This window comes from Megalops cyprinoides, chromosome 1, assembly GCF_013368585.1.
Source record: "Megalops cyprinoides isolate fMegCyp1 chromosome 1, fMegCyp1.pri, whole genome shotgun sequence".
NCBI lineage: Eukaryota > Metazoa > Chordata > Actinopteri > Elopiformes > Megalopidae > Megalops > Megalops cyprinoides.
This window is the reverse complement of record NC_050583.1, coordinates 37,400,304-37,544,482: the sequence shown is the minus strand read 5'-3', so window position 1 is coordinate 37,544,482 and position 144,179 is coordinate 37,400,304. Positions and strand designations below refer to the sequence as shown.

The following is a 144,179-nucleotide window of genomic DNA, read 5'->3' as shown; positions in this document are numbered from 1 at the left end:
CTGAACACACAGGATAGAGATACATTGATTTGGAGGTGATGGGGAGGCTGAAATGTAAGGAGTATCGGCACCTTTTTCTCTAGCAGCTCTTATGAGAGGGTTTCTCCTGGAAAAGAAGTGGTGTGGTCCAGTGGTGCTGGATCAACCAAAACCCCGGGCCCGGTTTCCCATGTCCTCCACCTAGGTGTCCCCCACTGTCTTTCGGCACAAACAGAAAACACAAAAGATGGCACCGTGTGCTGTGCCCTTTGTGTATTCCTTCACAATACTAAGAGGTAATCCATGGCCCTTTTAGATGCGGAGAGAAGCAGTGGATGAACTGAGATCTACTGGGATCCGAAGCTTGATCCTTTCCAGGCTTGTAACAAGGGGGCTGATCCACTAAAAACCTGCCCCCACTGCACAGAGAAACCTCCCACAAGCCCCTTCAAGCCTACATAAATTATGCATTAAAGTCAAACAGCTTGTTTCTTGTGAAATTACCTTTTTTCTCCCAGCTATCCAATGGAATAATTAGTCAAAGGGCAGCAATTCTCTGGTTTTAATCACCTAATAAAACAAGAAATCACCCACCATGAGCAGATTAGGTCTGGTTCTGGGAAAAAAGCCGCGAACACATCACAATTTGCAAAGAACTTGAGCCTTTAATTAAAAAATTGATGTCATACCAGAGAAGCAAATTTCAATTTAAAGGCCAGAGGAAACAGAATTGTTACAGAATGCATAAGCACAGGCTTTGTCCACTTTACTATCATAATCATGCATATATGTGAGTAGAAATAATGATTTTTTTTTTAATGAGCCATTGCAACGAGGTCCTGTAGTGCATTTAAGTCTGCTTTAGGTGGTATTATTACATATTGATTACCACCAGCCTTCACGGGAAACATGTTAGGTGTTCACATTCTCCAAAATCGATGAAGTGCTGGAATGTTCTTTAAGCAGTGAAGCTACAGGCATATTTTTAGGGTCAAAGTGAACTCAACATTTCCTTTTAAATCAACATAACGTGTTGCAAGGTCTCCTGTCAATTCTAGTTATTGCCAATTTACTGGGCTTGCTGTGTTTATGCCACGTTCACCACTACCGCTACTGTTCTTCTTAACACAAGATGCACAGGGTCTGTTCTCACTATCGATGAATGAGTCACAATTACAGTGAACAGAAAGACCCATGGAACCATCCTCCCCTCCTCACTCGGAGACATTACGAGTGACACAGACTTTGCACTCTGACCGAGCCATGTGCTGGTGTTGATGGGATCAGGATCCGCAGGGACTCAGAGATCCAGGTTGACTCGTTACACAGGATAACGGAGGGCAGCTAACTCCCACTGAGTGTCGTCCAACACATTTTTATTTTACCTTCAGCCATTTTACTAAATTACCAGGACAATAAAAATATGTATTTATTTAGCACAGGGGCATTATCCAGGGCAACTTTTAACAAGGCCATCGGTTGATATGAAAGCATCAACATGTTTTCCAGACTATCTGTCATTTACAGTCAGGCACAGTTCTCACTTGTTTTATTGACCCAGGAAAACCCATTAAAGCACTAAAACATCAGAAATTCTCATCCTGTGATGTGAGTGATGCCTCTGCCTCAGCCACGCAGTTAGTCAACCCTCTACTCTGTTTGGCATCCAGACGACAACAGTAGATGCAGTCTGTCATTACCTGGTGCTTCTCTCTGCACTGGGGAACTAGTGCTACAGCACTCTTAACACATATTGTGTTGTGTTTCCTTTCAGATTCTCATGTAAGTACCTGAAGTTAAGGAGTGTATGATGAGATCTAAAACATAACAGGCCTTTTGATTTGACTACGGGAAAGGAAGAGTACTGCTCTTTACCTTACAGAACAACTGAAGGCAGTATGTGCAGCTGGTCCCTGAATCTTGTAAATGCACTTACTTGTTATTTGATGATGTTATATTTCACAAAGCACAGGAAAAGACTCCCTTTGTTTTAAAGGTACCGTATTTGCAGTTTAAAGATCTAATAGGCTAAAATGTAGGGTAGAGTAAGGAAATTTTAACTTTATTTCTCAAAGTGGAACGTTTGGAGATCCAGGTGGGCAGCTCTGGGGTAACGGGGCATCCCACAGAGGGCACCGTGCTGTGCCAGGAATTCTAACAGATGCAAAAATCCTGCAGGCTGGTACCTGTGGGAGAAAGGAGAACAGCACATTTGTCATTGCAATTGTAATGCATGGCATGAAACCTGAATGTCTGCATTGATTAAAATCAATATGCTTGCTGCTCCTAATTTTTCACTCATTGATAATAATAAATTGTTGCATTAAAATTTAAAAGATATTCAGGTAAGGTAAGATTTCTTATAGGAGCTACTACATATGCCAAAATTATTGAATCTCAGCAATTTTCACTATAAACCTGTTGAGTTTATAGTCTAGTGGAACAAATGGCTGATCAAACCTCACTAGGAGTCCACCTACTTACTCAATTCCGAAGGCCTTATCACAGAGCATAAACTGAGTCTGATTACCCTGTTTGAACTCAGACTTTATTGTTCTGTTAATATCACACTTTCACAACTACTCGACCCTGTGAACTACTGCTAACACTAGTAGCAAAGAGTTGTTTAACTGCTAATAGATATTCAACTTCAAGTAATTTCCCATTACTCCCACTCTTTACAAAGACAACACTTAGCCAAGTTGACTTTTTTTTATCTTTTGCTCTCTCGCTATCCTCTCTGGCAGGATCTAATAGTCTTTTGCTCTGGTTGATTGGGTTTTTTTAATTGAAACATCAAAAGCCTTAACTGAACACAGTTGTGGTCATCATCCCCTGTCTTAAAGTAATAATTGCTTCGCCACATCACCTCCCCCCCCCCCCCCCCCCCCCCCCCCCCCAAAGTGGACATCAAGGCTCACATCATTCCACCCACAAATAGCCTGAGTTAGGTCATAGTGGTGTTGACCATGATTTGCTTACATAGGTGTGAATCTTGAAAAATGTTTATATGTCTGCCTTTGATGTGAATTAGAGTGGTGTGTATGTGTGTGTGGGTGGCATGTGTGCATGCATGCTTGTGTGCTTGTGTTTCTATGCTGCTGGTTGGGTGAAACACCTACAAACACCTATATCTGGGAAAAGAGTTAATATCCTCACGGCTGTGGAGGTGTCTGGACTGGATTCCGAACTCTACTGAGTTCATTTAATTTTAATTGTATCCTGAACTTCCAATTGCCAAGGGTGCTATGAACGTATATGAATAACTCCAAGCTATAAACTCATATCAGTTCACAAATTCAGTTCCAAAGGAAAATCAATTTTGGAGCTACAAACATATACACATATATTAGTACATACACACTCATTTATATCCATTCTCATGAGTTTATAATTCATATTGCAGTCTCTAACTCGCTATTATTACTTTTCTCCCTTCCAGCAAAAAGCAGAAAATAGATATGGAGTCAATAATCTCTGGCATATAATCCTTCATGTGGTCTCTCTTTGTCTCCCTTCCTGCTCTCCTTGCTCTCCCCCCAGCTTGCTCTTGGGCAGGAAGACCCCTCCCTGGGACACAAAGGCACCCCAAGTGAGCAGCCCAAGACAATGGGTGTCCTAGGAGGTCAGAGCCTCTCACCCCTGGGACGTTGGATGTTGCACACTAAGAGCCGGGCAGCCAACACCACAGCGCTGGAGCTTCCATACCGCTCCCCGGTGCCCTTCTCCAAGCAGGAGTTCTGGGAGATGCTGGGCAGCGACCTGCGGCCAGACGCCAGCACTTCACGTGTGAAGCGCCGCCCCATCGTCAAGACGGGCAAGTTCAAGAAGATGTTCGGCTGGGGCGACTTCTACTCCAACATCAAGACAGTGCGGCTCAACCTGCTGATCACCGGCAAGATCGTGGACCACGGCAATGGGACCTTCAGCGTGTACTTCCGCCATAACTCCACGGGCCAGGGCAACATCTCCGTCAGCCTGGTGCCGCCCGTCAAGGCGGTGGAGTTCGACCTGGAGCGCCAGAGCGTGGTCTACCCCAAGGACTCCAAGATTTTCAACTGCCGGGTTGACTACGAGAAGGTGGACCGTAACAAGAAGACCTCGCTCTGCAACTACGACCCATCCAAGACCTGCTTCCAGGAGCAGACGCAGAGCCACGTCTCCTGGATCTGCTCCAAGCCCTTCAAGGTCATCTGCATCTACATCTCCTTCTACAGCACGGACTACCGCCTGGTCCAGAAGGTCTGCCCTGACTACAACTACCACAATGAAATGCCCTACTTGCCCTCTGGGTAAAAGTGCTGGGAGAGAGTGTATAAAGGGGTGGCCAGGGGTACTTTGTGGGGAGCAGCTGCAGCATTAGGAGCAAGGGGACTCTCAGAAGGGCTTGGGGAACTACAGAGTAACTTTTTCCCCCAATACACTGAAAAATTCAACTCACAGACATTTCCTGTTCTAATGTGCCCGAAACAATTTATTTATTTGTGCATTTTTTAGTTTCTGCATTTTACATTATTTCAAATATGATATACACATCTCTTCCTATCTCTGTAAACCTGCCAGTCAATTTTTGATTATTCTCCAGCAATATCCCCACAGTGACCCTTCAAACACTCTTTTGCCAAAAATGTGCTCTAGCCATTTTAAGCCTGCCCCCCAAGTAGCTGCATCATTAGCTGCATCAAGTTCTTCTGACCCCTCCTAATGCCCTGGTTTTCACCTCTGAGCCCAGATAACACCTCTTCACACTTCAGCAGACATATCTGGCCAGTTCAAGGGTGAATCCTTCGTTCATCCCTGTAAAATTTAAAATTTCACACACATTCCAAAAATGAAGTCCACACACATTCATAACAGAGTGAATATAAATAGAGCACTCAGAGCTGCCAAGGTCTGAGAGGCAAGAATGGGAGGACTTATTTCTATTGAACAATAGGTGCTCTAATTCATTCTGTCCTACCCCTCAATATACTAGGAGAATTCTGAAAGGTATTTGAATTAAAACAGTGAAGAAAAACGAGGTGTAGAGTTTTAATTAAGCTGCACTCTCACTCTATTGTGCTCCCCGTTTTACAAGATTTTGCGATAGCAAGCTTGGTTTCTATTAAAAAGAGATAAAACTTTGTTGTAATCAGTTAGACTGCCTGATGTGAAACATCTCCTACTTCCATTTGTGTGAGGATAATATTCTTTCCCTGGAAATTACAATGTGTCATCACTAGAGTCAGACATACCAATTACTCTGATATTTCTTATATACACATTTATTCTTATATATTTACAAACAATGTACACAACAGCTGACACTTGATTTGGGTTATATGCCTCTGAGTCTTCTGCAACATGTTAATACAAACAGATGAAGGAAGAATTTAACAAAAATTAAGAATTGAACGCCATGACTACATGCTTAGATCACCACTATCATGCTCCCAATCGAGAGCACAGATCCTCCTAAACACTAGACACACAGCAGGCCAGAGAAATGCAATCAAACTACAGCTGAATAAGGGTGGCTGGGAGGGAAGGGATCAGCCAGACAGCTTTCTTATTGAAACTGTGAAGTCATCATTAGCTGTGTTCCTCCTCTCTACTGACCCCTGTGGGACAAGATGTTTGGTACACAAGTCCTTGACCCTTAATCAGCAGGAAAAAAAATAAATGGGGAACTAAAAAACTAAAGCAGTTTTGCGTAGCTGGCACCAAGCCAGCCTCTGAATGGCAAGAGAACCAAGGAAGGGATTTACAGGCCAAGTTGAACCCAGTCTCTCACAGTTCAAGGGCAGTAAGTGCCATAAGCCCACACCTCTCTGTGGGCAGGTATTAAGCCTGGGCAGAAAGGTTCTGAGTGTTCCTTTTATCATTCAGTTTCAGAGGAAAAGAGAGGGAGACTCACAATGCCGCATGCGCGATCTTGTGGACCATGAAAGAGTACATTAACGTGTCCAATAGTTTTCTCTTTAAGGGAAGGCTGATTCCTTAAAAGCCTTTATGGGCTCATCATAACTGACATGTCCCTTACCTCAGAGAAATACACCAGCCCCAATCCCAATGATTCCTGAAGGACCATCATGAAATTATGAACATTATAAAGACTAAATCATCTTTTTGAAATAAAGCAAACTATTGACACACAAAACCCAATTCTCTTTTCCAATTTTAAATGAAGTCTTTTTATGCCAGTGCATACTTGCTTAACTGTTCATCTTGCTCTTCTTTCTCAATGACAGTTTGAAAGGATAATGATTAAAGTAGCCATGCTGGCTGACTGTATGCTGTTATAGGCCTTCAGTGATAGCACTGCTGTGCTGTGCACTCTTAGTAGAGGACAGACCGATCACTGACACACACAAAGGGAAAGAGCTGGTGAAACAGGGGTGGGGGGAGGCCTGCTCCGATAATGCTTTGGGAATTGGGTTTCTCTCTTTTCTTTCACTTGACATGATACAATTATGGAGCAGCATAAAGCAGGCTGCCACATTGCCCTCCCTCCGGTACCACTGGCCATCCTGCCCTGCCGCTGAACCCGGCTCTAGGAGCACCATCCACCCCCCCGCTCCTCTTCTTGGGTCCATGTGGGACTCAGACTATACAGGGAGCACGAACAAGACAAGATAATCTCCCTTGGATTACAGATATGGATTACTCATGTTAGCTCACCCCATACACACATGCACACACACACACACACACACACACACACACATTTACACACGCGTACACTCATGCATATACATGCAAATACACACATTACTGTCACTTCCCAGGTTTAATCCAGTGCAGTCAGCCACTAGAGATGGCTGTCACTACCTGTCCTCGGTAATGACCCTACCTGGCAAAATAAATGGGTGGGCAGTCCATCTCAGTCCAGATCTACCCCATTGTAAAGGAGTTTAGTGGATGTGGTCTTCTCATGGCAGAACTGGGTTCAAAGTGGCATGCATGTGGGGGAGTTGTCTAATTAAATCAGGAGCATGGGAATATTTTAGGGGTATAATACTCCTTTAGACCATGACATATGACTCCCGATTCAACGCCCCTCAGCAACAAGGCAGAGAGAGGCTACACACCACTGCTCATCTCTACAGTCGGGAAACTCGTCTTTGTATCACCCATGTTGACCCAAAAACTGGAACTATAAAGTGAAGACCTCTGGTGATTCTGGGTAATCCTCCCACCCATTCCACAGGACAGGTCAAGCAGGACAGCGATCATCAGTGCAACCCCCCCCCCCCTTTTGAGAGTGCACATCCCTGGGGTGGTGGGGATGGGAGCGCTGGGCACAGGTTCATTGTTACTGGCTCCACCACAGATATTCGGCCTTTCGGAGGTGCAGGACATTGCTGTTCAGTTCAAAGCAATACAAGAACAGTGCTGTACCATCTCATATGAACCCCCCGCCCTTGGTTTGGATTAAAGTTCTATTGAAAAGTCCATCATATTGCTGTGTTTTTATTTGGCAGCTTGTTTGTTCCGTACAGTACTATCTTGAGACAAACTACTGATAGAGGTCACTGGGGTTTTGCACGCACATCCAATTTGGAATCAGTACATGGAGGTATTATCCTTTCAATCCGAGGGCAATGGGTTCCATTCTTTATTTCTTGTTTTGTTTAGAGAATGCGACAGGTAGAAAATGAGAAAATGCTCTTGACTTTGTCATACAAGCAGACTCATATCCCAGTGCAAGGGACGAGAGATGAAGATGTGACAAAAAGTTAAGATGATGGCTATGGGAGGAAGAGGGAGGAGCAGTTAAACAGGGAATTGTGCACATCGAGACAGTGCACTGGCAGCCACCGCCCGTGAATTAGATTTTTTTTTTTGTTTCCCTCCATTCCTCTTGCCTTTTTAAGATGTAATTGACATTAAGTCTGGTCATCTTCTTAATTAAATCCCAGACAACAGTTAATGAGGAGATGAATTCACACATTCGACTCACTACATCCCTTTAAACAAGATCGATCACGGCATGGCTGCTGGCACCCACCCGCCCCCTTGTTCCCATAAAAGCTCAGAGCCTGCCTCAGGATAACCTTGCAGAAAGCAGAAGGAAAGAAAACAAGAGGATGAATAGAAGCGCAATCTGTAGTGAGATTCATCCAAACCTGTTAACTTAAGGGACAGTATTGTCTGAGACTGTATGAGAGATACAGGTCAATTGAACAAACAGCAATGGAGAACATTACTGGCCTGGCCATTGTTGGGCATATTAACATAAAAAACTACAAAACATGAGTATGTGGGCACTGATGGGGGCTCTTTATTAGAAGCAATGAATTTAAGATAAAGGATGCAGAGCAGGTTAAGGCCCAGAATCAATCTAAACACAATCTTTCTCCTAAATCTTATGCAAGAAATACATTACTTTTCAAATTTCTTGAATGTTTAAGTTTTGCAGTTTTCAAAAGTAATAAAAGATGTGTAAGAGCCATATAAACACCTCATTTAATTCATTGCCAGAAGTTAAGGGAAAGTACACCATGATTAGAAGAGAAATGATGAGGCTGAGAGACCCACTTCAGTTTTCACAGTTTTCATTATAACAGCATTATGCTCCATGTTCTTCCTTATTATGATCACGTTATCAGACAACATTATAACAATAACAATTTTTCAATATTCAAGAATTTTACAAATGGCCATATTTTGTGTTCTCTTTAACATATTTTAACATATATACATACTATTTAACATTGTATACCATTTAACTGTTTAATAATAGCATAATTATGAGCAGTTGCATAATGCTAATGACTGTGATGAAAATGCTTATATATGCTTGAAAATTACAAGGTTTGAGGCAAAATTATTTGTCTCAAACTCCACACAGTTTACCACAGAGCTTTATTTACTTTACATGTTATAACAACAACAAAACTGGATTTCAAGTCGTTTAAGCATTTTTAAATTATATATTTAGATTCACAAATAGTACTTCTATCCTCACTTCACAGGGGCAAGAACAGGCCAGCAGTGGATTAACTGCCACATGCACATCTTCCAAATAGATTCTCACTTTCATTTCCTACAATAGTCTTGCATTTACTGCTGGGTTGAGAAGATAGACGTGACATAAAATTGTTCAGAGTGCTGGGTAGGATGCTTGACAAAAAAGAATATTGATTTCAATGTTTGCATTTCTATATCCTGACTCAGTAAATACATTATTTACTGTCTCTTAATTTCAAAGTCATAACCATCATCATCATTATCATCATCATCATCATAATTATCATCATCATCATCATCTTCAATGATTACTACCAAAGCACTTGAAGCCAAATCTATTGAAAGTTTGTATGCTTTCCACCCATAGCATGGTGGGAATGTGCAGTCTTGAACAAAGAAATAAATGGAAATTTCATTATAGTCCACATTCCTAGGGGAAGCAATTATTCCGCTGTTACCTGGAAACCAACCCTGTCCAGAGGCAAACGCTAATATATTCATGCACATTGAATTCAAATATACTTTCTAATTTTGTGTGGTCACAGAAGACACACAATCTACACGGGCGCTGTAAGTGGTTTCATGTTTCGGCATTTTAATGATCTGGCCTCCCACTGGTTTTGGCGCATCTGGCTGAGACAACATATTAGAACCATCAGTTTCTGAATTCCTCATCCTTGGTCTAGACAACAACACAGCCATTCAGCTAAACGAAAGACAAATAAATATTAATAACACATATCTTTTAGGGCCGATTTTGTGAAAATGTCTGTTTGAACTGCTTTGTTGTTCAGTGGGATTCCCCATGTTTTCTTCGATCCCTATCAAAAAAAAAAAAAAAAGTAGAGGAAAAGGAGGAAAGGCACTGGACACAGAGTGACCAATGAGAAGGAAGAGCTTTCAGGCAGCATGGGAGATAGGACTAAAGATATTTCCTAATCTTGTTGCTAATTGAAATTCAGTGTTCATCAGCCTCATATTGCCCTAAAGCAATTAAATAAACACAGTTTGCACACTGGCCATTAGACAATGGAGATAACCTACAGTAGCAATCAGATGAACCCTTTGACCAGTTCAAGAACATACTGTACATTTTGGTATTGCTTTCTGCAACATGGTAAGGTTTTACTGGTAAGGTTTAAGATTTAACAGGATATTTCAATGCAGCGGCCTGAGGTAGATTTCAGCTCCACATTTGCGATTTCGATCACTGTAATACTTTCTATGATGGGTGCTACACAAGGATCATAATGGGCCTTTGTAAACACTCATAACATTTACATTTATGTTCAGTCATTTAGCAGACACTCATATCCTGAGCCACATACAAAAGTGCATACAAGGGGCATAACTTATTCATTAGCACTATATAAACCTTTATTATTACTTAGACAAATTGACCAAGACTATACTATAATATAATATAATATTATATTATATTATATTATATTATATTATATTATATTGCCATACCAAATCAGAATGTCATCCAGATGTCATGGAAGGTATTTCAGTTAGTGAAACCATGGTACTGTCTGTCTGTGAATAGATATTTCTGTATCACTATTTGTCATCACCAACAAGAATTATTTGCCCCAAGACTCACATTCCATATAGGCAGAGACATCATACAATCTACAAAACTGACGCAATACTCATTCAGATGCCTGACTCTGCCAGAACTGCAAATTCACATAGACTGCCATGGCTAAGGCATTTAGACTGAGTTGACAACCACAAAGGGAGGAAATATCTTGTGGCCTTGGTTGAGCGTATTTGTATTCTGTATTATAGAACCAAAAACACACTCTTGAGGGTACTGATGGGGCAGGACATGGATTTATTCAATTACACAAATCAAAAGTCCACAGGGGATATGTTAAACCTACAATGACATGAAGATTGGAGAATTTACACATTTTCCATTCTGGACATAACTGATTACCTTGCTGTACTGTATATAAAGGAAATAATATTTACGAAACCATTTTCCTGAATGATCTGTATTATATTGCACAAACATATTGTTTAGACTACAAAGACTTCAACTAATTGAGGGTGAGAAGACTGAGATTAAAATTCTTAATTTTGGTTTCAGCCTCAAGTGGGAATATTGTTGTACCCAGTGGCATTCTACATAATTCAAAACCCAGTTGTGTAAGTCAGGGGCATGTAAAACTTTCTATTTCCTTGGAAGTAATACTGCAGCTTAGATAAGGATTGATTGAAATGATCAATGCAGAGTACAATGGAAAGAATTGGTGCAGCTGCAGAAAGGTCTAATGCCATCTATGCCAGATCAAATACAAACAACAATGGCATGACAAAAAAACATTAACAGCTTCGATGAAACTTTCTCACACTCTCGCTACCTCCCTTTCTACCTCTTTTTAGTCCTCTTTTCTCATTTTTGACTAAGCCATACACAGACCAGAAGGAAAAAGGCTTCTGTTGAGACGATGTCCCATACCACCTAAAATGGATCTGAATCTTATTGGGAATCTGTCCTTCAAAACTGCAACCTGGCAGCTCCCTATCCTGCTCTCCCTCTTTCTCCTCCTCCCTCCCACTCTCTTCTTTTCCTCTCCATTCTGTTTTTTTTTTTCTTCTTTTTTTTATGCTGACAGGCTCTCTCACTGAAGCAGGGCTCAAACTGATAACAGCCGTGTTCTGAGGCTGGGGCCGTATATCGGTGGGATCTGTCCCCGTCTCCACATGTGTTTCCTAGAGCTCATTATCAGTGCCTCCAAATGGGCTTCATCAGGAACGCTGCAATGTGCCGACTCAGCAGCACCAGCAACAGGCCTCGCCAGCCGGAGCATCGATCAATCTTCATTTTCTCGTTTTCTGCTTTTGTTCTTCCTCCTCTTTTATATACCTAAATTTTCTCTCCAAATTGAATCGAGCTGAACTTTTTTTTTTTTTTTTTTCAGAAACAGGATATTTCTTGTTCAATTTTGATCATAGACAGGACTTCAGAGATTGAAAGTGTCTGCTTGCTGATGGTATGAATAGAAACTGAAACTGTGCTCGTAGATGTGTAGATGGAAGTCACGTAGCCTAAGGCATATCTGAAGTTTGCTCGATTCAAAAAGAAGACTAAAATAACACAATAAAAGGACTGCGCACATTTGATCTGTCTTAGAACTCAGAGAGGAAAAAGCCACGGTGCAAGGTTTTGACAGCAAACATCCAACAGCCACACTTGGAGATGTCCATAGTCCATCCGGAATACACTACTAGTGATCAGGTCATTCAGTTACTCTATGCTACTGTGTCTCACAACTGTCTCACATCTGGTTGAATGTGCGGACCCTCTAAACAAAACCTTCAAACAACCACCAGTCCCCCCTCTATCCACTGTGCCACTTTTCTTCATGCATCCCCTTACCTACCCCTGTGAACTATAAACCCCATATCCACAAAAAAGTACCTTTTTTATTATCAGATTGATTTGTGGTGAGTGAACCATGTGATTCGAAGCCCCCACAGCGTAGCTGCAGAATTATTGTGATTAATGGCAGAATTAACATATCAGAGCATGTCATTGGGTTGGGAGACAGAGCAGCACCTTGGGATTGATTTACTCTAAATGAGAAATCCTTAGAGCAGCTGGGCTGGGCAGAGAACTTTGTTTGCCTGGGTAAAAAGGCCTTCTCTAAAGTTGTTTATTTCTGCCATGTTAATATTTCCAAAAAAAAAAACAATTTTAAATGGTAAAATGGTGAAATATGAATTAAGAACCCTTAGACCCTGAAAGACCCTTAAAGTTGATTATTATTGACTGGCCAACAGAGCATTTTTTCATGACTAAAGGCACTGCCATCTTTACAGACTTACTGCTGGTATAAGATAAATCCCCTAAACCAAGGTGTACATGATATATTTTTATGGTGAGTAATTATGCTGTGCTGCTTTTTTCATTTTTATTGTTTTCTTTTTTTCTGTTTTATTTGTTGGTTTGTTCTGCTTTGTTGAGAATATTTGTGTGGATATTCCCACTGTCACCTCAAACCTTCACAGACAGGCAGCATTGCTTATATCTGGAAATGAATACCAATGCTTCTTACCAGCTTGGCTGCTAGAGATCTGCAGGTCAAGCAAAGCAAAGCTCTCTCAATCACAGGTTCAACTGGCCATGAAGAAAACATGGTATCGGTGCATGTCCACATCCCTCCCAGGTGTAGCCTCAACATAAGTGGCTGTAGGCTATTGATTTGGAACCAAAGTCAACATAAAAAACCCCATTCTTTTATTCCTTGAAACATTTAATTTGTTGCCCTCATAAATAAAAATCACAGCAGTTCAGTTAGCTTTCTACAGACTGTGGTATTGAACAAGTATAGACATTCCCACCAAGCACAGATTTAAATCCTGGTACTGATGGTTTTTTAAAAATACGATCAAAGGAAACTATTTCAGTTGCCTGTGTGTTATTAGCGGCCAGTGGGGAGGAAAAGCCTTGAAACTGCCCCAAGGCTTTTGTGGGTTACTGCAAACCAGCAGGGCCGGTTCACGTTTCGGATATCATCAGAGTCACACCAGCCAACATAGACCCCCGACACCACCCACCACCAGTGGGTCTGGTCTGACGGACAGGGACTAACCGGCGGGGCATCAGTCAGGCATCTCTCACCCTCAACCCCATGCAACAGTCATTCACAGACATGGAGCTGCGAAATGCGCCAATTAATGAACCTGTCCAATCGCCGGGGGATGTTTTACGAGGCCCTTAGCATTTACATCCCCAGCCTTTCAATCTGGCGTCTCCATTAAAGGCGCTGCCTCTTACCACGTGCTGCTCATCGATCAAAGGGCTGAGCCGCCATGGATCCCCATGCCGCTCACCTCTGACAGCCTGATAAGGAACCAGGGTGGCAGGTACCGCATCTCAGAGCAGGGGCAGATTAGTTATGGAGATGGGAAAAACATTGCTTGATATTGTGCACATGGCTATCGTGAAGACGGTGGAACAGTGCCACTCCCTGTAACCCTGGTGACAACACACTCACTAAGGCAGTCTTGATTTCCAGCCGATACAGTAAGACAGAGACCTCACCATGTTGAAGGGGTGCCTATTGGAGTATCTTTTACGTGATTATGAGTATGTACATCAATATGACTGTGGATGAATGGAAATGCAGTCCTATGAACTAAGAAGTACTTAATGTTATTCTGAAAATATATGAGGAGGAATATATATTTAAACATACATAACATATAATGCATATAATATGTACATAATAAATAAATATCAATTAACATGTATTGTACATTATATGCATAATATTCTGGCATGGATGTTAAAACATATTTTTGTAACATCTCTCCGAATACAATAAGAGTTAATAAAATAAGACAATGGGTATCTGAAAATTTGCTGTGTTACACACAAGTCCTGAATATGGCTCACAGATGCCTGCTGGTTGACAATGGGACCTTTCTTGGGAGATGCCATTGTTAAAGAGATGCAATTTTTGATTATTTTGGGTACTTAGATAATACATAAATGTGAATATATTCATACATAAATATATATTCATTGATAAATGCTAATTTTTTGAGCTTTTCAAGAATGAAATGCTTAAAATACATGTATACGTATTCACAGATGATGTGCAACACTGCCTTTTTTTTCTCAATGTGTTGTTCAGAGCAACAACGTTACCACTCAGCTCTCGCCCTCTTCCTGCTCTGTCTACGTTGGGTTTAATCGAGTCAACCCAAAAATTTAACTGGCAGCTGCTGAAAACACAAGAAGGATAAACAGCCTTTTGATTTAACACATAAAACTGCAATTAATTTGCTTTTAGATTACGTTTTTAATGATTTTATGCAATCATGCTGATTACTGTTGCCTTTGTAAAGAACAAATCTGACCCTCATTTTCCATCTAAAAGAAGGGGTGGGTTTCCTTGGTTTAAAAAAGACAATGTCATTACATGCACAATATAGTCATTCTAGGGCTGCCACCACCAGTCTAAAAGGGGTATGGCAGAAAGTGCTATACAACCCCACAACAACAATCTTATTACATTATAGTCATTAGTAACTCACACCATGCCTCACTGTTGCCATGCCCAGCTTTCTGCAATTTTTTTTTTTGTCACTGGGCAATTTTTTACCCTACCACGGTCAAACTTCAATTAGTAGCCTTGCAGACCAACCTTCTAACTTGCTACAAAACTATATGAGCTGTTCAAATCTGATGTGAAAACACAATATGATAGTCATGAATAGATATTTGGTAGACAAACTTTGTTCTGGGAGTCAAGTTTGTTGCCTGCTTCTTAGCTAGCTAATTAGCTAGATTTTTAAACAGTCAAAATTCAAAGAGTAAAATTAGATTACTAAATTGTTTGGTCAATCAGCTACCAAGATATACAACACTTTTAAGATATAGCATATATTCCGCAGTTCCCTTGAATAACCACTCAGAATTATAATACCCTCTGCTAATTTCCCCCCATATAAAATAACCAATAACTGCTAAATATCCTCCACCAATTTGACAAGAGCACCATGCACGGAGCCAGGTGCATTTTTCCTGCTACTTTTAACATCCATTATATTACCAGTACACGTGTGAACTTCTTTCTTAATCACAAGCGCGTGGTAAACAGTGTCACCAAATACGCGAGCCCCACAAGGTCAGTGAATTAATCAGGAACCAACAGAGCTCTCGTTCCATTAATCTAAATTTAGCAGCGGAGCGAGGCTGTAGCCCAGCAGGGCCACATGAGGTGTGAATGGAGCCAATCACAGTACAGGGAGAACCTCCACAAGCCTAGTGCCCCCTGAACCGTGAGACCCACCCTCTCACTCACTTACCCCCTGTGGACTCCGCTTCAGTGTCCATATCCAGCTACAGAGAGCTAATGTAGCTTTCCCCAATGGAGGGTCCACAGTAATGCTGAACAATAAGCAGCCACATACATCATTTTAGCTTTTATTTGCAAGCAGAGGTCCTTATCAGCAGTGACCTTAAAATTGTTTACTATATTTTGTAACCCATTCATTCAGCTGGTTATTTTATTATTGGAGGAACTATTGCTCAAGGTTACAACAAAAGCTTTTTGCCAAGAACTTCAAATGTTTGAACCCCTATGTGCATACTAATCCAACCCTCTGGAGGGACTTCAGCTCTGACCACCAGCTCAGAGCCTGAATCTAATATAAAGTTCCTAAGTACAGCAGGGTGGTGCAGCTTGCATGACGCAAGTACACACATACACAGTGCAGTATAATGATAGTCCTGTTACTGTCTTAGAATCACTATACAAGCACCATACAGAGTGAATTGTCTACTTAAGGCCTGTAGGACTGTTCCTAACGTGTCATCCATATCTGAGCCTCCAAGTTGCTGAGCTCCAAGTTAAGGTATCCACTAAGGGTGAGACCATGAGACCCTGTGACTTCCCTCCCTCTCCCAGGCGTGGAGATGAAAGCATGGAGGCCACAGTAGGCAGACTGGAGAGGTCACCTGAGAGGTCAGCCTCATCTTCTCCTCTGGAATAGTAAAAAAAACATTCTGTGTCAGAGGAGGGAGGTGGGAGAAGGAGAAACAAGACAAAGGTTTCAGCTTTTGTGGAAATTAATAGCCAGTGTTTGATAATGAGCCTGAATTCAAGAAAGCTGGAAATCAAGTTAGGAACAGAGCTGATGTGGTAACTTTTATCTCCATCAGAATCAGATTAGCTTTAAACTAATCCTCACTTGGCCACCTTCTCAACCCTGATTTTGAAAAGCACATACAAACTCAAGAATAAGATTTGGTGCTCTGTTCGAAGGCATCACAAAAAGGAGACAGGTTTTAAATGTAGGCCTCGCTGTGAAGTCTATGCCTCCCCCAGGAGGACTGGAGGTCCCGGAGAGACGTCCCAAAGGAACTCACACCAGCAACAAGAAAAAGACCCCCACAGTTCTGCAGAGATGAAAAAGAGGGAGAGACTGCAGAATATTCTGGGCTGCTGCTCCTTCTGCAACCTTGCCTTTCCAACCAGACGCCCCCTGGACCACCTTACCCCTCCAGCAATTAATCATCTAATACTGTGCTTACTCAAGCGGTGCCCCTGTTCCCTGGATCCTAATTAAACAGGAGGAGAGCAAGAGTGGGGAGTGAGAGAGGAATAAGTACAGACTGTAGATGGGAGATGGGGTATCGGGGTACAGCTCTGGGCACTATGTTGGGCTATTTCACTTAACACTGTCCACATTGCCCTTCACTACATGAGCACCTTTGGCTGGGGATGAAGGGCAGTGAACGGTTACCTCCGAGCAGCAATGTGGTGTAGCCATTTGGGAGGTGGACTTACAACAGCAAGCCTGCACATTGAACACCATATGAGGGACTGCAGTTATAGCCTTGGCAAAGGAGCCCCAGCTGAATTGTTTCACCATATATCCATCTGTACAAATGGATAATATGTGAAATGCCACCTGTGTAAGTCACATTGGATCAGGGCATCTGTTAAATTAATCATACAACACCTAAGATAACACTGGGAAAGGGCTAAGGTCAAAGGCACAGGATGTGGGTCAAAGGCGCAAGATGTGCAGACATTGATTTACCCTTCTCCACACAACCACGGATGTGCACTAGTACTGATCTCTGCAGGGTTAAGAGATAGAGCCGCAGCACCAAGGGTTGGTGTGCTGCGCTGGTTCTAAACTGCAGAAGACATGGTGGTGGTGGTGGGGGGGCTGGGCTATTGGTGAAACAGCTGGGCTGCCTGACTGCTCTGTGGCTCCTGCTATTATTAGAGTACCTGAGTTGTTAGTCACTGTGTTCACGGCTCTCTGGCTCTCTTATTTACGCACTGTGTCTCGCTCCACAGCCATTTTTGTGAACAATTAGCAACCTCTGAGCCAACAGAGCTCGAGCAGGCTGGCTCCTCTTCCCTCAGTGAAATACAGACCTTCTTTACTTTTATGGATTGGAGGTAATATATGATTTTATTTATGAGGTGAGCCACTGACAGATTTAATATTTTAATTCGGTTTTATGGCCCGAACACGGAGTGGCACACTTTATTGCTGTTCCACCAGCGGACACGATGGGCTGGATCAGACGGGATGGGTCTGTCTGCAACCATCCCTCACATCGCTCCGTCAAACAAACAAAAAAAAATTCCCCCCTCCCATCCATCTCCTTTCATTCTCCTCCCCTTCCCTTAAACCCATAAACTCTCCCGGCATTGAACAGAGGGAAGTAACTTGAAGTATAAGACACAATGCAATGCTCGATAAAGAAATCTGGGGGGCAGCGGAGAGAAAATTCACTGCTGAGAGGGCGAATCAAAAGGCCTTCACAACCATGCCCCATGCTGTAGCTCTCAAGGGCCCTAGGGGTTGTCTGGGTTTCATTATAACATCAAGTCTTAATTACTTATTGAAGTCAATATTTAGATAAGATGTCAAACCACCACTTTGCCTCAGTCCTTTTTTCATTGCTAATTGAAAGGCACCTATTAAACCGCTACAGAGCATGAACCACGAAGAGCCTTGCAAGCCATATCTAGAGGAAGAGGAAATGTGTAAGTGATGTAATGCTGGATATATTGTAAAGGACCACAAGCTCCTTCAAAAGGTAAATAAAAAGGAAAAAATAAAATAAAAAAACTCAGACAGGCCTCATTGAGGGACTGTTTTGTGGTCAGACTGGGTCTTGATTAAGCAGTGTCCTGCACCACAGCCAGTTCCTGAGGGAACTACTACTCTTCCCATTTCAGAGATCAACCTAAATCACCAATTCCTCTACGACTAGGAACACAAGACATTTATTGATCCATCTGAGCAAGTCACTTGTCCAATCAATGGGGCACTATTCCCCAGGAGGCTAGGGGCTGTTCAAGTGTTTGTTGCAAAATGATTTCTATATGACACAAATCACCCACCTAATTAATCCAAATGAAGATGGACTGTAATCCCTCTCCTAGGAAATGATGATTTAACAGTTGGGGATAAATCCCTCCAGACTGTTGGCCTCTAAAATGCCTAGCCTTTACCATGTCCTTTTTTTCCCCGTGCTGGACAGAAGAGGAGGTCACATACAACCAAAGGTGTTAGGTATCTGGGGTAAGCCTTTTCAGTCTGTGTGAGTTCTGCTGTTGCAAGGGGTTTACATTTTATTTAGTATTTTGTATTTTTGTTAGATGTATGTTTGCTTGCCTGTGACTCAAGTAAATCTTCCTGCAGGGTGTACAGTAAGGTTTTTATGCTTTCCTCAGTGCGTCTTACAGCATAGCTGTGCCTACTGTCCCTCCCTCCAATGTATGCATACTGCATTAATACATCCGATACCACAGGATATATCATATATATGTTGACCATGTCTGTGTGCCACTACTTGGGTTAAAATCAGTAAACAAGATCTTGTGACTGCTGCAAATCCAAAGTGGCATGAGTGATTCAACCAATGCAAATAGTTGTCAGTGACTGGCACGGCACATTGGAATTTGAATTGAACATTTAAACTATTTGAACTGGGAGGGAAAATCAAATTTTACTAACCATCTATGCTGTAAATAAGTCAAATTCTGATCATTAAGGTTTATTACTTTCTATTCAGACGTTTACCAAGGGGGAAGCTTTTACTTCGGGTGAGCTACGTTCTGTTTGAAATATTGCATGACTGCTGGTGTGGAATGCTGCAGCGCAAGCAAGGCAAGAGAACTGAACCACTGATGATGTAAACAGGTAGCTGTGGGCCGCAGACATACAGAGAGACTCGGACCTCAGACCCTTGTTTTTGGGAGTGCGTTGGGTAAGACAACAGGTCAGGGTCCAGTTTGCATCAAGCTAATGAATAATTTATGAGGCTTTAATCAAAATGTACACTACGCTTTCACTGCCAATCGTGGAACCCAAGGACAGGCAGCTGTGACAGGAGTCACATGGGTCATGTGATAGACTGTTGCAAAAACAAACAATAAAGCATATACATTGTGACATACTTTTGAATGATAATAATAAATACTTCCTGTCAGCCTCTGATATAGACCAGGGATAATGGATGTACATATAATATCTGGTCTGTCGATATCAATGAAGGAATTCAGACCTCAAGAGATAACAGAGATTGACAGTGTCCTGGAATCAATTTTCAGAGTAAATCAAGTTCAGTAATTTATTGAAACATTTAATTAAAGACAGAAACATAATACATTTCACAGGAGTAATGGCAAGTAGTCCTGCTGGTTAACTTTTAATTAATATTATTTTTGTGTAAGAGCAAAATCATCTTGTGCCACATGCAAGTAATGCACCTAATACAACTATTTTATCCTCATCCAATGGATATGAGTCAGTCACAGCACCTACATACTGTATGCATTAGCAAGCATTAGCACAATTGATAATCTGTTACACAGATTGAGTCTTCACTATCCTAGTATCTTTTATTTTTTCTTTTACACTGTATTTCTGAACAAAACTCCTAGGACTATTCTTCCAAAATCCTAAAATTGTAAAAACCTGTTACTTTAAACATTCTTTAAAAGCCAGTCACATTAATAAAAGAATCAGCCTATATATGGAACAGCATGGTAATCTCTGAGGAACTCATTTTGTCACATAACATTGTAATAAAATGTAAAATGTTTACAGTTCTGAATTTGTTAATTAGCTAAAAAAAATATATAGTTTAATTGAGTTACATTTAAAGTTTGATATTAAAACTTTGTTGTTATAAAATCAAATATTCAGTATTTGCTATATGGATTATTAGCGTGATCATACTGTTTCTGTATGACTACTGATCATAAAACCTTTCTAAACTGCACAGTGCTTTGCTGTGCATAGCAACCATTCCAGCTATGGGTTTCCAACTACAGTAAGTGGAAGAGCACTTACTGTGAGCCCCCTCTGTCCCAATTTGATTATGGAGCATATTTAGGCATCCAGGCAAACAGTAACTTAACATTTTCACAAAGGGAAGGCAAAAACAGTGTTTTTCTCTGTAACAAAAGATTGTGCTATTCTTACTCTCCATTCAAGACAAATTACATAATTAACCTTTGCAATTGAACTAAAACATTGTTCAAATTAATTCACCAATGGTTACAGAGGCAGAGAGCCAATTTTGCATGTATATTGTATCACGAGAAAACATTTCTAAAGATAAACTTGGCTGTCCTAGAATGTTTCTCTCTCTCTCTCTCTAGAATTACTGGACCTTAACATCAGGATAACTAAGACTGTTTATCTTGGGAAAAAATAGCATCTGCTCTTAATGACACTTGCTCAAATTTTACAGATGGGGACTTCTGTAAATATGTGAGAGTTCTTGTAAGACCAACTTATGCATTATTGAATTTGCTGTGTCTAAATATATTACATAATGAAAGTATTAATAAAATGTCCTTCAGTATATTTTTGTAGGTAAGTTTAAACGGCTTAGCACAGAGGAAATACATTTAAGCTGTACTATTTTAGGTGCACAAATGGAGGAAAATGCAAGCATGTGAATGGGAAAGAGGAGATTATTTTGGATCATACAAGGGTGGCAATGACCAAAAATATGTTTATAATGCTGAGGGAATGTACAGTGCGGTGTATACATGCACACTCAGTCATTTAAGGGAATTAATTTCCCAGCCATCATGTTGGGATGCATTAATCATTCATCTCTTCTTATCTCTCCCATCATTCTCACCTGTTAATTCTCACTCCCACTTAGCGCGACCATATGCTACAGGCAGTAAAAGCCGGGATAATTGAATTAAAGCACAGTGTCTTTTTTTATTCCCCTCTTACGCCCTTCTGCCCTCGTGCAGAAGCCAGAGAAGGAAAAAGGGCTCATTTCAAAAGAGGGGGGGAAATGAGAGAAGCACAGATTAGTAAAACACACAGATCATTAAAGACCTCAGGCCTTTTTCATACCCTGAACTAAAATGGAAATTGAACTATGTAAATGATGTGTTTTTAGCAGTTCTGGGTGTTTTGATTTAATATTGACCTTTTTTACCCCAGACACCAGAGCTCTTGTCTCTTTGTATCTTGCAATTTTTTTTTCCACAATTTTACTGAAATAAAATGATACTTGGGATTGAGCCCTTTGACCATCCCAGAATGATTACATCTGTGCAAATGAGAGATGGGGTTGTTCATCACAGTGCTAATGATTATGAAACTAGGGGGCGCTCATGTGTATACATATGATGCACATGCTTAAATACATGTCGATATTAATCAGCTTATCATTTAATGCTAATGGCATTTGCATTTAGGTATAGTGAAATAGAAAGCTATACCCAGAGAGAAACATAACAGCTACAATTGTATAATTTGCTGTAACAATGTAGTGTTTATTGCACTATTTAAGTTGTTCAATGTAGGCAGACAATACATATCTTTTGTTTCAAATATAAAATATTAGTCCAAACCATGCACTCGAAACAATGAAATTATTTTAAAAGTCTGGTCAGGCCCAGTTGTCACATTCATTTCGGAGACAACTGCCGCATGTGACAGTGTGACCTTAGTGACGGCCTTGCATTACATCACTACCCCCTTAATGTCACATTAGATTGCTCATCTGAAATATTCTTTTCTACAGGAACACAGAGTATCATTTTTAAACTTACTTGAAGCCAAAAATAAGGTTGAACGTCAATCAATATTCACTCCTCATTGTGAGGCGTGTGAAGAGACCTCCGGTGCCTACAACACCACCATCTAGCAATGTGCAGTTGCTAATGTTACTAGCACGCTTAGGCTACAAACGTTCTGCTGGGGGCGTCACTGTCTATGCTTCAGCACTCATGGACACGATGATGGGCACAGAAGACAATCCTCACAGTCATATCCAAATGTATACATCTGCCAGCCCTTCCATTACATATGGAGTGTCATACATGTTATACATCTGCCAGCCCTTCCATTACATATGGAGTGTCATACATGTTATACATCTGCCAGCCCTTCCATTACATATGGAGTGTCATACATGTTATACATCTGCAAGCCCTTCCATTACATATGGAGTGTTATACATGTTATACGTCTGCAAGCCCTTCCATTACATATGGAGTGTTATACATGTTATACATCTGCAATCCTCACAGTCATATTCAAATGTGTACATCTGCAAGCCCTTCCATTACATATGGAGTGTCATACATGTAAATAAAGTGGCAGAGATGAGTTTCATCAAGTCAACTGTCAGGAAATGAAATGAGTGAAAATAAAATTGTTAATTTGTGAATAATAATACATGTATAATTATATGTAATATGGAATTATAATTTGCCACAATGTTAATGTCTCATCAATATCATTTATATCATTTGTGATAATCAACTCCAGCATGTAGCAGACTGTCACAATGCATTAGTATCATGTCACCTGCTTAAAATTACATTTTGAATTCAAGTTGAAATAAAGCATCCATTTGTACGGTAAATGTTACCCTTTCATTTAATGAGTAACAGAATCTTTCAGAACATAATGAATATAATGAGGACAAAAAAATGGAACAAAGAGGGAAATGGGTGACTTTTCCACAACCTCTCCATGCTTTGGAAAGTCGTCAAAGCCATAGATCACAGTCTGCCGCGTTCATCCCTTTTCCTCGTGTTAAAGCAAACACCCTGTACACACAGAGAGCTACCACAATCCTGAGTGATAGGACAGCGGCTGGTGATGACACCGCCTTGTTACGGGCCGAGGAAGATGGCTCGCCTGACCTGAGCAGCTTGAAAGCTGGGCGGCAGCTACAGGTTGTGCTGTCAGGCTGTGCGGCTAAACTTTACTGCTGCCCCCTGTGTGCTGGAAGAGATTGCTTTAAAAAAGTCAGGTCGAGAACCTGTGGATGCAATCGGGGCTCCTCCAACCCAGGTTTATTGCTTTTCGGCAATATCCCCGTGTCATACCGCAGAAATACAACAGTAATGTGATTCCCCCTCATGCTGCTCATCACAAAGATGGCTGCTCCCAGAGAATGTCCGTAATAATGGAAACATGGTACAACACAAGTTTGTGCCTCGATGAGAACTCTGTGAAAAACTGCTTGCAGATTCACACATTCAGAGATTCAGAAAGATATGTTGGCATTTGTTTTTATTTGTCGTTTATGAATATGAATTGTAGTGGTATTGACTGTAAACCATTTCTGCACCTTCTATATATATATATATATATATATATATATATATATATATATATATATATATATATATGTATATATTTATATATATATATATATATATATATACACATAGAGAGAGAGAGCAAGAGAGAGAGAAGCTCAATGAAGCTCAATGTTATTAAAACAAACCCACAACCCCTTTGGGCAAGAGGAGAGACAACTATTGTCTGCATTAAGTTCTTAATTTGAAATCAGCACATGTGTCAGAGTGCAGATTTAAATTTGGCCCAGAAGCTCCCTTAGCTCAGCATTTGATCTATTTCAGGTTTTATCCTTTAAATGCGATTTGAAACATAATTTGCTGTCCTTTCAGATAAGCTCAGTGTGATGTAAGAGACCCTGACTCTCCCGGCTCTTAGTGTGGATTTAAATAAAGAGTCCACCCACTGGGTTCACCTTAAAGTTTCGATCGTCTCTGATTGGGGAAGATAAGGACTTTACTATATGGTTCTTTCTAATGTTTGTACAAAACTACAGGATTGCCCTCTGGAACTGATGTGATAATAATTACACCTGTATTACAGAGTAATGACGGTTATGTCAACACCAATATATCACTGGCTGCAATTGTATCCTTCATGGAAGTAATCCAAACAGCCCACTCAGTGTGTTGCTTGAATCACACTGCAATCATTTGCCGATTAGAGACCTACAAATCACGGTTTGGCCCAGGTCCACGCATTTTGTTTTGTCACTTGAGGATCATTGCTCTCATCCTGTATCTAAGGAGGCAGGATGATGCCCAAGGGCCTGGCTGCGTGGTAAGAAGGTGAAAAGGTCACAGGAAAAGATGTGAGCAGAAAGCAGGGGGGCACTGGAGGGATGAGTCAACAGCAGACATGACAGTGCCCCACCTAACAAAGCCAGAGAACTAAGGAGTGGATTGCAGAGCAGACATGGGTGGGGCAGTGGTGGGTTGGGCCATGATCATGTGACCAAGAACAGCGAGCAACGAAGAAGAGGGAGCATGGGCTAAAGCTTTCATTTTCCTCTTCCTTTCTTTTCACAGACGGCAACTCCGTGAAAAAGTGTGGGATGAATGAGCGTCTAAATTGCCTGTCCTCCGTGCACATTAATGGAGACAGATGTGTGGAACGCAAGGGAAGTAATTGGCCGAGTGAGGGTGGCGAATGGCAGCATGGGGCTCCCTCCCCCCCCCTTGCAAAGGGAGGAGGGGGTGGTGGCATGACTGAGGCTGTTTAAGAGAAGGTCACAGTTGGGAGCAAGGCAATTTGAGGTTGGAAATGAGCGGTGTCCTTTCTCATTTGAGCGTCACAGCCGCTCAAGCCTTTCAGATGCCACCTCCCCTTAAATATCATGGACGCATTTTGTTACCCGCCCCACCCCCCCCCCCCCCCTTTTTTTGTTTGTCTTTTCAAAGAATAGAGGGAGGGAGGAATGAAAAGGAGATAAGAAATCAGTTTGACACATAGTGATAGGGAAATGAAATCCCCTGAATGACTATCTGAGTGGCGCACATCTGTAGTCACTAGAGATTATGTTAGGAAACACAACAGAATGGGAGATGACTGAAGCTCATCTCTCAGCAGCTGGGACCCTATATGGGAATGCAAAGGTGAGGATGGAGGAGTGTGCTTACTCCAGCTCCCCCCCCCCGGTGAAACTATTCTGGCAAACAGACAGAGGGCTTTATTCTTCTGTGGCAGCGCAGAAATTGGGATTTTAGGGGATTGTGTGGAATAGGTGCTGTGAAAACACTGCGGGAGACTTTGGCTCATTTCTGTTATTACTTGCTGGGCCTGTTTTGTTGAGGCCCTGGAAAATATTGCAAGTGAATAATGGAGGGACCCGGCTGGTTGCGCTCTCTCTGGGACCCCACTGGTTGTTCCCTCCCACTACAGCAAACGCAAAGAATAACAAGATAATATACCATGCACCCAGCATCAGATGCTGATCTGCCTGCCAGCCAGTGTGAGATGACAGACAGCCAGTGAGATTAGACAACTCTGTGCATACTTTCCATGAGTTGCACTGCAGGAAAAAATAACTTGGTGGAAAACACACAGTTCTGTCAGGGAATGGGTCTGCTCAGACAGCTTAGCACTCTGAATCTCCTCTATTGACTGATAAGAAATATGGAACTGCAGGCCACATGAGAAATCTTGAAACTTGTCTCCTTCCATCTCAATCAGAACTATGTAATTTCAACCCTAATTCTGAACACATACTGTAGATCTTTGAAATGAGGTTGCACTCTCAATCCGCAGCAAATGCTTACACCAAAAAGAAAGAATCACGCAAACTATTCTGCTCCGTCAGTTCCATAGCAAATCAGGGTTTGTGAAGGTCCTCGTCTGACCAAAGTTTGCACCTCCCTCAGTTCAACATCTCTATATTTCAGTCACCTTTGTTTCTCTCTTTCTTCTGCAGAAAATTTCAATTCGGTCTGGGCCGCTGTCTACCCTGGGGGGCTACGCAGGTTGTTGTCGTGTTCTGGTGAGCAATAAGCAGCGACTGAAACCCAACAGCACTATAAGTGTTGTATCGATCCCCCTCTCTGTAGCTTGCGGATTAAAGAATAAAAGGGCCGCTCAATAAACTATTCATCCAGGGCAAAGTGAAACAGTTCCCTGGGGTGTGTCTCAGTGTGTGCTTATGTGTGTGTGCAGCGTATGTGTGCAGCGTGTGTGTGTGTGTGTGTGTGTCTGTGTGTGTGTGTGTGCCTGTGTGTGTGTGTGTCTGTGTGTGTGTGTGTGTGTGTCTGTGTGTGTGTATGTGTGTGTGCCTGTGTGTGTGCCTGTGTGTGTGTGTGTGTGTGTATGTGTGTATGTGTGTGTGTGTGTGTGTGTGCAAGTTAGGTGACTGTTTTTGGCTGCATTTGGGTTAGTGTTTACATCCTTGTGTATGTAATGTATCAGACCAAAAGAGGATTAAATGCTTCTTTCACAGTCATTGTTTGATGGGCCTGATCAGTGTGACGTTCACAAATCACAAATCTGGAAAAAAACAAACCTCCTCCCAAAACAATGAGAAACGATATTCATGAGGCACATGATTTACATTCTTCCTTGATTTGAACAAAACGCACATCAGTCCAAACAAAGAATTCTCTGGGGCTTCATTCAGAACAATTGTCAATTTGGAAGTCGGGGATAGTTGAAGGCTCATGTGAGATGCGGTGTATTATATGAGAAGTGTGGAAGGCCTGTACATCAAAGCTAACGAGACAGAGCTGGATGACGGAGGGGCTTGGAGTAGAGCAGGAGGGTGGGGTGGGGGGTGGGGGGGTGGTTGTGGAGGAACAGGAGCCGACTCTCCCCTGCTGTCTCTCGCTCTGTCTGAGGATCTCACGGAGCGCCTTGGCGACATGATGCATATTCTCCACGTTAATGGAGGCCCCGCTACAGCGGAACACTTTGCCGTTTTCACAGGGCGGTGTTGGTGGAGGGAGTGAAATTAATCTCCCCTCTCTCGGCGTTGGCCGTGGTAGGAAAAAAAAAGATTTGTAATATAACTCCTCATTTTTCTTGGTGCTCTTAGTGAATGACTCAGAGTTTGCATAAAATGGATTTTGAAAAGTGCAGCTTGCGTAGAATGACGTTTATATTGTAGTTCACTCTCTTGCCGTTTATGTCTCCCTATGTTGCCTGTGCTTTCAAAGAACTTATGTGTTCATATGTTGTAGAGAATTTTCTTAAAGGACAGTACATTATGGTTTCTGCGTTGCATGCGTATGGCACATGCAGTTTTGTAAGCGGAGTTGTTAATACTTAACATCTTAAGTTTAAAGTTGCTGAAGTTTGCGGACTTCTTCACGTAGTTTTCCACATTCTCGGGTGAGCCTGGGGCATTAGCAACACTCCCCCAGAGGAGTGAACAGTGGAGCTTAGTTGTGTAGACCTCCCTCAGAAAGGCCAGTCCACAACTCATCTTTAGTGAATCGCCTCAGGGATTTCTTGGGCTTGCAAACTTTTCTTTCTCCCAGGGGGATTCTTCTTTAGGGCTTGTAACATAATACTGGAAGGGGTCATTCTGTGTGACCAGTCCATTTTCATTTCTGCTCTAGGCTGCCCTGCCAATTACTTGCATCAAATAGCGGAACTCCGCCTTCGGGTGACAAACCCACACAGCCGTTTCCGGCCAGTGTGACACCCCAAGAATTGACTGACAGACAGGTATCTCACCCCGCCACAGGGACTCCAGCTCTTTGGACTGCCCCCTCCTCCCTTCAGTCCTCCACCTCTCCATCTATTTCTATATGTATTTGTCTTAGGGAAATAGCTGTGCTGGATGTCTAGTGTGTATTGACTTTGCTCATCTCCATTATGGCAGACTGAGAATCGCTCTAATAACACCAAAGGGGAAAATGCCCTGCCTCTTGAAGGCTTTGACAGTGCAAGGCTTCCCCGACACCCCCTCCCCCTTTTTTTCCTCACCCATTGTCTCTCAATGGAGCCCTGCCTACTCCTAACCTGTGCTACCAGCTACCATTGCAGGCTGCGTGGTAGGCATCATTAACATCTCAAATTAGCTCCCCTCTACGCACACACCGAAGCATTCCCCAGCAGAGGGCTTCATCAAATAACAATCTCTCACCAGATGAAGGCTGGCTCCCCTGGCCACCTCACGCACTTTTTCATCCTTCTCATGCAGGGGTCTCTGAAAACCCGTCGTCCTAGCATTAATAATACACAGAATTATAATAGCAGTTATTGCAAACAGCCAGAACAAGGAAATGAAATGATAGAGGACCTGCCAGGGTGGTGAATTAAATTTCTCCAATAAAAAAGAAAAGGAAAATGTAAAATGTGTCTCTGACTCATCGTTTAAAGCTCAGTGTGACTCTTAGAATAAATGAATAAAAATTTGAAGCCAGTGATACTGCATGGGTAGCATGGTGGTGCCAATGCGTGAAAATGTATGTCAGTGTGTTTGTGTGATGTGATACATTAGTGTTTGTGCATTTGAATGACGTGACATTGTAGTACATGTGGGTTTGTGTGTGAGGATGTGTTTCGTAGCGATTTGCATATGTTATCTGTTGTAGAGTCGTTACTGGTGGACCCCAGTTTGCCACCTATATATACCCTCTATATCACTAGCTATTTTATATTTTCCTCCCAAATAGACATGAATCCACATCACAGACTAAAACATTTTCAGTAACACTGAGTTTTTGAATATTCTTTCTCTGCACATGTAATATCTGTAGGTGTACACATATCCCCCAGGTACAGTGCTTTGACTCCATCAGCGAATAAGGCACTGTTTAAGGTTAAATACAGTTCCTCTGCTATATTGCAGTGGTTTTCATACAGTCAACATTTTAAAGCCGCTATCATCATCACAGTGATGACTGCGCTCATTATAAAAACCATTATCCTCTTTGTTATGGTTGTTATTATGAAGTCCCCTGTGTGTTTACTAAACAGTGATTGCACTGAAGATGTTTAATATTTAATAACATGCGTGACTGGAGAGAACGTCTGTCTGGGGAGCGCAGCAGCATGCCTGGGCTCTTTGGGCCATTCCCCGGCACAGCCCTCCGTTGTGTGTTGTTTTCCCGCATCGGGACATCTTTGCAGAGTCCCCCAGGCTGGAGAGCACTGGGATGCGGCTTTAAGGTAGACTGTTCAATAGGCTTTTCCCTCTAATATTAAACAGCTCTCGCTCAGTGCAGGGGGGTGTTCCACGAAAAAAAACTTTGAAGGACTACGGTTACAGAAGGTGAGAAAATTGTGAAAATATGAGCATTTTCATCTGACTTGTTCTCTTATCTTCCCCCTCTCTTTCTCTCTGACACAAGCTGAAACAGTACTCTCCCGGAGAGGATATAAAATGCTTTGAGGGAAGGGTCTCTTTGGTGTAGAAAACTCACAGAATGGGATGTCTCTGGAGAAGCTGGCATTGGCCCATCATACATATCACAATGGGCGTGCAGTCACCTTGGTTCAGTTAGAAGTTCTGTGGGCACCCACTGGAAAAATGCATGTATGAGCCCTCCAGCAAAATTCATGCACACCCCTGGAGTTGAACCAGGCTTCAACCCAATCTGACTGGCCTCTCAACCCTGAGAGTTGGACCTACAGCCATTACCTTTGACACTTGAACCTTGCTGCCCCCTGCAGGACAGTTCTGGCGTGTGCTCATAGTGGCAAGGGCCTGCCTTCCATCAGTCACTCCTCTGGGTGACGTCCATTAGGCCGGAGCGGCACCGTCATCCAGGATTGGATGAGCTCCCAAGGCAGAGGACGTCTCCTCCAGTCTCGGTGCGGCCATCTGCTCCATCCAGAAGGCGGCCGCCGTGCCCGCCTGCTGGAGATGTGCTGAACCCGCCATATTTAATTTGAGAGGAGCGAGCGGGGATGGTGGGGTCAGACCCCCCTTGGCCGGGCGGGACACTGGGTCGTCTGTTACCTGCCGACCCCTCCGTCTGCTGCGGAGAACTCCAGCACAGGGTGGGGGAGAGAGGAAACTGCCAAAAATAGTTCTTTTTATAGATGTGAGACTATAATTGGAGGCAAAATGTGTTTGACTGGTTTCAGGCATGGATTGTTGCTGACACAGGGAATTTAGAGAGTAAGGCTGAAAACAAAGAGAGCTGTACAAAGAAGAGAGATAGGGAGATTAGGGGGGAAAGCAGCTTTGGAAAAAAGAAATACATCAGGTGCACTTGTACATTGCATCCTTCTTCTAACAGTAACAGCAGTTTCTTAAAGTGGAAAATTGACACAGGTGTTGAAGATTGAGTAAGAGAAGAGCTACATTACTTGAGTACTTTTTAACTTCATAAAGGCAACAGGCAGCATTTCAAAATGCCCACATGATAAAGAGCTCTTGTCAAACATCAGTCATGAATTTTATGGAACATTCAGGCAGCCTAATTGCTGACCTTCTTCAGAGCAGAGCACATTTTATTTTAAAGCAGATAGAAGGACAGAAGTTGATGGAGAAGGACAGAGTGATACAAATAAATAGACAATGTAACAAAAAGCTGTCACTGTACTGTCTCAAACAGAGCCCTGTCTGAAAAAGCAAAGGACCAATATCCCTTAACCTTCACTTTTTTCAGGTCCAAACCTGCCCACACCGACCCAAACAAACATGCAGGGGGTGGAGGGGTTTTGCAGCGCGGCGGCTCTCCTCTCTCTGTAGCAGGAGTGAAAGTCGACGCGCCCTGCCTCCCCTGTGGTGTGACAATTAGCAGTTATTAGCGGCTCAGGGAGCCCGCGGCTCAGCGGCGCAGAGTGAAACGGCACTAATCAGCACCGCCTTTCATTCTAGCCCTTCCGCCGCCTCGCACTCCGCGCCACTGCTCAGCCCCCGCTGCCGCCTCCAGGCAGAGCGCTGCTGTTTACTCACACCGCTTCATAAAATCACACTTTTATTTTATATTCCTCTGAACATTGTAACTCAGAAGTGGGAGAAGAAAAAAAGCCAGAAGTCGGCACGGTGAACGAGAGGACAAAGTTGGCAGCTTTTGTGTCCTTCGGCGAGCGGGACAGGCCGGCGGGCCGACGCTGGAGATTGACAGCCCACCCTCCATTGGCATGCAGTCCGGAGGAAGGGGGGGGGGGGGGGGGGGGGGGGGGGGCGGGCAGGGTCGGCTGTGTCCCTAACGGTCTGGGCGCTCACGCGCGTCTGCGCTTGCCGTCGCAACGTTGTCAGAGCTAAATGGCAGAGGGGAAGAGCCTGAGAGGAGGGCATTCACTTGCTTTATCGTTCTGGCCGTGCAACCCACCCCTCCTCCCCCTCCTTCCTCTCACTTGCGCCTTTAATAAACAACCTTGGATGGGGAATTTAATTTAAACCAGGGCTATCCAGCATCTTCAGCGTGCATGAAAAAAATTGCGGCAATAAAGAAGAGAACACTTAGGGGGCAGACAACCTTTACAAAAGAGCATCGTGTTTGGCGGCTCATTCGCGTAGCCTGTAGGCCCACGCCAGGCTCACAGAGGACCCTTAATTCCACATTCTGCTGCAGTCGGCTTCTACATGGTCATAACGCGCTGTGCCTAATGAGCTAAAGGAATGGTTTTGTTGAGGGAGCTCTGTTCTGATGTTGACACAGCTGTCCAGGAGGTAGTTTTCGAAAAGGATTATCGGAGAGGAGGGTCTCTGCTTATTACCCTCTCCTGTTTACTTGCTGATTGATTAAACGAGAGCACATGTTTAAAATGCATAGTGATGCATTCTGACTTCAGCTGAAGTTGTTGTTCTTCGTGTTTGTGGCCAGGGCTCTACCATGTTACACCAAAACATTATTTTTTACCACGCTGAAGAAAATAATGACGTTTCCTACACTCAGCTGTGAAAATTTATGAAGCACTGGTGGAGTTGGGATTGTCTAATATCCTCTGCTCAATGGATATGTAGATGTATGCAAATCCATGCATGTCCAGATATTGACCTCAACCTGTTAGATGTATACTGTAAATATCAAATTCCCCTCATTTAACCATCTTGAGCAATACCACCTGCTAAAAATAATTTTCTTCCTATTAACATGCAAATATATGCAGGCATATTCAGCACTCGGATTAAATTAAAACTTTGATCCAGCCGCTAATCGCAAATTACAAACCGGCTTCTTGTGGCTGCTGCTTCCTGCCTTGTCAGAGGGCTGTACCCCAGGGGGGTGCCCCATCAGTACAGGGTTTGACAGATGCAGGTCTGGATTCTATCGTTGCATATTAAGTAATCCCTCTCCAAGAGAAATAGAAATGACTTTGCCAAAGTGTAATTGCCTACAGCATACAGTCATTACCAGTGCAGAAAGTTATTTTCAAGGACTTTTATTTGCATTCAACATTTTGCGTAGCGGTTATTTGGTAACAGTGTTAGTTACACATTGCAGTACTTTGTTATACCTCATAAGGCTTTGTTCCCTGGTTCTACCGTTGATGTAAGAACCAGTTTGACTTTTGCAGCAGGCATGTACCCACTCCTGCATATGGTAAATTGTGTGGAGGGGGTAGGTGTGAGGTAAAAGACTGAGGTTTTCTCTCTCTCTCTCTCTCTCTCTATGGATGGGTGTCCCAGCGAGGGCAGCAGCTCCGCTGTGTTTAATGTGACGCTGAATGAGAGTGGCAGCTGCAGTTAACGATTTGCGGCGAGCACGGGTGGGCTCCACGACAAAGCCCGCCTGATTGACACCCCACAATTGTTTAATCCAGCGGCACACTGTGGTCTTTACCATGGGGCTGGGAGTGCATTTCTGTAACATATGTGCTGGAGGATACACACAAAACTACATTTTTAAGTCTCAAGAAATCTTTGCCTGAGTTGTCATGCTGTTCTTATATATTGTTGCCAAAATGAGCACACAAACTATAATTTAAAGACACCTGGATCACAACCTTCTATTCATGAAAAAGGTGAGGTATAATTCAGTGACTCACAACAGTACATTTTATTCAGGTTTATTATATTTTCTATTAACAATATTGCTCTCTAAAATATCATAATTATACATTGTATGACACAAAACTGGAAATGTTTTTTTTCCATGGGATTCCCTTTTGTGGAGCCCTAAATATTCAGTGGAATCAATATATTGACTTGTTGATTGCAAAACTGAAATTGTCAAATTTTGGCATTGTCTGTGTATAAAAACTCATTTTGTTCTTTATTGGACTTTTCTAAACACCAAGCCAGTAAATATTATTTCCAACCAATAACAAAAAAGTGAATGTTGTATTATATAAAATAAATATACCTCCACAACAGTGTTGCTGCTGTAACAACTAGCCAAGGTTCTCCAGAAGGGATGTGCTGATCTGACATCAGTGCAGAGCATTCTATTGTATGTAAGTACAGAGTTTCTAATGTATAAAGTCATAACATATTTAGAATTGGGAATTATTTCTGCACATCTTATGAAACTGTGTTTCATTATGCATGTGAAAAATCTTTGCAAATGACTCAATAATAATGAATATGTTCATTTGTAAGTGGTAAACCTTTGAGCTCAGTCAATTACTAGTAGAAACACCTGATCAAATGTATTCATATCAATTCAATTTATTTCTTAAAAATGTTCTCAGACTTCTTTCTGTATGAAATCAAAGTCACTTTGATATTTATACTTGTAGAATCATATACAGTACATGGAGACAAATTGTAGGCTAATGTCCTTTCCCTGAGAAAATGAATGCTGTAGGAAAGCATCCTGAGTAAGGTTAACATTTTGCAAAGTTACAGAAAAATATGTGCTATATTAGATTATTAGCATTTGAGACGTGACACTTTTACAAACAAATACCGAATTGTTTACACATAATGTAATGAAAATATTAGCCCTTATGGTCAAAATAAATCTTACATTTATGGTTGTACAGATTTCTCACTTGGTAAGGCATTAGATGCTAATAGAAAGTCATCTGTTAGTCACTAACAATACGGCTTTGTCTCTTTGGGGTAGGATGGGCTTATGGTGTGAAAACAAAATTATTTATTTTTGAATCATGCAAGATTTACATCACGGTTACATTGTTAAAAATGGTACATAGCTAGCCATCTAACTCTATAACAGAAGCTGATGTATGTCAGCTAGCTTTACCATTTGACTTTACACATAGACAATACATGGGAGCCTCCACATACAGTATTAATCAAATGTGGACACATATGTTATTTTAAATATCTACTTGAAAGTTATATTTCATTTTAGTTACAAAATGGGACCATTAAATGAAATAGGAAACTGTTAGCACACAATGGCTCTCTATGAGGCTGTCACGTTTCCCCTTACAAATGACTTGCAACCATTTCCTTGTGGTCTTGACCAATTTTTGACCTATCAGTTATCATGCCATATGTGTGCCACACAGTAGGCTTGACCAGTAAGATTGATGTTGGAATGTCACACTACCAAGGGAAGACATCAGAAAGCATGTTTGGAGATATATGTCAACATTTAAATTACAATATGCACATTTAATAATGTACTCAAGGAGCACATACAGAGTACTTCAACATATTAGCAAACACTCAAAATTCCGGTTCATGGCATATAAATTGTGTTACTGGGGTGCAGACAATAGTAAAAGAGGAGTAAAAATATTCAAGTGACCTTAAGGTTTGCAGCTGTCCATGGGCAACCACAGACAAATGATTCATGAAAGTGGGGCCTGCCAGCTGAATTAATCACCATCATCTTCATCACAATATTCACCACTTACTGTAGTGCAGAGGAAATGTCCAATGGCAAATGCAACATAAGGACTATGAAAGAATGCTGAAGTGCCCACAGTCCGAAGTCTTCTATAATGATTACGCTTCACTGCAGGCATAACAACAACACTTGTTTACCTCAGCAAATAAGGGTTGCGAGGGCATGGAGGGACCCAATAATAAACATGATCACTTTATTTGAATCTGTCACCTCCAGACTAACTCATTTTTCACCATGAGGAGCCTCTAATTTAATGAGCCACATTCTTAATACCTTGTTGTGTGGAAGGAAAGCAAAGTGGCATTTTTGGAGTGGCTGGAGAAAGGTGAATGGCAATATTCAAGGGTAAGTACAACACAAACAAACAGCGTCAGCTGCGCATGTAAAACGGCTTGAAGTGACAGGACATAGACTTAAAAAAAGATCAGGACCATTTCAAATCATGATGGAAAACAGACCAAGGGTAAAAGAGGGTTTTCAGAGGAAGGGCCTAAAAAACTTGTAATTCCTTTGAAAAAGATAAAAAGTGTGGGATGCTACTACATTGTTATATGTGACTCTCCACAGCAGCAATGTCTGTGATGATAGTAGCCTCTCATCTGATGTTTCGATGGTATACATTCTTTCACTTGCATGATCCCTGCACAAGGGCTAAGCATGTACAAACCCAGCAACAGTCATGTGGCAACATTTTTTAATCATTAATGTATCTCATCACTCAAAAAACAGAGTGAAAGCATCAGTGGTTCTTATTACCTCTGCCACAGTTCAGTAAAGTGGAAGCAATGTGATCACCCCCTTCATGTGTGCATGTGTGTGCAGTCTCTGTCTGTCTGTCTGTCTGTCTGTCTGTCTTTCTGTGAATATAACTAAAGGACATGTTCACATATTCAGAAACTATTTGATAAAATGATTCGCAGTTGGACAAGGAAGAAATTCAGGGCTGACACGGAAACTGGTAATGGACACTACTGAGTAGCACTGTTTTACTAGTGAGAAACAAAGGTCTCCCTTATACCACCTGCTTCACTGGAAACCTCTGCCTGGAATAGTTGCTTGCGAATATTAAAAAGACAGCTGCTAGGAGCATGGAAATTATATCATAATTAGCAGGTTTCCGAACCGGCACGCCGCGTGAAAACAGATGGCCTCTAAATTCAATTACCAGTGCAAATGACTGACCAGTGAAACGCTGGCCAAGCACAGCGACCTTCATGCTACCAACTACAGCCTCTAAGACTTCTCAACTTTTTCTCTCCTATACTTTCTTAGAGTCAACTGCTTTTGCCTCCTCCCCTGGTAGATGGACAGGAGGTTATGTGACCTCCCCTATCTGTGAGCAGAATAACTAAAACCTTTATGGACAGATTTTGATAAAACTCAGTAAATAAATGTCCTTTGAGGACAGGAAATAAATTATTTGATTTTAGGTATGAAATACCAGCTGTTGGGTGACAGAGACAGGAAAACTACTGAGTGCCTCTAGTTTTAACCATAATTATTCAAGCAGTTGAACGCCAACTGTGTGCAAGCTCTGACAGATGTACAGTAAATGATGGGTTAAATCAGCAGTTGCCATCATGGGTGAAATTTATTAATAAAACCACAGCCCTGATTTAAGCATCATGTTCAGTGTCTAATAGCTATTTGCTTTGCTTTCAATTTTATGGGCAGATCTTTACTGAATCATAACTCTATGAAGGGTGAGTACTGTGGCCGGAGCATTAGTTTTAGGTTGCTCAGACAAGGCACGCTATTAATCAAGAGCAGCACAGTAGAGCAACCTTTTATTATATAATGAAATTGTTGGGCTTTTTTTATGTTTTGTATAACACTACCCTTGTATAGCATTATTTAGTGCTTAACAAATAAAAAATAGAACCAAGTAAAACAACATGAATCCTTGACTCAGAGGCCTATGCTTTTGAGTGCTGTGGTCATGGTCTCACCCCATTCCACTCAAACCTGTAGCAATATGAACCATTTACTAGGAGCCATAGATCCATGCACCTTAAGTTGATATCGCTGCAGACTGGATGATGTGACTCCCATAAATCACAGCATTATTCCTTCAATATGTTCATAAGCAGAGAGCAGATACTGTACTACCCTATACATTCCTACTGGATAGTCAATTTCAATGCCATTTTACTGTCTGAAGAGTAAAATCACAGTGTTCTGTGAACCTACGTGATTTTTGTACTTTGGGAGCTTGCTTCTCAGTTATATCTCAACCTGACGCAGGCATCTGATGCTCTTTTGAGAGCTGCTGATGCTCAGATCCCTGCACGCCCGTGAATCTGTGAAAGGATTCCTTTAAAAAGAACAGCTGCCTTTAGCCAGCCCAAAATACAGCAGACCTTCAATTAAATCTGTGTTACTGCGCTTGAGTGCTTTACTGCTGCATGCCAATTGAAATGCCAAGATGTTTATGCAAAGTAATCATCTCAGTGATGGCCATGTTCAATTTCACACAAACTCCTTGTGTAAGGGCACAAGGCACCTCAGAGCACAACATGTGAACAACATCCCATACCCAGCATCGCCTGTCAGTCAATCATCTGTCTTAGCCACACAAAGATAGCCACCTCAGCATCTGGTTCCCCTACCTCCTTACTTCCCTCTTAAAACAGATTGTTTCTTTACTCCTGTGGAATACTGAGGAGGAGATTCCTTATCACACAGCTTGCAAATTAAACGTAGAGAAGCTGATGTCCGGAATGTTGAACCATTTCTCTCTGCAACATACCAAAGACATAGAAGAATTCTTCCGCCGCTTCTGTGTGTGTGCTCAAACAAAGGGCCCCTCGTTATACATCTCACTTTCTGAGATGCGACCAGTCACATACAATTGATTTACATTCAATCCATGCCAGCCTTATCTGAAAATCTAAGTCCATGTAAGACATGGACTCTCTCCACCATTTTGACGTTTGCAGAAGAAAATGAAGATCTTCACTTCTTGCCTGCCCAGGGACCCAACACTCACCACAGTGCTTCCTTCATCTATTGAACAAAAAAACTGCCAACCAGTGGACAAAGTAGCTAGAATTATCCCACAGTGGCCGATTCCGAATGAAACTGTGCCAACCTCTGTTTGGTATTCTAACTTCAGTGAGAAACAAAGATACATTTTCAAGGAACTTTAGCTTGAATGAAAGAACTCTGAGCTAGACCAACCCCAGACCAGTGCCTCTAAAACCACAAAGGATCACCAAGAGAAAGAACTAGGCCTCTTGTTCAAAGAGGGACAGAGAACAGGGGATCCAGTTGTGTGTTTCTCCAGCCCGCACAGATGAGACAGGCCAGAGATGCAACTCGACCTGCTACACAGACAGGGCCAAGCCACACACAACTTCATTTTGTTTCCAGCTGAGGAGGAAGCCTGACAAAGACCAAATATAATACCAAGTTGAAAGGCTCTAAGTGTCTTTAATGCCTTTTCTATTAATAATTCTCAAACTGTAGTTTGTATTTAGGCTACTATTATTATCTTTACCAATACCTACATACCACATTTCCCCTTCCATTATAAATATTTTGTTTGATAATAAATGTTATTTGCATTTCTGAGTGTTGTCCGATTAGTAAATTCACACAAATCAAATGTACATTACTTTCAAGTATGAATAATTCCACATTTGAATATTATGATATGCATAAGAGGAATGCTGTATTTTGTTAAAGAACATCCCCACCCAGTACACACACCTGGCCACACTCCTCTTGTATCTCCATCTCATTTTTTGTCATTTTTTTTTCTTTCTTGTTCTCTCTTTTTTCCCTCTTCCCCCTCTCTCTTTGTCTGAGGTTCCCTCCAGAGCACACTCCACAAAATGCAAACTGCCACAAAAGGGGTCAGGTTTAATTTCTGCCCACGATTTTCATCAGGAGTTGAGCTCCTGGCAATAGCACAAACAAACATCACACAATCGTGTTGTCCTTCAGTAAATATCATTGCAGGTACTCCGTTTATTTCTGTCATGAAATGCTGCACAGGGGAGACCTTCGAGACAGAGTTTTGTGGCCTGCTCAGGCCTGGCCTCTACACAGGGCGAGGTAAATGAGGCCCAATCTTCAAGGCGTCTCAAGGAAAAACACTCAAGGACTTCAACACAACCTACACAATCCCAGCTGCGGTCATGAGCCAACCTTTAAGCTCTACTACCAGACCATGCACCACGCCACCATTCCCCGCGCTGTAGACGCTGAACCCAGGTCTGACTTGATCCCTCCTCAATATTTAGGTTACCTCCTTGGCCTTGCTGTGTCTTGACTGGCATGTGAGAAATCATTTCATACCTCAAACAGATCTTGAAGACAATACGTTCATTTGGACAAAGACTATCATTATGTGATATTCCATAAAGATCTGGGGTTGAGTTGAATGGATATTTTGTTAGTTGCACCAATATCGATTTGGAGTTGAGTAGGGAAGCTGTTACCATTTATTGTGAAGCTTTAAGCCACTGGGTTGGTTTAAATACATTAAATACAACCACATTACTTTAGATTTCCTCCAGGGTAGTAAAGTCCTCTGATCTGCTTTTCATAAGGGCACTTTTTAAATGAAATTGGCAACAAGATTCCTAGTAAGTGTTACCTCTTGATATGACTGTACGTATGTATTTCACATCATACATTTCTTACTTGTTTTACAAAGGGCAGATAAATCTGATTATATGATACAGCGCAGACAGCAAATAGTTTGCAATGACAGTTTGTACATACACAAGAAATCTAGGTGATCACTAATGATAAAGCACCCTTACTGAAACCCTATCATTAGTGATGATCATCATTATTCACAGCGATGCATAGGCAAAAACAAAAAAATAGAGAAAATGTGTGATGATTTGGCCAAAACATACACAAAGCACCATCATGCTGATTTGTGGTCTTTGCATGTAAACATGCAATAAACCAATTCAGGAAGCTGTCATCATTTTAATACGGAACAACGCGACTGAAGAGATTATGCAGGTACAGCGAACAGTGTTGTGTGAACTTGTAGGAATGTGTGATAAAAGCACTTTTCAACTGGTAAAAACGTGTCGCTCCGATGGTTGTGCGCGCTCACCATTTTGTAGCTGCGTTGAATGTGTTTGGGCTGATGGCTGTGATGAGAGACACTGCATGTAGGCACATTGTGTTTGCACAGTCACTGCAACAGGCCGTGTCAGACCTGCTGAGGATATCCGCGTCACACTCCAGCACATGCAGGGGGGGAAGGAGAGAGAGACTGAGGGAAGGGCAAGGTGAGGGAAGGAGGGAGGGAGGGAGGGAGGGAGGGAGAGAAAGTGAGTGAAAGAGAGAGGAGAGCGAAGTGAAGAGGCCTGAAAGAGAAAACTGTTGCATCCAGATTCATATTACTGGAGTGCTGTTACCCATTTACACTGGAAAAAAAAGCATTATCAACTTTATCAAAAAACATTATCAACATTATCAAAAAACATTATTCATTATCAAGGCTAACAGAGGGGAGCTGTGGTGTGGATAATTTGTAAATTTATTTTTTGATTCACATTCCTTTAAAAGTAACAATAACCTTTCATTTCAGATAGTATAAAATAAATACTACTAACTTGAGAGCTAAGAATCTGTTTTGATAAACTAATTGCATAAAGAACCAGCTAATTAGTCACAGATTGCTACTTAGATGTGGTGAATGTATGTGAAGACATTACATATTACTATATTTTAGCTTACCACTTTGAGTAGTTTATTTGCTACCTTCATCTTCAGTTATGTGCCATCTGAATGCCTGATGAGCAATAAATGCACATTTTCAATAACAGAAATGCTTTCAGCCTATAAACATGCAATTACTCACAGGCACAAGCCGTATGTTCTCTACATGTCAATACATACACACTCATGCTGTACAGCAGTGCTACCAATACAGTACATCTGCTATTCAAAGCATTGATATAAATTTAATGCCAAATTAAAACTGTAAAATTTGCACAAGCGCTCAAAAGGAAGTGATGTAATGAGGCAGGAGAATAAGGATTAAGAAGAAGCAGAGGAGGAGAATAGGGAGGAAAGTGCAAAATGGCCCAAACGATTTGTCGTGTGGCCATATGAAGTTCTGTATGAATACCGTGTCTTCAAATGGATTTAGATGTACAGAGGAAATTGCCTCTAAGGCGTGAGGCCTCAGGCTCATTGTGGTTGTTTCTGCATGACACTCTGAAAAGGGCCAAACCCTCAGTGCTGTATCAGCAGATGCCATGCCCCACCAAGATGAAACTTGGTGGGCAGCGTACCTGCCAGCCCAATATACATCTCACGAATTAGACTTTTCAGCGTCACTGCCTCTTTCAAGAGGCGACAAAAGTGAGAGCTCAAGAAGGGCCGTTATATAACCAGAGAGAGGCAGCAATGTCAAAATGTTGAATTAATGAGGCAAGTATTAATGAAGACAAAAAAGAACTAATGCAAAGGAGTTTGTTCATTCCCTATGCTCTTCTATTATTTTTAGTGTAAAAGAAGCTCTCCTTGAGCAGATGTAAAGTTCATCAGACCACTCAACTGGATAGTCAGCTAATGGTTTGAACTACTGACCTGTTGGTAAGCCAGTTGTCCTGAATGGTCAGGACAACAAATTGTTACAACCTGCTCTCCATGGCAGTCTGGCTTTGGAAATCTTCTGAGAGCATGTGACATAACCTGCAAAACCACATATCAAGGGAGATACAGCTTTGATTTTAATCTTTGATTTTGTACAATAAAAGACTGATTACCAATCTTTCCATATGTCTGGTGTCTTCTACTTGTATCTATGCTGTTTCCCATAAACACTGTATTTTGTCTAGAGTTGCAAATAAAGCATTAAACACAAAGCAAACATTTAGAACAAATACATTGTAGTCACTGGCACATGTTTTATGTTTTTTATTGCCTGTGTTGTCCCAAAATACCAACACTGTGCAAGCATATTGCATTTGATCACAGCATCTTCTTTTTGCCCCTAATATAAATATACACATAAAATCAAAATTATGAATCTATTCTAAAAACTGTTGATCCATCTATTCCAAGTGACAGTAATAACACATAATCAATTATATAATTCCTGACATATAGGAAAGAACAGTCACTGACATCTTGTTCAATAAAGGTTGATAGATATGAGAATGAACCATAGTTATTCAGGGTGCAAATAATTTATTATCTCCAAATTATTGCCAATACCATACACATAAATATCAGAGAGAGCTGGTTTTGCGTTTGGCTGCTCAGATAACTCTCCTGTGTGTTACACCTTAACTCTACTGCAAAAGTGCACGCAGAAAATTGAGTGAGTGTACTGGATACACCAAGACAAGAAACCTCATAATGCTGAACCCAGAAACTGCTAGGAGTTATTAGAGGCAGAGAATGAAGGAGAACAAACATTACAAGGCAAGATAACTCGAGTGCCTGGAGATCTGAGAGACAGAAAGGAAAAATAATCCTTTGCATTTTAATGAAACCTTTGGTTAGGAATGAAAATCAAAGGCCAGCTACATAAATAGAAACAGCATTAACTATATATATTATATATATATATATATATATATATATATATATATATATATGTGTGTGTGTGTGTGTATGTGTGTGTGTGTGTGTGTGTGTGTGTGTGTGTGTGTGTGGGTGGGTGTGGGTGTGTGTGTAAAATCATTACTTGTATGTAATGATGTGTAATGTAATGATGTAATGTGACACTGAATCTCAGTAACACACCGCCAATGCATTTTGTTTGCTTTTGTTTTTTGTTTGTTTTTATTTAACAGTATGTTCTTCTTGATATTTTTCTGTGGGTTAAAGGACAGTATTGATTTTAAGCAATTCGCATAATCATGAACTTACTCAGTCCCCAGTTACGAATGCTGGCTTGTTCTTTAATTGGTGTTTCAACACAAATTGTAAGGGAAACTAATTTATAATATAACCACCTCTCCGCACCCAAGATAAAAATCCACTGGGACAGAGAGAAACAGTAAGCCTGGAGGGAATGTCTCAGGGGAGGTGATACTACATTTGTTTCTTAGTTGTGACCTTTTGGTAGAGGCTGATGGGGTGATAAAAATCAATCCCTTTACGAGTTTTTTTATCCTGTAAATCATGAGACTTGTTACTGCTGCAGCCAGAGGGATTTTTGCTCTCCATGCTAACATCCTCTGATGTCACAGCTCATTCATGAACATGATTTATGCACAAGTGTCTTTTCCAGGAGTTGACTAAAACATGTAACCAACACTTAACGCACAAAAAGACTATCTAAGTCACAAGGAAAACAATCAGGGTCAATATCTAATTGGAGATCTCAGGGCTGTCTTTAAAAAATATATATTGCAAGTAGCCATTCTGGCAGTTAAATCAAAATTAATCTTTTTACGTTAAAGCATAATACATCTCAGAGCAACTACATTTTCATGTTGTTCCTTTCTTTACACTTATTTGGCATACAAGAACACTAATTATCTCAGGAACGGAGAACTCTCCCAGCTCATGACAAATAAGCTTATGACATTTCCCTGCTCCAGGAAGTGGGAAGATACGGGGGAGTTCTTGTTTGAGGCAGTATTTTTTGGATGTCACTATGAACCCTCAGAGCATGTTTATATGGTTGTCTTAGACAAATTAATCCATTTATATTTTGACACAGATGTTATTATTTTGTAAGATTTTAGCTGAAACGGACAGTGATCCCTTCACCATCCCAACATGCTTAGCCTGGCACCTTGACCCTCTTCTCTATGTTTGAATGTGACATGCACTCTGAGGTTTGTATGAGACTTACCATAGTATTGATCAGGAAACCATGAAATTGTTACTGTTAATTTTTTTATTGTTTGTTTAGCTGAGAACCAACACAAAAATGTATTATTACAAATTTATAAAATTGCAGTTCTTTTACACTTTAATATGACATAAATCATTATTCTTATTCAAATGAATGACTTAGAAATGTCATTTCTTAAGATAACCTAATTCAGAAAACCTAGTCAGGTCATCTTCGATGTGAAACTTTCTTAATGAACCTTTGATAACATAAAGAACTAAAGATATATAAATACAATTTAGACATTGAGTCCTCGGCCAGGCTTTATTAAGCATTCTAACTAAAGCTGCAGGGAAAACTAGAAAAAGAAGTAATGTAACATCCTGTAACTGTGAGAATTGCAAGGGCTAATTATCATTAACAATGACAACTGCAGAAACATCCTTAGCATGAATTAAAATCACTGATGTTTTTCTCATCTGCAATGAAGTGGAAGCGTGAACGGTTACATTATATGCATAATTTTTACATGGTTACAAATGAGAAATTTGCCACTGTAATAAGTCCCAATGGATCATAAGTGGACCACAACTATATATATTTATTGGACTGGACGTGATCCATCGGCGTCAAACGATTGACGCACAAACACATTGCATGTGTTTGATTTTCCAAGGCTCCAGCCCAACCAGCCCATTACCTTAACATCTGTCTATCTATATATACTTACATTTATATTTACTCTGACAGCAGTGTTGCCCCTTAACAATTAGGGGAGACAGACTGCAACACTGTTCAGAATGGGCTTAGTGTTCTTCTCTCCTGATATAATGTCCATCTCGCTGCGTGCTCAGGTTGTGCATGTTTCTGTAGGAATCAGCTTATTCACGTAGACACACAGACACACATACAAACTTGTATACCCCAATAATTTGGAAATATAAAGTCACACAGATACAATCTGTCTCCCTCTTTCTCACTTACGCAGTTATACACCAAGGAAGGAAATAAGACCTGCCTTGATCAACTCTCGCAGAGGGGGGAAAAATGAATAAGAAATGCTCCCATCTCCTGCAGCCTGCAGCCTTCACTTTGCATTTTAAGCAACAAAAGATTAAAGCTTCCTCTCCCTTCCTCTTCTCAAATGCTGCGGCACCCAATTACACTCGCTGGACCTGCAATGAAACCTGCAGTTTAGTCATGCTCAGGGAAGAGAGAAGTTTGGGGACTGTGGTGGGATGGGGGGGGAGAGAGAGAAGAGAGAGATTTGTTTATCCTCCTTCCAAAAAGACGAGCCTGCTGATGATGAAACGACTTGGGCTGAATGCTCAAAAACTGGGCCGCACCACGAGCTGGGAGGAGGCTACGCCTCTGACATTGAGCGGGGCATTCCAGGGGATGCTCTCAGGCCTGCATGGAACACATGCAGGCCTGATGTTATTTCTCATCATCAACCAGATCCTGACATCCTTATATTCTTCCATTTCTTTGTAAAGCACTCTCTATCCCCATGGGCTACCAGTTCAGCACAGTTCATGATTGATTTGACAACAGAAAATGTCACTGCTTGACTAACAAACACTGGGATCTTCTTCCTCATTTTTTAAGCCTATTGTGATTACAGAATGAAGGGAGAGGCTGGAGGAGTCCAGCACATGGGTATGATAAATACATGCTTATTTATGCTTCAGGTGGTGGTACATGTATGCACAGACTAAGAGGAAGAATAATGATACTTAGGGAAAGCAACCTTAATGTGATTTCAAGGCTTAGCAGAAGATGTGGGTTAAATTTCCTACTGGCTGCTATACAATCACATCACGCTCTGCATTGCTGTAAGATTCACCCAGTTCAAAATCATGCTATAGCGACTTCTAAGACTCGTTGTGTATGCATTTCCCTTCACAGGTATTATTATTGTTTATCCTCTGTTGCTTCCAAGCTACATTAAATTTGGAAACAAAAAAAACCAGGCAAGTACAAACTTTGCAAGCCAGCATAACCTCATATTAATATCATCATTACCATAAATATTAGAAAAGTAGTATGTGCCCAGCATTAAGGATCTAAGAGGAACAACTTGCTCCACATTGACACTGACATAATTGTATGGCTGGGCTCCAGTGCAACTTGTGTATGCAGATGAGGTTTGTTTCAGACACAAACTGCACTCTGGCCTGCTGCAGCCCGTCTCACCTCTCCCCAGCCACGGCAACACTTAAAGCTACACAAAGCAAAGGACGGGAAGAGTTCATCCAGTCTCCTCTGCCCAGCTGTCGGTAGCGGACTGACTTTGTGCCGCTGTGTGCGGATGCTCCAGAGCGCTTAAAGCAAACACATAAAACAATAATAGAGAAGCAGCAAAGAGATTACACTATACCCAAAAGAAGTAGGTTGCATCAGTAAGGATAACTGAAAATCATAGCCAAATAAAAGTATTGTTAGCACAAGTCCATTTAGTTCTAGAAAACATCTCCTCCCTTTGAAAAGACTGTTTCGCAGCATAGTTGAGGCTACGGCATAGCGCACGCCAGTGGGGCAGTGATGAGGGCTTTGCCAGAAGAAAGCTGGAACAGAGCAGCGAACCCCGTGACCCCCCCTCCCCTCGGCCGGGAGAGGAGAGGCAGGTCCCTGATGCGCAACCTTTCGGCCCATTTGTTGGGGGATTTGGCCACGGCTCGGCCAGCGTGCAAATTGAGAGCGGGGGGCCAAGGTCTGCATTTTAATCAGCGCCACGAAAGACCCGGGCGGTGCATCATGTCTAATGAGGCTGAGAGAGAATGTTTTCATTTAGTGAGGCGCAGGTAACAAATGGGCCCGCCGCATCACGCTCCCGCTCTCCCGGAGTGCTCCTGTTTCTTTATGGAAATGCGAGGCGACAGGGTGGGAGAGTTCAGTCGGATCGTTGGAAAGTGTTACAGGTCTCATTAACAGAAGGCTGAAGGGAAAAAAATTCAAATAATTGCATAAATATGACATTAATGATATCAGGCCAGTTTAATCTCAGGTGCCCCAGTGAAAGATTATTCAAGTGAAGCGTTTCTCACTTGACATTTGGCAGTCCATTCAGGCTTTCATTTGATAATTTATAGCAACAGCTAAATACCACATTGTGCAGAGACACTGATGCACTCATTACATCAATTTTAGATTATATAATACACACTAACAACTTTACACTCTCACACACATCCTTTCCTGTAGCCATCTGCTGCATAATGTATGTTCATGTATGGTTCAAGGCTGCAGTTTATGGTTAAGACAAAACATTAGCCTGTTGATGTACAACCGAAAAAGTCATTTTAAAGAGGGAAATCATATACATACAATAATATGTAGTAGCCTATCATTATACATCTGTTTATTTCCCTGAACTGCACTTCTGGGGCAATGCAAATCAGAGGAGGAGTTTCTGTGTGTTTCCTCTGTAGTCCATTGCATTGAAGGCCTCCCATTTCTACATCCCTACACTTTTTAGTATTCAGCTTATTCATTATTCTTGAAGAAGGAGCAAAGCTCTTTAACCAGAATTTAAGAGTGGAAATTTGAATTACACAGGGAGGCATTCTCTGTGTAAAAACAAGCCTCCATCATTTCCCCATTGAAAATACTCACAGACAACAAAAGCAACAATGAAACCTGTAAACCCATCTATTCATTTCTTTATTTATTTTCTTTATTTATTCTTTATTTATTTTGAAAATGAATGTGCTGTTTGATTATGAATACTTTTTCATGACTGATTAAGACAAAATCAACCTCCATATTGTTAAATGTTGTGGTTGTGCTGTTGAGAGAGTCTGTGCATTTTCATGTATGACCTTCTTGTTCCTCCACAGGTAATGCAATAATAACCCCGGAGGTCAATTGACTCCTATCTCAAGGTGAAGCAGAAAATGTCTACAGTATGTAAAACCTGCATGAAAGCCACACCATCACAGAGACTGCCATTCAAGTGTTCTAAACAGGTACACTGTGACTCCACACGCGTGTACAATATGGGGAATGAAATCCTTTGGCCTTCTGCCCTGGAGGAAACAAATGCCTGTAAGAACAAGGTCGGGGCTCAGCCATGCATGCACAAATAGGATGTAAACTGAAGGAGGGAAAATAATTAGGAGGATGGGGAAATTAGAAAGGGAAAAACGGTTTCAGAGCATAGGAACACATTGGAATGTGGGGTCACTTTAGACCCCTCCCAGTCCATGTCTCCTCTGACTTGCTCTGGCAGCTTCCTACGATATATTGTGGTAGGCTTTGTCACATTTTAAGGGACAAATTTTTTGCAATTCATTTTCCACAGTTTGGTCCAGTATTGCATTTAATCCGGTCCACATGTGTTGCTGTTGGGCTCCTTATTCTCTCCATTCTTAAACTAACACAGACTTCTGCTGCTCCCTATAAAATGAAGTCTCTAAAAAAAATTTAACACATAACTGATTTTGACCAATGTTTGCCTTGCCTATGAAATTCAAAAATAGGAAATAAATTCAAAAAAAGGAAACCAAGGGTTCCATGACTACATTAATGGATACTGAACCTTTTGATTCGTTACGGTTTGGCCCATTTCATTCCATTTGACAACCTGTCTGTTTATTAAACTGCATTACTTATCAATAGCAACGTAGATGTTTTTTTTCTAGTGTGTGCAGGGTGTGGTTATCTTATGTCTCCACCTCTCATCAATCTACTCATACTCTAATCAGGTATTGTTTTCTTTGATTTAAATGCAGGTGTGTATTGCAGGTGTATTTCTAATATTCTAGTATTTTTGTTGGTTCCTAGTGGTAGAATCAATGACCAACCAACATCAGTCTTAAATTCTCATCTCCTTAAGACATGCCTCTCTGCACAATATCATACTTTTAAAACGTATCCCAAGTCTTAATGTAGACTTTGTTAATTGTATTTCTGAAATTTGTTCAAATGAATCCGGCAAATTAAATAACATTTATTTATAGAGAATTACAAATGATGTGGATGGATGAAAGGGCTAGAAATGATGTATATCTCCACATGCAAGCCTTTTCATACAAGCTAGTCTTTTTGTGTGACTTTTTCCGCTCATATGCCTTACTAACATAAAGGACCTCACGCTTAAACTGAATAGTGAGTCATTATCGGCCAATCCATGCAGCGGCGCTTCATATTAATTCAATCGCATGTCATTTTCACGTCAGTCCCTGAGAGGTGCCGCGTGGTGTGTGTATACATTCTCCCTGTCTGTGAGAACGCACGGAGGAAAGCACACCTGGGTGTTTGCCTTTGGAATCTATAATCTCCACCAGCCGGCGAGATGGGGAGGTTTTTGTGCTGCTGTCAAGAGGATCAAAACAAATTCTCAATGGCCCTCACCCTACCCTATCCACCACCCTCCTTCCCTCCCTCCCTCCTCTCCCGCCCCTTCCTGGAAAGCAGAGAACAGGCATCAATCTTCACCAAGCAGTTCCTCCTCTTAAGCGAGCTGGGCTGACACAGTGCTTGTCAGAGAGTTTACAGCATTGACCTGCCGTGCCACCATCTCCGATAAAGAGGGTGAGTGATGGGACGGAGAGGAGGGTGGCTTGTGCAGCATGCAAAAGCACACAGCCTCCCTTCCCTGCCTAACGCTCTGCTCTACCTTCCCCTTGTTCGGCTGCCCACAGCTACACCAGCGGTGCTTTGCACGTGCACACACAAGCAGGTGTTGGGAAGATGTTTTTTTATGTAAAAGGCATACATCAAAGCAGTCATTTTTCCTCTCAATTGCCTGTGAAAAAAAAATTCTATTAAAATGAGCAACATAAATGAGTTTGCCGGCAATATATACTCTCTCGATTCTGCCTACGTGCGGTAAATTCAGATGGACATTTATAGAGACAAAATAGTAGTCAAAGATTCAAGGACATCAAGGTAAAGTAAGATTCACTCCCTGGCTTTGAGAGCCACACTTTTTGGTAATCAAATGTAAGGGACAGAATTGTAGCATGGGAATTTGCTGTATATAAATATCACAGGTCAATAAGTTATATTTCAGGCAGTAAGTTAAAGCTATATAATGAAATTCTTAGGACATCAATACAAAACTATTCAATTTGTCATTATATAACACCTTGCACAAACGACGTTGTAGCTGAATCCAGTTTTCACTCTGTTAGATTTGGATAGATGGCAGGGAGGTGAGGTTTGGGTTCATGTATCATTTGGTTAAGGGTAAATTCAGAATGGTGAGAGCACAAAGACAATTCCAATTAAAGTGCAAAGTTGGAGGAGATAATGTCCAGTCCAAATGTGGAGAGCCTTCAACTGTCCCCAAGAACTGTTGATTTTTTTGCTTGTTTAAGGATCCTTGTCTTTCAACATCCATAATTGACAATGTTTCAAGTGCATACAAGCAGGTTAACTGTTTCATTGTTTAATGGTGTAACTGTAATTCTGTGACTGCCACATCAGCTATTAGTTAATTGGCTACACCTGTTTGCTTGTCTTGTGGAAAAATACATAGGTGTGGCTAGAAAGCAGTGTACTCATAACTGGTTCCTTTCTTTGCTAGGTTAAAAAATTATGTTAAGTTCTACTCTTTCTGTTTCTGAGATGGGTTAAGCAGCTTCTCCACAATGTATAATTACCAACCAACCCCCACTAACAGCTATATAGCTTTCATAATTATGTCAATGCATTTGTCATTAGTATTATACCTTTGAAATGAAACAACGATTCCTGTTCTTTTCTGCAGACATTTCATGCTTGTTCTGAGCTAATATTTCAGAATCCTTGACAAAAATCAATACTGCTTTCACTGGATATTAACATGCTAACAATAACTTCCTGACTGAAGCATCATAGTTTTATAAACAACCATGTAATGTCTTACAGCATAACAAAGGTTTGCACAGGTGAAACATGGGCCTGACCTGACCCACATGCTTTAACACCCAACCTAATGAGAGTTGAGCACTTGTGTGAAAACACTAGTAATTACTGGCTAATGGTGATGATGACATCAATTCAAAATCACATTCAGTGGCCAACAATTATCAAAATTCATTCCAAAACCTCTCCTTTTTTGGTAAAATGCAGTTCACTCAATGAATGAGGAAATATCAGTGAAGGTCCGCGCAAAAGGTCCGAGTACATAACGTTCAGTAGGTTAATAACCAAACACAATAGAGTCCATCCTTCTTGGCAAAACAGTGCGCTATGTGGTGAATACTGTACAAGGAGTCGCATAGGAAATGAACAGTACCTTTTTGTGAAAACAGAAGGTACTTAGGTGAAAATAAGTTCTGTCTAAATAAGTAAATAAATTCTACATTATAGCTTGATATGCTCTGTAGCCTTAAAAACATTAATTGCCTTTTTATGTGTATGTCACTCATTCAAATGAGATTTTAGTCCAGATAGACAGAATTGCATTCAAAACCTGAGATCCGGACCTAAAAGTGTTATAATGCAATCATCGTCTCAAACCCGACAGGTTTTTTCTGGGTTCCGTCAGGTTACAGGGCCTTACAGGGCTGGACCACATGACTTTCACTGCTCCCTTTTCCACAGTGCCTTCAGTTTAACCCAGTTAACATTACCCCACAGCAAAGACAACTGTGCCAGACTCTGGGCTAATGCCTTGCTGCGGTCGTCCACTACTCCCCTGTGAGTCAAGACGCCTCGTCTGCAAGTCGCCACTCACCATACCGCGAGTGAGAAGAGAACTGCCTGTTCTGGAGTCCCTAAAAACAAATGCCTGCCAAAAACACTGCCTTCATTCCTTATCATTAAGCCTCACCGAGTTACTTAAACTTACCAGTTACAATGCAGGACCTAACTGCTGCATCATCTCCCATGCTTCCAGCAGATTGGCCGAGAGCAGGGGACCTCTTACAAAGAAATGGGGACTAGTGATTGATATTGCAGGTCCAAACCTTTGAAGCAGGGTGCTTCTGTCCACCCAAAACCCCTGTTTGTCCTGCACTGGATTCATTTTATAACCTATTTCTGATTGAATTATACTGAATACACTGTGCAATGTGCCTCTGCCTCGAGACCTCAGTCACCAACAAACTTTAGAAAGGTCAAGTAATCGATGAAATTTTTTACACCCCTCAGTTCTGCAGAGCATGTATTGAGTCACTGCATGTTCAAGCATTTACAATGATGTAAAATGACCCTGCACAAACAGCACATGAGGTCAACACTAATATTTCTGTTCTCCGCAAGTGTAACATCATAAAAACCAACTTGAACATTCCTGCATTTAGACTATTTTATTCCTCCCTCCATGTCTGAATTCCGTGTCTCCGAATTCTCGTTTTAGACAGGACTACAACGGCAAAGCTCCGGGTGGGATGACTATGACCTCAGATCCCGGAGGACCTGAAATCCACACCAACACATGGCATAAATCAGCGCAGTGTTAATTAAGCATGTGTGTAATGGACTGTTCACTGGCGAATGACTAAATGAAACCTCCTAGCAGAGTAATTGTAGTTAAAAACTAATTTAATTAGAAACATGCAAACTAAGATTATGGAGAGAAATGCAAGAACAACTGAATTTACACTCAGGACTTGGACAAGAGAACAGCAAGATGCTTTTACAATGAAAAGTGTAAGATACCAGCTAATTCAGTCTCGAGAAGATTTTATTATTGCCATTAGCTTTATGACGGACAATATTAAATTAATCCAGTGAGTTCTGATAGTCATGGGAATGATCCTCTACAGATTATAATAGTTTAGCATTCAAGTAACTGTGTTAACTGATCTATTTCAGTTTTAATACACATATACACACACACACACACACACACACACACACACACACACTGAGGGCGGGCTGTTCATTTTTTCAAATAAATGATCCACAGAGGACACAGACAACATACGATACAAAATAGTTGTAATTTATTCCTTTAGGAACAAAACATTTTTACAACTATTTAAGTGTCACTAATGAACACCACCTAATATTAAGAAAAGGAAAGAAAGGGGTTTTCTTCCACATGGAATACTGCAGGTGATTGCATTTGTGTATAAACAGCTAACAGTGTTTTACTTTTTGTTTGATTTTGCACTTTTCTTACAGAAATAATCTGGATATCTTGAACATTAAAACGTGTTCAATCAATATTTTTTCCCCCAACCAAAAACTCCTGTTTTTCAATTTTGTGGATGAAAAAGTCTTTCAATAGTTCCAAAACACTGAGGTTTGTACAAACTGCTAAGGAAAAAAAAAAAAAACCATCTCCAACGGTCTTTTCTCTTTTGAAATCAAAAAAAAGGAAAAATAAAGGACAAAAGGAAAAACTGCATGCCTGATCTGACCTCGGAACTGTTATTGACAATTTTCACCTCAATCTCCGAGTGACTCTCTCTTTTTTTTTTTTTTTTTTTTGGTTTTGTACAGAAACCTTGGATTTTAATACACAAGTGCTACGAAGAGAAAAATTCAAATACAAATGTCACAAAAATTTATTTACATCGTTCCATCCCTTCTCTTGTCTGTATGCTTGCTTACTCACGTCGGTATATATGCTCTCTCCATTGCATTTAAAAAATAAGAAAAAGAGGCAAGCCAAGCAGAGTTCAACATGGAAATCCATTCTTCTCTTCAGTCTCTTCAGTGGTCACCTTGGGGCTGCATTGTCCAGTCAACTCCCATTTTTTTTTTTTTTTTTTTTTTTCCCCAAATTCTGTATTTCAAGTCACTGTGGATGGCAAAAATGAAGACCATGAGGGAGAAAGACATACAGTAGTGCAAAGGTTTTCTCTTTATGTTTGTTTTTTGTTTTTAATAGCCCTCCACTTTTGTTTCTTATGTTCTGAAGTTGTTGTCAACGCCTGTGGAACAGATAATGGCATGTGGGTAACCTTTTACGATCCTCCCGAAAACAGCAGTCTTATCTATTTCCTCTCCTTGCTTTTCAGATGTCCAAACACCCACCTATCTATATCTCAGCATTTTAAAATATATTTACTTATTCCATGACACAGACAGGAGTGGGGATACAAGACTACGAGCCGTGTCTGGAAATGTATTGTTGTCTGTGTTTTTTTTTTCCTTGTCCATTCCATATTTCATGGATTAAGATTTGATTAAAAAAAAAAAAAAACAGTATTTGTCCTTTTCCTGGTGTGTTCTTCATTAGTGACGCCTCCAGGGTCCCCTCTGTCTACACGGCAAAGCTACAGTGTGCGGGTCTCTGGCCTTGCCCGCCCTACAGGCCATCCACCCCATCCCTATTTATCTTCCCATCAAGTGTTCTGAGACAAAGTACAGCAGTAGAGGCTGAGGAGGTTGGGGGGAGGGATGCTTGACAGTGGGCTCATCAGAGTGTCTGAAGGTGAGGGAGGTCTGGGAGGAAGCGGCTGGGAGCTTCGCGACGGAGGACACGGCGCCGTCACTAGGACTGTTTCAGCCGCTTGCGGGGCGGCCCGAGGAAAGGGCACTGCGCCGAGGCCAGGGAGCGGTAGGCCTCGGCCACCAGGTGAGGGTGCGACGCCACCATGGACTTCCACCCCGACGTCTCCATCACCTCCGCCGCGTGACTGAAACGAGAGGGAGAGAGTATCAGGGGATCCGAATGCGTCACATCGTTCTCCCAGACCTGCAGATGTGCACACACACATACTCAAGCGCACACTGTGAAGCAGCTGGCTGAATACTTCTCACTTAAAAGACTTTCTTTCACAGGAACGGAGATGTTAAAAATGCTCAGCAGAGGAGTTAGGGAGAGCTATTAGTGTTTTAGCCTTGGTTTTAAACATTTATTTGTTTCAGCCATTTTTTCCCTTTTATGTATGCCTATTTTAACCTGTCCTATTCATTTAAAATAAATTCAGCATTTTTACATCTCCATTCCAGTGTTTTTATCATACCTTTTTAGGTAAGAAGTATTTGGCCAGCCTCTTCATACACACACGCACACACACACGCATACACACACACACGCACACGCACGCGCACACGCACACGCACACGCGCACACGCACACGCGCACGCACACGCACACTGATTTATGTAAGCACCTGCTGTGAAACACATGATATGTCTCTGATAATCCAAAATCAAATTATCCATGTGCATACAAGCTGAGGTATCTCTGGATCCTCCAGTAGTGGAGGGGGGGGACAAGGCTCTGAACGCAAAGGCTGCTCCCTGCAAGGCCGGTGTGCATCAGCCACAGTGCCACCCCTACACTGGTGGCAGTAGCTGCCTCGCCTCTCCTCTCCCCACGGGCTTATCAACTAGACGGCAGTTCCTCATTCGGCCTTAAAAGTAGTCCTAGACTTGACGGGATAAAAGAACAACAACAAAAACAAGGATAAAGGGTGGTGTAGGGAGGGGGGGGGGGTTGCTATGGCATATCAATTTGTAATGGAAGTGTAGCGCAGCGCTGCGGGTCACCGTGAGCGATGTGAGAGAGAGTCTCTGTGGTCGTCACAACCCCCCTTTCCACTTGGGCAGGTAACAAATCTGTCTGTCTGAGGGGCCACCCGAGAGCCAGCGCAGGTTATTAAAGCAGCGCCCAGGCTGGGAGGGGTTTGGGGGGGAGCCGTTGTGCTAACCTTTTCCTACACTCTGAGATCCCGCTACCACACTTGCACCGGAGGACTATCAGCAGGTGATGGATGCAAAAAAAATACCCAATGCTATTCCCACCTTAATAAGATTTGATCTTGATAGAGTCTACAGCTGAAGCAGAGCCATGACTTACGTGTTTGTTTGGGTGTAATGTTTTTAATTTTCAAATGCAAATTTGATTTAAAAAAGAGGACAAGAAAATAGAACACATCTCATCAGGACCGATCAGAGGCAACAGGGAAAAGAACCTTCAAATCCCCACAGAAAAAAATAATAAAAAAAACGTGTGAACTCCAGAGAAGACATTTAAATAATGTAGTGAGACTGTCGCCAGATCTAGTCCCCGCTTTCTCTCTCCCTCCTCTCGCTTCGTTGTTGGCTGGTTTTCGACACCTCCTTGACTGATGGCTAATATGCACAATCACAATCGCAGTTACAGCTACTTACAGCGTCAAAAGGTCAAGGGAGACATATTGGGCCAATTAATACTTCAATAAAGGGTTCAATTAAGCAATTGAGAGTCCTGCTCATATAAACTCCACAGGGGCTGCCAGTGCTGAAGCTGCCAGTGCTGAAGCTCTGAGTGCTGAAGCTCTGAGTGCAGAAGGGAACTTCCACGGGGCACGGGGGTCCTTCTGTGCAGCCTCAGGGCTCAGTCTGGAGCAGCGCCCCCGCCTGTTCCACAGGGGTAAGGAGCGGTCAAGCTGTGTCAGCATCTCAATCAATTGCGTCTCCTCCACCTCGCATCTCCTCAGGCCGCAGGGCCAGAGAGAAGGGCTGACGAAGGGGGTGCGGCTCAGCAGAGCTTGGTCGTTATGGACTTACAGCTTATCAGCCTGAATAAAACTGAAGGATCCCACATGCAACTGGTACATCTCTATACATGTGCAGGGACTTGAGGTCAAAGAGTGCATCCAATCTCTGGTTCAACCAGATGTTTCTCATTGTCTGGCATGCGACATGTGACAAACATAATTTTATCACTAGCTTTAAAATGTCTCAACTTCCCCTGTGAGAAACTGTCACATTTAGGAAGTGTAAAACGAACAGCATGGTAAACTGAGAGAAAAAAGGGATATCCTAAATGTAGCAGAAGATAAAAAACGCTAAACTCCTATAGAAATTTCAGCGGCAACTATAAAAACATTCTTCACAGTCAATGATCTGACATCACAGGTTTCATTTCGCACTGGCTAAGGTGAAATCACTGACTGGAACTAGTCCAATCCCTGCTTTTCACCTGAAAGTAAAGTATTCTGCCAAACAAAGAATTCTGTACATCTCCACCTCATGATTGTGTAGCGATTTAACATCACACACAGCTGCTTACTGCTAGACATGCTGTGCTTTTTGCCCAAGATATACACAGTCAGCATGTACACCAGTGTGGTGCAAGTCTTCCCACCAGTGAAATATTCAGCAATGATATGCATGTGTGTGTGTGCATGAGCATATGTGCATGTGCGTGTATATGTGTATGCATGTATGTGTGCGCGCGCATTCATTGCACACACAGCAAGTGAAAATGTTTTCCCCTGGCCTCAAAGTGTACTTGACAATCTCGCCATTGGCATGTATGGGGCTGATTGTCTGAGTCCCCAGCAGTCCAGCTCTAGGCAGAGATTACATCCAGGCCTAGGAAATAGGCTGTGTCGGAGGAAGGGGGGCCTGTGTCTGACTGTGGGGATTAACAAGGGTTAGAGGGCAGGAGGGTGGCTGAGGAAGGGGTATTATATTGGTTGCAGCCTGTTTTGTTTTCTATCTTATTGATTTTTTTCTTCCACAGAGAGGGTTGATAGCGCTTTGCTGTTGGGAGTCCCCAGAGGCCAATTCTCTGAAAACAACAATATTGTGGCAAATTGAACTGTCATAAAGCCAGGGCTACAATTAATAATGAGGTTCAACTAAGGAATCTGCATTACAAAAAGCTCTCAACCCCTCTCACCCATAGAGAGAAACAGTATTAATGTGAGAGAAATTAAAGAGTGGAGAAGGAAGACATCAATACACAAGACATATATGCGAAGCATGCATGTCTGGTTCTTTGCCACTGATATTAACAAAACACTGATGGGATTATAAATAACTGGAACCATAATGCTTTTGAAGCATGCCTTTTAACTTCAATTTGTTTTAAAATATAATTTCTGCTGTATTTTTCTCGGGATGTTTTTGTTCTAACAAAAAGCTGTTAATTTCAACTTATACTTTTAAATTTCAAACACGCTTATTCTCTAAATTCTTATTCTCTACAACACAAAGAGAATTGAGTTCTTTTTTTTCTCCCACTCAAAGGACTCACTTCTAACTGACTCCATCACTTAAAGAGGCCTATATGTGAAAACCATCTCAGTGAAGTGTTCTAATTATCACTTCATTTTCATTGTCAGTGGGGCTGTTTGAGAATGAAACAGCCCTGGTGTTTGCTACCCAGGTCAACACATTTGGGAGCACTGTTTGCGGATACATATCTGCTCTACTCGCATATTCGCTTGGGTTATTTTTTCACCATTTTCATTTAATCTCCATCTGCTTCCCATGTGTGTTTGCTGCCTTGCTGAAATGTGCAACTGAATAGAGGTGTCTGTAATCTATTTGCAATTTATGTTAGTTTTACCTTTCATTAAGAATGTGAATTTTTTCTAATAAATTCCAAGCTGTGTTTCACCCATTCAAGGATTTCCAAACGAAAAAACCTCCCAGGGAACATTTTTACTTGGATACACCAATTATTTTTCAATCAGCCTTGCAAGGGCAATTAAATACAATTAGTTTCATTTTCAAATACTTCAAAGCTCCTGTGTACACATTCAATACACACGCACACACACAAAATGTGATAAAATAAAGGAAGCCTTTTACAGACAACAGGTTCCTCTGAATGAGAAAACAGTACACAAGCAGTGGACAAACAGAATTAGCCACTGAATCATCACCCCCCCAAGTGGAAGCTGCTGTTTTAAAGGGCTGCCGATGGGGGGGAGATGTGAGGCGGGGTGGGGAGCGGCAGGGCAGACTCACTAGTTGATGAAGTCGACGGCCTGCGTCTTGAGCTGGTCGGCACTGTGCAGGTCAGCCAGGATGAGGATCTCAGCGGCGTTCTCCACCGACAGACTGGTGCACAGGGCGTCCTCACACATAACCTTCAGCCGCTCCAGAGCGTACTGTCAGAGGAGTCAGGGCAGGCACGGGCCACAGGGAGGAGGGGGGCAGGGGGAATGAGGGAAAGGCAGGATACAGAAAGTTTCAGACAGAGAGAAGAGGGAGAGAAGGAAGAGATATCAATGGGGGGGGGGGGGGGGGTTGGGGGCAGAGAGACTGTCGGCATGGTGTTCTGTACATGAGCTTATGTATATTCTAGACCAGCGTTTCCCAAACCTTTCCTGGAGGACCCCTTGTCCTGCATGTTTTAGATCTCTCCCTGCTCCAACACAGCTGATTTAAATGAACAGTTTGTTATTAAGCAGCTTCAGGAGTTCATAACGAGTTGATCATTTGAATCAGCTGTGTTGGAGAAGGGCGAGATCTAAAACATGCAGGACAAGGGGTCCTCCAGGAGAGGATTGGGAAGCACTGTTCTAGACTTTGATATATACTGATATGCATGGCCCCATCTGCAGTCATTCCGTTTGGTTCCCCAATATTACAACTATTAATACTTTTTTTTTTTTACTGTAATGTTACATGTAGACATACTGAAGCCATTTCGATTTCATTGGCAAAGCATCTCCAATTCATAAAATCCTGCAGAGCTGTGGAGGTGAAGCTGACATCAGCACTAATTTACTGCAGCACGACGCAGGCAGGTAAAGTAAATCAGATTAGATTACGTCAGATTAAGCATGTGATGCCAGTTACACTTTTTTGTTTCCAGATCTTTGTATGTGTTGGAAATGACATGGAGTGTCAGAGTGTCAGTGGTTACAGTGCCTCGGAGCAATGCCTGCGAGTTCAGGATATTCTAGCTGTACGTGAATCCAAAAATTGGTTAAACTTCTCCCGATGAGAGTTATATATCAGCAACATATTAGCTCACTTGTTAAAATAACTTGGTAGCTTGCTATAATACACAGCTACCTAGATTGCAGGCATGTTATCCGGCTGTCTAGCTAGCTGTCTATAGCTAGCTGGGTACTGTAGGCTAGTAAGACCGAGTTGGAATAAACAGTTAGCTATCAAAATTAACTTGTTACAGGTATAACTTCCTGTAAGCTACATACTTCACTATATATTTCACGCTCGCATTGTTTGATGAAGCGATCTTATGAACAACACTGATTGTGTTAGTTCATGTGTAAATTTTACGTTTTACATTTGAGGCATTGAGGCAGTTTTTTGCAGCATTTTACATTTAGTCAGAGTGGTGTATGTGCAAGGTCAGAGCTTGAACCTTGGACATCTATTCTCCACATTGTTTGTATAGTTGCTAATGACCTGAGCACTATCGTTAGCACATGAACTGAGGGACAGAACAGAAAGAGAGGCAGAAAGAAGAGTAACTGAATGCAATTTGACAGGAGCCTCTCTGTAAAACAGCCCCACGCTGAACAATAAAGCAAAGTCCTTTGAATCTAACGAAAAATGGTCATTTCCTGTGGGCCAAGAAAGTACTGTTTAAATGCATGGGGGAACAATTTGGACTGTATCAGAGGAGAGAATTATAGGACCCCTCAGAAGAACCTGTAGAAGGTCAGCCAGAGTTTTCTGTCTTCTTTCTGATGGTCTTTTTCCCTTTATGTTCCTCCAAGAACTGTTTTCTCCAAGAACTGTCTGTCCTCCAAGGCAGTTCTTTTCTATTAAGCCATTGTTTGTTAACATGGATGATCTAAACCAATGCGCTGTATTTAATATATTAAAATAAATATTTTCGGAGTCATTTCTATTAAGGAATTTTTAAAAATTCAAAAACTTAAAATGTCATACATTAAGTGATTTGCATCTATTTTAATGCTTTATCGCTCTATGAGAGCAGGCATAAAAAGAAATGGCATTAAACATTATTGCTCATTTTATGAAATGACTCTTCTGTTTCTTCGAGTATTGGCTGTACATGCAGACCAAAAAATGACCTCAGAGGCATACAAAAACAAACAGATTCAATGCCTGTTTACTGCTGTTTCCTTCTATTGCTGTGTTTAACTGTAGCTACTCGTTATGCCCCACCTTGTCTGCTGCTGCCAGCAGATCGTCGGCCATCTTGTCCAGGTTCGGAGCCTTGCCCGTGTAGATGAAGCACATCATCTCTTTGAAGACTTCAGGCTCCACGTCATTGATCTCCACACGGTTCTGGGTAGGAGGGAAGGATGTGCAGGTGAAACCCACAGTTCCTCAGCTACACAATTTCCATTCCCTGCCAGAGTCGCAGGCCACAAGGGTTCCCCGATCCTCACTCTAAGGCACCCACCTCTCAGGAGAGGAATTTGCCTCTGCCAGCTGACTCAAACAAACACGCTGCACGATACGCCCTGAGAATCCACAAAGGCCCCCACGCAAACAACAGGCTTTTGTGGTTCTTTGTAAGTTCAATAATTCAACAAATGTAATTCTATGGTATTTTTCAATTCAAGCTATAGAGTAATTGCTTACTCCATTCGCCTGTTTTTCACCTGATGTACTACTGTACTATCAAGTGCCCCTCCTCCTTCAGTGCATCATCTCAAAGAACTAAACACATCCACCAAGAAAGTATAAGGATCTTTCAAACAACTGCCACACAGAAATGATGACAACAAGAGCAAATAAACCAATACCTTAAGAACCAAAATGAAAAGCTCTGCACGTAAAAAATAAAATTCAACTAAGGTATCAGTGCTGCTTCTCACGCATATTAACTTTGTCTCTTTTTTCTGAAATGAAACCGAAGAAGTAATTTCCAACAAGCGGAGCCTGCAGCTACGAGAGCGCTCTTTATCATTCGGCCACATGGTAATGCTAACCCAAACCTTTCTTCACTCCGACAAGCAGAACCAGGCAGCAAACCAATTATAGCTTCGCTTTATCTGAGCCGGAACACAATGCATTTCGACAGGGTCAGCCGTGGAAAACCAACATTTTAATGCGTTGGTTTATTATTCCGGTATTCACTTCGAAACGTTACTTGGATGGGGGATGGTAGACTTTCACTCCTGTCTTTTTAAGAAAGTCCGCCAAACAAGTTTCCTCGTTAAGATTTTTTTTTTTTTTAAATAACCTCATTTGTCTTTATAGACTTCTCTAAAGGAGGGTTAACTTATTTATCCATTTCTCCTTCGCAGATATACAGATCTCCCTCGCTCTCTCTCTCCCACTCATGAAAAACAGGCACTTAAACACCAATTAAAATGTATTTCCTCACCATGCGCTGCATCATTTCCCATCTGAGCCTTATAAGTATCAGTCTCAGGCAGATGCGGCTGCTAAATCACTGCAATCTAGGCATGCCTGAGACACAGGAGCCCAATCCTGCCCTCTGCAGTACACACGCTCTCATCATGGTCTACTTTCCAACACACTGCTGTGTGAGACAGTGGTCATCATAAACACACTGGACGTAGTAGCTGTCCCCATTAATTTCTATACTACAGCAATCCGCAAAATCGAAGATGGCTGCTAAACAGTTGTCCTTCTGCAAAACATATCAGAGGGAAAGCATTAAGACTATACTGAAAAGATACCAGCTGCACAGTGATAATCGCTGAGCATATGCACTAATACAGGGAGCTTTATGATAACCCATTTAACAACTGCAACATCTGGGGAAATTCATACACAGACCTGTGGTCCCACCTCTGTGATTACACCACAGATTAATTAAGGACCAATTATGAACAGGGCTAAGAAACAGTTCCAAATTACAATGACATTAATAACAAACATCATAATCCGGATTAACAACAACAACAGAATGCAGAAATGTCTAGTATAGTAGGATAAACATTTACACCATAACTAACTAACAATTAGGTTCATGGTATCTCCCAAGATGGGAGAAACTAGTCAGGCACATCTAAGCTAGTCTAATTGTGGATGCTCAGTTCATTATTGGTGTAGCAAGTAAAAATAAATGTAAGTGTGGCACTTGCAACTACTACAGTAATTAGGCTGAAACTAGTAAGATATGAATTTATAGCAGTCAAAGATTTCACAGATAAAATGGCTTACCATGCCTTTAATACAAAGTTGGTAGCTGGGTGACTAAGGGTGATGATGATATGAATGATTATAACAATACAGCTCGTCAATTGCTAGTTTACTTAAAACTTAACTTAAGTTAGTAGAGCCTTCCTTGTTATATATATATATATATATACATACACACACATATACACACACACACACACACACACCGATGAGCCAAAACCTTATGACCACTCACAGGTGAACCGAATAACGTTGATCATCTCCAAACAAGGGCACATGTCAATGTCTGGGTAGATTAGATGGTAAGCAGTCAGTTCTTGCAGTCAACGTGTTGGATGCGGGAGAAATGGGCAGGAGTAAAGACCTGAGCAACTTTGACAAAGGCCAAATTGTTATGGCCAGACAACTGGGTCAGAGCATCTCTGACACGGCAAGGCTTGTGGGGTGCTCCCAGTCAGCAGTGGGGAGTACCTACCGACAGTGGTCTGAGGAGGGACAAACCACAAACCGGCGACAGGGTGTTGGGTGCCCAAGCCTCATCAATGCGCAAGGGCAACGGAGGCTATCCTGTCTGGTCCATACCGACAGAAGGTCTGCTGTGGCACAAGTCACAGAAAATTTTAATGATGGTTATGGGAAGAATGTGTCACAACACACAGTGCATCGCACCCTGCTGCGTATTGGGTTGCGTAGCCGCAGACCGGTCAGAGTACCCATGATGACCCCTGTCCACCGTCGAAAATGCCCACAATGGGCATGCGAGTGTCAGAACCGGATCTTGGAGCAGTGGAAGAAGGTCGCCTGGTCCGATGAGTCCTGTTTTCTTTTAGATCGCGTGGATGGCCGTGTATGTGTGCGCTGTTTAACTGGGGAACTGATGGCACCAGGATGCACTGTGGGAAGATGACAAGCCGGTGGAGGAGTGTGATGCTCTCAGCAATGTTCTGCTGGGAAACTCTGGGTCCGGACATTCATATGGACATCAATTTGACATGTGCCACCTACCTAAACATCGTTGCAGACCAGGTACACCCCTTAATGGCAATGGTATTCCCTGATGGCAGTGGCCTCTTTCAGCAGGATAATGCACCCTGCTACACTGCACACATTGTTCGGGAATAGTTTGAGGAACATGATGAAGTGTTCAGGGTGTTGCCCTGGCCTCCAAATTCTCCAGATCTCAATCCAATTGAGCATCTGTGGGATGTACTGGACCGACAAGTCCATGGCGGCTCCACCTCACAACTTACAGGACTTGAAGGATCTGCTGCTAATGTTTTGGTGCCAGATACCACAGGACACGTTCAGCGGTCTTGTAGAGTCCATGCCTCGGCGGGTCAGCACTGTTTTGGCGGCACACGGAGGACCAACAGCATATTAGGCAGGTGGTCATAATGTTATATGTGTGTGTGTGTGTGTGTGTGTGTGTGTGTGTATGTGTACGTGTACGTTTACACACACATCTCACATTTGCACTCTTACCGTGGACTAAGCCCAATGTATTCTTCTCTATTTTTCTGCATTCTGGAAACAATACAACGGTTTCTCACACAGCGTTTCACCCAAAACTTTTGCCACACGTCCTGTGCCCAAACCACTTTTCCACTCCTTATTCGTTTGCTTGCACAGTTCAAAAAATGTGCAGTTTTTAAGTGCCACCACCTGCCTGAAATCTCAAAACTATGAGAGAGAAACTCAGCCTGCTTCCCATGCCAGAACACAGTGAAAGACGATTTCATTTTAGCACCATTTTCTTTCCATTTTGTTTGGTTTCCCATCTATAGTCCTTTTGATTGCTCTGTGGCAGGAGTGGGTGATGGGGAGAAAAAACACTATGTTTTAAAATAATCTTTGAAATAAAAGCTAAAAAAAAATTAATCTTTTGAACTCGCCGCCCGCCCACCCCCTTCCCTATTTCTCTCACGCCCCGCTGTTCCACCAGTGAAATCGTTTAACCCGCTGAGTCGGCCCCTCAAAGTGGGAGGACAAATATTTGGAGAGGATTAAATTGAGGGAAGAGGAAGCAATTGAGGGAAACAGTCCTGTGGTGAAAAGAACAAGGCAGTCTTGAGAAAGCGGTGCTTTTGGTAATGACCTGAAGCGCTCCGGAGGTCACACTCAATTCTGCACAGAAACACAATCACATCCCTCCTGCTCCACGTGTCTCTACAGTGTCACATCTGACTGAGCTGCCCCTGTTGCCCTGCCCACAGGGAGAGGGGTATATAGATCTCATTATACAGGGAGAGGGACATATAGACTTTACTGTACAGGGGAGAGGGGCATACAGATCCTACTGTACAGGGAGAGAGGCATGGAGATTTTAATATACAGGGAGAGAGGCATAAAGAGGTCACTACACTGGGAAAGGGGACATACAGATCTGCCAAGAGGCACAGAGAGCTTACTGCACAGGAAGAGGGAAATACAGACATTCCTAGACAATTAGAAGTGGCATATAGATCTTACTACAGAAAGAGAGAGCAATATAGAGCTTACTACACAGGGTGCGGGGACATACTGTGTAGAGCTTAGTACACATGGTCTTAAAACACTGCACTTAATCAGGCAGCACAGGGTTTGCAGTTTGTTTTCCCAACATGTCCATCAACCCTCACCTCAGTCAAGGGCAATTTGTGAAAAATTGTTATTCACTGTCAGCCATATAGTTACAGACGGTCGACACGGTGCGAAGTTTTCTTTAAACGGTACAGATAAGTGCGAAAGCAGAAAGTACCCTGAACTGTGCTCCACAAGCCCTCTAATATCAGATCAAGCTCTTGCTTTGCATGCCATCTGTGCGTGTGTTTAAGCACTGTGTGTTGCCTCCAGGTATGCTTCCTATGATACTACGGCTTTACAGCTGATGCAAGGCAAGGAAAGAATTCTAATCAGCAGCATACACACCGTGTAAACACAACCGGCGAAAATGAGCTCGGTCCTGCTCGGCCAGCTCTGAACATGAACCTGTGAAGCTAAGCGGCCCTGCACCGACACTCCCATTCCTCTACAGATGAGACAATCCAATGAAGAGATCACCCAACCTGCTCAACCTACTCAACCTACTCAACCGCATTATCAGTACGCAGTTATGAGCACTGCACACGCAGAAACTGTAAATGGAGCGCCTGCCGATGTGGTAGAAACGGGTTGACAAACACTCGGATAACAGCTGCCAGCCGAATAGGAATGAGATCATGTTAATTCAATCTAAAAATAACCAACAGGGAGGATCCTTTGAGAGACACCCCACAGAGCACGGCACTATGAAAGAGGAGGAGGGGAAAAAAATGGGGGGGCTTCACGCCTCAGAGGGAGATAGGTTATATCTGACACTCCCACACTCTGGGAGACCAGTTAATGAATCTGGGATTAACAGCCCTATATCTGTTCACTCAGGGGCCATTTTCAGAGACTGAGAGATTGCACCAGATTCTCTGGATAGAAAAAACAGGTAATAAGTGTAGATACAGATGTCAGCTTTATCGGCTTTTTTCTAAATATGCTTTCAGTACCAGCCCAACTGTTAATGGCATCGTGGCTGCTGCTACAAGAATGTTTGTGGAGGACAAACTACGTATGGACCTATGCATGCACCTTTCATTATTGGCCTGATGGCGATGACATAGCCACCCACCCATCGCTGGTGAGAAGGAGAAGGGACGCCGCCCTCACAACGTCTGGATCAGACAGAGCGAGAACCCCCCCACCCCCACTTACCTTTTTACTCTCCTCCATCTCGTGCTCAAACATGGCGCTGAACACCGGGGAACGGGCTGGAACAGACAGAGAGGGAGAGATGGAGAGGTGCATGAAAATGTCAGAGTGGACCACAGCGCTGGACACTGGGAGCCTCACTTTCATTTGCCCCGCCCTCTGAATGCAAATGCACAGGGTGTACTTGGCTCTTACAACATTATGTATATCCCTTCTGGGAGCCAATAAGAAATACCCCAGGTGGAATCTCAAACCTTTGTCCAGTAGAGTGCACTCCCGTTTAACAAACACTTGTCAAAGAGGATCAGATTATTGTCTGAAGAAGTTCAGCCTTAATAGCAGAGCATTTAATGTGGGTTTCTATTGATTTGCCCTGAAGATTATGATTCCTTTCATCAGCGATGATTATAAAGGGAGCGCACTGCATTTTATCTAGAGTCTGGTCTTGTGTCAAAGTGGATGAAAAACTGTCACTAAAAATGAATGCCTTAACAATGAGATAACAAGCAATTGCACGCCGCTAACAACAGGTAAAATTGTTTAGTAGACAGAACGACTGTCAGGAGAGACAGCCCTCATGACAGGAGAAGGCCAAATTAAAATTTCTCCACTGCAGCTCAAACGATTATCCACACCTCCCCTCACTGACTCAATAATTAGCATCCAGACGTATCTCCAGTGGAAAAAATGCCAGCTTTGTAAGTGCATAAAAACTACCTGCACAAAGTATTGAGCAAGAGATAATGGATGGTGCTGCACTGGCTGTCACTTAAGTGTTGCTTCTACCAATTTATAAGAGAGTGTGAGTGTGTGTGTGTGCGCGTGCATTCCTGCGTTTGTGTGTGTGTGTGCGTGCATGCTTCTGTGCATGTGTGCTGTGTGTTGTCCGAGCATGTGTGTTCGCATTGTATTAATCTGTTGAACACTTCACTTTCCGTGAGCACGCGCAAAAATGAAACTTTAACTTCAGCGTAGGAGAACAGCAGCATTTGTTGGGAGTTTGAGCGTGGTCAGGCACAGCGTCCCTCAGCGTGAGCGACGGTGGGGTGTTCTTGGACCCTACCTGCCAGTATGGCCTTGTGTGCCTGGAACTCCTGCCCCGCCACGCACAGGGAGCAGTCGGTGAAGCGCGAGTTCTCCCACAGTCCGCCCAGCTCGTCCGCCAGCCGACAGTCTGGCACCTTCACCATGTTCATGGTGTTCTGACCCGAGATATTTACCGAGTCCTGTACCACGCTCACCTGTAACACATGGAAAGACCTTCATTCAGTCAATGAATGAACAAGTCAGCCAATTATTCACATACTCATTAATTAATTCATTCAGTCAATCAAGCACCTTTCACCCCCTTTTTTACTAAAGCCACCTGCAATGGCTGAGCGTCTCCAGCTGTCTCATTACTTAATGACTATGGACAATTTGCCAGTAATGTGAACGATTACTGACTGGGGCCGCCTAGGGCCCACTGGCCTGCTCACTGATTATGTTTCCTTGATCCTTCTAATGCTTCCCCTGACATCATGTACTCCGCTCCTTGTACATCAGCTGCTCATCTCCACGTCTGTTGTTGGACCTTCCTCTGTGGAAGAAGCCCTTGATCAGGAGTAGGTGGCTGTCTGACAGCCACAGCTGAGACGGCATTGCACGCTCTGTTTCCGTGACACGTACCGCTCCTCTACAGAAACAGAGAAGCAGAAATATGACAACAGACTTCAAGGGCCTGCTGCTGCGCCGGAGAAACTTCTGAGGAATACCTTCCTGCAATTTCCTCGCAGCTTTGTCAAACGGAGAAACAAAGGAGAGGAAGGGAGATAATCGCTCTCATTGTATCCCAGCGATGAGGAGTTCCTTCGCCTGTCATATTTGTCATGCGCATTCTGAGGGGAGCGGAACAGAGACACAGGGGGAGGGAGGGAGAGAGGGAGGGAAAAAAAAAAAAAAAAAAAAAGCAAAGGAGGCAAGAAGACAGAGGAGTAGAGCAGATAAGAGCCCAGTGCAGGCTGATGCAGCCCTGAGCCCCAGCAGGCACGGGGGTCCCAAGCTTCCCACTCAGGCGGCCGGCCCGCCCCCGCGTTTCTGCACGTACGTAATTGACTTTAATTCCCCGTAATGTGGGAGGCAGCTGCTTACCTGCTGCCGCCAGGGCTCCCAGCAGAGCTGTCAGAAAACCGGTAGAGCTCCCCTCCGTGCTCCAGTGAGCGCCGGAGGGGGGGGGGGGGGGCACTCCGGGCCAGTGAGCGTCACGTCTACACAGTCCAGCCATTTTAACACTGCTGAGAACGGGAGGGGGGCCGAGTGGCACCACAAAAGACTGAGAGGTGGGCATACGCTTCACCCAGTGCAACAGCAGAGAGGCAGGGTGAAGTTAACTGCACAGCAGATTGAGAGTAGGAGCCCTTTTCCTTAGATTCAGTGCTGTAGCGGCGGGGTGAAAATACCCGTTTCCTACTCAAATCAAAGAGGTGCTGTGCAGCGAATGCAATCTGCACGCCGCCGAATGGGAAACGCGATCATTTCGACACTCGCCCCATTTCACACCTCGGATGCTCCGGGTAAATGGCGGACGGTTTTTACGGAACGCTGGGAGGGACGATGAGGATCTCAGCCCCCACGCGCGCGCGGCTGTTTGTCTGCGAGCGTGTCGCTGGCATTATTACCACAATCTGTTTATTCGGGGCTGGTTTGATTTGATTAGTTTTGGAGCGCGTGCATCCCTGGCAGTCTCCGCAAGGCCGACTCCGCCACCTGTTCCGGCCTCCGCCAGACGCGCTCATTCATCTCCATTCATCTCACCCCAGGACCGCGCATATGCTGAGAAACTCTCCCTCTCCCTGTGCCAGGGCGGCTCTTAGCCGGGACAGGTTTTCTCGGCGCATTTTAACCGCCTAATGAGCAGGAGAAAGGCTGAGCTGCACAGGAGCCGAGGACCGGCTGCAGGGTCCCGCGACAAGCAGCCCGCATTAAAACCACGGGCTGGAGGACCGCGGTTGCCAGGTGTGGTCATCGGGGCGTGGGTCTGCCTTGAGCGGGTTAGTGTGCTGGCTAACTCTCTCGCCCTCGAGACTGTTCCACTTCAGAATCGGCTTGAATTTGCATGCCAGTTTCCATTTGACATTTGACATTAAAATATGATTTCCTTGCACTATTTGGAGTATTTTACATATTTTAGTTCTCTGCCAGTTGTATTTCAAATACTTGAAAGCTCACAGCAGTATTTTACATTGGAAATGTAGTACAAGTGTACAAGTGAAATATGAAAAGTGATCAAAATGTACATTTTAAATGCACACACTGGGGCAAGATACCACTTTGCTCCAGTGCAAATTGCAGCCGTATTTGCCTTTGACACAACGTGATAAGTAATTGACATGCGAATTTCAAATGGACACACTGGAGCAAGACCACTCCCCAGTGCTGCTCCACTGCAAGTGTCACTGAGTAAACAGGAACAGGACGTGTGCTGTGAAGAGATATGGGAGCGTGTCTCTGTGGAGGAGTTAGCTAAGAACATGTACAACAGCAATGAATAAAACACAACCCAACTTGCCCATAACGGCAAACAGAGGCTCCTTCGTAAAAGAAACGCTTTTAATTACATTGAAATTGGAGAGGAAAAAGAAAATAACACACCCATAGGACTGCACTTAAGGGAAAGCTGAGTACTAAGAACAGTGGTGAGTAATGCAATGAGCACCCATCAGACAAGTTTTAAGGGTTTGCCTGGCAGACATAGGAAGAGACGAGCACTCTGGTGGTAGGGAGCTGAGTCACCTCCAACACCGGGCAAAGTCACCGGGTACTCCAGGGAGGGGCAGAGCACAGGTAGAGCCAGCAGACACCATCACCCCTCTCAATGTCCTTACTCATTTCCTGCAGTGATATTGCAAACCCTGCAGTCCATTGTTCAATCTGCCAAAAACTCCTCTTTTCCATTCATCTTCAGAAAGCCATATCAAAACTACAATAGCCCACAGAGGGCTCCAAAAATAACTATTCTCTCCTTTTATTTCAACTTCCGCACCCTTACACCCTTCTTCTACGCAGATGGAGAATGGCCAAAAAAGTTTCCATCTAAATCTTATGTGTTTACTTTAAGCAGAGGTAATCCTCAGCTCAGCAAACCAGAAGCGCTTTTCTCAGTTACATTATCAAGTAATGCAGCCAATCATTAAAGTCTATGCATCATTTTCTCCCTTCTGCTCCTCTGCAGAAGAGAAAGCACCTTTTCCCAGCTCCTGAGATTGACAATACATCGTGGCTGGGTCACCTTAACCAGCTGCTGGTGGTGGTGGTTCTGACTATGCCTTAGGAAACAGTCCCTTCTTAAGAAACATGGCACCAAGACACATCAACTACTCGACTCTGGGAAAAGTGAGGTGGGTAAGTACAGGCTTGTGAGGGATGTTACGTTTTTCCTCTAAAGACTAGACAAGCCTAGACCCTGTGATGAGGCTCAAACAATGGTCTGCTCAGAGACTATGGGACATCTACTCCGTATCAATGCAAATGTAATTGGCAAACTATAGGACTTTTAAATAGTCACAGTTAGGCATAACCTTAACGGTGATTCCAACACAACAGCCTGGCAGCGGAGTTAATCCATTTTTGGCAGCTCATACACTTGTGATGGAATTGCCAATTCAACAGTTTAGTTTCAAACCAGCATGGACAGATCTTTTTTTGACAGAGGAGACCCAAGCTCATCTGGATTAGAACTCCCTCAGCAACCCCATCACTGAATCGAGTGACCACATGGCCATGCTGAAATAAGGATTCCAGCAGGCAGACCCATTTGGTGTGGTCCAATTATTCTAGTAAGTTGGTCTCTAACTCATTAATTAATGCCGTTTAATAAGAGAATAACAATAACAAAATAAGACCAAAAGGTGCTGCCACGTTACTGGTCCCGTCTCTGAGGTCTACAGCTCAGACAGGAACAGAAACCACATTAATGTGACACTACAAGGGTGTACCTTTTGATAGGGGCGGGAAATGTATCCCGATCGAACTGGGAATGATCTTACATAAAAGGACTAAGCCACAGCTGATGTATGGGAGTGAGAGAACTCCAGACCCTGCTGCATTAATCACGCTCCGGGGGACGTGTGCCCGAAAGCCACCACCGGGGGCAGACAGGAGCAATCCGTCTCCCCCCCTTTGACAGGAATTCATCACTCACTCATTAACAGCTGGGATAACCACTCTGTCACTACCAGTCAGGGCGAGGGGGGTGGGGGTGTGGAGTGCAAAGGGAGACACAGAGAGAGAAAGAGAGAGGTGGGAGGAAGGAGAAAGGAAGGGTTGATGAAGGAGAGTGGGGCAATGGAAGAAACCGTGCAGGGAGTGGAGAGACGGGAGGGTGCAACCAGGAAACTGCTTCATGTGTACGAGGTGGCCCGATATTGACACAACTGTCTGCTGCCAACACGCCTCCCCCAGAGTGACGGACGCGTTTTCTAACTCTGCAACAGCACTCCAGCCCACTGATACAACAGCAGGGCAAAAACAGGACAACTGAAATGAGAGAACCCAACTCGCCACCCACACCTGCTCTGTTCACTGAGCTGAGCTTCTCCCACACACCCCACAGCACCAGGCCCAAGCGTTCACGGCCGGAGGACCCGATATGTCTCGCAGTCACACCTTAATAGCATAATAACGACCTTTACCAGTGTCATGCTTCTTATGGACAGCCGGAGAGGCACACTTTAATCCCATTTAATGCGAGCAGCATAACATAAGAGGATTCTAATAGAACGGTAATGCTGCATAATATCGCTGTCACGTATGAATTATTCATGTATGCAACTACGCATCAATCTTTTTCACTCATTTATTTTTTCATCTCGATATTTATCAATTTTCCATACCTGATGATGCATGAAAGAGTACAAAAAATAATTAAATAAAAAGTTCATTAAGTTCCAGGGAAATTTCCACCCGCACGCTCCCCGCACCCAGCCCCCCCCCCCCCAACTCCCCCCTTCACCAAACTCATTTTTCCAATATTTTCAGGCCGGGTGAGTTTTTCAATCAGCCCTGAACATGCTCACGTCCCCTCTACCGGGGGCTGCTTTAATAGATCCGTGATCTTTTAACTCCTCGTCTGGCCCACCGCAAAACTCATCACCAGCTTTTTATAATGCATGACTCTCCCTCGGCCGAGTGCGCAAGCGGAACGACAAAGTAAACAGCACGGTGGCACTCCCGCTCTCTCTCTTTTCACTGTGTTCCCCAAGATTGAATACAACCCATATTTCCAACCCCCTACCCCCCCCCCCGATACACCCACACACACACACACACACACACACACACACACACACACACCCCCCCACACACACCCCCAAAATGCGCTCTCACACACAGCCAAGCAGTCGGTGGAGCGTGCGCATATTGACTGATACAATTAACTCCGACACAGGGAGCCGAGGAGAAACCCACACAGCCCGGGAGGGGACGGGGACGGGGGGGGGGGGGGACCGGGGGGAGGAGCTCAAGGTTGCGTTCCAGAGGCCTTGTGTTTCCTGGGTGCTGGAGCATCACGTAGTGATGGTGACAAAAAAGGTTAGGTGGAATCATTTCAGGCGACACAGCTGTAGACATCTTTCTATCAAGGCTAGGCGTTTTTCAGGGCTTTTGAAGGCCACTGGACAAATGGCCAGAGCTCCAGGGTAGATGGTCCATTTCACCAGTTTTATTCTACACAACAGGGCTTGTTTTAAAGAGCTTGTCACGGGTGAAGGTCTGCATTTGTACACTGTATTCATTCAGCCCTCTCTGTCAGCTTGCTTTCACATCTTTGACTGCACTTGAGAATGAAACTACAACAGAGGACTCTTTGCTGAAAACAAGCAACATATTCTCCAAAGCAGTGCTCATTACACTTGTGCTGGTGAGCATCCAAATACAAAGAAACCCTACACAAATAAAATTCAGACATTCATTCATTCAGGATTCATTCATTTTCTTAGTCTATTCATACACCTTGCACAATACATTTGGACATATATTGTCATTTTCAAGTAGCACTGAGACGATTTACTTCAAAAAATTGTTGGGCTAATGCCATACGTATGTTTGCTAAATGTTAATGTAGCCATTAACTTTGTTACTACTGACTATTAGGTATAGATCCTCTATTAGGTATAGAACCTTTAATCTTTACTCTCCAGAGTAAATCACTGTCTTTGTTGCCAAGGCTGCTTCTGCCTCTCTCTGTGACTGTGCACTGCTGTTTAAAACAGACTGTCTCACCCCTGCCTCAGCCTACCTGCTTATCCCTGCTTCATCACTAAGCCTTTTGCTTTCTTGGTGGGTGGGGTGGCATTTCCAACTACAAATGTATCCATCAGATAACTTTCTGACTAACCATCATGTATAACTACAGACTGCATGACACTGTTCAAGGACATGTTTTTTATGAGCATAGCCATCTGTATGCTGAACATCCACCTCTCTGTTTTGGAGAGACCCTTAACAGAGAGTCTTCCAAAGGAAACACATCACCTCAAAGTTCCACAACAAAGCTTTACAGCTGAAGACATGTGGACAGGAAGAGAGGACCCACAGCTATACATCATCCTAAATTTGAAGCGTCCAGACCTCATTAACACATTAACATCTTTCCATCACCAGCTGTGGAGAACACACAACTGGCTTGAGCCCACATGTGGTGATGCCTTCGTGAAAAAAGGAGCTCTCCAACACACCACACCTAACCAGTGGGGTTGGCATGGTCCAGGTGCAGTGCCCTGAGAGGTGCCAGCACTCTCGTCCGCTGTTCTGCACAGCAGGGTTTCCCACCCTCACCACACTGCCCCTTTTTCCATCTTTCTTTTTTCTTTCTCTCTCTCTCTCAAAAGGGAGCCTTGCCACTGTCCACACAAAACACTCACACTCACACTCACTCACTCACTCTCAAAAGGAAGCCTTGCCACTGTCCACACAAAACTTGTTCACTCTCTCTCTCTCTCTCTCTCTCTCTCTCTCTCTCTCTCTCTCTCTCTCTCTCTCTCTCTCTCTCTCTCTCTCTCTCTCTCTCTCTCTCTCTCTCTCTCTCTCTCTCTCTCTCTCTCAAAAGGAAGCCTTGCCACTGTCCACACAAAACTTGTTCACACACTCTCTCTCTCTCTCTCTCATCAGAGTGGCACGGTGCCAGGGTGGGGTAAAAAAAAAAAAAAAAGCAAACGAGGAGCAGCTGCAGCGGTCTCCGAAACGGGCGCACGGCATATGGCACATCCCTGTAAAGGATGGGTGCTGTCATGAGCAAAGTGCCTAAAAAGAAAGAGAAAAAGAGAAACAGTAAAGAAGAAAAAAGCTGAACATCAGCAAAGAGCTAATTCATTTCACGGGAGCCGCCTCCCTGCTGGGCGCCACACGCGGAGAGGCCAGTGTGGGGGCAGGAGAGAGGGGAGGAGAGGCGCAGTACGCAACGTGGCTGTTACACATTTCACTAATTTCTTCGTTTTTTTTTTCTCGTTCTTGCTTCTCATTATTGAGTTACTGATACAAATGCCATGTAATTCAGATGCTTTGGAAACACACGTTTTGTCTCACCAATAAGGACTAATTGAGTTGAGAGATTTGGGGGGGGGGGGGGCGACGGAAGTTGAGGAGTGAAGCGAGAGGGAGGGAAGGGAACGAAGGAAAAGAACAAAGGGGGGAGGGGTAAAAGAGATGTTCAACTCCAGACAAGATAAATAAACGAAACGGTGCGATAAGCTGTGCTCCGGCTTTAATCACCTAAAATAGAGCAGCAAAACGCCGCATAAAGGACGAGGTTTGTATCGCTGAGTTCAGGTTGAGCATTTCTGAATGCCTTAAACACAGCGCCTTCTCTTAGATCTTCAGAGGGCAACAAGGGGGGGAAAAAAACAGATTCACTTTCTATCCATCTCTCCCTCCATTCACCCCCCACCCTCCCATCTTCCTCCTCCTCCACTGCTTCCTGTCTATGGGAAGTTTTTTTTTTCTCCTCTCTTTTGAACATGCCATCCAGTAATGACAGCCAGCGCAGTGCCTTTAATGGGAACGATCTCCTCATTAAATACCTCCAGGTGTCCGGGGGCTTTGGCAGAGAGAGAGCCGAGCTTGTTCACCCGCTTTCTACATGACACACCGCCAGATCCCCAGAGACACTTTTAAGTAACTAATACTGCTCAGTGTTAAAGCAAAGACAAGTTTTAAAAGGGTAGACAATGAGGGGATTCGTTTGGCACCAGTCATATACTGCTGGCTGAGACTAAGTATCACACCTTAAACTTATTCCTGGCTGTTGTAGCCATTTTGGGTGGATATAAAAATGCCTGCTGACTGTCTCACCCTGTTGCAGATGTTCATGTCACTTTTCATTTTCAAACCAGACATTTAAAAAAAAAAAAATTGATAACAGAAATAACAGCAGAAATCCAAATGTTCCAAAGCATGTATGCTTTGTTTTACTGTATAATCACGTCTGGATTTTAATCACATGAGAGCACCAATTTTATCCATTAAAGAATATATGATCATGCACATACAGAAATCATGACAGTGACTGTTTTAATCACAGCTGATGGTTCATTCTGCCCAGACATTCTCTCCTGTCATCTCCTGCTTCATAGGAGCTAGGCATTCAGGCTTTCAAAAAAAGAACTGAGTTTTAATAAACTTTATCGAAAATGCGAGCTGATATTTATATTTAGTTATTAGATATTTAATATAGCTGATATTTATTGTCCAAAATGGTTGCAGAAAACTTTACCATTTCCCAATAGTACCCTATTTCTGTTTTTGAACACAAAAGACATTCTGCCTTTTGAAAACACTCTCACTGAGAATCCTAAGGCATGTTGGCCTAATCCTGGAGTGAACTTCCTTGGCCTATAGGGCATTTCTGACAACTGGGTAACATTTCTCATCACTGAGAGTAAGGAGCAGACCATTGGCATCTGTGCCTCTGAGAGTGAAGCCAAGAGGCTGAAATTAAATTGTTATCATGTCCGGCACGGTCAGAAAATCCTTCTGGACAACAGACGTCTCACAGACGCCCAGAGCCACAGGAAGGCAGAGGCCCCTCCCCGCTCTACCGCACTGATTTGGGCTCGGTTGGCACTGATGCAACTGACAGACAGCACCATCCCACCATGTGCCCAATGTACTCTTCCTCTTCCTCCACATCAATAAGCCCTATTTGGAAGCACTTTAAACAGACTTCCACACTGCTTTACTGAAAACTTCCAAGGCTGCTCCCCCACCATACCCACAGGGTTAATTAGAATTGTTTTAAACAGCCACCACACTTTTTAAACATTTATGGATGCATGCATAACATGAAAAGATTAGCATATCCAGAGAGTTTAACCTACACCGGCTTGCTTCAGAAGAGTGCTCGCAGTGGCGAGTGGAGCCTGAAAATATGCCTTTTCTCTTTGAATTCAAAGGAGGGGCGTTCACCACAGACCTCCTGCTAAATAGAGCTGCTGGCTTTGATTTCGAGAGTTAGGAATTGTTTGTGAATAAATAATACTGTCACAGCCAGCAGGTTACTGAGATGGAATCTGAACTGATGGTCCAAAAGCGGAAGAATCCACTGTAAAACTTGTCAGTCACACTGTTAAAACCTCTCATTCAGAGGGAGTTATTCCACCCTCCCCGTAACACCAACAATACCAGTACCAAGTCCACGGGGCATATATGCGACCATGCTTCAACATCAGCTAGGGCAGCTAGGGAGTTCGATGTTGACAAGAAATTACAGGGAATACATGCAAAAATTTCTGAACAGAACTATCTGGCTCAACTGTATACAATGAAATATGAAATAAATGGTAATCATAAATTCTTGTTTTGTTGCAAGCTGTGTCAAACGCATGTGTCCTGACTACAAAAGGACCTCCCGCTGACGGTGTCTTTATTACACACCCATACACCACCTGTTCTCCTGTCATTTGAGTACCAGCCATGGGCACTGGCCTTACCTCGCAGAACAGGGTGAGTTTGTCATCAGGAAGCAGCCCATTGGCCTCGTCCAGCAGGAAGTCCCGGCGAATGAACTTCTTGAAGCCCCAGTCTTTGCCTTGGACGAAGCGGTAGGCCCTCTGGCTCTCTGCAAGGGCAAAGCCAGCAAACACTCATCAAGACGCACCTCTATGACATCGCATCGCAATCTCACACAAGTTCATGACTCGTGCACAGCAGTAGAGTCAAGAAACCGCCGTCGTTATGTTTTAACAGTACCGATAAACTCATTCCATCAACACATGGCTTGTTTGCTTTTCATTACATCCAGCTAGATCCCACCCATTCACACCTGTTGGGGAAAAGTGCCACTCAGATGTATATACAGAAGGAACACCATTCAGACAAGATAGAACGGGGGCAAGACCCCTAAAACAAACAGGGGGGGCACGCCGGTCAGCGAACAGTCTTGACTGGAACTTATCGGCACCATTCTGGTTTAGATGAGCAGTTGCTATTACTGGAGCACAGGGTGGCAGGACTCAGCCGACCGGCTGCAGCAGCTGAGTCAGGCGGCCCGTATTTGCACGTCTGCACCGCCCGGAGAGAGAACGGAGCCAGAAGTTTCATCTCCCACACATCATATGCACACGGGCCTGTGTGGGAAGCAGAGGACGTATGAGAGAATCAAACACGCACACAGCACACGCTCTCCCTGAGCAGAGATGAAAGAGGCCGCTGGCCGGTCAGGGTCAACAGTGCTCCCTCTCCAGCCGCGTTTGCGGCCTTTGGCACACGGCTGCCACCGGAGGCCGGTGCGGCGCAGGTGCGGTCTGGTGTCTGCAGGCCCTGTCACCTGCTGACGCTCAAACTACTGTTCTTTTGCTAGAAGCATCCTGCCCGCCTCTCGCTGTTGTTGTCATTGTTAAAAGGCCTACAACTCGGCTGTCTCATTGGGGGTCCAACAGAGGGATGTAATTAAGCGTCACACAGGAAAGGAGGCCCCGTATAAAACCTGTAGGGGTAGCAATTTGAGTCGCAGCCCATCACGCTGCCTGAGCTCTCGGGTATGATTTTCCTCGCGAGGGGAGAGATGGAAAAGTCTGCACCACCAATCAAGAAGAATTACTGGTCATGTACTGAAATGCATACTCGTGCCAAGCCTTTTCATCTGAAGTGGATGCTGATTTGAAGGCTTTCCTGACATTATTGAAGGCAGACAGCTTTGCAGGCACAGGAGAAGAGGACATCCCCCTTTCTTCCTGTGTGTGTGATTTGAAGGAGAGGGTGCTGAGATGGTGTGTTGGGTACCACAGTCACCTAACGTAAATCAAATTGTTTTTGGAGCAGCTTGCAACCAAGACAGCAGAGCAGTGATCTATGACCCTGCAAGAGCGGTGGACCTTCCTGACAGGTTTATTTTTATTCTACACTTTGTTCAATACTGCAACGACTACCAAAACAACACAGGCAACCGGAGACGCAGACCTTTGCTCCTCTGATGAAATCCCAAACTGTGTGGGTAAAACCTTGTTACTGTGGTTCTTTAATGTGGCCAGACAGATTGACCAAGCCAAATGCAAGTGCTAATAGTCAATGCAATAATATATCTCCACGGGCAGCAACAAGCAAAGCAAGTGGGAGTGATCCTTGTTTAGACAAGAGAATATGATTATTATGCAGTAATAAGATAAGTGTGCATGAGTTTCTCTCTCTCATTCTCTTGTTGCAAAATAAAACGAATTCATAGGCACCGGACTGAAAACGTAATGACATTCTTCAGATTACACACATGCAGAGACAGGGCACGACAAAAAGGCCAGGTTAGAGCATTAAGTACAAAGTACGCAGGCCAGAGTATTAAATACAAATGAGTTAAATGAATACCAAGCCCACAGGCTGAATGCTATGAACACTTGACTTTGAACTCCACCGGTGAGGGGGGAAAAAAACACACCTGTCAAAGGAGAGCTAGCGTGTCTTTTTTTCCCCCAACGTTCGCCCCCATTTCAATCAGAGGAATAAATGAATTCGTGCTTTCATGGCCAGGAGGGGGACTGAATGGGAGTGTGCGGGGGGGGGGGGGGGGGGGGGCAAGGGACTGTGGCTGATTCCAGTCCTGTGCCCTTTTTACCCTGCTACAGCATGAAGCTGACTCTGTCGCCACCCTTTTCCGCTTCATGCAATTGTTCCCGCCGTCGCCCGTTTGCTTTGCTAACCGATTTGTCAAACATCCAAGCTCCCCTCTCCGTTTGCCTATTGTTATTATTTTCCTTTTAAGCGTAAATCCGTGCTCTGCTGTGAACGCGGGCGTGAGCGTGACATCCCAGACTCGGGCGGCTAAAGCCCTGTGAAATTGAACACTTTTAAAAATGACACGCCAAGGCGCCGCCGGACGGCTGGCCACAGCCTGACAGAGCAGGGATGGGCGGGGGAAGTGGGGGGAGGGGGGGGGTGGCATTTCCAGGTACAGAGCCAAGTGTTGCAGGGAGCTTGCGCAGTGTATGGATTTGATTTGAAGGCGTGCTGGTGGGGAACAGGCAGAGGTGCTCTGTGCCAGGAACAGAGAGAGGCAGCAGCCAGCTGGTTGAGAGCCTGTTCTCGGTGCGCGCCTCCTGTCTCTGGGCCCAGCCGTCGGACTGTGTTCCACATCTGGGCCTCACTCTCTCGTGTCCGATCATCGTTTCACACCCAATCGTGCGTCTCGCAGCGCCACGTTCCAAAGCATCAGCAACAAGAAGTAGTGCTGAGTGAAGTGGACTTGGGCCAGTACTTTTGTACCCTTAAGCAAAGAACCTAACTTGATATGGCTTGGTGAAAATCCAGCTGTGCTAATGGTTAATGTGCCACAATGTAGGCTTTAAGAGGTACGCCTCTGTCTCATACATACAGGCTACCAATCCCTGGCTTCTTCACAGTCCATATCTTTCCTGTTCATCCCAGGGGTCTCTTCAAACAAGTTAATGTTTTTCTGTTGAGACATTTTGACATTTCTGAGAGTACAATTTAGTCAGATATACATCAAGACAATGTACACTATTTCTGCGTAAACACTCAAGATCTGTATTTACACTCATACAGATCAAAAAACAACAGTTCACAAGTTAGGGAAACATTACATTGCATTAGCTTAACAGAAGATGTCATCGAGAGTGAATTACATAGCTGACATATCAATCATTTATACAGCTGGATATTTTCTGCAGTGATTGGGGTTAAGTACCTTGCTGAAGGGCACAACAGCAGTGTTCCACCTGGGAATGGACCCAGCAGCCTGTGGTGTGCCACACTGCTGCCCTTTCGCTGAAGTCAAACAAACAGCACAACGGCGTTATATATAATACCATTTATACAACTGCATTATATACAATTATCACACCATTGAGCACAGCATCTTGAACATGAAAAAACACTGATGATGTAATGTACTAGATTAATATGATATCTCCAAAGCCATAGAGCCTGCCATGTTAGTTTTATATATACAGACAGTCCCCATTTCATGGCTTTTACATACAGTGTAACAACACCTGATATTTATATTGTACTTCACGCGTTAGTACATTTAAATATGCAAATATTTATACACCATTAAAATTTCACTTAACTCCATATTCATCTAGCTTTTTCTGTAAAAAAAAATGTTATTTCTAGCCAATGTTCAGGAATGCAACCCCCAACAATTTAAATGGAAAAAATACACTTCGGCTCCCGATAACCCAGTTTACGATGGGGGTTCAGGAACGTGTCGTGCCTGGGGACACTGGTGACAGCCATTATTCATTTACGTAGAGGAGACCCTCACAATCTTAGGGGGAGACATTCCCGAGATCCCAGCAAATGGAAAGGCCCTGCACAATGTACTGATGATAAAGACTAATGCACAAAGGGTGGCTTGTTCCTGACAGAAAATCAACTACATCTGACAAACAGGAGAATTTATGCGATAATTGCAAATAGTGTGTGTAACACGGGCGATAAATGCAAGTGTGGGTTGGTGCAGTGCATTGTGGCCAGGGAACAGAAACCCTTGCTTGGCACGAATATTCAGACCTACAAAGTACGTATGTATGATTTTTACATTTCCAAACATTGAACAAAAAACAGAAATTACTTTACAAAACAAAATATACAGAGGACAGAGGGTCAAAAAGAAAAAAAGTGATAGTACAATATGTGTATCAGACTTCTAAAAAAGCTGTTTTCTGCCGTGTGTTGAAAAATGTATTTATGAGTGTGATTCATTACTTTGATGTACACATTGTCATTTAACCTAAAGGTCAAGCATCTGTTGTTACAATCACAAGTGCTAGACCAATTAAGCAAAAATAACCTACTGCCTACAGAACTGGTCATGGTATACAGAACATTAAGTATTTACAAAAGCAATGAAAAAAGGTGTTAACAGTTAAATGTACACGTACAGATATACATGAGTATATTACAACCCTGCATACTCGGTTCAAATCCAGGCTTATATGATCCAGCTTCAGCTCTGACAGATGAAGGCAGTGAACTGTTGCGAACTGAATTAATGCATGTCTGGCACATACTGAGCTGGAGTGAATTCAGCAAAGTACTGTTTTCCATTCATTTTGGGTCTTATTCCCATGAAGATTCAAGAATAAAAAACAATGAAAACTAGTAAAGATGATCCAACGACCTATGAGAGCACGCCTCGGTATCAGAAATGTGCTTCAATAGGGAGTCAATATAGAAGTCTTCTGGTACTTGAAGAAAAGCAGAAATCTAATTTGATTTGTAAAAATTTGTAGGCATCTGAAAAATGATCCTTTTGTAATAATACATTTTTGTACCAACTGTGCAAATGACCCGAACTCATATTGCTAAACTGGTCTGAGGACTGAGCTGTAGCATGTAGCCAGTCAGAGCTCGTCATCCCTTGCTGCAATCGGCCAAGGCTTTCCAGCTATGCTGTGCGCTTGCATGGACAGGCCAGCAGCAGCATTTTTCTCGCTCAAAATGGCCTGGCCTAAAATGGCCTCGCTAAAACCGTAAATGGTTGTTCCTCAGGCCGGGGCTTCCGTCTCTGGGGCGGCCTGCGGAGACGGCTGCACGCTCAGAGCGGTGCTCAGCTGAATCCGACAGGCTCCGCCAGGCATCCTGTCACCCCCCGGGGTTCCCGTCACGAGGGCTGGGACGAACGCCGGCTCACCGGGGAGTGTTCCAGCTCTCCACGCTCTGCTGCCACCCCCCGAGTCAGAGGTCAGGGATGACCAAGGCAGCAGAAGGAGTGAAGCCTCCCACAGCATGACCTGGTGTAAACTCCCAGCAGTGTGTGAGGAGGACAGGGGGCGACAGCAGGGGGGGGGAGGCTGAGCTTTAGAAAGTGAATAAAAAGGGGGACCACAGATTGTAATCCATCACACAAGCCAATAGGGCAAAGCTTAGACTGTACTGCCCTAATGGCATACCCTTTTGATAAAGAACAAGCGTACCCAATCCAATGGATGATATTCTAACACCAATGTGGGGGTCTGCTAGGCACTGCCTCTAAGGCTGTGATGGGAAGCCGAGGTACAGCGCATTCATGCTGACAGCCGCAGAGACCCTGCGGATTTGGGGGGTCGTGCTCGAGGCAGCGAGAGAGGAGAGAAGGTCACTGTGGGGGGAAAACAGATTTCAGCACTAAAACTAGCTATTTAACATTTATCAATGCTTTAGATTAGAAGTAGAAAAGATATTTTTGGTAACAGAGACGCCGGAATGCTGGAAGGAGGCCAAATTTCACTAAGGTTTCTAGTTTGTGCAATTACACTGTCAAATGGAGCCCAACAGACATTTTTCTTCGGAGCCCAGGGAGGAAAGTCAGGCTTTCCAGCCAGCCAGCCAGCCAGCCGGCCGAGCCAGGTATCAATCACGCTGGGTAGCAGTCACACTGGGTACCAATCAGCAAATCGGTGCACAGGTGCACCTCCCTTAACAAAGCCTCTGAGAAAGAATCTCCATTCTAAGCAGCACTTGCGTTTTGACATTAAATATTGTTTGTTTACAATATAGAAAGCCAAACAATGAATAGCCTTGCAAGACTGCCTTTTAAATAAAACTTTAAGATAAACAGTCCCTGACTAAAATTCTCACAAATGGCAGTAACTATGGTATCCACACACAAATGTGAGTGGCCACACTGGCCAAAAGATGAAATGTCAATCAGGTTATCTAGATACTACAATTAGGATCATAAAAAGGGTAGAAATAAGGGCAATGAAAAGAAAAGTGGGCCTATAAGTTCGAATTAGCACAGTGAGCACTGAAACCAAGCACAAAAGGTAAAGCGTGCTAGTGACATTAACAGTTTGTGCTACGGCAATGACAAAGGCAGCATTCACTCTGCGTGAAATGTGTTCATTAAAGCACCCTGATGTATGTTCAATATGTGTTTATTTAATAAATGCATATTTTATGTTCATGTTAAGGGACATTTAATGTCATTTCATTCACAGTTAACAACATTTTGCAAATTATTCATACTCGGAAGACTTGCAGAGCATTCCTGTATTTTCCATGTTATTTATTGACGTGGTAACAACATTTCTAAATCAAGTAACTTTATGGAATGCATCTATTTCATTAACCGAGACAGACCTGAATCAGAACCAGGAGAAAAGAGTGACTGACTTTTATTAGTTTGGTGAGAGAAATTAAGATGGCCAGGTAACCACGAGACAGTCTGCCATTATCGACTGTATAAGACAGTGATTTGATCAGTTTGTCATATAATGAGTCAATGCCTATAATTTATTCAGCTTGTATGTGAGCCATGTCAGACAGTCAGTGTCAAACTGTCAATCGGCCTGTGAATCTGTCCATTATCGAGTGGGGCTGGGTTTAGTATAAAGCGACCTGGGAACACCAGGATGCTTGTGAATCTGCAGTAACTGGATCACATTCCTTCCAGGAGCACAGAGTCTATGCTGCGGTGCACTGCAGGGAAAGTTGGGCTTTAGGAGACACCGACTTTTGGATGAGATGTTAAACCAAGGTTTTGACTCGCCATGGTCATTAAAAGATCCCATGGAAAAGAGTACAGGGGTCTGTCATGTCTGGCTTGTTTCAGTCACCACTGTATTTAATTGGCCAAATAACTCCCTCCCTCTCTACCTCAGCTGATGTGTGACAGGTGTTCTAGAGCAAAATGGCAGTTGTGCATTGCCTTAGTGTGTGCTCCACATTAAAGATGGCTTAAAACAGCCATGTCAAGCACCCTGAGATCCATGAAAGGCACTTCAGTGATTATTATTATCACGCTGACATACAAGAAATGGGCGCGTGTGTGTCTCTTGCTCCTTCTCTGTATCTGGCCCAGTCTGCTGAGAACCGTATGTCTGCACCTGTGCGGGGCTGGTGTGGGCCTGTCCCATTGGAGCTGAACTTGTCCCCCCGGAATGTATGCCAAGAGAGTGGAACACAGACAGTTACTGCCTAACACAGCTTTTCTTTGACTCTCTTTAACACTATCACGGGAAGAGAAGTTTCACGTTTCACATCTCTCTCTCTCTCTCTCTCCCCCCCCCCCCCCCTCTCTCCCTCCCCCCCCCCCCTCTCTCTCATTCCACTCTCTCTCTCTCTCTCTCTCTCTCTCTCTCTCTCTCTCTCTCTCTCTCTCTCTCTCTCTCTCTCTCTCTCTCTCTCTCTCTCTCTCTCTCTCTCTCTCTCTCTCTCTCTCTCTCTCTCTCTCTGAGGAGCCAAAAATAAAGGTTCAGATTCATATTCATTTCATACTTGAAGTAAGCCATAATGGCCCCAGGCAAGTTACACATATATGAATATACAGGCTATACATACAATTTCTATGACATGGACCATTGTTCTACTAGCTTTTTCACCCACTGTTATTTCTTTCTAACAAAGAGACATGGTTTTCCATGTTTTCTCCATACAAAATTGACCTGACTTCTGTGAATTTCCATCACAACTGAATACAATTTCATGACAATTTGCAGGCCAATTCAGGTAATGTACCAGGTATTCAAGTCAAGAGAGATTTTATTGTCAGCCCATCCATATACAAGTATACAGTAGGGTTGAAATAATGTTTCCCTGGGACCCATGGTGCTACATTCAGTCACTGAATAAATACACAAGACAATAAATAGAAAGCTAACAATAAATAGACAAAATAACAAAACAATAAACAGACAAAATAAGACAAAATAAATGGTAAAATGGCAGGCAGAAGAGTACAAGTAAATTAAAGGAACCTTTCTCCCTACAAATATCCTTTTTATAAAAAAAATATTGGCTGGACTTCAGATAAATCTCAATTTATTCAAATTTCTAAAGCACAACTACTAAAGTCACTAATGTTTTCAAATCAACGCAAGGAAAGCAATTTCTCAGCTCCAGCAGAAAAAAAAAACTGAAAAAACTGATTGGCTAGGATACAAAATAGCTTCACAAGTGAACAATATTCTGCATTTTAGTAATGTCTGTCAAAATGCCTTTTGTCATACTGACAGAGGATTATGCAAAACAAACAAGCTCCACAATCAAACTACATGTAGTCAAATTCTTAACAAATGGGTTTTATATATATATATACATATATATTTAACAGAATATTTCCTCCCATAGCAACCCAAATCCGGGATTACGTGATTTCCAAAGACTGGAATTCATGTTTTCAAATTTTGTAAATGTTGACTAATATAAATTATTATATTAAATACAATAAATTCCAGCATTGTTCACAGCTAAACTCACCAATCAAATGAGGGCAGCCTTGCTCTCAGCACTTCGCCTAACTTGCCTCTCCACCACAACCAGCTCTCTATCTGAATAAACGTTTTTGCGAATCAATACGGGGGGTTTCTCGGAGCTGCCGGAAAATCGGCCGCGGCGTTATTAAGCCAGAGTCTCACAGGAAGAATTACGGACGGCTCCGCTCAGAGAGCAGAGATCTGCAAAGCCCGGAGAAGAAATGATGTGCTTGCGCGAATGAGGCCGGGGGAAGAGAGGTGCAGCGCCTGTGTTTGCAAATCCATCTCCATTAAACACCGGGGCCTGCCAGGCAGCCAGCCACGGCGGCGCGGGACACACACCCAGTCGGCCGCGCGGCGCTCCGGGGGGGGGGGGGGGGAGCAGGGCCGATGGAGCGGTCTGATCTCTGCCTCCCTCGCTTCAGAGGAGCTGACCAGCACATGAATGGGAGTCTGTGTAAACAGTCTGAGGCCACCGAGCTACGGGTTAAAGCTGAGGCCGAGCGCTCGTATCGCACAAAAAGGAAACAACGCAGACGGGCTGCCCCCGGTGGCAGCTGCCACCGCCCGTCCGCATTGTGCTTCCTGCTCCTTTCATATCACTCTAATGCCCCGGAGAACTGCGACAGCAGCCACTTCAACAACGGCTCAATCCGGTCATCGAGACCTTGTTGTCATGCCCGCCATGAGGAGGACCTCCAAGGACCAGTTCTGAATAATGATGGATTGCACTCACATCTGAAGCGAATGTCGGGGGGCCAAGGCAAGACCCCCCCCCAAACTAATTTCACTCCCGACACCAGCAGCAGTTGAACTTGATCCTCTGGGGATGGCAGAATCTGGAGGAAAGTGCTGCTATATTAACCTCCTGGCTGGCTTGCCAGTAAAGCTTCAGAACTGAAAAGGGTCCTGTCCTCTCAATATTTTGCAGGTGGAAATCACATGAGCCTTCTCGTTGACATCCGAACACAAACTGAGCAATAGGCGTGACACACACTTCCTCAAGTACAGAATAATTCTGGGCTGAGCTTTCACTGGAGAAGTCATTTGGTTTGCTCTTTGTAGCCCGGATTAAATCTGAACTATGAACCCCATATTCATTAAATTACAATGACACTCCAAAAGGAGCTGCCATTATGGATTTTTGATTCACAACAATTTGCAAGGCAAAGCTGATCTCTGATAAAACATAGCACTGTGCTCAAACTCTTTCGTACATTGTGGAAGACTTTAATAAGCTCCACTGGATCAATATGACACAAATACTGAAGGAGTCAAGCCATTGTACAACAGTGTGCATCCAACATAGAGAAATCCTAGTCAGATGCGCCATAGTGCAGAACGCTATTGATATTCTGCCATCAAACTGTGAGAAAATTCTGCTTTTTTAAAATAAATAGCTTCAGATCACTTGCACTGAGCTTTCACATCGGAGCACATTTGGCGGCGGCTACTTTACAAACAACGGCAGGTCAACCGACCTTTTGGTTTCAGCGGTAAAGAAACAAAGCCTGCTGACCCGGCTCACCCGCAGCTCGGTGTGAGGCGTAACATGCGCGAGGCCTTCGGTGACGGGCGCAGAGGGTCACTTTCGCGTGACAGCAGCAGCTGCGACACTCGGCCCGCAGAGCTCGAGCTCCCCTTAGCCTCCTGCCACGCTCCTCTCCCGTAATAACAGAGACTTTGCCTCTGGGCCCCTTACACTTCACACTTGGGGTCAAAGGCCCAGAAAATGCTGGCGCAGATCTCCATCGTAGACCCATGAACTCAGAGGCTCTGGCCTAAAGGTAGCCCATGCAATTTTGAGAGTTTTACCTGCACCCCCCCCCCCCCCTCCCCACTAATGCTACCCTCTAATAGACAGCTGGCCACCAGGCCCAAGCTTCAGGGTGGCACTTACTGTATCTTTAGCAATATGAAGGAGGTAAACAAACAAAAAAAGGTAGCATGACAGCCATCTGTTTGTAGCCAGCATATGCAGGGCTATCAATCAATGCACAGAAATGCCTAGAAAAGCACAGCACTTTATAAAACAGGTGCCCTCCGGCAGAAGCACTTAGCCCTGACACAGGAGCGCTAATTGCTGAGACACTGAAATAAAACCTGATCTCACTAACTGGAGATGTTATGCGCCAGCATTTCCCTTTCAATGCGATTTTCCCTGAAATGGGCACTAGCAGATGCATTGAAACAGCTCTAAATATAAACAACACTTCCACACAGCCAATGCTCTGCAGATCACAGCATAAATAACCAGCTGTAAGGCTGACTGAAGTGGCCACATCTATCCCACAGAAATTTCATTCCAGACCACACGTCTTTTTCTCCATCTTAACCCAATTAAAATAGGTTGGAAATGTAAGCATACAGGTTTTCAATTCATCACAAGAGCCCAACAGGACTTCTAAGAGTTGCTTTTAATTAAAATTAAAATTGCCTACTATGCTTTTAATTAAATATTGGGAGAACGGATCGTCCCTACCCAGATTACGCACATATGGCCATCGGCACAGTTTATATAAACAGGCAAGGGAAAAACAGGAGGTGTTTTGACCCATGTGGAAGAACTGCCCAACCCTTTACACAGCGGTCCAAATAAGGTCCAGAACCAGATGGACAAATCAGTTCAGCTGTCCACTAACAAGCCATCAGTTTATGTTTATGCACTGTCTAGACAGAACATCTCCAAAATATCCTCTCAAGCAGTGTATCCAAATTCTGCTTTCTTCAAGGGACCATATCAAATCTTTCGTAATGTTCAATGAAAAACATAAAGCGCAAAAAAAAAAATGTAGTCAACTCAAACTGCTTTAGGTAAACATTGCAACACATACTGGGTAACAAAGCAGCTGAAATGAAGACTTATACTTCAGCAATTAACTTTAACAAAACCTGAATTCTGAAGATATAAAGCTGACCGTCAGTGGCACATGCACCAGCTCTTATGCGGTCATGGAGTAGAAGCACAACCCGTCAGAAGCACAGGTCAATAATGGCATTAATGATGATGGTGGAAATATAGTCAACTCACCCATGGCTTTGGTCTCCTCCCCCTTGGCGTTGAGGATAGAGAACTTGAATTTGGCACGGACCTCTGCCTTGGGACAGCTGACCAGGAGTAGGTAGAGCGACAGGTAGTCTTTGCTCTCCTCGTCCAGGCCTTTGGGGTTCACTCGCAGACACCTGTTCAGACAGAGCATGCCCATCACCATCTCCTGCCCCAGTACAACTGGTCTGAGAGTCATCCTGACGCCATCATCACCTAGTGTCGACCATGCTCCCGAGAAACAACTAACAAGTAGTGCAACTTCTAACTAACTAGCTAAAAAACAACACCTGGTAAATTGCTACGAGCAAGCCTGATTAATACCCTCCTGCATTCTTCTGTCTGCAGTCAGAGACTCTTTTCTTTTGTTTTGCCAGTTCCATTCACATTCCCAAGTACAGAGAAGACGTCAGTATTTAAGAAATGAAAATCAAAGTTTCATCCCTTTTCATACGCAGTCAATGACGTCTCCAACTGGCTGGATGTTCAGTGTGTAGTTGTGGGAGAGAACAAGATTTACTTGTCATTGTGCAGGGTGTTTCTTCCTTCACTGGTTCTGAAAACACATATGCTTCTGCTAAAGGTAGTGCAACCTCGCTATGGCCACACTACGTTTTAGGTAGCCAACTGTCCCTGGAATAATCAATGTTCATCCACACCTCACTTACATCGTGCTTTAAGTGGAGACGGCATTTTTAGCATGGCCACGTTTATGTACACCTATCTACGCCAGTGCAAACAAGTTCTTCTTATATACGTACATTTGCTGCAGAACTTTACTTGGTGTCTCATCCTCTAATTCTCTGGCATTTGTGAAAAACAACCTCCATTCGTTTCAAAAAGGAAGTGGGGCAATTTGCTTTCATGCAGGAAGTAATTTACATTCTGATCACAGCCCTGTTAATTCCCTACCTCCAAATCGACCACACAAATGGCTGAGGGCCTATGTTTTTTGATAAGTTGAGCGAGAACATGAGCAAGCACAACACATTGTGTTTGTTTCTGTTACGCAAATATAAGGAATCGCACTGGATCAAACATGGTCCCTCACAATGGGGTTGACTGACTCTCTAAAATAACTTAAACGGCTCTCTTGCTGCTCGCCCTCTAGATTGCAGGCGTGGCCACATGGATGTCATGCTCCTTACACTATGACATCAATGACGTAAAACAAAGATAGGTCTCAGACACTGTCTGTAGTCAAATTCAATTTTGATTGTTTTTTTTATGCACACAAATCACTTGAAGGTAGAGATCACACCTGGGTACAACCTGAGCTTGAAGCCAATGTTAAATGCAGCTTTGAATTATACATGTGTGTAGGCCCTTAAACTCTTTGTGATAAGCAGCCATAAGTGGCTATTTTTAACCAGGATTAGAGACAGTTCTGTTATTTGCTTACATTAAAGCCATTCATAATAGAGAGATAATCAGAAAACGTTTTATCTGTTTGATTTGGCTTTGTCTGTAGTATGGTGGATCTGTGTGGACATCAAAGCACAAAGTGAGACTCCACCTCTCCACATCTTCCCAATACGCTGCACCCCTCCTTCCCCGACACACACCATTTGAGTTTGTCATTGGCTCCTGAAGAGAAGGTGGAGCTCTTGATGACCTCGCCCATCTCCTCACGGCAGAAGCTGAAGTTGTTGATGGTCCACATGTAGGAGAACTTCACCACTTTGATCTGAGGGGAGATGTGCAACGGCATAGTGAGGAAAAAAAAAGCACACACGCAATAATAAAAAAAAAAAAAAAAAAAAAAAACCCAGAGTACACGGTCAGCCTTTGCTTCAAAACCACACATCAAACCTGCCTTTCATCTCAATAAACACTGACAACACGTCGCCAAAAAAGGGAGAGATAAAATTAAAGACGAAAAGCAAAAAAGAAAAAAGAAAAAATTTGCAAGAACCAAGGAGAGCAGGGGATAAAACAAACACAGAAAGATCAAGGAGACCCATCAGAGTCACATCAATGGGAAAGATGAAAATAACGAAAGCAAGACGACAAACTGCATGGGACATAGCAGCATTTATGGATTTTAAAACCAGCATTTAATCTCCATCACGCGGGCGCACATGAAAAGTCGCTTTGTCACCGTCTCTGTCACTTTAACACACTCCCTGTTAGCACATCTGATAAGCCACAAAATGGTGAAGCATTTAGTTGCACCACCTACTATGAGGAACAGAGCTAACTATTCTTCATGTGAAACTACAGGCCATCTGCAGAATCTTACATTCAAATATATATTTTGATGGATTATTTCTGTGCTATCAAAAAGCAGAATTTAAGCATACAGAAAGATACTGAGTGGTCTTTTTCTGCAAGAGGTACAGAATGGGTTTGCAACTGTTTCATTCAATGCATACTTTCAAAGATATTCAAGATAGGTTTCTCATTACCCAGTGTTTTCAGTTTCATATTATGGTCTCTTTCCCTAAATCAGTATTTAACATTATTATTAGGCTGTTCAAGTTCCCCTTCTCAATAAATGAAGGAAAAACTCTTCATTTTTCAGAAGACTTCATTTTTGTTACTGTTGAGAGAATATGTCAAAAATTGAAGACAGAAAAGTTCTCTGCTTACTTTGAAAGACCTGAGTTTAACACCAGCTCTCTGCCACCACATTTATTCTTGAAACATGACAGATATCCACACTCCTTCCCTCTCACTGTACAGCTCGCTCTTTCTCTCTCGCACACACACAGCGCAGTGGAAGACAGACTCTCACAGTGTCACACTCTCTCACAGGGTCACCATCTCCCATTCTCCAAGTCTTATCCTCCTCTCATCCCCCATACCTGAGAGTAACATCAGCTTTCAGTGCACGCGAACCCAGACACTCAAAAATACAGATTCGCATATTATATGTCGGTGCTGTGTAACTCTAGCTCTGAGCATAAATAAACACACGGTACAAATCTGAGTGTAATAACATCTCTGAGCCTCAAAACACACACACACACACACACACACACACACACACACACACACACACACACACACACACACACACACACACACACACACACACACACAAACAGTGTGTACCTGAGTGTAACACCAGCTCTCATACCCAGATACACAGACACAGACACACATAGACACAGACACAGACACAGTGCGTACCTGAGTGTAACACCAGCTTTCAGCCACAGGCCCGCTTGACATTTCCGCGGGGGGAGGAGGACTCGGTACTCTTGACATCGCCAGTTTTGACAGCAAAAGTGTGCGGCCAGAGCGCCAGAGTCCAGGCGAGGAAAATTGAAAAAAATGGCTCTGAACCACGGGTCCAAAGAACAAGGATACAAAGAAACACAGGCGGCAGCAGTTTTTCTCCTGGAAGAAACAGAAAGAAAGAGGCCCCTTGGTCTTCAAAGCAACACATAATGACTTTGAAATTGACAGAATAATGTCTGACAAGACTGTCAAAACTGTATCTGTATTGGAAAAAGGAACATTTGCTTATCAGCTTGACATGGCCATCAGGGACCCTGTGAGAAAGGTGGTGCATACACCCATATACTCTGGGAAGATGTTTGTGTTTTCATAAACTTAGAGACAGAAAGAGAAGGGGGAAGATAAACAGTCTAATTGATTAAAAGTGGAAAATTACTGTACACTGTGCATGTTTGTTTTCAAAGTGCCTCAGAACACAAAGCTAAACATCATTAGAAATTTCATTTTCATGAGGATTGGCTGCTTATCCTCATTAGCGTTCCCTTAAGTTTTTCCAGCATATTTCCCATCTACAGAGGCACAGTGGTGCAGCACAACTGCACTCCCATAGATTGCTGCCTGAAGCCTGTGACATGAACAAATTGTCCCTGAACTCTTCAGGACAGTGGTGGATCGAAGGCCAAGATGCCTGCGGATCAATATCAACCGCAACACAATTAAGCCCAAAAATGAACTGCAGATAAACAAGAGGCCACAGTTTTTGGTCCGTCGCTAAAAACAGGAATCTCTGCAGCCTCGGTATTGTCCCTCTCTCCCCTATTCCACGCAGACATCATCTCACTGTCACCGTGCTACGGTGAGCAGCCATGTGACAAGAGCTCAGCTAGCTTTTACAAGGCAAATTCAATGCCTTGATTTCAGTGGATTTCCGTGCCTGTCCCTGCTACGGGTGTGGCAACATCTTCTTTAAAGCCATATAAATGAACTGAGATGGAGCTTCTTATTCATTTTTTTTACAGAAGATAGTACAAATGATAGTGGTACAGGCAGCAAAATTTCATGTCAACTCTGTGGACCTAAACACTTTCTTCTTTCGCTGTTAAAATGTTCTGGTTGCTTGATGATATGCAGGCTGGCACAAAGGACATAACATACAAAGTGAAAGTGAATATTCAGTACTACAAATCTGAGATTAATATGGATTTTAAATCATTGAAACAAAATACAAATATATAGATTTTAGATGCCAACATTGCCTGGAATATCTACAGATTAATTTGGTGCCCTTAGGCAGATAATGAATAAAACATTACTGTACGCATCCAGTATGTCACTAGACACGAACTAAACTACTTTTCCTGCATGTAACCCTGTAAACCGAAACTGAGTTGGAATGGAGTTTGTTTACTGTTAGAAAGTCTTTTAAACAACTTCAACTAAACAAAAAAGTTTCCCACACATGTAAGGCCAAGGCTTTGAAATACAAGGCATTAAATATGATAATCGTGCACATTTTGAACACAGATTGCCTGGTCTGTTAGGGTTGGAAAGAAATGCTTTGTTGCTAGGGAACCTGACATCACACTTCCCAGCACACTGTGTCAACACTGGAAAGCTTTGCACAGAAGTTTGTAGCAGTTTATGGAGTGTTGGTAGTATATGGTTCGCAACACAGGCAAAATCTAAATCATAGTAACCTGCCAGGATGTCTACTCTTGCTCCAGGGAGTATAAGTCGCATCACTGTCACCCCAAAAAAATGCTAGCCTCAACATCAGTTGGTACAAAAAAATGAAAAGCCTAATTGCTGGTACTGAACACCACATTTTATTTTTGTAGGCACCTGAGAGAAAAATGAAGCAACAAAGCCTTCTGAACATGTTTGCCTGACATTAACTAAATTTGCCTTTAATTAGGCAACTGTTGCCTAACAGAGTTCCCAACTCTCCCTGATGACAAAAATACTGTAACATAAGCCTGCTTCCACTACCACAGAGAGTGAACATTTGTGAATTCCTAGACCTGTCTTGGTTTAACTGGGGTTTGACTGTCATTTTGACTGCTTTAGAGGTAACCTGTTCATTCAAGCAGGTACTTTTTGCAATGAATCCCAAGGGAACTGAAACGACCAAAGTGATTCATGGCCTCTGTGTACTTTCTTATCTGAAAAATTATATGTCCTTCAGCACAGTGTCTGTTCCATTGCACTGGAGTATTGGTTATCTTCTTGGTCCAGTGGGAATGCCGCCTTACTGGCCCATCAACATCACTCCATGCACTAACCTGGATTTCCGGTTTTTGTCCCTGGCAACGATGAGGACAACAGGTTAGAGGTAGGGCTAGGGCTAGGGCTAGGGCTGGGGCTAAGGCTAAGGCTAAGGCTAAGGCTTAGGCTAAGGCTAAGGCTAAGGCTAAGGGGGGGGGGGGTCAAGTTCTGTTTCAATTCACATCCCAACATGCATGCACTGCTCTAAGGCAGTGATTAAAAGTGAGTTAAACGTAAAATGGCTGGCTGTGAATCTTCTGAGCACGCTTTGCTTCCAGCCTTACAACGTATGTGCTTACCATGAAGGCCTAGTACGCATTTCACTGCACTTTTGGTCCACAGTTGTGTGTAAGCAACAGGTTAGTGACCTGATCCCGTGATATGAGCCCATGCTGGCCCACACAGTTAGCAGGTAACCCAGCTGCATCTGCTCTACTCAACAAAATATCTGGAGCAGTTGACTCAAAATTAAGACCTTGTTAAATCCCAGACAAAATTACAGGTGGCAACACAATTCCCATTGATGTTTAGTCATGGGCAAAACTTGTAAAAACCTCAAACTGTTCCTCCAACCTCTTGGAGCATCGTCCCATGATCAATGCCCCCCCCCAGAATGGGGGACATGGGTGATGCACAAAATTAATGTTGTTAAGTTAGCTGGCAGGCTTGGAAAATGAGCTTTCACCTCGCTTGCACAGAGGTAGATAAGCAGCTCTCTCTGAGAGCAATAAACTGATACTGAAGTTTTAAAATGTAACAACGTAACACCTGTTTGCATATCTGTACTGTACAGCTCAGAAAACGCTCTAATACCATAACTTACTCTAGCGTGGACCCCAGAAAATGGAATAATGCCATCTCTTTTGTACTAATGCAGTTATTTTATAAAATTAAACTCCTTACACAGAAATAAAATTTTAATTACAAGAAACTCAGAAATCTGATTTAAAGCCTTGTAACAAATGATGATATCTTTTAAGCGATTAGCACAATGTTAACAAATAGACAAACAAACACAATCGTAAATAACAAAGACTTTTTCTGTCATAATTCACTGATAATCCTACCTTGAATCTGGGCTCAGAATCCAGGTTGCCAACACAGACTCCTTGAATGTCACGTGTTTCACTAATATAAAAAGACTAATTTTGATTGTTTGCATCTAATTGCATTTTAATTGGCATCTTTTCATACATTTTCTTGTTAGTTAGCTGCATCTAATGACAAAAAACTGCTGGCATTATTACTCAGAAAAACAATAAAATATTAATCACAAAGTTGGAGAACAACTGAGCACTGATTTGCAATTTAAATGATGACTTCCTGGCAATTAATTTGTTGCAACCTGTGTAAGATTCTCTTTTTTTCTGCTTCTTTATCTGTCATAGGTGTGGGCTGCCAGTCTGACGGACTAATCAAAGTAATCCCTTAAGGGGGGGGCAAACAATGTACTGCCAGGACTACTTCTAGTATCACTGTGACGCAAATCAATCAAGGTGACATTCAGACAGAAGAGAGCACTTCTCACCAGGCAGAAAAAGAGAAGGTAAAACAATGCGAGTAATCATCAAAGACAGTAATCGAGACTGATAGCATGCTGCATTGTAGTATGATTACATTGCAAAGCATGAATGATCTGGAACAACAGTACTATACTCTACAAGTATACGCACAAGTAGAGAGTATCCATTCTGTCAGAGGTGAGATTAGTGGCATTTGAAACAAAAAAATTAAGTAAGGAGTGGATCAAGAGCAGCTTTCTAACCATTTTAGCATCAAAGCTGTGTTTACACAGTGGAGACTTGACTTACATGCCTGTATTCCATCAGATGTCAACCTGGAGAATATGATAATGGGTGCAAACACAGGAGGGGAATGGCTACACGTCACATCACCTTCACAATTTCATTCTTCTTAATTTTGCGGACGATAATGCAAAGAAAGTGAGGGACATGGCATCCATATTCATTATATGGACACCATCCTCACACTAGCTATCGACTCCTATCCCATCGCAGATAACTACAGAGGCTGACCCCTGGAAAATTTCATCCCACTACATCAACAAAAAGAGCAGTGTGGACAGCGACCCCTATGAAATCCTGAGGTATACGTATGCAATGCCTTAAATGGACAATGGACAGTTAAACAGGACAACCATTCACTAGAGGACATCCTTCCATGACAAGCAGTCACTGGATGAACTGGACACGAAGGGGAGACCTTCGCTGTTCAGTGCCTTGATCCGTATCAGCGCTTCCTGGATGCCTGCTCAAAACAACAGTGATGTACGCCACAGGTGATCCTGTGATTTTTACTTGCCTCTAATTTTAACTTGTTTCGCAGTAACTCTTGCTTCACTGCAGGGACTTATTCACAGCCTAGTGTATGCAGGGTGTGGGTTTTGACATAATTATAACCCAAGAAACACGCAAATAACTGCCTGTAATTCAGAAGGCCAAAACTGCTGTGCAACGGGAGCTGACTGTGTTTTCCGCTATTGCTTTTGGAGAGGGAACCATTTCTAGATCATTACAACTATCGCATTACTCAAAAAACACAGCAAGGAAAGGAGAAAGAATGCACATAAGAGTTTCCATTTAAATTCTCTTTTACTCATGACTTGAAAGAGAAACATCAAATACAAAGAACCACCCACAGTCTCTCCCCCAGGGCTGTTTTCCTGCAGAGAGGGGGAAAAAAAAAAATCACACAATTCTATTCAGAGCACTTGAGCCTCCTGGACTAGCAGGAGCCAGCAGGAGAGAAGAGTCCGAGAATCTGGACTAAATAAAGGAAGGAAGCCACACCACCCCAACTCAGTCACCCTATTAGAGTCAAAGATCTTTGTGTAACAGAGAAAGAGGAAAGGGCATACCTATCTTCCAGAACTTATAAATGTGATGCACACCAATGCAGGTGCACCCACACACTACACACAACAACCACCCCCCCCATCTGAAGAAATGGATCAAGGATGCAAAGTTACAAATCTCACGTGCATCCTGGCATATTTTTTTTTGGTTGACTGCCTCTCCCAGATACCTTGGAGGTCACAACAAGAGGATGCTCCAGGCTTATTGTCATCACTGCCACCTCACTGAGTTAACAGAGGTGTGCTTATTTCCTTAAATGGTCTACGATTTTGTTCAAATGTATAACATGAGGGGTTGACTGACTTGGCTCATTAGCGGTTCATGTTGGAATTAACATAAGATGTAGTGTAATGACAAGGTGACACTGAGGCTTAAGAGGTGCAAATTCACACGTACAGAGCTCAGCAGAGCTCAATCAGCCACAAATGCACACCTTACCTACTTGCATGCTTTCACCAACTCATGTTTAAGCTCAGCACACCACAGTCAGGTATGTTTGAAAATCAATAGGAGCCATCCAGATCACAGACTGGAATGCAGATGGTGAACAGTACAAGAGAGAAAACACTCTGCCTTAAACTCAGGAGAATTCACACGAGGATTCACAACAGAAAACCTCAGTATTACAAAGACAAGGATACTGACACAGCTCGATTCATCATGACAGTGAAGGGTACCAGATAGGACTGTCGGTTGCTGATAGACCTATAGATGGCAACTTGTATAAATCTTAGAAAATAACACAGCCAGAAGATGAATCTTCACATGAAACAGTGTCTAAACGTTTGTTTATTACCGGTTTTAACTGTTAAAAATCACAATGGTTCACATGAACAGTGAAAACCCCACACCCCCCTGCCACCAGTCTAGTGTGACGGCAGCATAATAGCAGCATTAACATGCCTGTGCTTTAAGACTTGGGCTGTGAACCAGACCACTGTAGTCCAACCCAGCTTCAGTCTGCCACTGTGAAAAGCTTTTATGTCTCTGTTTATTGGCCTTTTTCAGGAATCCTTACCTGGAATCTGTGTCATAGTACACAGCTGAGTGGCATTAGGTCACAGGTCTTAATGCCACTCAGTGTGCACGCAGGGTCCTGTCTCTCATGGTGTCACCTGACTGGGAATCCCAGAGTGCTCCATCACAGCAACACACAGCACAAACCTACGTTCCGCGTCTGCAATGGCCAGCGTTCTCCCCGCTGCCCGGGCTCCACAGCATTCAAAAAACTTCTCAGAAACACGTAAAAGCACCATTTAAAGCTCGATGTTTTCTAATGTGGACACATGCAGGAGGCAGCACAGATATCGGTCTAAATTACACGCGAGCTGCCAATCGTCCATCTCCTGCCCGGCGGGCCTGAGAGAGCGTGTCCTTCGAAGCGCAGGGCTGGCGACAGTGTCCTGATGGAAACAAAGCGCCCTGCGCGTCGCAGCCCCGCTGCGCTGCACCCTGATCCAGCGGGCCGCGTGACTGATGGGATGTCGCTCCACACTCCAGGGACACGCCGCCTGGCCCAGGAGGCACGGAGCCAGCCGTGGCAGGTAGCTTAGCAACAGCGCCGCCCTGAGGGAGGCATCGGGTCTGCCGCCATATAAACAAGCAGGACTGTGCTCATTAATTAATTCCTTTTTATTCGCACCCCCCCCCCCCCCCCCTCCATATTTCCCCTGTGAAGCTCAAAGGTTGAGCTCTATCCTGGGGGGTGCATGCAGGTTAGGCGAGGGGAGGGAAGGGGAGCTGGTGGAGCCAGTTGCTGTAATTATGCCATTTTCTATTTAAAATGCAAATGAAATGTGCAGATCTCTTCAAAGTCGTGTGATTTTTTTCTTTCTTTCTTCTTTTTTGCATTTATATAGAGTCAGCGAGCCCTCAGGGGCTGCGTGTGTGTGTGTGTGTGAGCGCGAGTCTGTGCATCTGCGTGCGTGTAGGGGGTTTCTGAAACTCAGTTACTCCCCTGTATCCCTGTCCAGAGAGGTGATGCCCAGGCCGTCTTCCTCTGCGCTGGGAGAAGAAGCCTCAGGCCACAGCACCTCCCTTAACCATGGCTGCCAGTGCACAGCATGCGGGAAACGCACACAGAGGCCTCAGATGGAGAGGACAGGAGAAACAGAGGACAAGAGCCCCGTGGCTACAAGACCAAGGGTAATCTGAAGGCTGTTATGATCAGGGAGATTCCCATTCAGGCTTAATGCACTCCGCAGTTCATTGTGCTGTCTGAGCTCAAAGCCAGGCAATCTCAGTCCCTGCTCCCCACTGCAAGTCACATTAGGGGCTCAATATCAGCAGAGGATATTATACCAATTTTCACAATTACTTATGGGTACAATTGTCACTTTTTCGTTATAATGAACCGACTTGCATCATGTGGCTACATATAATGGTTTCAAATTGTGTGACCAGCCGGTAGAGTGAGCCAACGCGAGGTGAGACCAGCTTGCTTCATCTCATTAAGGGGTCCCCCTTGGCCCCATCTGTAGGCTTTTCTCATTTGCAACTCTTCTACAAAAGACCTGAGTGAAAACAGTTTTGCTCTGAGCAAATAACAGCAACCTAATTAATAACAAAGAAGCTGGTCACACAACACTTTTTCAAAAAATGTGAGACAGCGAGAGAGAAAAGGGGACGTGTCCTTCAGTTTGACTTTGCCAGGTAACACGTCCAACTCAATTAGCATTGAGCGGATTTCAAACGCATTGCACAGGACCAAAGCTGTGTAATTACCATCAGCCCCCATCCAGAAAGGGAAAACACAAAGCGTCTTCCTTGTTTTTCCCAGTTGCTTAATCTTCTTTAATCCCACTTTTCTCCTGAATTGGGGAGAAACTCTCAGTCACCTTGGTACTTCCTGAATGATGAGACACATTGTGAGAGGCAAACTCTGGATTAGCAATATCAAGAGACCCCTAAAAAGGGTATAAAGCGGTCTCCAGCAAACCAACTAAAGACTGCAGAGGGGAATGCAGACTGGGGCTATTTCATTCTCAGCTGGACTCAGGCTTCCTGTTACACCCAGAGGGCATGCCTGTCCAATGCCTGTGTCCTCAGCCGTAAGTTTTACATTGCAGCACCAATGTTCTAATGCAATGATCTGTGCTGGTATCACTATGCAGCAATAACTCATCTCTGCTGGTCAGGTAACAGACTGACTCTGGACTGACAAGTTGTGAGCAACTCCAACGTCACTGAAACCTGTCCGTACCTGTCTGTAAAGTTACTGAACCAGACACCTTTCACTCCCTTAGACAAATCTGTCCAGAGACCATGTCAGTGACATCATATTTAACGTGGCCGTGGCTCATATCATGCGAGTTGAAGTTAACCCGTTCACAAATAAAAAACAACAACTGAGACATATTAGTGTTAGGGTTAGCTTGTTTCCACACAGGGTAAATACCTGATTCCGGTTAAAGTGGGTGTGTCATCCAAAATATTAATATTCCGGTTAAAGTGGGTGTGTCATCCAAAATATTAAAAAGAGACTGTACCTCACTACCTAGTCTCTTTTTATTGTAGCAGAGTGTGTAAAGTTTACATGACATTGCTACCAAAAATTAATTGGGTGCAGTGGGCAATTATCAGTTGACAGTGTCATTGTAGCAAATTTCAGTTGTACATGATTGCCTACAGTTCCTCTTGTTGATACAACACTCTCCCTGAAGTCTGATTCATAGCTATGAATGAACCATAACAAAATGGAAGATAATGCAATTAAAAACCACCTCCTTGGCAAAATGTAATGTAAACCCCATCTATTATTTCACAATGGAGATGGTTACCTAGTCCTAGCCCAGTGGAGATACAGCATATTTCTGATTAATCCATGCACTGTAGAAATTATGAATCTCTGGGCCATGGAACTTTATATGGGCTACTACCTCTGAACAGAAATCAAGGAGACTTAAATGTTGCACTTCATCTCTTCAGATGGACTAATGCATAGTAATTTCCCTGTTCTCTTCCTTCCTCCTTATCATCATCGGCATTTAGCAGAAGCTCTCAATGTTATCCATTTATACAGCTGGATATTTACTGAGGCAACTGTGGGTTAAGTACCCTGCCCAAGGGTACAGCAGCAGTGCCCCAGGGGAATTGAACCTGCAACCTTCCGTTTACGAGTCCTGCTCCTTAACCACTACGCTACACTGCCCTGCCCTTATCGTCCCGGTCCCAATCACGTCAGTTACTGGTACTTCGAGGAGGGGTTTAAAGCCAATGCCTGAATGTGGTGAGCTAAAAACAGCCATGATGGACATATCAAAATGTGTCTGTCTGTGTGACACATATCTGAAGCTAAGCACAGCCATTTGCCTGACAAGCACCTGTCAGTGGAAAGAAAAATGTGCAGCGAGAGGACTGGCACGCAGATACGTCTGAAAGTGACCATGTAAAGGAAGCGATGACCCCGTCCGGAAATCACCCAAACGGCCACCCTCATCCTCGTTCTGCTCTTAAATCTATGGGGGGAGGGGGACACTGAGCTTTTAAAATCCAATTAATTCCAATTTCCACAGCAGCCGCGATCCATTTCCTGTGAAGTTGTTTGTTTATAACGCACACCCACCCCACCCCCGCCTTTCCCTCAACCCCCCCACGCATCGTTTTACATTTTAATGGGGTTTAAAGCGTGCGTGCATGCACTGACGCACAGGGATGTAGCCTCAAGTACCTCTGCGCTTTTTATTTCCCTGGACACCCATAAATGCTCTGAGGGCACTACCAAAGTATTCCTCCACTCCCCACCCACCCTCCCAGCCGCCCAAACACTAGCGCGCACACAGACACAGACACAGACACACACACACACACACACACACACACACACACACAGACACACACACACACACACACACACACACACACACACAGCCTCTCCACGCCACAGTTCTTCACACAGATTTAATGATGAGACTGAGACTGCTCTGAGTGCGAGTGGCTGGATTTTGAAGGCGTCACGTGATCCACGAGAAGGAAAATGAGGAATGAGAGAAGGGCAGGATTCTTCGGGTCTGCTGTTTGGAGGAGCCCTCCAGCCGAGCCAATGAGACCTTTCCTAATTAAATAAGGAGGGCTGTCATCTCCGCAGCTCCAGCACTGGCAGCGCGGGTCAAAGTGAGGGGGCCATGCCTCTCCTCTCTCTCTCAAACTCTTTAAGACTCCTCTCCAGGAAGCTGCCTGAGGAAAAAAAACTGTGAGTCAGCCAAGCTCTTCCTCAAAAATGTCCCCTCTTCTGTAACAGAACACCCACAATAGTGAGAAAATTAAGATCAACCCTCCACTCCCTGCGTCATGCTGCAGTCTCTCATTTCCAGCTATGTTAATCCTGCATTTATGCACAGGACCACAGGTAGCTGGCAAAAAATTAAACTTATTAAAAATAGGTAGCAAAAAGAGAGGGCAGAGAAGTAAACACAAAATGAACAAATATGACTGTAATGAGCATAGAATTACATGTTCCAGAAAGTGCTTATACAGTGCAATGTTCTTTCTGTGTATCTGTAACATACAAATAGAAACTAAATAGTTAAGTAGAGGCTACAAAATGCTGTGTACTGTACTGTAGTGCAGTTAATTTGATATAATGTCTACAAACAGGGTTAAACAACAACAGGGAACACACACATTTGAGCAGACATTCTGCAACACTGTAGCTACTGGGTATCATCAAGGGAGTATTCAAAACAACAGATAAGGGAGAAATTACACTGCCATATCCACATATGCATGCACAATATTATACTGTACTGGTATTCATATGTTGGATCTGCTGCACTTTTGAGCTGCCACTGCTTTGGCCAGAAAACCTTTCACCATCCAACTGAATATATACCCTGGCCTTTGTACAATAAAGTAAAGTTTAATAAAGTAAAAAAAAAAAAAAAAACTCTTCATTCCGTGCTTTCCTCGGCAATTTTGGTTGTTAACAAACTGCAACTACGGGAAACAAATTTCTGATGTGGGCTGCTGGCTAAACGATGTAGGTCAGGGTGTTCTTTCCCATGCAGGAGCCAGGAACTATATCATCCCTCAGCCCCCTTTTGACCTCTACTTCATTTCTTTTCACTGACCTTTTAAATGCTGGCTCTGTTTGATGACATCGATGCCAATTCCAAGTAAAACAAACGGCTAAATGTGTGAGGCAGATGTGTGAGGGATTACTGTATTCAAGGGCTCTGTACTATAGCACAGAAACCCTGAGCGTCTCTCGATTAGAGGGAGCTCAGAGCCATGGTAACGGCAAGCATTCCATGTAAGGGCACGGTTCCAAAAGGAGCAAATGTCCCTTCGGTTTAACAGCGGAGCGCCATCGCTGTGCCGGGGGGGGGAATGTGCCTGCGCGCCCCGATAAGGACGGTTAAAGGTTTGATTTTATCGGGTCCGTGAGGGGACATCCCGCTGTGTCGCACAGCACGCGCTCTAAAAGGCCCTTTTAAACGCACGCACACTAAATTCCTCCCCTCCTGCCAGGAGGCCTCGAGGAGACCGTGCAGTAGCGCCGGGGGAGTGCCACGATGGCCGAGGCACACACACAGCCCGGCATTCAGAGGGAGGCACACAAAGAGGAAACGCACCTACAAAACAAGTGGCGGCGCATTCAACAGGCACAATGAGAAACGAAGGGAAACTGCAGCCACTCCAGCATCACAAAAGGAGCAGAAAAGCTTTAATATTCTGCTGAAAAAAAAAGACACAGAGATGGAATGATCTTTTTCTTTGACTGAGTGCTTCATTCCGCCGGTGGTAATCAAAGCAAACTTTCAAAGTCTTTCCCTTTCCTCTACTGCTTCTGAACTGCCGGTACTACAAAACATTTTTTGGGGAATGCCTCTTTCTTCCAAGACTTTAGCTGCCAAAAACAGGGAAAGATGCTGGCAGCAGAGACCTTTCCTTTTGTGATTTAACCTTCGTTCAAAGAATTTAACCTTCTCTCCTTAAACTTATGCTCTCCAGGACCAGGGGAGTAGGCACTGTGTGAAAGGGCTCTACTGAGGCAGAAAGCCAGGCACTGGGCCCATCTTGTGTCCCATTGGGGGAAGACCGCGAGGAGTCCACAGAGGGGTTGAAAAACAACCAACGACCCCACACTCCTGCAGGGAGCTGACAGGTCCGACAATGATGAGGACTGGCAGCTTCTGAGGGGTGTTTTTTTTTTTAACTTACTTATTTCATTCAGGCTCTTTTTCTTCCTGCCTTGCCTGACAAACAGCACCCCCTTCCCCCCGCCCACCACCAAACTTGCAGGATGGGTGCTAGGTTCGTAGCCAGCTGAAAGAGGAGGAAATGAATGCAGTAAGAGCGTATGAGGGCTGAGTGGAGCTGGCAGGCTGTGAGAAGTGTTAAGTGTCACAGGGTGCTCTTTGCATCAGCATGCAGTGTTGCTCTTTTCAAAGGAAAGGTAGCGCGCTAATAAGTTCAGCTCTCTCCGTCTCCTGCTCCACACACAGGGCCTTTTGTGCTCTTACTTCATTTACCTTTCCAATTATCCAGTTACTTTTTTTCCATTCTTCCGCTTCCACTTTCACAGCAGTGTTGAAACCTCAAAATTAAATCCTTCGGGAGTCTCTTCACTCACAAGGGAGAAAAAAGAAATCACGCGTTTGTTTTGCACAATTAAGCAGATCGTCACCGTACACAGAGAGGTAAACAAGCAGAAGGACAGACACTACTATGCAGATAAAGACCAGGCATGGAAATCACACTCACCCACTTGCCCGAGGCGAATAATTTTGGGCTCAGACCCGTGGGTCATGGGCTTATCAAGTCAGCAAGATTTCTGTCAACTTTGTAAAACAATATGACAAAAATCATGGATTCCTTTACCCCGTACAAAAATGTATGTAGTTAGAAATATATTTTAGAGAATATAGTTTTAGTTCAATTAGTAACAAATATGTAAATCATTACCATTTTGCTGTATTATAGTTCTGATTTCCATTAACATACTTTACTTGTGATTCTTATGAAGACGATCTCCATACTGTGTTTGGCCTGCACAGTACTTAAAACATACTGTACAGAGTGTTTGTGACATAACAGCAGCAGTGTTTTCAGGGTCTTTATGAATACAAGTCTGTCCGAATTGCAGAAGAGTGAACAGTATATATAACAGCCGAGTGCAATTCTGCATCTGAGATTATATTTAAGCAACTGTAAACTGAAAGCTCTCCATGTTGAGAGAGAAGGGACAGAGCCACCGTATGCATGTTGTGCTGAGCGAGTTCATGGGCTCATGGCAGCGGCTGTCAGCTTCACTGAGCAGCGGAAACGTCAGTGTTCAGAGAAGCGGAGGGTCAGCGGCTCCACCTCCACAGTGAGCTCACAGCCAAGTGCACCAGTGCCCCAGTGGGAAAGCCCACCCGACCTCACGTACATCACCAGAAAATTACAACACCTTGCATCTCTGATGCAGACTCCATATGGACCTTCTGAAGAAGAAATCACACAAGATCCAAACAACTAGACACTCCTGGCGAGGGTTAACCAAGTCTACAAAGGTTAAGTGTGGGTGCCGTCTGCCAATCTGTTTTTTAAGGACCTCTTCAGAACTCATGAAGGAGCTATTATTGCCTATGGGATTTTAAATGTCACGCAGATAAGAGTGGAGCGTTAGGTACACACAATGCCCACATGACATTTTAAAGCAACACTCTTAAGTCAATAGCCAGCTACTTGTTGCCGCATTCCAACTTCACAAACTTTGCCAAAGACCACATTTCCTCACAACATTTCTTCTGCACCCTCTCAGTCAATACAGTGAATAAACTTTTTAAATCACACTAATAAATCAAGCCGCACATCCACTTCAAATCCCTTTAACAGATTAAAGCCCTAACAGCACATTAACTTCTATTTTCCAATTTCCCCCTTTCTAATCTAAATCAAGAGTAAAATCAAGTCTCCTCAGAGAGACAAAGGGACTGCAGAGCAGGGGAAATTAAAGAGGGGAAAAAAGCCACAGTCGATCACCGGCATCACAATGGCAGAGATTTTCCAGTCCCTTTCTAATTAGCAGCAGCGCTGGATGTCTGAAGGGGGAAATTATCCAGCCTGACAGTCCGTCCCACTCTTGCTGTGAGGTGGCCTCTCCCCTAATGCGTGATGCCCCCCACACTCACGTCCGCCGCAAGCGCTGCCCTCCCCAAGGCCCTGGACTGAGACCAAGCACTGCACTGAGAGCAGCACAGAACAGCCCACTGACACTGAGAACAGCACAGAACAGCCCACTGACACTGAGAACAGCACAGAACAGCCCACTGACACTGACGCTGACAACAGCACAGAACAGCCCACTGACACTGCACTGAGAGCAGCACAGAACAGCCCACTGACACTGCACTGAGAGCAGCACAGAACAGCCCACTGACACTGACAACAGCACAGAACAGCCCACTGACACTGCACTGAGAGCAGCACAGAACAGCCCACTGACACTGCACTGAGAGCAGCACAGAACAGCCCACTGACACTGCACTGAGAGCAGCACAGAACAGCCCACTGACACTGACAACAGCACAGAACAGCCCACTGACACTGCACTGAGAACAGCACAGAACAGCCCACTGACAGACACTGACAACAGCACAGAAAAGCCCACTGACACTGCACTGAGAGCAGCACAGAACAGCCCACTGACACTGACACTGAGAGCAGCACAGAACAGCCCACTGACACTGCACTGAGAACAGCACAGAACAGCCCACTGACACTGCACTGAGAACAGCACAGAACAGCCCACTGACACTGCACTGAGAGCAGCACAGAACAGCCCACTGACACTGCACTGAGAACAGCACAGAACAGCCCACTGACACTGCACTCAGAACAGCACAGAACAGCCCACTGACACTGCACTGAGAGCAGCACAGAACAGCCCACTGACACTGCACTGAGAATAGCACAGAACAGCCCACTGACAATGCACTGAGAGCAGCACAGAACAGCCCACTGACAATGCACTGAGAACAGCACAGAACAGCCCACTGACACTGCACTGAAAAGGAATACTGAGAACACAGCAGTCTCGATGAACAAACATCACCACAGTAACATCTATAAAGCAAGCAGAACCAACTAATGCTTTTCAAGAGTCATTATCTGTGGTCCTGAGACAGCTCAGTTTAAAAAAAGCAGTAGTCAGCAAGCAAGCTAATGACACATATATTCATTAATATTATTAATCCTGACACACAAATGTAAATTTGAGGCTACCTGCTGATGCAATTTCATAGGCTATACAACTGCAGGAGCTTGCAACCCTGGTAACAATAAAAGGAATAATAGGAACACAGGAATAATAACAGCAGCCATTGTAGGAGTTTTTCCCTTCTTATCTATAACTGCTGGCCAATTGCGAGCAAAAGTGACAAACACATATACATACATGTGCAAATAAACATACTTTCATACTCCTCTCAACTACCGCCAATCATAAATGAATCATGTCAATATAAATATTTTTTAAAATACTCTTTTTAGGAGGCTGTTCAAAATGTCTATTTGCCAAATAATCTTAAGCAATGGGGTGCAAAGTCTCCCATATTCCAAGGCTTGCTGAGGGTATTTTACTATGCAATCAAAAAGAGCAAATTATATATTTACCTGTAAGGTCAAAGCCAAAGTATTCTCAAAGCATTTATCTTGGTTAAAAAAAAAATCTGTGCTGTGGAGGAGTGGGACCACGGAAACAACCACGAATGAAAAATACTCCTGTAACAGCACATGGTAACTCACTCCACTCCACAACAAGCAACATTTCACACTCACTCTTTCGCTGAAAAAAAAAAAAACAACTGATCAATGTCAAGTCATTTGAGTACAAAGCAACGTAAACGCAATGGACTGCGGTCAGAAACCCAAGACGGTTTACGCGGCTGCAAAATATGGGAGGTGGACACTGCGTCACAAATAATGTTTTGTGGTGATATATATCGGCCTTGGAGAACTGGCACCAGCTTCTATTGCTTGGGCGATCCGTGAAAAATGAGGCACTTGATCAATTGAACATGACATCGGCTGCTTTGACTTGCCGACATCAAATAATTGACACTAACCATTCACCAGAAAAAATAAGCTCAGCATTGCATAAAAACTGAGTGTTGTTTCACCAAACGCTTGTGACAAAAGTCATAGAGAACAATGTGTCCTAATTGTAATTTTCCAATAGTGACGCATAAAGTGTCATTGCAGGAGTGCTTTTTTGTATTGTGGACTGAAAAAGCCAGAAAACAGACTGCATATTGATCTTCTAAGTGCTAAAAGACCATAACCACTTAACTCGGTTTTTGCCAATACTTTCCTCAGCCAATTTCACCTCATTGTTCATAACAAACAGTGTGTCCTTGATTCGGTAGGGGACTTCAATGTTTTCTTAATCACGGAAATCTAAATATTTCTTGAACCGGTAATTGACTGTGAACCCACTGCTCCGCCTTAACTACGCAAGGGTGATTTCCACTGAGCAGTCTGGCCGGTCTGTCTCTTCAGGTTTGCAATCAGCCCTAATTTTATCTATGAAAAATTGATTTGCTCTGATTTTCAAAAAAAGGGAAGATAATTAGCCAATTAATTGTTAGCATTTCAGCAACAGCTCTCTGTTGATCTACTAATGGTGATGGTGCACATCCACACATGCATCCATAGTCTGACTTCTGCAATTGGCGGGGGGGGGGGGGGGGGGGGGGGCAACATGGATGCTTCCTCCTCTCACAAGCTCCATCAAGAAATATTTTTCCCGCCCTCTTCACTGTGGTCAAATGGGCCACATCCCTGTGCTAATTAGGCCACAGGTACAGATCCGCTGCCAGAATGTTTATCAATTCATCTAGCGCTCCATCTCTGGAGGTCCCAAAGGGTGGAGGGCGTACAGCCCGGCGCCCCTCCTGTGCAGCTCAGCGAGGCTCTGAGACACCCGAGCCTCTGCCCGACTCCTCCCAGGAGAGCCCACCGCTGACACCATCGTTCAGGGCTGGCAGCGAGAGAGACAACCTTTATGGCACAGTGTGTTTTTCAGGGTCCCGTCCTTGAGCTGCGATGCGGCCGCGGAGAAAACAACCCACTGTCTGTTTGACGAATGGATGTGGTGGCAACGAAATTAACGACTGCTCCGCGTCTGAACTCTGCCCCCGTGTAACCCTTCGAAGTGAGGAGAGGAGGCCGCGGTCCGACCCAAACCGGGGTCGTCGCGAGGTGAACGCTGAAGCCGTGCCCAAACCTGAGTGCTGTGTCGGACGTGCAGAGACAAACGGAGGAAGGCAGAGAGGACGAAGGAGGACAGAAGGAAGAAAGGGGGGAGTAACGAGCAGGGACTAATCACAGATGTAAGCGACACCTCAGGCTTTCTGTAAGCAGCAGAAAAATACAAATAAGTTTCAATCATTCAACAACATGAAAGTTAACGAGCAGCAAGTGCGGCAAGGGAAGCCGCCGGCAGTGTTTTACATGGTTGCCAAGGCAACTGGAATTAGACCCCAGGATAACAAGAGAGCCGTAAGGCACTGAGAGCAGGTGATAGAGTGAAAGTGGGTGAAAAGGGAAAGGGATGGAGAGAGTGAGTGACGAGGGGGTACATGTGTGAGGTGAAGAGTGTGTGAGGGGTGAGCAGCACACCCCTCTGCCAATCTTGCTCCCGCAGTCCAAAAACGAACCTGTGAAACTGCTGATGAGAGCGTTTCGCCCCGCGCACACACACTGGAGGGCCTGCAGCACAGTGTAAATGAGCCTGAGAGAGCTGCTGCTTCCGAGCGCAGCCCAAAACCGACCCCCCGTCACTCTCCGCTCGGGGGGTTGCCAGGCAACAGCAATGTTTTCTAGTGGAGAGTGTGCTGGTGAGCGCGTGACGGTGAGCGAGTGAGCGAGCGGGTGTCAGAGCCAGCGAGCGAGGGACAGTGTGTTTGTGACCGCGAGCCACGCCTGTCGCACGCGGTCTCTGCCCACTCCACCCAGCGGAGAGACAGACTGACTGACCTGCAAAGCTGCCACCTGTCGCCGACCCTCAGGGTGCCGTGATCCTGGCTCGCTCGCTCGATGCCGATCCCCAGACCAGAGTGACACTGACCCTGTGAGGAGAGGGGGGGAAATGGAGGGGGTTAGGGGGTCAGCACACTGAGGCACACGGTAACACCTGTCAGCGTCCCTTGTTAGCGTCAGTGCAGTTCCCTCCCAACACCTGCCTGCAGTATGAGCCAGCCTGGCAAACCACAATGATCCCACAAGACTTTCACTGATCGACAGAGGCAGGTGGATGAAGTTCTTTACTGGAGGAGGAGTTCCGGTTCTTCACTCCACATAACAAGCTTACCGTTTACTGAAGGACCCCCATCTGTCAAAGACCTGTTTATATTTTTAGTTGGTAGATAGTCCCTCAGTACTTCCAGGTTCTGTATGGAAGAGATCACATAAATCTACAGAACAGAACGGCTGCTGTACAGAGGAGCTCAGAATTGCTGGAGGTGATCCCACGCCATCACGCACAGACCTCCGCAAGACACCTGCTTGGAGCCTCCTGCGCCTGACAAACTCGTCTCTCTGTTCCTGTTGCCTCACTCCGCTGTCTCACTGTGGGCGCCGGCTTGGGACCGGCGAGCGAAGCCAAACTCACAACTTGCCCGTCTCTGCGGCGAGCGGGGCGGCAGGGTCCGAGCGGCAGGGGGGAGGGAGGCTCCCCCAGGCGCCTCTGGGGACCCGGCGCCGGAGCGGCGGAACGGGCCGGGTCGGCGGGGAGGAGAGCAGCGGGGCAGGTGGGCGCCGTCAGCCCGCTGTAGCGTTCAAGGCCCCGCCGATGACTAATCCGCAGCGACGTCAATTACTGGACTCGCTCAGGCGTGAGGGGACGGGGAGGAGCGCCGCGGCCACCGAGCTGGGGGGGTTCCGGAGCCCCCCCCCCCAATCACAGACCAGGCCTAGCGTATCAGTGTCATCCTGCTCCCCCCCTTCCCCTTCCTGCTCCTCCAATTCTCATTATCTTGTCTTTGGAGGAAGTTCTCATGCGCTTCCAGTCCCTCTGGGCTTTGGGAGCCACATAAAGGTCCCTGTCACAGGCAGCCACGCAGGAGCACAGGCACGCCGTGATGTCCCTGCCCTCCGTGCCACTGTCCCGCTTCGTCGCGCCGTGGCATTTTCCGCTAACTTTCCGAATCCGAGAGAGAGCCGTGTTTCCACACTCTTCACGTGCCTTTCCTGCCCCTGGTGAACTGACAGGCCTCGCAGTCAAAATGGCCACGGGTGGGAAGGTACAGTTTGAATCGTAACAGGGAAGCACTAAAGCCATGTTTCTATTTACCCTTTCCTCTATGAGTTTGTCGTATCAGTCTCTCTGAGGAGGACGGCCAGCTCTCCCCCAGGCTCTACATCCTGGAGAAGGGAAGATGATGGGGCTGGGTCACAAAGGCAACGCTAATGATCACAGCCCCAACCACCTCAGCTTAAGGCGCAGCATGTCAGCCCGAGTGGCAGCCGGTACAGCGCTACTGTTTTAGTTATCTTGTAAAGAGTCTCCCGGGGTAAAAGGAGCGCACCAAGAGAAGACACGCACAAGCCAAACCCGTTTTTTTTTTTTTTTTTTTTTTTTCCAGAACAGCATCGAGTGTCAGGTGACACTTTTTTCCTGAGCCTGTCAGAGGCGGGGCCCACAGCAGGGTGGAGTCTCGGAAGCTGTATTTTGACAGGGGCGGACCTGGGCCGTCGGGCGGATCAATGGGGCATGTCGGGGTAATGGCACATAAAGCGGTGTCGCGGAGCGTGGCTGACAGCACGGGCACGCCAGTGTCGGCGACGCCGCCTCTTCACAACCAGACAGAGACAAATGACCTCCCCGCCAACACCGGTCGGGGACAATTTCACCAATTTATGAGTCTCTCTCAGCTCCAGGGAGCCGGTAAACGATAACCTGAGCTTTATCCCTCCACGCACACACAGGCGTGCGCACACACACCTACACCTATGAAATTTAGCCTTTAGTTCTTCATCCATAAATTCAATTTGATTCAAAAGGCAGGGTCATAAATTCTGGTGTCGGCTGGCCGTGGTTTCTACTCTTGGTGATTGTGTTTTTGAGCTGAACTATGGTGGCAGTCAGTTTTACAGACAGTGCATCGGTGGGGTGGGGGCATTTTCATCCCTGTGTTTTTGCGGGAGGGGGGGGTGGGGGGTTGGGGGTTGGTGGGGGGATATGCGTTTCATTCTACCTTCAGATATTAATTACTATCTTCACTTAACAGCTTCAGCTCATCCAATCCTATTTTTCCTGGGTTTTGTCAGCTGCTCCATAAAGGGCATCTGGTAATACTCGGCATGTGCGTGCATACAATTCTGCTCCATTCATGTATGCTATGTAAATATCCAAGACGACTGTCATGCCAGCAGTACATACAGGACTCAGCAGATGGGCGGTAAAACGGGATCATGTGCTTCCTGTGGTTTCACTGGTGCTTTCCACTGCTGTTCAGTGAGGCTTTTCCGTCAGGATGGAGGCTCACAGCCTTGTCTGAAGACTGCAGACAGACCAGCACATGGAGACCTAAAAATGCGCTCCCTCAGCTGTTTCTCCCCCTCTCCTTATCTCATCCCTCCTTTTACATCCTCCTTTCTCACTCACTCTCCCCCATCTCTCTTATCTCTTCCCACAATATCTCTCCATCTCTATTTTACGTTCCTGGCTGCCCTGGATCTGGATCTTTGTATTTCTCTTCATTAATGCTATCGCTCTCTTTAACCCTGTACCTTCCCCTCCTGCAATGGCTCCCTGTGCCGTTTCGCTGCAGAACTACAGCTGTACTGTTCAAGCCAGGCTGGAGAAAAGGGTATGAACCATAACATACTGGGAGGTCATTAAGAGATGTCTTGAGCAATGAAAAATGATGTTTATTTAAACACAAAGTGACACTACAACAGCAGTCATCTCTCCCTTTTTAATTTAATGTATCCACATTCAGGGGTCTGTCTCTTTGCCCAAAGCTTACAGATCCGATACTAAAGTGGGGCACTGGTGATATACGCACGAGTAAGGCAGTTAACCTAAATTGCTTCAGTAAAATATGTGACTACATAAGTGGACAATAACTAAAAAGTTTAAACTAGGCAAGTGGCTCTGGAAAAGGGGACCTGACTAAATAACCTGCCTCACTTAACTGCACATCTGGTTGTGTTCACACTGTCTTTGATTCGACAAGACCCAGCAGCAAGCCCCTCCTCCTTCTCCTCCATGTTAATCTCTAGCACACTCCTGCTCACCCCCTCAAATCCTTTTCTCCATCTTTCCCTTTCGTCCTGCCCCCCCCCCCCCCCCGCCCCCCCCGCCCCCCCCCCATGTCTCTGCAGTGCACTCACCCAGATCAAAGTCCCTCAGACATCTGTGTGGCCTGATGCAGCACAGCACCAGCTGTGCACGTTCACTGTCCGTGCGTCTGCTCGTGCCGTCGGTCCGGCTGCAGGGACAAGCAGAGCAGGGGTGTCAGTGCGTCTGCCCGGCCGTCTGTCCAGCTGTAGGGAAAAGCACAGGAGAGGTTTCCGAACACCGGCGAGTTACGATGCGCGTGCGCAGCTCTCATCGAGAGGGGCCATTTTCCCCTCAAATCGCAGCGCCTTCCTACCAATGCCCTGGACACCGCAAAATCAATGCCACCGAAGGGGAGACTGTCTGATTTCTCATCTGTCGTTACGCGTTACAGCCTGTTCTGCGTGCGGGCGGGTTGGGCTTGTGCGTGTCTGCAGGCCTGTCTGCACATCTGCCTGAGTCTCCATGCCTACGGTTTGCAGAGACCAGGCTGCTCTGAACAACTCCCTCGCCTTTGGACATATGGTCTTCAAAGCCGGCAGACAGCTCCGCTTCTCGTCTCTTTCTAAAGGCAGTCATTCCTGATGAAAAGATGCCATAGCTCCCCTTCCCAGAGCCCAGCTCCCCCACCGCAGAGTCTGTGATGTCACCCCATGCTGGCATCACAACCACAGGAGAGCCACACGACCAACATAAAAACAGACCCAGTTCTTTATCTGCAGTCCTCCTTCACCAGAAAATTAAGTCTCTACAAGGGATTGTTATAGTCATGCTTAACAGGCGTGTATAACCTACTTTGGCCATGCAGGGTAGGGTACACAAGCAATTTTAACAATATGACATTGAGCCAGCAACAAGATATTGATGTAGCATAATCCCATTACAAACAAGAGTAAAGGTTGGGCAGACTAGGCAGGCTAAACAGCTTGAATATTTTAGAACATTATCAGTGACAAAAAAACATCAGTTTGTTTCTCCCTATCAGTGTTGGGCGAAAAACCAATTGATATGCTGCCGTACCCCTGCATTCATGGACTGCATTCTATTAAAATGACAACAAATACAGCAAAACCAATAAAGCCACAAATCCTGAACGTCTATAAAATGCTTGGCAACAAGACAACTCCCACAGTACAACTCTGACGATAAACTGGACCGAGGTAAATTGGGGAGATTTATTCCGCATCCCTCAGCCTTCCAAACACCTCCCCTCTTAGGGTGGGAGAAACACCACGTTATTGATTACCTTCATGTTCAAACAACTACAAACACTGCTTAATTTTCAGGCCTCTGAAAATTCTCGTTTTCACATTTGCGTTACAGACTGTGTCACACATGCTTATAGCACATAAAACACAGGTGTACCATTCACAACATCAAAAGCTTCAGCCCTCGCAGCATTCTGATTGTTTAACCACAGTGCTCATCTACCCAATCAACACTTTAAATACTCCAACGCTGGTTAGTGAGAGCCCTGTAAACAGAGAAGAGCCATGCAATTGTAAAGTGAGAGAGAGCAGCTTACATTTCATAAACCGGTAAAAACAAACCGTCACGACGGGGTAGTGTCCTTTTACGCCCATTCTTTGGGACTGAGACATATCCTAAATCAGTTTTACTGACATAAGTGTTGTTGACATGGCAATGCGCTGTTGTTGGAGTCTGAAGTTCACGCCAGGTGGGAATTATGACCTCCAACTGTTAATGGATGCAAAACAAGCCCGCAATTTAATTCAAATGCAGCCAGTGTAACGTGTGGTGCATTTTCCTTTCGCATCATCATCATGTGAACAGGAGGGCCCACTGTAGCTCCTGTAGGCCCATAGGAGTTCCCTAATCCTTTTAAATTTGGAACAACTGATAGCAAATAAACTCTATTTTTGAGTACTGTTAACACAATCTTGCATCAACATTTCACATTCCTATTCAAGTAGCTAAAGAAGCTGCCAACTGAAAGATGAGGCACTCAGCTGATATTGATTGGATATTTATTTACGAATTACAATTTCTCTTTTACACTTATAGCTTCACCACGACCTGTGTCCGTCTGTCTTGTTACCCTTCTCTTTCACCCACTGGTGAAATTCGGTCTTGCTGCCAGTATGCCTGTCACAACTCCCTCTCACAGGACTGTCAGACAGACAGGCCTGAGTCAGCAGGGGAGTAATGGACACTGACACCAGGAAATGAGCACTGCCCAACACCGCCAATCCGGTAATCAGGGTCAAGCCATTCTGCCCTGCGTGCATTCTCTGCTCAGCTGACGGCAGCAGCTGCCTCCCACATATACATGCATACACACAAATACCCCCTCTCCTCTCCCTGTTATGCGTCACAGTGCCCAGGAAGGGCTGCCGCTCCCCTCTAAGTTGGACCAGCACTGACTCTGTGTCCTTCAGGTGAGATAAATAAAGCCAGGGATTCAGAGGCACTCATTGGACATCCAGGCGCCCCCTGCTGGAAGAGGCTCAAGGTGAAGATGCCCAACAGTGGCGACAGAGAAGGGCGGCATCTCCCCTCTTTTATAAACGACCTCTTCACAGCGCACGGCCTTGGCTCTGTGATGACGGCAGTGCTGGAGGCAGGGAGGGGAAAGATGGAGAGAGCAGAGAGACAATGGAAAACAAAGTAGGCACAAGAAGAATGGAAGACCCGAAAACAGCGGATGAAAGATGGGCCCATGTACTACGTGCTGATGAAAGAGAGAGAGCAGCAGTCAAGACAAAAAGAATGAAATGGGGAATTAAAAAGCGACACAAGAAAGGAGTGGAGACAAATTCAAGGGAGGGTGGAAGGTGACAGAGGAAGGCGAGGGAAAAATAAAAAGAAACGTCAGTTTGAATGAAACTGGAGACAGAAAAAATATCCTACTCTGTGTGGTGAAAAAAGCAACACTTTTTTTTTTAAATGGGGATTTTAGAGAAAGCCTCGCCAGGGGGTTACATCAACCGCTTGACTACATTTATAAGGAACCACTAAGACTGAATAACTGTCACAATTAAGAGCACAACTGTCAACCGGGCTGGTCGCGCCCCGCGCTGCCCTCACAAACCCCCTCCATAGCCGCAACTGCCAGCACACTCTGTAATGAGCAGAGCTTGTCTCCCAGAGCTTGGGGAAGGAGGAGGGGGACAGAAAGAACAGAGAGAGGGGGAGAGGGGATGACTGAAGGGGGAGGAAGAAACTTGGGGAGGGGGGGCTTGATGGTAACGCAGCTCCACTGTCTCAAGGCCAGAGTGATCTGTTGTCCCTCAGACGTTCGTTGCCTAATTTCGCACTGAAACTACGTCATTGTGTGGGCTGAGAAACAGCTGGGGTGGTGGGGGTGTTGGTTGGGGGGGGATAAATCGGAAAGAGAGGCGCAGAAAGGTGAGCCCTTACGTAGCATTCGGTCCTGCTCTACATCATGATCGATCGCACTCAAGCGTGCTCAAGGTGCTGTCACAATATTATCACTATCAAGCACCAGGGGATTTGAGTCATGTCATCTCTCACACACATTACCATGTGTCCACTCATGTCCAGACTAGTGTCTTCTTTTGGACAGTGAACTCTCCTGGGGTGCCTGGGGCACTGCTGGTCCTTGAAAACCACCTGAGCTGAAATACAGACCCCAGCCGGCTCAAGCGCTCTCTCTCTCTCTCTCTCTCTCTCTCTCCCTCCCCTGCCCCTTCCTCCATTTCTCCCCCTCCCTCCTTCTGTTTGGACCACAGATGGTGGAAAGTCCCCTGAGTGCGGTGGCAGGTGTGCTGCCCCCTTCTCCTTCCCTCCTTCTCTCTCCTTCCACTCCTCCCCAGCTGCGAGAGACAGAGGATAATTTCCTCTCTGCCTCCGTGAATCCACTCGAAAGACCACTACTCAGACTACCTCAGATTCATCCCATTTGTCTGTACAAATCTGCAAATGAGGTTTCTGTCTAACTACCATGTAAATGGCTTCCCCGCGAGAAAAATCGGGGAATCCACCGTGTGCATCTGCGTAAGAGTGTGTTTGCGTAACATTGGTGTTTCAGTGTTTGTTTGAGTGAGTGGCATGTGTATGCGTGGGGTATTTAAAGTGTATCTATGTGAATGAGTGAGTGTGCCGGTGTGTGTGTCTGTGTGTGTCGGTGCTTTTCTCTTTCCTGAACTCTATCAACACTCCCAATCTGATACCACCTAATAATAACAATAAAACTTGACTGTGAAACCTGGCAAGGCAAATCTCATCTTCGAGCCCTCAACACCTCTCTTCCTCTCAACTTCTCATTTCCTCCCCCCTCCCTCTCCTCCAGCCTCTATCTCTGTCTCCATACCTGTGGAAAGATAACACTCCTTCACTCCGAGAGGAGAAGCATCACTCTTCCTCCACCAGAACCAGGAGAACATGCCAAGGCTGGGGCTGATGTCTATCACTCTTCTCTGGGCGAAAGGGAGAAGTGGCTGAGAATGGAACGAGAGGGAGAGAGAGGACGGAGTGAGTGAGGGAGAGAGGAAGAGAGAGCGACGGACCCAGGGGTGTGTGTGTGTGGGGGGGGGGGGGGGGGGGGGACAGACAGAGAGACAGTTTTCCAATTACAGACTCTGGCTGAAAGCGTGTGACACCAATCAAAGGTGCTCCGGGAGGTGGCGGTTCCTCGGCTCTCATCCGCTGCCTGTTTATCAATGCGTGATCCATCCCTGTCCCTTCGCTCATCCACTTCAGTAAGCCTGCATCTTTCTCTCTGCATATCCCCCCTGATGAAGTGGGTGACGACGCAGCCACAAGGCGAAAGCTCCCTCTCGGCTCCGCCCGGAGACGCGTGCCGTCTTCCAGCCGTGCGTGCCACATGCGGGCCCATCTCAGTCCCACCCAGCCCACAGCGGGGAGCGCAATAAACATCTCCGCAAACAAGCAGCAGACATAAACAACAAACGACATCGCCGCGCCGTCTCCCGGCACAGCGGATAGGTCACAGCAGAGAGAAGGGGGTTTGCGTTCGCGGCGGCTCTGGCGGAGGCGGTGTGCGCTTAAAGGGAAATAAATAAGCGCGCCTGAAGTGTTCGGCGGGTGCGCGTGTGGAGGGCGGGAGGCGTGTGTGACCTTGCGGGGCGCCCGCGGTTTTAATGAAGGGCCTCGTCTCTCAGCGCCGACACTGCCATTATTCAAATCCGCGCGCGTCGCCGTCATCGCGGAGCATCCACCGAGGCATTGATCAGGGGCTGTCCCGGAGACAAGGAGGACCAGGGAAGGAGGGGGTCGGATGAGTGGGGGGGTTGGGGGGGTGGGGGGTTCTGGGGAGGGATACAAAGACAACAAGCTGTGGGACAACTACTACAAGAAACACCACCTCAAAAGAAAAACACCCTTACACTGATCAACTGCATGTCAATCACAGGAGCTGCTCCCCGATATTTCGCGTCTGATGGTTGGAACTGCTTCTGTCAGGGCCCGAGCATGTGTACTGTAAAACACTGACCTATAGTGTAATTGTATCCTTGGGGTAAGAGCCACTGAAAAGCCGCGCACACTGCTCCTGCTTGTCCTTGGATAGCCCTGAGGACTTTTTTGAGGAAGGTTGTGGAGCTGTGAGGCCTGGCTACCCACAGCAGCCTTCTCACTGGAGTCAGCACCTCGCTGCTGCTAATCTGTGTGAAAATCCGCCGGCTGCATCCGTTCCGCCTGCAGTCATCAATATTCGTCTCCACACCTGCAGACACCCACACCTGCCACCGCTCGGGGGGGGGTATGCAAGAGTTCTGGAAGCACATCTCCAGGGTACTTCATGTTTAGCAGGAAGGATACCGCTAAAGAAGGGTTTCGCCTCACTGAGGAGAACCGATAAAATTAACGGGGTGGTGACAAAGACAATAAAGAAAACCTACTGCATCAAACCTGCATCAAACTGTTGGATCTGACTGTATCCTCGCATCCAGTCACATCAAGTTAAATCACAGATAAAAGCAGGGGCTTTGAGTGAAGAGGCATGAGACAAATTGGAGAAAAATTAAGGCTGGCCAGAGGGACAGAAAGAAGCAGATCTGCAGCCAGGGGGAAGAGCCACTGAATCCATCTCAGCTCCACCAAGCAGCAGAATCAGCGTTCACCTGAAGACCCGCTACCATTCGCCATTGAAGTCCACGCAACTGGAAGGGGCTGATGTTAACACGACACAGCGTAAAGAGAAGGCCTCTCTGCCCGCGTGGAGTCAGATCAAAGTGCTTCAAGACGAGTGATTCACACATGGGACATCCAATCTAGGAGTTCAAGAGAGATCAACAAAACTTCAACATGTCCGAACCGACATAGTGTAATAAGGTAAGAGAGAAAAAAAAATAAAGACAATCAAACACAATGGTAATGGAGCTGCATTTCAGAACCCAGCCAGATGCACAAGAAGGTTCCCCATCACACCCGATCAACTAACCATTCCCCAAATAAGTGCACACACAAATGCGACAGTGGCTCAGGAGATAGAGCAGTTGACTGGGGATTGGAAGGTCCCTGGTTCAAATCTGGCTCATCCTGGCAAAGTGTCAAAGTGTCCTTGAGCAAGACACTGAACCCCCAACAGCTCCCAGTGGCCAGTTGGTAAGCCTGTATAGCTGCCTCTGCCACTGGTAGGTAGATGTGAGGCATATAACTGTAAAGTGCTTTGAGTACTCAAATGAGTAGAAAAGCGCTATATAAATGCAGTCCATTTACAAACACGCGCACACAGTCGCACGCACGCACCCCTTTCTTTCTTTTAACTGCACCAGGTGTACTACACACTCACAGCCATCCGTGGTGAGAGAGAGAGAGATCAAAGATTTTACAGATCATTTAACAGGCATTGGAATGGCTTTGGTGCCGGGCTGCAGGGGTCTGACGCTGCGCATCTGTGGTGGGGAAGCAAAGAAGAGGGAAGAGAAAATAAAAGCCTGCACAATGAAAGACGACAACGAGAGGAACATTAAAAGCCAGTGAGGGACAAGGAAACAAAGGAGTAAAGGAAAGGTGGAGAAAGTGGGTGGCAGACACCAAGCAATCTGTGCCGTAAATGTAAACAGGTACGCATCGGCTGTCTGCAGGAAATGCTGCAGCATGCACCTCGTTTGAGCCCAAGGTTAAACTCCTACATTTTGTATTTCTGACCACAACTTTGGAGGACGAAGGCGTGAAGAGCCACAGGCACTAAAGCACCATAAACCTGCGCCAGCATCAGGCTACCTGGCCAGAGATCGCTGGGGACGGTGTCTCTGTGTGGCATTGCGAGTCCGCATATCGGTAACTTCATTACAAATTTAATTTTGTTCCTTACTTTCACTGCAGAAGGTCTCGATGCTGAAAAGCCGTTTTATGCTGTTTTCACATATGGCTAATTACAGCCAGAAAAACACGTCTCTAATACGCATCCAGTGAAGCATCATTTTTAGAGGCACATTAACCTTTGTCACACATAAACCAAACAAGGTAGACAGGAGCCAAAACTTAATTTGACTACACAGATAAGCACCATTAATATATGCATTTGCTGGTCTTCTTCGCAGCAGGGAGAGCTGAGTTAGACAACTAAAGTGCATTAATATTATGAAACTATTTACTGAAGTGGGATAATGTCCTATACACAAACACTCAGTTGGCCAACTAGTTATCTGTTGCGGCCTTCTTGCCATTCATTAACGAGACTGACGCAACTACCAAAAAAGCAAGATTTTTTTTCTTCCGAACTTGTATTACACATTTTGAAATTAACACTCTGATACTAATCAACTGTCACTGGCTAGTACTTTACAAGAGCAAATCAGCTATGTACTGCATGTCTGAACTGATATACTAATATACTGATACTGATATACTGGATCTCATTTGTAAGTCGCTTTAGATAAAAGTGTCTGCCAAATGAATAAATGTAAACGTAAATGGAAGCCAAATCAATTTTCATTTGCTTCAAATAAATTCATTGGGTTTTGTTGGTTTTTGGTTTGTTTGTTTACAGTTTGAAAATTGCCAATGCACCCGTCTCACATGCTTTAAGAGGCTAATAATGGAGATCAAAAAGAAAGTGACTTGTTGCAGGGAGTTATAAATCAAATGCCCATTCATCACTCATGCATTAGAGGCAGTATGTCAAGCTCAGACGCCAGAGTGTGAAAGAGGTGTTGAGGGGAATGGGTATTTCTCATGTGTGAAAGCGCTCCCTTGCTTTTCAATAGGCCCACCCCACTAAACTGTAAGGCAAGGGACAGCATTCATTTTAGATTTTCAGAGATGCTAGCCTTTAATGCTTCAAGGCCCACAGCTTACCGGAGCATCACAGCACTAAACTACAGTAAATGGACTTTTTTTTCCGTACACCTTTCTTCACACATCGTCAGAGTGACAAAAGGGAGTTTATCAGCCATCCCCAACTGCAGCATTACCAGCCTCTCAGTCTCTCCAGCACTCTGCAATAATGGTGTCCCACGGCAACCGGATAATTACACCCGGCCACCTCAAAACTCTAAATGAGAGGAGTGGCTGGCAGGGTGGTGTAACCCAATTCATCAATAAAAAGTGTTCATTATGTGTTTGAAAACCATGTTTTTTTTTTCCTTTGCCACCTACTGCAATTTCACATTAATTAGGAGCCAGTGGTGCGTTACTGACCGTGCTGCGTTCACTAAAATGGAAAAATAGGACACATCACACTGGCGGGTAATGTCCTTGCAATAATGCTAGGACATCAAAGAAACACTCGGAGCGGCTCAGCCGGAAAGGCGCCCACCTTGCGAGCAGCCTGAGCCATACAGCCCGGGTGTGCAACCAGATATGTCATCTGTCAATAGTGACCAGGAGGCCACAGTGTCAGAGCAAACCGGACTCCTTCCGTGCGGGATAGGGGTGGGTAGGTCAGCCTGGGTTTCCTCGTCTCACCCCTCTCAGGCACCCTTAGTAAGATGCCTCAAAGTTGCACGGATGACATCAGTGGAGCAGCTCTCCAACGAGAGCCCACTTCACCGTGGAACACTCGTAGTGCAAAAAAACAGCCATTATGGTGTGCAGCGGCATGTGAGGGGTGTCCATATTCAATAACATTTTTCAACATTATGCGGTTAGCACAAATTATTTATTTACTTTAGCTGTAACCTGTGTGGTGTGCCACTGGTTTTGGTGCACAACCCTCTGAGAATTTATGCAATTACTAAGTCGTTTCCCAAAACACAAAAATGTGCTTGAGTTTTACTTTGAGTGGCTGACAACTGAGAAGAAACCAGTGGGCAATCATGACAGGCCACTTGGATCACCTTTGTTTTTTAGAGGGCTACACTCGGCACATTAGCCTTCTGAAAAAGCTTTGTGCCAACTGAGCTCTTTAAGTATAAAAGCTTGTTTAATGCATTCATATGGAAGCTCTGAAGAGTTTTGTGCTATTTTATTACATACATTTTAACGTCGTGGATGGGGAAAAGACAAAAAAAAATGCAGTGAAGAAAAGGAAAAAAATTAAATTAGAAATGTGGCATTTAAAAAAAAAATGAAATTAAAAAATGAAACGTGTTCCCCAAAAGGAAAAGCAGTAGCCACACTAACCTTTGAGAATCCTGGTTGCAGGCCAGCGTCCGCTATTCATGTGTGATTGATGTGTGTATCTGCTCTCACTTTCTGCCATACGGCTTCATCACTTCTCTCCCGAGTTAATGCTACTTAAACCTACCTCCACAGAGTGTGTCTCTGAATTGCATTCATACGTTAGGCGAGGAATGAGGCAGAGACTGGGAGAGCAATAACACAAACTCAGAGATGGTCCAGAGGGAGGAAGGGATGAGAGGATGCTAATGCTTGTACACATAATTGGCGGTGGAGAAGAGGACAGGAAAGCAGCTGCTTGGAAGAGGCACAGGTACTGGGAAAAACAAAATCATCCCCTAAATCTTGAAAGTATCCATTTCCGCCGAACCATTTAGCTGGCCCATTACAGTGTATCAGTGCAGTGTAACTGCATTACTGCCTTTGGCAAAGGGTAAGACAACCATACAGCCTTTATGCAAAGTCTTAAGATATTGACAAAGCAGTCCTAGAGAGAAAAAAAAGACTTATTTCCTTAATCACGTGTTGCATAACTGCATGTCAATCATAATTTCCTCACTTAAAACCCTCAGTACTGGTTTTACAGCTGTAAAGCACAGGGACGACAAAGTTAACACCCCACATTATCCTAACATTATTATTAGAACATTCACAGTTACGTGATAGACACTTTAGCACTGTAACGATGTTGGCTGTTAACACAATCGGGACCCAGCCAGGCAGCACGGACATGTAGAGCTCAGGGTCCTTGCATTAGGATATATATATATATATCTTCACATATTTCCAATGACCTTAAAGCATAAGCATAAAACAAGCAAATGCAGACAATTTCATGGGTATTATCTATTTATTTCAAATGTTTGATGTTAAACCTGACATGAGGATTGTCTATGTAAATACTAAGAGAACATTAAAAAGGAAAGGAAACCTCAATTCTTTCACATCTTCACGGTTATTTAAAAGCCTGTAAAAGGCTTCAACAATGAAGCTACAAAAATAAATAAAAATCCATGGATTTCTAACTGTCACTACTGAAGACCCTTCAAGCGCTAAGTAAGACACTGCATAGAGTCACTAAACTACAAATCACATTGCATTCCAAACAACTACCCAGTAAGTTATTATTAGCTATGTTCTTAAGCACATATATGTGCAGGTCATGCAGTTTAATCCCACTGAATGATAGTAATGTCAAAGTGTAAAAAAAAAAAAAAATCACGTCAACATGTTCAACAGCTTGGACACCATCTTCAGCATCTTCAGTATCTGCTCTGGAGCCGAGGTACACCATACTAAGTAGAAATCATTCCACAGAAGCGCAAGTACTTCATTTGATCTCACTGGCCTTTCAAGAAACATCTGTTTGTAAATATGGCAGTACTACTCTTCTTACTGCATTCCAAAATGGAAAATTGTGTAGTGTAATGTAATGCCTCAGTCTTCCTTAGGGTTGGCAGTGTAGCATAGTGGTTAAGGAACAGGACTCGTAATCGTAAGGTTGCTGGTTTGATTCTCCACAGGGGCGCTGGGAAAGGTACTTAACCCACAACTACCTCAGTAAATATCCAGCTGTATAAATGGATAACATTTAAACCTGTAACTGATGTAAGTTGCCCTGGATAAGAGCGTCTGCTAAATGCCAATAATGTAATGTTAATGTAATGAAAACTGCAATGTTATGTGTGCATGCAACAAATGTCAGGTTGAATCGTGATAAACTGGAATGAAACAAATCCCATCAAGTCACTCTATATTAAAACATATCATTCTTGTGCTGTATCATAGCCAATGTATCAAGAGACAACAAGCACAACACAATCAGTTTATTAAAACAATGAGAGGGTTTGTGGATGAATTTTACTTCAATTTTCACAAAATACAGTGCTGGCCAAAAGTATTGGCACCCCTGCAATTCTGTCAGATAATGCTCAATTTCTCCCAGAAAATGATTGCAATTACAAATGTTTTGGTAGTAATATCTTCATTTATTTTGCTTGCAATAAAAAAACACAAAAGAGAAAGAAAAAAAAGTCAAATCAAGTATCAATTTACACAAAACTCCAAAAATGGGCCGGACAAAAGTATTGGCACCCTTTGAAAAATCATGTGATGCTTCTCTAATTTGTGTAATTAACAGCACCTGTTACTTACCTGTGACACATAACAGGTGGTGGCAATCACTAAATCACACTTGCAGCCAGTTAAAATGGATTAAAGTTGACTCAACCTCTGTCCTGTGTCCTTGTGTGTACCACATTGAGTATGGAGAAAAGAAAGAAGACCAAAGAACTGTCTGAGGACTTGAGAAGCAAAATTGTGAGGAAGCATGGGCAATCTCAAGGCTACAAGTCCATCTCCAAAGACCTGAATGTTCCTGTGTCTACCGTGCGCAGTGTCATCAATAGGTTTAAAGCCCATGGCACTGTGGCTAACCTCCCTAGATGTGGATGGAAAAATTGACGAGAGATTTCAACGAAAGATTGTGCGGATGGTGGATAAAGAACCTCGACTAACATCCAGACAAGTTCAAGCAGTCCTGCAGTCCGAGGGTACAACAGTGTCAACCCGTACTATCTGTCGGTGTCTGAATGAAAATGGACTCTATGGTAGGATACCCAGGAAGACTCCACTTCTGACCCAGAGACATAAAAAAGCCAGGCTGGAGTTTGCTAAAACTGCAATAGGCTTACGTTATAGGCTCTTCGAATTGCGTGCGGGCTAGGCTGTGACTACTAGTCAGGCCCAGCGCCAGGATGAAGTGACTGAGGGGGCCTTTAAAAATGGTGAGGGAGCAAATTTTTTTATATAGTAAAACAGTAGGTCATCACCCTGCTATGCCTATTTCTGCATTTTTTTCGTCCTGCGGGTGGCAATATAGTGGCGTTTTGACTAGATGCGAACATTTCCCTACCTTACCTTTTCCATGTGTTTGTGCGTCATTGTGCACACGTTTGTGTGCAGATTGCCAGGTCACCACCTAAAATTAGTCTGGTGGTAGGTTTAAGCCTTTCGCACCTAACTCACTTTTTAGGCTATGTAGCGAGCATGTTACATTACATGGTTAGTTTTCATTAGCGTTATAGCATAGCATTATTCGTTAATGTTAAATCGCTGTTTCCTCAATTAGCTAGAATTTTTCCAGTCTAGTGTTCTAATCGCACCGGTTTTAGCATACGCACTAAATGGCAAATTACACCAGTGTGACTATACACGCGAAAGGGTTAATGAAATTCATTGATTTAGGCATGCAATAGCCTCTGAAAGCCTAACTAACAACAGAAGACTACTGTTTCAAAATCAAACAACACATTTATTTCACAGCAGTGGTGAAGCCAGTATTAAACCTGAGTGTCCTCGCACAATTCAGGGAATCGGAGCACTCGAAATGTAGGTCTATACAAGACACAAAAAAATAGAATTTATGAACGATTCTAACCACTGACAGATGACTGCTAAACTCAACAAGATAATAGCCAACAGCGTTTTGTTGTTTTTGCTGTTTTCCTATAGGGTACATAAAACTTAAATTGGGGGGGCAGAAAATACAACTGAGGGGGCAAAGCCCCCTCTTGCCACCGGGTGCGGTGTGTGTGTGTGAGAGAGAGAGAGAGAGAGAGAGAGAGTTCATGTCTTTAATGAAGGGTTATTTGTTTTGCTGCTATTCAACAATAAGGAACATCGTTTGGAACAATTTGATCTGTTTATTTAGTAGCCTAGACCCAGAAACTATTAGGCTAAGCCGCTAAGATACAATAGGCTATGCCTTGCAATCAGTGTATTATGCTAACGTTTGGGCAAACAGCCCAAAAATGAAACAGTGCAACACTGCTCACTTTACTGTAGCTACGGTGGCTCGTGCAAAACCTTGTTGTCTACACAAGTGTCTGTCCTTTTTGAAACGTGCACTAAATAAGGAAACGTTATCTCTTACTCTATGACATGAATGCCATCGCTATACAGGCTAAAGCTGGCAGTTTGCACGTCGGGTCGGGTCAGGTCCGGTCCGGGTGGTTGATTAACGCATATTTTTGCGGGTTGGGCAGTGCGGATTGGCTCTCATACCGGGTCGGGTGGGTGCGGGTATTAAAAAACCCTGACCCGCGCATCACTAGTGCACAATAACGGCTAACCAATTAATGCCAACATACGCATAAATTTAGTAATCCAGGGATACTGTTTATCCATTTAAAACCAATTAGTCTAGATTCGTCCCCTACAAAAAGCAGTAGAAAATCTCATCCTTTTTCCACTCTCCAACCAGTGCAGACTATCATGATATGTCTTCTACCAATCTGCTGATAATGTCAAGGCAAGTAGCCCTATGGAGCCTCTGTCACATATAGAATCAGCCAGCATGTCCACTGCAGCTTTAAAAATGTCACGTCTCTGGGTGGATCACAGAATGGATATCTGATGCATTATACAGTCGCTGAGTTCGTTAAAACAAAGCATGTATATTGCATGTTGCTGAAAAGATTCAAACCTGTAGTTCAGCCACACCAAGGAATTTCTGTGCCAGGTTCATTTAATACAATATAAATAGACGTTCCAATTAATAAACCAAACAAAGACATTAAAATACATTTATAAAATACTTCCAAACAGCTAGAATAAATTACTAGTAAGTACCTGCATGTTTCAGTCATAAACTTGTGTTGTTAGTGTTTCAGTTAAATGCTTTTAAAATATGTAAATTATGCATATTTAATATTATTTTGCCCAAATGGTACTTGCCCTGAAATATTTCAAAATGCATATATAACATACCCCATCACTTAAAGTGAACTGTTTCACAGTGTGTAACCTATGACCTACACTATCTTAAGCCATGCAATTTGCTCTTATTTAGTATCCAAGACTTGTCTACATATTCTAAAAATGTAACATGCTGTGAAGTCATGCTGAAAGTCAGGGAATACAATCTAATTAATTTTAAATTACTTTAGTTTACTGGAAAATGCATTATCCTTTTTTATGAAGCTCAGTTAAATATATTTAACTATAAACACACTGCCAATTAAAAGTTACAATGGAAAAAAAATGTTCAGGTCATTTCAAACCATATTAATGTTTAGGCTACACAAAAACAGTAATTACACTGAAACACTATTTGTTAATGTATATAAGCCAACTAATTAAAGTCTTAGATACAGTTCCCAAACACCCTCTTATCGTGTGCACTTTTAAATAACAATTAGCTACAATGACAGGCCTACAGAACACTAAGGTGAGAGTAGGATGGCTGATTACCCATGTTTCCTAAAAGCCTGGTCATTCAGGTTGTAAATGCATTATGTATTTCTCCAAAGGCAAATATTGATAGCCATTTCTTTACCCTGAAGTAAGCTTTTCTTTAATTGTATGAATGTTAAGAGCAACAGCATATATTTGTGTGTGTGTGTGTGTGTGTGTGTGTGTGTGTGTGTGTGTGTGTGAGAGAGAGAGACATATCTTAATCATTGCCACAGCTTCAAATTGCATTGAAGCTTTTGCATCTTCGCTGAAGGCAGAGACAAATTTCTTCTGAGGATCCTAAATAGTCAGGTGTGACTGCAACCCTCCTTGGTGAAAATGATGCTTTTCCTCCTCATCAGAATGTGGATGAAAATTAGGTGCAAAATCACTTCAGAGAGACTTTCCCCATCACTGGAGTTCAGCCCACTGGATTGGTGGAAAGTCAATCGAGATCGCTTCCCAAGGTTAAAAAACTGGCGACACGGAGGCCTCGTATTCCCTGAACATCTGTGCCTGCTGAACGGGCTTTCTCCACCGCCAATTCACAGGCTGCTACACAAGGCTGAATTCAAACCACTTCAACGTGACACAATGAGATTTCACTAAATAAATAAATAAATACATAAATAAATAGATGAATAAATAACAGAACAGTATCCAGCTCTGTGCTAAGACACAGAACATGCATATGTGATTTGTTCATTTGTTGCATGTGCATTTGTTGTCCTTTTCAGCCACAGGTGACTGAAATTAGACTTTTTTTTCTGGCTATTGAAGGATGAAACAGCCTCCAAGGAGAACCGCCTTACTGAAGAAGTACAATTCAGCTGCATTATTTTGAATGCAATAACCGGGGCAATGTTTCTTGAGGGAATCATGGCATCTTTAATGCATTTACAAGCCAATTCTTCAGAGGGATTATCATTAGCATACCCTGCTGGACAACTGTGGTGACCACAAATTTTATAAATATATATATATATATACATTTTTTTTTTCTTTTCTGTCAGGAAATTACTGACGCTTGTTTAGCACTGATCTGAACCTGAAGCGTCGATTCTTAACATTACAGATCAATCGGTTCACCTGTACCATTTAAAACGGGTAATCCACTTACATATTTTCACTTTATTGTCATTAGTTATGCTGGTAATTGTAATTACAATAAGATTAGATATTCCAAGCCAAGAGACTCTGGTGCAAGTCTATTTGCTATAGCACATTCCTTGAGAGACACAGTAAAACTGGCATATTAAAGGTATTTCACAGGTAAAATAAACCTAAAAGTGGTGTAAATCAGCTAGCCTTCTCTGGTGCACCGTGAGCATCACCCACAGGGGAGAGACCTGAGGAGCAGTATCCACACCATTACTCACACGACTCTACCACATAACAGCTCCTCCACTGCCTCATGAATATTCATCCCCCTCATTACTACACAAGCGGGAAATAAGCAATATACCAGGGCCAAGAGACAATGAGGGGTGGGGAGAACTGAGGAGAGAGAGAGAGAGAGAGAGAGAGAGAGAGAGAGAGGAAGGGTGAGTCAGACTGAGCACTTGCACTGAAATTATTATATACAGCACACCTCACACCCTATACTCCAGAGATATATGAGACTGATACACTCTAGAGCAGGACGAAACGAGGTTTGGGGACCACAAATCATCGTTTATGATCTGAGAAAACACTGTCAAAACAAAAAAAAATAGCCAGAGGAGAAGAGCTATGATATGTGGGCCTAACATCATGAAACACTGCTCAAACGCAGCCAGAGTGAGATGGACATACTGTCGCATTTACTGCAATTCACTTTTACCAGTGTTATATGTATATATGGTTTTCCAGCTTCCCCCCCATGGTAAAAATGAACATAAAATTATTCATGCTTAGAAGACTGCATAAATGGTTCCAGTAAACCTTTGGCTACGTATTCAAGTACAAATGTGAATGTATGAACGGAAGAGAAATTGTGTCACTCAGGAGGAAAAGCTAAACAAACTAAATAAAGACAGAGGCTGGAAAAGAAAACCTGAACAGACTTGACAGGTCAGATGATTGTCAGTAAACAGGCTCTGGGACCTTAATCATCTCAGCCCTACTGTTATTCCTACAGCAGGAGAGACAAGCAAAAGTTTACATTATGCATACCTATAAAACCAAGATTTGAATTAATACTGCTGTCACCGCATTCTACAGCCAAGGCATGCATGCCAGCCAATGCCTAGAACTAAATTTCATACAGCAAGAAAAGACTGGATTCCACTAACGTAAGGACTTATGTTTTTTTTTCTACCAAATTTGACCGCAGACAGCGTAATTAATATGGAAAAAGCACAACATGGGGACAGAAGCGGAGGGAGACAGCTCGGTGTTGGATTCTCAGGCTTTATTACGCCGACATAAAGGCCACAGGGTGGGCAGTGACGAATTTTTCAAAGGTGAGACAGCAGAAGGCATAAGGATATGTGAGAGTGGACTGCAGCTGAGCAAAGCACCTCATCAACAGCCAGGTCAAATCCACAGCCGTGTCTTCACCCTGGTCAGTCAAGGCAGTTTAATCGAGCTGGAGAAGTCAAAAACGGAGCTTGCGCGCATTTTCGTGAGTTGATTACTTCGCATCTGGTCAGAACAATAGCAAACACTGCTAATTCAGTGGTAATGGTAGCCTTATAAGAGAGGCTATGCAATTTGAAATAAAGCCCTGTAACCTGGCCCAAACCCAACGGGGCACCACAAAACATGTCAGGTTCAGGGCTACAATTGGGTTATACAGCATTTGGGTTTGGGTCGGGTCAGATGGAGATCAGCGTTTCTGGATGTCAGGTTTTGAATGCACGACTGTCCAAAATTTGGGATCATATATTATTTTGAACAAATGACAAATACAAAAAGGGAATTAGTTTGTCAGGCCCCCTAATACATGGAGCTTGAATGGAGAATTTATTTATGTATTTATTTAGAAAGAACTTATTTTCACCTATGTGTCCTTTGTTTTCACAAAAAGGACTGTTCATTTTGCTGAGCTGTTGAGCTGAATGTTCCCATTTTTATTTGTTTACATGCAGAGACTTTAATGTTTATTTTTTAAGATGCTGAAGGATATATACTGTGGATTTTTTTGAGCATAGTGTTTTATTGAAAAGGAAAAGTTTTGGTAAGGTAATTTTGATATTTGTAAGCTGAGCGTGACTTTGATTTCATTTCATTATCCCCAGTAGCCAATCCTCATCGGGGAGGGCTGGGGCTGGGTCAGGTAATAGACAAAGTTATCATCTTCAGGCCGGGTTCAGTTCGGATATTAAAGTGCACAACTCAGGTTGGACTCAGGTTTCAGTTTCAGGTCTATGCAGACCTTTAATTCGAAATTCCAAACAAAGAAAGTCTGTATGGGCTACTGGTCAACACAGCTATTTTTTTTTTTTTTCATTTCCTCAATGAATACCAACAATCAGATGAAAAAGCACAGGGATGCTCAAATTTGCTGTTCATAAGGTATGCTATTTTTGAGAATTACATCAGTCCACAATGATTTGAGCCAATTCTTAAAAGCTGATTCTTAAAAGCAGAGTGACAAATGAATGAATGTGATGGATATTTGTATATTTGAACACTTTGTAAATAAAAACATTTTGTAAAATAAAAATGTCCTTAGCCAAATCTTCAAACATAGAGTAGAATGCATTTAAAGTCTTTTTATACAATCCTTTATGAATTAAAAATCTGACTCTCCTAAGAATATCACTTGTGAATTGCTAGCTCTAAGCCTGCTACAGTGTCATATTGCAATTGGTGTCCCAAAGCAAATCCATTTAAACTTAAAAATAGAACTGACTCAACTTAATTCATTTTGAGTGACTCCATGATATCTGGCATTGTGTGGTCCACAGTGTCTTGGGGCATTGACTACATGCAGCCGATTCTGATGTTACATCATTAATTCTTATAAACTGACTGTTTTGTATCCAGGGAATGGAACTGCAAAAGAACAGTTGCCACTTTGTTTCATCTGAGGAACCTTCCCTGCAATGTAGTGTTTTGCATCCACTTTGACCGCCTCAACTGAACAGCATGGGCCCTTAAGATGTGCTGTCTATCAACTTTAGATGAAGGTCTGTCTACATTCCAAAAAAATAGTGACTGAAACATTTGGTTTGGTCACCACATCCTTCTCACAAAGTATACTCATTAAAGCAGGCTACCTAAACCCGGTTTGGTGGTCATGGATCTAAGAATTACTATACATTGGGACTATGTAAATTCACCTTAAAATAAAGTCCACTGCAGAACCTGATATTTAACTTATGGGTTGATTATCAGATACTCCCCTAGTATGTGAATAACAAAAACCTACATATCAAATGGTTTCAAAGCCACATGGTGTAGAAGGAATAGTCACTAATGTGCTTATACCCATTTCTCCTGACCTATCATTCATACACCCTACCAAAGTCATTTCATAAGGTAACATTCCTTTGATATGTGAATCAGAATTGACAATTGGATGTTAAATTTCTTGGCATTCATATTACATACATCAAATATACAAGAATTTGATTGAAAGCAATTTCTTCTAATGTATTCACCAGTATAACCTTTAAATCTTGACAACAGGCCCATAATGTGACATTCCTTTATGGAAGAATTAAAATATGTTGGCTCAGTCAACTTGACAGCTATATTGCACGTGGCAAATATATGCACATGTGCATGATAGTCATCTCTTCTAATCTATTACTTGCATGGGCCTAAAATATTGTAGGCAGGTGATAAGCCCACGTAAATTATAGTAATAATACCTAATTTACCTAATTGGTAAAGTTGGTATGTTCTGGCAGGCAAAGGCTGGAAACGTTTATTTTATCCGTCACTGCATATCCTATAAACATAGCAAATTAACACTACTATTCTCTAAAAACAGAAGATCCCATTTACATGGCACCTGTCACATGGCATGGCAGCCATACTGTATATCACTAACGTGGGTCAATGTGTTTTCATTTATCGTGAAATCTCAACTGGCGGCCTAACCTTCAAATTCTGCACTGACACTCCCATTACCTTCAAATCTGTGCACAGGATTATAATGTGATTTTCAAAATGTCTGAATCAAATTAATCCGTATAATTTTTTTTCTTCACTTAATTGCTGAACCATGTAGGCTACACACTCAGGATCTCAGCACTGTGTTTGTCAGACATGTTAGAATATGACTAATTGTATCCTTGTTTGTACAACATTTCATGCTGTTTTGTTAAATGCATTTTGTACTAGTACTTTGGAAGTCGCTCTTGAAAAGAGTGTCTGCTGAACAACAAAATGTAAATGCAAATGTAAATTAATGTCTAGCAGAGATGTGGGCTTGGAAGACTATGGAGGGTGCCAGAAAAGCTCAAGTGAGAGTACACAAATTATTAAAACAAATAACGTTTGATAAGGGTGACTTACACTTTAATAATTATCAGTTTATACAGCTGGTTAAGGTGAACCCATTCAGGTTATGAATCCTGATCAAGGGTACAATGGCGTATCCTACTCTGAAAGCAAATGTACAACCTTTTGATTTCAAGACTACCTCTCTACACTATTGTGTTTGCATGCAAACCAACCTCCATATCCAGACCCCCCCCACCCCACCACACCACCACACACACATTTAGTGTGGAACTGTCAACAAATGCATTTGGGAACAGTAGTGAATCTATGTATTCTTTCACTTCAAAAATATCATTGCACCCTCCAAAACACTGCTCTGTATCCCTGGATTAGGATAATTATTGCACAGCTAGTATTCTCAACTGAATGCTTCCTTGTGAAGGTTCCTGCTAATATGCTTATCTCCACGAAAACATGTTCTGATGAAAATGACTGGCTAAAAACTATCACCAAAAGAAGGGCTTAGAAACTGTCAGCATGAGCTACATGTTGTTCAGGTAGATGCAGCTCAGCATTTACGCAGGACAAACCTGCCCACCATACAAGACAGAGAACTACGTGCCAAGGGAAAGAGGGGCAGCATTACTGCTTCCAGGCAAGCAGCCCGGTCATATGTTTCCCTATGTTGGAAGAATAACTAAATCCAATAAAGCTAGCTGGGAATTACACCCTCATGTCTGCTGCAATTTCTCCTAAAATATTAAACCTGTCTGAGATTGATTAAGCATCTTGATTTAATGCTTATCTTTATGTGACTGTGGTATACGTTGGTGTAAAACCAACATCCACACAAACAAAACATGAAAACTTGGCGCCAATGATCTTCGGTAACTGCACACCCAAGAGAAATCGCTCATTCCAGCTACAGCAAAGAGAAAGGCAGAGAGCGCAAAAAGCAATCCAGAAGGCAAGAGTTTTACGTACCTCCTACTGTACAACAAAAAGCCCCAAAGTGCTATCATTTCTCAAATGCCACTTCCCTCTCAACAGCAAAATGAATGGAGGAATGCACTCCACAACAATGAGTCTTGCATTAGCTCCCCAAAGTGAGCCTTGAGGAAACAGAAGTTCACAGGCGTGGACGGTGTTGTTCACACTTCAGGAAAAATGTGAAGGGCGCTCATGACACATTTTGTCAAAGCACTGTTTGAAAATGGGAACGTACTTCATTTTGTTTTGAGAACTAACAGTGAGAAAAATACAAACAGGAGGGAAGGGGAGTTTCTGGAAACGTTGTACACGCCCAAAAGTAAGACTTTTTTTTGCACAATGGCAGAGAAATGGTATAGCTAAAATGACCCATTCCAAAATCCATTTCAGTAGAAAATTACAGCCATGTCTGTGTACAGGCATCTCACCCAGCAATTTAAAAACAGAAAAAGGGGGGGGAAATGTCAGTAGCATTCCAGCCTGAGCCTCAGAAAACAGAAAGTCAAATGTCTTCCAGGCTTTGTCTCAATGCGTTATAGATCTTTAAGGACTGCAGTAAGCCTGGGACAAAACTTAAAACTATAATTGGTACAGGGGCTAAAATCAATAGTGCTGTTCGCATTAGGCCTCTCCAAGAGCAATTTCATATTCTGCCTTGCTTATAGAATTCCTCCTTTTCTAAAAACTCAATTTCAGAAAGGTATGAACTATTGATTTTGCCACTGCGATCCTCTCGCCTCTCTCGCTCTCGTCCCCGACTCTGTCTGGCCCAAGGAACCCATTGAAGGGGATTTGCTAAGAGGAGCAGTGTATTACTGCAGGGGACTTAACCCTCTCTGACACTGCCTCACAACTGATGGACTCTGCACCTGCCCCACACAAGGGGGGCAGAAAAAAGCCAAAGTCACATCAAAACCCTCTACAGATGTCTCCAGCACTTTGCGCTTGATCATCTTTAATCACACGCTGACGGCACCGAGGTGTCACCTTAAACATCCCTCCATCCATTGAGCACCTGACCCTCACAGGGCTGGTTCACCTTGATGATGCGTACCTCCCCTGTCCCATGCTGGCAACCCCGACTGAGGGACAAACCTGGGGGCTAGAACCACGGACTGCACTATAGAGCGGATCTGACATTTAATTACGTAGGTTCTGTTCTAGTAGCATTACTGTTGGTTTAAACTGTCCAGAATCTATTGCCATCTCTTTAAAGGGAGCCTCCTGACTTTGGGGAGTTTTTTGTTTGCTACATTCGAATATCAGAGGGCACCTATGCACTTCCAGCATTAATTTATGAAGGCCTACAGAGACTGCTCTATTGACCAATGTATGCTGTGCTGTTACCTGCAGAAAAAAAGGAAGAAAAAGAAAGTATTGTGTTACCAATGAGTAAGCTGGGCTGGGGGTGTAAGCCAAGCGAGTTTGGTATGTCCAACAGGTCAAAAATAGACCATGTTGACATGTTAGGACAACAAAACCCACAGGAAGCGGTTGGACTATTAAAATTAAGGTGGAATAAAATATTTGTACAACTGTTTCTCATGTGGGTGAACTTCACCCCTAAGCTTTCTCATACCACAAGGTCCTCAGTATCAGATGAAATCCTAAGAAGCATGGAAGCCATTGCAATACTGGTACCGTACAAACAAGAAAAATAAAGGAAAATTTTAGTCATCATATAGAATGAAATCCGAACACTCAGTTTTGGCAAATGTCAATGTCTGACATTTGGAACAGTATCAAAATCACTTCTATCTTCATTTCTGGTTCCAGATTTTAAGGTTTTCATCAGATTATGATGACGCTGGTAGACGACATAAAGCAAAAAAGGGAGACTGACAGCTGGCATGCTGGTGTTTGCATTGCCTGCATGCACTCATGAATGAACAGAAATCTCAATGAGTGGAAGGGAGCCCTGTGAGTCAGTGGTTCTGTGCCATTCATATTCAAATCCTAGCCCAGGTCAGGAGCAGCTTGTGCTATGGGGAGCTCTGCTCCATACTGATGCTCTTTTCAAAACAACCGCCACAAAAAAGATGTAAGGTGGCCTTGCATTATTTAATATTGTCAGAGTAAGAAAGCTTGAAACAGGGTCTGGTGAAAAGCAGAACATGATATAGGCCAGAGTCTCTTAACATAACTCTTTCTGCGCTGAAATTCACTGAATTTATTTCAAAGATCCCAGTTATTATACCCATGTACTAACAACGTTCTGCGTTACTGACACTGATTGTAAAACACACACAATACACCCCCAGCCACAATGTCTGTATTACAGTAAGATGTTAATGACCTAATCTCAAGTCCCTTCATCTTCAAATCAATGCTGGCTTCCCTATAGACGGCACAACAACCATCTAAGAAATTACCATTTTGTACAGTCACATTCATGTCAATGCACACCACCACCCCTCTGGCAGTTTATGAAGTCTTGTAATCATAGATCATACAGTATCTGCCCGCACAAAGGCACAGATACTCTTTGGCACAGAAGCCCACAGCACAATGAACGAGTGCTTGGGTGAGACAAGTATTTGCTAGGAATTTTCAAGCTGTAACAGGGACACCTTAACAATACATCCGCTATATTTTATCGAAAACAAAATCGCTGAGGAAGGATGCCTTCCATTCCCTCTTGGCTACACTTTGCTGTGATTGCTTTGTTTTCCATCTGTTGCAGCTGCTCCAGATTAATTATGACCGCAAACACTGATTCAGGATCAGTGGACCCTACAATTTTGCAAAAAAGACGATGAAATTGATAGGGAGACTGCTTGGATGCATAATCTATCAACACCATTTCAGAAGCGGACAATTACAGAGGAACAGGTCCGGATGCAGACCAGATTGTGTTGTGACTCCAGGTGCACTGATTTGGTACACCTACTGCTGACCATCCAGCTGGAAGAACCTAAGACACCAGTAACTCCATTCACTGAGCCACAGGCATTAATAAGCTTATAAGTTCATTAAAACAAGTTAACTGCTCATATGAAGATTAAACTGCTATAAACTGCCACCAACCAACCAGAGACTGGGGCTGAAAGGGTGGTTCTCTTTTTATTCAACAAAAAACTGATGTTGATGTGTTGATTTGGGTTTGCTTTTTTTTTTTTTTTTATAAAACCCACACGATGTTTCAAAAATTCACAAAATCAACAATGTACATGCTTAAGCTCATGCTGAAGCCCCACCGTATGGTACTCAGACAGTTACATACGCTACATGTATGGTTTCACACATGTAACTGTCATTAAATTACATGACAGGTTCACATTCTTTTGGTGATTACTACAGATTTTACATGTCACACTTCAACAACATCCACTCCTGAATAGTTGCTTGAAATCACCTACAATTTGGTACACACCTTTGTATAAGCCATCACAAAACATTATTCATGAAAATTTCCTACATTATACATTATGGCCATCTCAAAACATTCAAATCACAGGCATACATCCATGGGTAAAACAACATCTGACATTGTCCAAGCTGTAATAATGTACATAAGTGTCATTGCACCAAATCTGTAATGATCTGCCTCATTCTGGTGATTGCAGCTGATGCCTGTATCTGTACCCATTTTCCAGCATTTCAGACTTAATTAGCAATTAATGCACTTCATGTAGGAAATGTTCGCTTCCATTTAATATTGGTTTAGGACCTAACTTCATTTGGCTCACCCAGTCATTGCTGATTGAAGCTATAGTTATTTATTATTTTTATTCATTATTTATTATTATAAAGCAGCAGAGTGCTGCATGTTTCATCTATAGGAGACAGTGATTATTGGAGAGGAAGACGCTCTACTGGGTTGGGGAAGAAATAGCACTTCCCTTTGATGGCAACCACGAGTTGCCACCTGAGCAGGAGACATTTTCAAACTAAACTATTTTATGATCCTAGAGGCCATATTTTAGCTTAATCTCGGGATCAATCAAAGATTAAAAACCTCAAACTGTCAGTAGAGCTGACAACTCTCCAAGAACAAGTTATTTTTTGCTTTCTAAACCACCCTTTTAATAGAAAAATCGGATATTTCTCCAGGTCCCTTGATTGCCTAGCAGTGTGTGTGAATGGTTCCGTGAAATAAAATTCAGGGGAACAGGCACGTGAACCCTGTCTTCATTTTGGTTCATCCGTAGATGCCTCTAGGTCCCCTCGGGTTCTCATGTTCTGGTAACAGGACAGTTTTCACTGTGTGAATGTTTAGCACATCATAATGCAAACACACTGAAACAGAGCGATACAACCACACAGCGGCCAGTCCCACACTGAGAAAAAGTGCTGATTTAATCCCCAAGTGCGTCTGTCATGGATGTTCCCCATGGAAGTGCCAACGAAAGTGAAAGAATTCAAATGCTTGTAGTTAAGTTAACAGTCAAGTTGCAAAATACACTGAAATTGCCTCATTCTGATTTGTAATGACCAGACTAAAGTCACAAAAAAGGACTCAGCTTTTACCATGTTAATGCACACAATGAGATATTAAGAAGGGCATGGGCTTAAAATATCCACTTACAGGCATAATGCATCCAAATTTTGAGAGCTAGATATTAGTTTTATGACCTCTGTAAAAAGTCACTAAAATACACCGCCACTATAACATATGGGTTGGGCATCATATAATAAATCTCCCAATCCATACACAAGAATCAGTCAGCATTGGGATTGATATTTTGAAGAAAACTGAACAATGTGACACATTGAACAATCTGCCACAGACCGAGCGATTTTCCAAACTGCAGCGGTGGCCCTCTCTGAACTCAAGGTGTAACTGTGGGATGGAAGAGCTAAGTGGGACAGATAAGAGATACTGGTTGCTGGAATAAAGCCCTGAAAGCCATGCAGATATCTGCATTCTCAGAGGGGGAGTGTTGCATCAGATTTGGTTCCCTTCAGCTTTCAGCACACTGCGATGCTCATTCACTCACTCGCACACTAGTTATGTTATTCTACCCACTGTCCCAAAAAGAGGTCACCTAACCGTAACCTTAATCCTAGGGGGAATTCTTGATTTTGACAGGGTGAACCCAAGCTGATGTGACAGGGGGATTCAGGAGTGGTACATCCAAGTACCCTTCTTATGAACATCGTGAATCACCCTGTGCCTGTTTCTCCACCATGCCAATTAGGCACAAGGTAACAAGATGGTTTCTGTAGGTCTACGACTTCAACGAGGAAAGTAATTCAATTACAATGCGGCTCAGAGGTGACACTGTGATTATAGCGTGACTTAACCTTTACCTTGGTACCTTGGTAGTTACCGGTTATGCCACGTAACATCCATTAGATCCACAGTTCTGAACAACTTTTCCTCTCTGCGCTGCAGTGCTGCCCTGCGCCACTCTGACCAATATCATCAGACTGCTTCTTCAAGCTTAGGTCGGTTCTTATCCTGCAATGCAGCAACCCCCCCAATATGACCATATCGCTTTGGAGCTCACCTTCTGATAGCGTCTTTCCACTCTTGGAAAGCCTGCCATGGTCCACAATTTGGCAGGATACAAACACCACTGGCAGAGCGCAAGCGCTTGATGTATTAGGAGATTCACTTTCACTTAAGGGTCACTATTTGGCACGGTAGCTAGCAGGTTAGCAAGTCAGCTAAGGCACTGTTGACGCACAGGCCTTTTTTTACCAAGAGTTACGTTACAAACAAAATTCTCATTAGCCCTCAGCTGGCAATCTTTAAGCGCCAGAGAGACATTAGCTAGCTAGAAAATGCTCCTAGTTCCAATGAGTGCTCTGTAAAATAAGCACACGTCACAGTTAGCTGGCTAACTATGTCAGATAAATCAATAATGTCAATAACGCTAGCTAGCGAGCTAACCAGCTAACGATCAACTCGTAGTGAACTTGTACAGCGCACAGCTAGCTAGCAAACGGGAACAGCCCCTAACAGCTAGCTAGCTGATCATCAATACTGTTAGTGAGACATTTCATTTAGACCAGTTCCCATTTCAAAATATAATATAACAGTATAGCTAGCTACTTAAAGCGTAACCGCGTTAGCTCGTTACTCAGAGTGAGACTCATCTCGGTAGCTAGGTAGTTAGCTGAACGACAATGTCTACCATCTGTTTTCAGCTTGAAGCTTCAGCTAACGACAGTGAGCTAGCAAGCTAGGCTGAACCCCCATCTAGCTAGCTAGTTAGGCTAGCTAACTAGCCTACAACAGCAGAAGCCTCTCCAGAGAAACCGCAAAAGTGTATCTTATACATTCACGCTAAAGGAAAAGCCACCGTCACATCCTTATATTCACTACGGTCCACAAATGTAGGAAATATATTTACACAGTCCGTTATATTTTTTCTTTTGCTTTTCATTTTAAACTCACCTTTTTAGGACCAGTGCTTCGCCCGGATCGGATTTTCTCGCAGACGGGTCTTCACATCCGGGTTATGCTCATGACGAAACGACCAATCTGCCCCGGAGTCTGTTTTCCTAGCTAAATGTTGCCAGGTGCCTGAGTTTGGATTTGATGTTCAAGTCATTTGGGAAAGGTGTCAGTTGGATGCTGACATTTTTCAAAACTGTCCTCAAAAAGTCGTTTAAGTCATATCTGTTATCTTTACAGCTTTTGACAGATTTTGTTTATTTTCTGCTGAAAATGTCATAGAACACAGGCTGAATCTTGGGAGTGCATTTACTCAGAGCCTCCGTGAATACTTAATTTGAGCATAGGGCGTTGGAAAATTGCTGAAGTATGACCAACTGAAGCGAAAAAAGTTCACGATTGACCAACATGATCAACCAACATGAAGCAATACGCTCAACTATTTAAGAGCTTTGCAAACCCCCCAGTCATTATTTCCTTGTGGTCATTAAAAATTCATCAATATATGACCAGTGAGATGTTAAAATAAAAGTTAATGAAAACTACTTGGCAGAAAAAAAGACACATATAGCAATGGCAGTTCATTGAAACAAGCATTTTGTTTTGTCTGAATCACAGTTCGTGGGATTGTTAAATTATGAAGTACAACATCACATTTCCTGTACTTCTGTTCATGACTGACAGGGCTATGCATCATTAGTCTACCTACAGATAACTGTGAACCTAGACTCAAAGATAATTAATGTCAGTGGTAGTCCCATACAGCATAAAAACTTTGTCCTTGACTCTGCTCCAAAACCACATCCTTAATTTGCATCGGATGCTGAATTTGATTAGCAGGTGGGACTAATTTGTTTTCATAAAAGACTGTTTTATCAATAGCACTTAAAAAAGCTCAATGTACACAGGGGAGGTTTAGAGTATTGACAGAGATGTGGAGACATGAGCTATCTGGGACTATGTGCTGCTCTAATCACTCTGGTCATATTGCAGGTTTGGCACTGCTTCCAGTAGCCGCACCATTCTGGAAGAGTTTTAATTAAAATATAAATAGATAAGCATGTGGTGGAAAGAAGACACCACTCTTTGGGGATCGGCCAAGGGAAGACACAGGAAATTCAATTAAAAATTCAGGAACCACTCACTCATATGAAAAGCTGGTGTGTGAAAGAGTGTGTGTGTGTGTGTGTGTGTGTGTGTGTGTGTGTGTGTGTGTGTGTGTGTGTGTGTGTGTGTGTGTGTGTATGTGTTTGCGTGGTGGTTTCTAGCTATGTGCATTGGGATTATCCATTCTTTATATGCAAGTATTTTTCTAGCAACATCAAGTCACATGATAACACGTGTTACCAATTTTATTCCCGATCACTTACCATTAATGAAGTTGGCCTTTTGCACAGATTTTCTGATCCTGGGTTTGCCATTGGGCTCCCTTGCACACTGATGTATCAAAAGGCTGGCAGAGAGATGAAAAAGAAATGGAATGAGAAGGTCAGAGTGGGAGTGAGAGTGTGGGGGGTGAAAAGCAAACACTATTATGGGGGAGGGGAAAGCACAAGGCGGGTGTGCATAATTGGGTGAAATCTCAGAAAAAGATGGATCCTGTTCCAGTGTGGTTGTGTGCTTTATGCAGTGAATATACAGTGCGGTAAGGTATTTGCCCCCTTCCTGATTTCTTTTATTTTTGCATATTTGTCACACTTAATTGTGTCAGATCTTCAAACAAAATTTAGTTTAAGACAAAGACAACCAGAGTAAACACAAAATACAGTTTTTAAATGATCATTTTATTTATTGAAGGAAAAAAGTTATCCAACACCAACTGGCCCTGCATGCACAGTTCACATACAGATCACATAAACACATCTACAAATGCCTTCGTGACTGAAAAACCAGATCTTGTTAAAAACCAGAGTAATCAGAACATGAAAACACGGAACTAGGCATCACTAACACCACAATGATTTGCACAGTTCATGCTCATTACTGTCTCATCCTCATTACCACCGTCAATAAATAAATCACACCTTCATTCAGAGAAACACTTATAGACAAACATATGGAGGGAGATTGATTTAAATTAATTTCTCTGCATGCTTTTCCTTATGAAACTTGAAAAAGTGAAATACAGAATTAAAATGAAAGAACATGACAAGATAGAGGGGATGGAGGTGTGGCTTGCAGGCCATTGAGGCTTACAATGTGCCTGGCCCCCCACCCTGTTAGCATGGCAGGTGTCAAGCAGACGGATTCCACAGCAGTACCCTCTCTGCAGTGTGAGTGAACTGCCAGCCTCCCTGTAATTACTTCTGGGGTGTCAGGCGAAGGCACAACTAATAAAGCCTGATGGTGGAGTATTGAATTTGCACTTTAATTAGAGTACTTATAGAGTGTGGGTTACAGGCCAGGCTCTGCCACCGCTGCTCTCTCAATTACACACACACCCGTGGGGGGTGCCATCATGAGACTGGTCGCTGGGATGTTGGGGTATGGGGAGACAGCTGCTGCTCTCAACCCCAGGTGAAGGGCTTTGTCTCTGAGCTACAGCTATTTCTTAGAAGGCTGAAGTCCATGAATTCTCACAAATTCTCAGGCTAATTTGCAATGACACAGTTTCTCACACACCCATGAAAACATTTCAGATTAATATGATTTAAAATGTCTTCAGGTTTGAAGATGTTTAGACATATCTCCACAAGGATGAGGTTTCTCCATTTGGGGAATCAGTCTTGCCTTACCAATATTCTTTGACAGTGGGACAGTGGGGACTTCACACTGAAAACACCTGACACAGACAGTTCAGCAGTCTATCTTCTCATCAAGTGGCTTTCTGCAGCTTCCTGTCAATGTGTCTCAGGGGGAAAGAGGACTGTGGGTTTGAAGAGACAGGTTGGAAGAAGAAAAACTCTATCCCTTGAGCAAGAGATGCAAACAAAAAAGAAAACCCAGCAAGAGGAACGGCCAGTTCATTCCCCCAAAAGAGCAAGTTACGTGTGCTTATATACAGTAGCTGGGGTTTTAATCCAGAAAAGCA

The 144,179-nt window shown here is 43.6% G+C and overlaps 2 protein-coding genes across 7 annotated transcripts in view; one reads left to right on the top strand and one right to left on the bottom strand.

Annotated features, from left to right (window-relative positions):
* LOC118782212 (neurexophilin-1-like) overlaps window positions 1-6,158 on the top strand; it is a 14,616-nt gene extending 8,458 nt beyond the window's left edge. Inside the window, exon 2 of the mRNA XM_036535517.1 lies at window positions 3,523-6,158. Coding sequence (XP_036391410.1) covers window positions 3,523-4,275 — 753 coding nt within the window. The 3' untranslated portion in view covers window positions 4,276-6,158. The remainder of the gene's footprint in view (window positions 1-3,522) is intronic.
* A 47,909-nt stretch (window positions 6,159-54,067) lies between these two features.
* Window positions 54,068-141,208, bottom strand: LOC118782130 (speckle-type POZ protein-like). Of its 6 annotated transcripts, none has more exons than XM_036535405.1 (13): window positions 141,149-141,208; window positions 117,983-118,109; window positions 113,742-113,894; window positions 110,382-110,473; window positions 92,227-92,436; window positions 90,657-90,778; window positions 89,077-89,228; window positions 77,346-77,473; window positions 67,448-67,625; window positions 66,388-66,443; window positions 60,712-60,834; window positions 58,570-58,712; window positions 54,068-54,512 (listed from the first exon to the last, which is right to left on the bottom strand). In XM_036535405.1, exons 5-13 carry the CDS (start codon window positions 92,302-92,304, stop codon window positions 54,368-54,370), a joined length of 1,125 nt encoding a protein of 374 aa, XP_036391298.1. In that variant the 5' UTR covers window positions 92,305-92,436; window positions 110,382-110,473; window positions 113,742-113,894; window positions 117,983-118,109; window positions 141,149-141,208; the 3' UTR covers window positions 54,068-54,367. The 6 variants fall into 6 exon arrangements, with proteins under 6 accessions (XP_036391298.1, XP_036391326.1, XP_036391317.1 ...); XM_036535433.1 differs by having other exon boundaries at window positions 113,742-113,839; XM_036535424.1 differs by lacking the exon at window positions 141,149-141,208 and adding an exon at window positions 140,256-140,304.
* Window positions 141,209-144,179: the final 2,971 nt, after the last annotated feature.

Excerpts from the sequence above, each read along its gene's own strand:
- LOC118782130 (XM_036535398.1), bottom strand. Across the intron at positions 77,474-89,076 it reads GGAGGAGACCAAAGCCATGG|AGAGCCAGAGGGCCTACCGC; the intron begins GTGAGTTGACTA and ends TTGCCCTTGCAG. Across the intron at positions 66,444-67,447 it reads ACACAAGGCCATACTGGCAG|CCCGTTCCCCGGTGTTCAGC; the intron begins GTAGGGTCCAAG and ends TGTCTGTTCCAG.